Raw genomic sequence first — 144,179 nt, 5'->3', positions numbered from 1 at the left:
CACCGTGTAAGGACACGGTGCCTTACACGTAGCCACCTGTAGCTGCCATTTACTTCACTGTTTTGATATCTGCTCATTACCTGTGGCCCTACCGATGGTAAGCAACTCATGGGCAGAAACTCTTAGCATCCCCCAGGTCCAAGACCAGGTCTGCTTGTTGCATGAGTGAATGAATGGATGGAATGAATGAACACATGGGTTAATAAACTGAGTTAGTAGACTTCTAGGCCACCTTGACAGCCATGCCTATTCTAAGCCCCGCAAGGGCTAGAGTTGGGGCTGCCCAGAGCAACTCAGGTCTGAGCCATGCCTAGGATATCACACGGGCCCATGAGGACATAGAACAGTGGGGACAGTGAAAACTAAAAGGTGGACTCCAAAATGTGTTTTGTTACTGCTGAGTTTGCCCTTTCACCTCTTTCCAAGGCCCATCAGTCCATCCATAAATATTTGCTTGGAATTATTCATAGATTCATTTGTTCATTCAGCAAATATTTATTGAGTCAGATACTGTTCCAGGAACTAGCGTACAGCAGTGGATAAGACAAGCATATTCCTTGGTATATGATTCCTTGGAGAGGTGACATAAGCCATTATCACCTTATTAGTAAGGTCGTGGAAGTAGGAAGGAAGGAGGAGCAATGGACAGGGAGTCAGGAAGCCCAGATTCAGATCTTTGCTTTGAGCACCGTCATCTCAGTCAAGTCACTCGGCTTCTCTCTGCCCTGTGACATGTTACTTTCATAGGGTGGCCATATCTGCCCTACTCATCACAAGGTCAGATACCTGTATTGGGAATGATAACAGAAAAGGCTATGGAGTCGTGGAAAGGTGGCAGCTTATCAGCAAAATGACCTGGCTCTGTGACCTTAAACACATCATCTACCTCTCCAAGTCTCTACTTCCTCATCTGTAAAATGGGGATAGACACTCACTTGGCCTACCTTGCAAAGTCCCTGTGGGTCTTAACCTAGACCACAGGAGGAAAGCAGGGCACTGCAAACAGTAAAGAGCACTGACATTGTAACTCTTGGCTGTAGGCCTGCACTTCAACCACTCACATGTGTTTCAAGGTCTAGTTTACTCAAGTGGATCAGGTAGCCTTCTCTGACTCTTGGAGTCCTCATCTGTAAAATGGGAATAATTATCCCTGTCTGGCCCACCCCCCAGTGTTGTGAGAATCTGATGAAAGTATGGACGTGAAAGACTTTGGCAAATGTTGCCATGCTATATAAATGATAAAGTGCTCTGTAAATTTGAAGAGCAATTATTCTTTTTGTTGTCATGAGGGACTATGCTCATTGTAGTAGAACTGGACTTGTCCTATGTCTGTTCCTCCACCTCTAGAAAGAAAGAACAGAACCATGGAGATGGTCTCCATGTATTCCCAACACGTGTGGAATCTCACTTTATTCTTGAGGTAACTCCATGTGTTGTGCAGGAAAAAAAATCTTTCCATCATTAGAGAGGAAGATAGGATTCTAGGTGGCCACTCTTGTAGTTGCTTTCCCTCTCTGAGCCTCATCCTCCCCCTTTGTCAAATAAAGAGGTCGAATTCTATTTAAATTAGGATACGTATGGCTGCAAGGAAAAAAGGGATAATCAGTAACGTTATCTGTTATCTCACATAGCAAGAAGTCCAGATATGGGCATCCCAAGTTGGGTGTTACAGTGCCTCTAAGGTGTCAGGGCCACAAACCAGTGTCCCTGTGATTTTTTTAATGGTGTCAAGATGACTCCTGTGGCTCCAGGCTTCACACCCTTATTTAATGATGCCCAAAGGCAAGACAAGATCAGTGTTTGTCCTGGGCTTCTTCTTAAGAAAAGGATATGGAAGACTTTCCCAGACCTGCCGCTTGTATTTCATGACGGGGGGCAGGGGCAGGAGGGTGATCTCATGTCCCTTATCTAAACAAGTCAGGAAAAAGTAAAAGGAATTACCATATCGAGCAACAAAATCCGTGTTCTGACAACAAAACCATCATGAAAATGGCTGCCAGGCAGATGTCCCTCAGGTCTGACACAGACTCTGGATCCCCAAAGTCCATTCAAGCCCCCAAGTGCAATGCTGAGATCAGCCCAAGGTGGCTACGAGCCCCCTTCCCAGCTTCCAAGTCCTACCCTGTCCCTACTGGGTGGAGCTGGGCGGGAGGTGGTGCTGCAAGAGAACCAGGACCCCACAGCTGGGAACTGCCCTCTGCCCACCCATTCAGCCTGGTGGCACCTCTGGCAGCTTTCTGGACTCTGTTTCTGAAAACAGCCTAGCCCACCAGCCCCAGAATGGATGACCCCTTACTTTCCTTGCTGTGTCTTCCCATAAATAAACAGAAACTGAGAAAAGCGACTGAAACAAAATAGAAGTCTATTTTTTTCTCATGTAAGAGGTCTAGAAGCAAGCAACTCGGGGCTCCATGGCCTATAGGAACCCAAGTGCCTTCTGTCTTTCTGCTCCTCCATCCTCAGTATATGTCCACCTTCAAAGTTATTTCATAGTCCAAGATTGCTTCTGCAGTTCTATCATCATGTCATTCTAAAAGGAAAAGGGAAAATTAAAAAAAAAAAAAGACCTCTACCTGTCATACCCATACCTCCTTCCCATTTTAAGGAGCTTTCCCCACATCCCACCCCAAAACTTCTTCTTATATCTCATTGGCCAGAACTTGGTCACAGGGCCAAACTTTGCAGCTAAAGAAACTGGGAAATGTCCTTTTTAACTAGGCATATTGAAACCCCCAATTCACTTAAATTAGTAAGCAAGATAAAGAGAATGAGTATTGGGACAGGCAGCTAGCAGTCTCGGCTACAATTCCAGGGCTAATCATCAGAGAGTAACACGAGTTCTGGGTAAAAGGCCTGGGCAGTTGATCATTGCAAAGCGTTGGAGGACAGGGGACCTTGGGCGGCTGTCACTTTGTTTAGTTTTTATAGGCTTCCATCTGGCTACCTATGGGACTTCCGGCATGTCACTTCATCTCTCTGAATCTCGTCTGGTCTAAAATGGAGGTGGGACTACTAGATTAACTGTGGTGAAATGAATCTGAGGGCAAGATTCATTCTTTCAGCTGTTCATTCATTTACTCAACAAGACTCTCCTGACACATCTTCTGTGTGCCAAGTGCTGTGCTAGGCATTGAGGATTCAGAGAGTCAAAAATTGTGGGAGTTTATAATCAATGGAAAAAAGCCCAGGAAAACATCCATCATGATCGATTGTGCTAAATGCCACGTTAAGGATAAATGCAAAGAAAGGGGAGGTTCGAAGAGGGGCACCTGCTGCAGGTAGGGGATCTCAGAGGCATCATGCGGATGCTTCAGGGATGAACAGGAGCTTGTGGGCAGAGGAGGTTGGAAAGTACAGGAAGGAGGCCAGCCTGTGCATAGATATGACCCTGCAAAAGAGCACATGGTGTTCTGGAAACATTTTCCTGCTGTCCACTGACCCTCAGGTAGGGCTCTGGTTTCTGAGCTCTTTTAATGAGCTAGTGCTGTTTATTTAGTTCATTTGAATTCAAACAGATTGGATTTCAGCTCCACCATCTAATAACATGCTCTCAGGCCAGGGGCTTCATCTTGAACCTGAGCTTCACCCTCAGCATCTTTGTCTATACACGCCCTTAGCCCTCAGTGCTATGCACTGAGATCTCGTGTATAGACGTGCCCAGCGTGGCCCTGAAACACGGTGAGTTTTCAGTCCAGATTTTTTCCTCCTCTCCTCTTCCGCAGGGCTGTGGGGTGAACCGCATAGGTTTCAGGGAACCAGGAAGAGGAGACAGCCACTGGCCAATGGCTTAAGGAGGGCAAGAGTGGTTTCTGTGTTGATACTTTTTTTGTTTTTTTGCGGTACGCGGGCCTCTCACTGTTGTGGCCTCTCCCGTTGCGGAGCTCTGGACGCGCAGGCTCAGCGGCCATGGCTCACGGGCCCAGCCTCTCCGCGGCATGTGGGATCCTCCCGGACCGGGGCACGAACCCGTGTCCCCTGCATCGGCAGGCAGACTCTCAATCACTGCGCCACTAGGGAAGCCCCTGTGTTGATACTTTTAAGTGCAAACGGGAACAGGAAAAAATCAGGTGAGAGAAACCAGTATGCTGCCAAAGAGTACACTGCGTTGTTCACCCCTGGTAAAGCAGCTGCAAAGAGCTGTTAAAGCAGGGCAAAGGTCAACCCCTTGCAAGAGAATAAACTGCCAAACCTTGCGGCCCTGGGTCCTCCCTCCTGCAATTCCCATGACCCCCTGCGCTGGTTTTCTCCCTGGAGATGAGAAGGTGACCTCTGCCCCGCCAGGCTGTTTGGGCTGTGTGTTCGGGCTGCGTGCAGGGGGGTTGTAGAGCGTAAACTGCAGGCAACCCTGATGAGGAAGGTTGTTTGCGCCTCGATATCTCTGCAGGCTGGCGTCCTCACCTGCCGCTGTGCCTGCCTTCACCCAAAGCTCGCCCTTCTTCCTTCTACCTTCCAAATCCTCCCCATGCATCACAACCACCCGTCCAGGAAGCCCATCCTGATGGCTCTAGTCTACACTGATCCCGTGCCCTCAGAATGTCTCCAGACAACCACACCACAAGATAGTCCCTCTCTTTCTTCTGTTTTTTTTTTTTTTGGCTTCATCTCACCCCACTGGAACAAGGACCACCTGGGCTCCCAATTCTCTGAACCAGCACAATCACATCAACTGGGAACTTGTTAAAAATGCAAATTCACCCATGGGGGTGGGCCCAGCAATCTGCTTTAACAGGACTCCAGGTGATTCTAACACACACTCAAGTTCAAAAACCAGCGCTTCCAGCAATCCTGGCTTCTGAGAAGAGAAAGGATGAAGTAGTGATATTCTTCCTTTAGCTGCAGAGTTCTCTAGAAACACATCCACATGAAGGTCCCCATCACAGAGCACTTATTCCTTCCTTCAGCAACATCCCAGCACACTGACGGCATGGAGATGGAAAGCAGAATGGTTCTTCCCCTATTCACTCTGTAATTGACCCCACAGATGTTCCTGAGCCCATGTCGTGTACGTTTCCAGCTTGAACTCAGACACACCTGAGTGTGGTGAGTCAGGAATGGAAACATGGTGAGGCGAGGAGGCAGATGGGGAAGCGAGACAGGAGAGCTGACAGAGCTCAGTTCCCACTCTGCCTGCAGGAGGGGGCAGTTCCAGTTCTGGGGGGAACCCCTCAAGGTGTGTAGGGTTCTGTCCCCCACCCCATCCCCTGCACCAGCTGCTGCACGAGGGGCTCCCACTGTGCAGGGAAGGGCCTAGGGTGGGGCACTCCAGCAAACTCCAATGACACATGTTTCGTATTACATGCAACATTCTTTGTGGGAACCCCAGTGAAAAATACACATGGCCAATCATCCCTTTCTCAGGAGGAGGGGCCCCAGGAAAGCAGATTTTCACTGCAGGCTTTATCAAGAGTTAGAAACACAGTCAAGGCTCCGAGCTTGTTAGAAAAACAAACTGTTTGTTCTTGGGCTTTTCATGTGAAGGATTAGGAGATGGTTTGGATATCAGCAGATACCTGAGGAGCTCACCTGGGTCTCAAGACAATGGTGGAAAGTGCATGGGATCTGGCATCTCCTGGCTCGGCTCCCGGACTGCATGTCTGAGTGGCATTTAGGGGAGCCACCTGCCTGGCTGAGCTTCTATTTCCTCATCTCAAATAAGAGAATAACAACACTTCATCTTAAAGGGCAGGCACTATAAAAACCCTGTGAAATGGTATTTGCAAGAGCACTCTTTATAAAACATTACATAAAAGGGATTCTTACTATCATTATTAGATGTAGAAAATCCAGAAGGAAACCTTGTCTGAAAAAATTGTCTGGCAGCAGGATAGTGGAAGAAATATGAATTTAAAGACATACAGAAATGGATATAAACCTCACCCTCACCACTTACTGGCTGTGTGGCTTCAGGCAAGTTACTTCACTTCTCTGAGCCTCAGCTGTCTGGGGTAAAAATACTCCCCATCAGATGGGTTTGCTGCAAGGACAACCTCATTTTTTCTGTAAATGTCCCTGCCCTATAGAAAGTCCTCCATACAGGTGAGCAGTGCAGCTCAAGGATGCCCAAAGTGGCACCGCCACCCCTGCCCCGCCCACGGGGGTTTGAGGCCACTTGAAGAGTCAGCCCTGCTCTGCACATCCCCTCACTTGAGGGGAGGAGTTTACCTCCTCCCCCTGACACTCGTCTGAGAAGCTATTCTTCATCCCCACAGCTCTGGCAGCCTCCCCTCGCCACCTCGATCAAGTTACAGACCCATTTGTTTTCCCCTCACAAAGCACTGCAGTCTGCCAGCTCCTCCCCTTTCTCCTCCAGCGGGCGAGCTGGGCCAAGAGTTCAGCTTCCAGTAGAAGAGCCCCAGCACTTCTCACTAAGGCACACAGAAAATGTCACAGCTGGCCCTGTGTTTGTAACCTTGTATACGTCTTCATCAATTTCCAGGCCCCTGGAAGCAGTTCCCAGAGTCCACTTCTTTTCAGCTGAGTACGTTCCCTAGACGGGAGGGGGAGTTTCTTAAACCCACTCAAACCCAGCAGGTGTTGGTGAGGGATCTGATCCCAGGCAGAGGGGGCAGGAACTAATGTTTTCGACCACATCCCACATCCCAGGCTCCTTTTATATGCATCAAATCTCTGCATTAGCGTTACTTTTCTGGGGACTCTTCTCTTGACCCCCAAGACTCAGTGAAGCCCTGGTACACACTCGCTTAGCAATCTGCATTTCTTCTTGTAGAACTCACACGTATGTCAGTTGGATGTCTTTCTTCTCTGGCAAGCTTCAGAAGTGATTTGATCAAGTCTGTCTCATTAGCACAGACCACAGTGCCTGATGAAGAGTAGGTGCTTAACAGATTCCATGTAGGTGCTTATTCATTCAATGAATGAATAAAACTTCACGGCAATACTGTAGGATAAATATTTTCATTTTCCTGATTTTGCAGAGAAGACAACTGAGACCCCAAGAGATGAAGTGTCTTACCCAGGCTGACACACCAAGTAAATAGTTGAGCTAAGATTCAAATCCAGGTTTTCACCAAATGCCTCACTGCATTTGATTTATATTAAGATCACGCTGGAAATGCCAACAAAGACAATTTTTAAAAATAAAGAAGCTGAAACTGCCCAGTGTTCCCTCTCCACCCCCAACACAGCATGACCTGTGCCAGTGAGAGGGTTCTGGGAGCCGAGTGCAACCCACACGAGGCGGAGGCCAGGAGACAGGGGTGGCCCTTGTCCCTCAGCCGCGGGGACTAGATCCTCGCATGGAGCCCCTCCCGGCTTGTCCCCACCAGGGCAGGACTTGGATACAAAGTCTCAGGAGAACAAAGATCACATTTTCCCCTACGAAGCAGAGAGGCCAGCGCTGGGGAAACAATGGCCTTGCTGGGATCAAAGAGAGCTGGGCCTGGACTGGGGACAAAAGCTGAGCCCCAGCTTGATAAGAATGACAGCCAGCTCTCCTCCTCCGGTTACAAAGGTCTGGGGGCGTGCGTGTAGATCCTTAGGGGCCCACCCCACCTTCCAGCCTCACCCCCCAGCTCTCTGCCTCCCCCCCACCTTGCACAGCTCCAGGAATGCAGCCTAACTGCCCTCCCCCAAGCCAGCCATGTTCTTGTCCGTTCTAGGCCTTCCCTCAAGCTTTTCCTCTAACATGCTCATCTCCTCCTTTCCCCTTAAGTGCACTGACTCAGGCTTCAGCATTTCAGCTCACAAGCTGCCTCCTCTCTGCCCTCCGTGACCCTTTGAGGCCTGGGTCCATCACACCCTGCTGTGGGCTTGCACCAACCCAATTCCCGCCTCTAGTTCCAGCACTGCTTACGTTGAATTATTACGACCACTGTCAATACGACCTCCCCCCCGCAGGCTGTGACCACATGGAGGCCGAGACAATTTCTTACCGATTTTGTAAATGCATTGCCTAGCCCTAGAGGAGACAGATGGGTAAACGTTGGTTGAATGAATAAAGCAATGAATGGTGTAGAGTGAGCTCTCCTAAGGCCTGGAAATTCACTTTGGGACCATGTCTTTTGAATGAATCAAAACCTCTCTGACCTCTGGATCTCCTTCACTGAATTTTATGCAACTAATATTCTTAAAGTGCCTCCTCCATTCAGGGCATGGCTGGGTACTGAGACTGGAACGGTCAGCGAAACAAAACTCCTGCCCTCATGGAGTTTCAGTCTGTGGCCAGGGCCAGGGAGACAGACATTCATCAAGTACATAATTTAAAATGACGATAAGTGCTAATAAGGGAAAGCACAGGGCAGGGCAATAAAAGAGCATATTAACCTGTGCATCAATGTCTGTCTGTATGCCCAGCAGAGGTCTTGGCTCTGGGAGGGATACATCAGGGAACTATGTGTCCACTATGGAGATAACCTAGCTAATAACAGGAGAAACTAGTCCAGGCTGGGAAGGCTTCCCTGAGTAAAGGACAGCTGAGCCAAGATCTAAGGTTTGAGCCAGCATTAGGAAGCAAGAGGCAGGAGGCAGAAAGACTAAAAATTTGCTATGATTGGGTTGCCTATGGGAAAATATCAATGCCTCCACCCTAAACTGCCCACAAAGAACCTGGTAGCAGGAGTCGGCAGAGCAATCGGAACATGTGGACGTCAGAGAGGCTGTGTACTTTTCCCAAGGTCACCCCCAGGACTCTAGCAGATGGAGAGAGATGGAGCCCCAGGGCCCCAGCTCCAAGTCTGCTACCTCACAATGCCCTGCAACTGTGAGACAGATCGGGGAGACCCTTCTCCAGCCCAAAGGTGGGGCCCTGGGATTGAAGAGCAAAGCATCCCCAGGAAGTGGCCCCCTGGAGGACCAGGCTCGATCTGAAATTTCCTATGAAGGGACTATCCCTCACCATAGCAAAAGTAATAGTGATGCCTCCTAATGCTGTGTTCATTCAACAACCACGTACAGTTAGCAAAGCACTGTCGCAAAAATGGCCCCATTTCTTCTAAGAGCAATGGTCAAGCCCTAGGTTTCAGTGAGACTGGGTTCTAATCAAGTCTTATTAACTGTGACCTTAGACAAGTTATTTTTCTACTCCGAGCTTGAATTTCCTCATTTGTCGCTTGGAACCAAGGCTCCCTGTTGGCAGGGTTATAGTTAGGATGGTGTCTTTATTATCAGTTACCTCAGGTTGCCATTACAAAGTACCAGAGACTGACTGGCTTTAACAACAGAAACATTTTCTGGAAGTTCTAGAAGCTAGATGTCTGAGACTAAGGTGTCAACAGAATTGGTTTCTTCTGAGGCCTCTCTCCTTGGCTGGTAGAAGGGCATCTTCTCCCTGTGTCTTCACATGGTTTTCCCTCTGTGCTAATTTCCTCTTCTTATAAGGACACCAGTCTTATGGGACTGGGGCCCACCCTAATGACCTCACTTTAACTTAATTATCTCTTTAAAGGCCCTATCTCCAATTAGTTACATTCTGAGGTACCGGGGGGTAGAACGTAAAAATGTAAATTTGCGGGGGCTTCCCTGGTGGCGCAGTGGTTGAGAGTCCGCCTGCCGATGCAGGGGACACGGGTTCGTGCCCTGGTCTGGGAGGATCCCACATGTCGCGGAGCGGCTGGGCCCGTGAGCCATGGCTGCTGAGCCTGCGCGTCCGGAGCCTGTGCTCCGCAACGGGAGAGGCCACAGCAGTGAGAGGCCCATGTACCGCAAAAAAAAAAAAAAAAAAAAAAAAAAAAAAAATATATATATATATATATATATATATATATATATATATAAATTTGGGGGGAATACAATTCAGCCCATGACAGATAGAATAATGTTTCTAAATGTCTGCATGATGCCTGGCACATAGCAGACACTGACTAGATATCAGGAATCATGGGCATCAGTATCACAGGGGAGAATTGTGGGGTAAAAGACCACCAGCTCTCTCTCATGTGCTTTAATGGACAAAGTGGGCCATGAGGCACCCTAGGTTCTAATCCTGCCTTGCTGCCTGGATGACCTTGGCAAGACCTTGGTACTAGCATAGAGGATGCACCCCCTAATGTCTACATCCCTTTCCTTCTCACATATTTCTGTTGTATAAATAGAGAAAAATGAAGTCTCCAGCTCCTGCCACTCCAACAGTAGGGCAGGAAAGAGGCTAAGCTCCTGCCATTTTCAGAACGAGCCACACCAACGCTCACAGAGGACTTAGCGTCTTGCTGCTGCTCTGAACATCTAGTTGAAGCACCTCCAGAAAACATTCTCTGCCTTACCTCTCCCCCACTGCCCTCCCCAGAAAGCGAGAGACAGCATTTTTCCTAGAGGCCATCAGTTACAATATTATCAGGCCCTGAAGACATAACTTAGGGAGCTCTCCTGATAGGACTCAATGGTGCCCAGGTCACCCGATGGTATCTCAGGCCAGATTCATTCATCTGGCACCCTCCCCTGCCCTGTCTGGCCCTGGCATGTCCAGGACAGCTGACCCTCCAGGAGCAGCTGACAAGGCCAGAATATCATCTTTCAAGTAGCTTTCCCACCATGTGGTTGTTCAATGAGACACTAAAGAAGTTGTTGGTTTGGGTTGTTTTGTAAAGACTGTCTCAGCATATCCTATTTGCAACGTGAGCCCGGGCAGTTCCTACAGACTGGGTTTAGTCTATTGTATTTGCTTCCTCTTTGAGTCCAGTCGTATCAAGATAGTGATGCCAAAAGAGATGAGTGAGCAGAGGAGAGACGCCGAAGTGGCACTTTGGCACAGCAGGAAAAAAAAAAAATGGGTTTTGAAAAGGTACTAATTGATCTTTAGGCCGGTGAGGCCCTATTTGGGGGTAGCTTTTTGTGCTCCATTCTGAGCCCCGTATTTTGCATTTATTTTCAAAGTGACCCATGCTCGCTACAGAAAATGTGGAAAACAGAAAAAGGTAAAGAAGCACGCGTGCGCGCGCACACACACACACACACACACAAAACCCATAAGCCCATCATCTTAAGATAATCGTTGAGATAATTGTTCTTAGTGTTGGGATGTATTTTACTCCAATCTTACTTCTTGTGGAATTAAGACCATACTAGAGATAAAGTTTTATATCTTGTTTGCTTTTTTCAGCTTTATTGATGTATAATTGACATATCTTGCTTGTTTTAATTAGCATTTTATCATAGACATTTTTTTCAAGAAAAATTTAATGTCTGCAAAACATTCCACTAAACTGATGTATCACTGTTACTTACCCATTCTCCTGTGGTGAGTGTTTAAGTAGGTATACTATTGTCTGTTTTATTATGAATGGCTTTTCTTTTATAGGTTGGGCTGTTATAAATAATGCTGCCTTGGACATCCAAGTACTTTATCTACCTTTTACTGACATATCACATCCTTAGTTCATATTCTGTGTTCTTAAAAGAACCCTGAGAATTAGGTAGTATTTGCATGTAATAGACGAGGCCAGAGATGAAACACAGCTAGTAAATCCAGACTGAAACAGAGCCCACTTCTTTAGACCTCAAGCCCAATGCTCTTTCTACTACCCCGTGATTGATATCACAAGGTGAACAAGAGACACATGAACCATCTGACAGCCAGGTCCCATCAGGAAGAGTCGGAGGACCCAGGAATTCTACACCTAGCGGAGCTAAGAGCTAGAAAGCAAAGATGTCATCCAGCATCGGTCAGGATGGCCGATTGGTGAAAAAGCAAGCAAGCTCGTCCTGTGCAGCCACAGAAGGCAGGACTAAAACATCTATATGGGAATTCAAGACGATTTCCATTCAATATAAGAAGAAAGTGGGATGCCATGAGTTTGACATAGGATGGGCTTCACTTTGAATCCTTGCTCTGTTACTTACTGGTTGTATGAACTTGGGCAAGTCACTTGTGTTCTGTGAAACTCAGATCCCACAAATTTAAACCATGTGAGGTTGATCTGAGGATCAGAGGTGATGTGCATTTAGTATATAGTTTGGTGCACAGCAGGGGCTCAAAAACGGTCACTATTTTGTTAACACTAAATTTCGGCTGTCCAGCACGGAACGGGCCACGCTGGATGTTCAGGCAGAGGTGGGATATCCATCTGTCCAATGGTTAGTGGAGGCAGCAAGGTTAAACCAGGTGGTCTCTGAGTTACATGGTAAGAAAAATGTGAGCCAGAGTTAGGAGCCCTGGACCCAAGACCTTGCTCCATTACTTAGGAGCTGAGGCATAAGGACTTACCTTTTCCGGGCCTCAGTCACCTCGTTCGTAAAAATGGGAGTAACACCGCACTCCTCACTGGGCTGTTAGAAGAGAGAAAAGAGATTATTGATATGCAAGCACTCGATATAACTCCAAAATTTTCCACTAAAGTCCATTCATTTTATGATTACCATTCCAACTCCACAATGCAGTGGCTCTCCTGGGGTTGCATGAAGAAAATAAACTGTTCTCCTGATAAAGCTGCTGGGGGAATTCCCTGGCGGTCCAGGGGTTAGGACTCTGCGCTCCCACAGCTGGGGGCCCGGGTTCAATCCCTGGTCAGGGAACTAGGATCCCGCAAGCCGCTCAGCACGGCCCCAAAACACCTGCTGGCTTCCAGCCTCCACACCCTTCACAGCCATACCTTTATCTTCCAATGCTGTTTAAAGAGGGAGCCAGCCAGGATGACCATGCACGTCTGGAGTTTGGAGGGGCTTACGATGCTGCCTGTGGACATGTCTTTCATCCCCCAGGAATGTCTGTGGTATTTACAGAGCAGACAGTACCTCGTCTCCAGGACTAGGTCAGAGGCCGTCAGGACCCTTCCCCAGCCACCCCACCTCTGGGTGTGGGACACTCACGGGCTTTGGACAGCTGCTGCTTTGGGCTGGAATGCTGTGAGCTAGGCCCGACATATGTTCCATCAATTTCCTTGGGAAAGAAAGATCCCAGAGACGCAGCCTGCATTCATCCATCTAATATCAGCCACCCCAGGTGTCTTTGGGGTTTTACTTCTTCATTAGTTGTAGCAAGTGACTGGCGCCCTTCACTCAAATGCCCATTATGTGAGGCCAGACATTCCTGATCCTTGGTGCTCAGGCTTCTATCCGTCACTTAGGAATAGACAGGACTTGCATTCAGAGGAAGAGGTGGCTTGTAGCAGCTACACCCCAGAAATTCTGATTAGGTGTCTTCTTAGCCAACATTACCTTTCCTCCATTGAAGTCTTGGGATTTGTATCAACCCCCATCAGTCTCCTTACAGCAGAACTGGGCAGTTGAAAGCTCTGAAGGCAGGTAGACGCGATCACAAATACATTTGGCATTTGTTTGTGACATAAGGCAAGCTGTTACGTAGATTAAATGAGATAGTGTATAGTAGACCCTTAGTCCACTGTCTGGGCCATAGTGAACATTCTGTAATTAGCTGTTCCTTAACTGTTGTAGTAGCTGCACGATCTTGGGCAACTCACATAGCTCTTTTGAGCATCAGTCTCCTCATCTGGAAAAAATGGATCATCTATAAAAAGTGATTAAAAAGAAAGGAATAGGTTTCACACTCAGAGCAGGCTAGGTTCATTATCTACGTCTTGCACGTAGTAAACTGTGTCTCCTTGGCATGTTATTTAAGGGAACCTCACAGCTTCAGCTCCCTTTTCTATAAAGTACCAATAATAACACCCATTCTTCAGGGTAGCTGGGAAAATGAGAGATACTATCTGGAAAGTTCCTAGCATGAAGAGCAACTATGACATTATTCCTGGTGGGCGACTGGCAGCATGATTCCTACTTTAATTTGGAATGGTAGTGATTTAAACTTGGCATCTGAAGCCACCGCCTCTTCAAAGGGTGGAACGGTGTAATCGCCAGCCAACTCTGAGGCAAGCAGACACGGAGGTAGATGCTGGGGAGGCAGCACGTGGGCCACATAGGTTCAATCGGAGCCAGGCTCGTATTACACAGGCAACCGCCAAATGCTTTGGTGGGGGAGATGACCACTCTCCCATCTGTCCTGCCCAGCCTCTCCCTGCCCCGCTCAGGAGTGGAGCATTCCTCTAGGACTGAACTCACAGAGGAGCCAAAATAGACTCGACCTCTATTCCTCATTCCATCCTCGAGCACCATATTTACCCTGTTCTTTCATCACCTAAAAGCAGCTTTGTCATACGACGACTCCCAGCTCAAAGAACTTGAGTGGATTCCTCATATCTCCCAAATGAAGTTCAAATTCAGGGTCTTGAATGACGTTTACAAAGTTAAGGTCTTCTAGAATTTTCCACCACTGATCCCAAGGAAAGCTCATGGTACGGGGGGATGGGGGCGCGGCTCCAGCCTCTAGGAGTCACACACACCTAGCGGAAGCCCGGCCCATGCCATGTAGTGCCTAAGTGGTGTGGACCAAATTTCCTGGAAGAAACAAGTCAATATTCCTCAGGCGCTACAAGACGAGGCTTGATGCTGGGCACCTCCGTATGTTATTCCTGTTAATTCTCACGACACCTGTGAGGTAGAGATTCTTACTGTCTCCATTTTGCAGTTGTGGGAACAGAACCCAAGATCAAGCAACACAGGCAGAGTCTCTGAGCTCCGTTCCTTGTGGGTGAAATGGGGACCGAGGAATGCTTCCCCAAGGAAGTAGGAGGACTCCGCCCAAACACTGTGAGGTGTTTGCTGTTGCCAACATCACCTCGGCTTGAGCGTCGGTACTCTCCCCGGCTTCACCATCCTTTCTTCTAGATCAATAGCTATAGCCATGGAGACCAGCATGGTGTCTGGACCCAGTACGGATTTCATAGAAATTTGCACATATTTTTTGGAGCCTGGACTCGTCACCAGGTTCCCATCAGAAAGTAAGGAGCAGGCAAGTCCCACCAGCCTCGACCAGAGCTGGCCTCCTTATTATATGTTCTCAAAGTGCCACTGCATTTTCCTTATAGTTCTTATAATTATACACTGTGGGAACACAGAGGCTGAGGAGTTCACATGGGCAGGACGTGTGTCTAATGTGCTTATCACTGCATCCTCAGTGTGGCTGATTTCTAGGTACTGGATGAACAGATGAATTAAGAGGACTGCTTTCCCTGGCAGCAGTGTGTGTGCGGTATCAGTTGAACCAGGAAGGAGCACTTAGGACAAGTCATGTAGGTTCACGTTGATGCAACTCAGAATCTGCTGGCCTGGGTTGAAGTCACAACAGCAATAAGGAGACGAAAGTAAAACGTTAGTTATGGGGCTTCCCTGGTAGCGCAGTGGTTGAGAGTCCACCTGCTGACGCAGGGGACATGGGTTCGTGCCCCGGTCCGGGAGGATCCCACGTGCCGCGGAGCAGCTGGGCCTGTGAACCATGGCCGCTGAGCCTGCACGTCCGGAGCCTGTGCTCCGCAACGGGAGAGACCACAACAGTGAGAGGCCCGCGTACCGCAGGGAAAAAAAAAAAAAAAAAAGTTAGTTACGAATTCCCAGGAGAGGAAGTGTTTAGCCCTCAAGGACTCAAGTTCAAGTTCCACCACTGCCCAGACTCACATCGAATGACCTTGAGAGGTGCCGTCTCCCTCGCCTGCCATGGGAGGAGGCTGGATCGGGGAACTCACAGCATACTTGCAAGTCTGATGTCCACATGTCTCCATGGCTAACTCCTGTTGCTCCAACTTTTAAGGACATTTTGAAAATAGCTGAAACTGTGTCCAGAATTTTAGAATATTAGAGGCAGCTACTGAGGGTAAAACTCATGTGGACTAACCACCCACGTCAGAATGGTGCAAAGATGTAGGATATTGGTAATTCAAAAGGGGAGACAGGCCCCCAGTGTTAGGATTAGGGTTTTAATATAATCAGAAGGGTCTCAACCCCTCTCCCACTCTCTTTTACACACACACACACCCCAAGGTAATCCCGTTACCTACCTGGACAAAAAGAGGAAGAAGACGACAAGGGCTTGGGAGAGGGAATTGCCATTTTCTAGCCTGTCCTTTCCCTCCTCTCCTGGTTTTTTTTTTTTTCAAAGCTTAGCTCAGCTGAGCGCTAAGCGTCACGGCATCCAAATCACCTGGAGTGAGGGATTGCAAGTTTGTTCAAATGCGGAGTCCTAGGCCCCGCACAGATCTTCAGAATCAGACATTCTGCACGCACTCCTCATGCCCGCTCCCCACCTCCTACGCTTACTAAGTTTTGAGACTCACTGTGTAAATGTTTAACCCAATTTGGGCGCTATTCAAATGTGCCACGTACTTTACACAGTAGCACGAAGCGTCTGAAACTGTCAGTATTCAACCCTTTATGACCTTCAGAAGTGGCAGTTTCATATGGTTCAACCTCATCCATCGGTGTCGTTGATGGAAACCTCAGCACAACCTTCCAGGTAGGCATAATCATTCCTGGTTTACATTTAAGAACACGAGGCTCTCAGGGGTCACGTGTCTTGATGAAGGACACACAGGCATGGAAGGAAGATGTGGGATTCAAACAGAGGCCTAACGTCTTCACAGCCCACGTCTGCCCCTCTGTTCCCGAACCTTCCACCTCTGCTCCTCAGGACAGCGGGAACACTAGACAGATGTGCACTGCGTGGGCCCCAGTGTCCTAGGTTGGCGCCACCATTGGCTCAAAACAGGGCCACGAGTTTGTCCCTCGAGGCCTGGGCTGCACGCGCAAGTTTTCAGAAAGCTTTGTTTCTTGTCAAAAACTCAACTGATGTTTTTCCTGGAATGGAACATGACTGCTGATTAAATATGAAGTGGTCTGAAGCCTAAGTGTCTCTCTTAATAACGTAATGTTTACTCCTGACCAGGAAGGGGTGCCAAGGGGCTGTTGCCCCGGGGTTATTTACATGTCCCAGTCTCCAGCACCCCCTTTGCAAGCTGCTTCAGTGACCCTCTTTGGGTTTGATGCCCCCTCCCGCAAGGGATCCATGTCCTGAAGTGGCCCGAGGTCTGGGAGGGAGGGAGCATTGCTGTCCCCAGAAACATCAGCTCTGCTGGCTGAACCCCGAGCCCGATGCTGCCTTGCTCTCGCCTGGAGGAAGGGGACGCAGGAACTTACCCACTCTCTCCTGCCCCTGTAGCTTGGGGCCAGGGGACCCAAATCTGTGACGCTGTGGAGGGAGTCCTGGAGGAAGGTGGAAGGAAGAGAGCAGCTTTGTCTAGAAGGGGCTCCTAGGTTACATCTATCATCCCTTTGAATTCCTCAAAGACCCTTCAGTATGGTCACTCCTGTTGCCATCTTATAAACAAGAAAAATCAAGACCCCCAAAGTTAATACTTTCCCCAAGTCCACACGTAACTTGAGCCCAAGACTGTCTGATTCCAAAGCCTTTGCTCATTTCCAGAAGGAAGGGGGAGGCAGGAGGGAAAGGGGACTTATTTTATGCCAAGTACTGTGCTAGGTGACTTCCTTTCCAGGATCGTCTCTGTTCCTTCTATCGTTCCTGCGAGAAAGATATAATTATGCCCATTTCAGAGGTAAGAAAACAGAGGGTCCAGGTATCAGAGTGTTTGCCAAGGCCATAAGGCAGTAAGTAGCAGAACCGGGCCACAGCCCAGGCTCGCTCCCCACTCCCCTACACCCCTCAGTGACAATGAGCCCCAAAGTCTGGGTCTCTTCCTCACCCTGCCACTAACTGGTGTGTGGTTGGGGGCAAACCACTGCCTCTCTCAACTTCAGTTTCCCCTTCTGCATCATGAAAAGGCCTCCCAGGTTTATAAATGGGAGACAACGGGGGCCCCTCAGAATAGTTTCTCTGTGTTGGAGAGATGACCTGGCTCCTGGTTGGATTATAAATAAATATTGTTTAAGTAGCTTGTCCTTGAGCTGTCTTTGTAGAGGGAAAACATCTCAGAAGACACCAAAAGAGTTTATGTCGGTCACTAGGGAGAGGCTGGGAGTGGGATGGGGGTGTGGGAGTGTTTGGGAGAAGGAAGAAGCTTCAAGAAAACCTTGGAAAGCCCCTGCAAGGGCTCTCATAGTCACATCACGCAAGCAGGGCAGGAAAGGGCAGGTGAGCTGGGGCTTGTGTGAAGTGATTCCACGCTTGCTTAGAAGGAGGGGGCTCTATCCACCTGCCTACAGCAAATGTACTCCGAGGTCATCACCCTCAATCTCTTCACCCTTGTCCATGCCCCCCAACCTGTGTCAGAGTCGGGCTTCGTGAACCCCCTGCAAACTTTCAGTCCTGGGGCCAGTTAGGGTAGAGGCTACCATAGACTAACCCCCAGAAAGGAAAGAAACTAATTTGTTGCAGTTCAGCTGTATACCAGGCATATATTCAATGATAAAAGTAACTAACACTGCAGTATTTTTTTTTTACATAATAGTAAGAAATAATAGCAATTAAAAAGGACGATAAGAACAAATACAGTAATCAACACTTACGGAGTTCTTCGTGCCAATATGCAGTTCCCTTTGCACGCCTTGTGTTAATCCTTACAACAGCTCAATAAAATATTTACTACTACCGTGTCCATTTCACCAACACAGCCCCCTGAGGCTCAGAGAGGTTTAGTCAGTTATACAAAATCACACAGCAGGTAGCTGGCAGATTGGGACTATGAACCCTGGTCTGGTGGCTGCTCTCCATTACACCTCCTGGGGGAAATGCCTCAACACTCCAGTCTTTCCCTTTATTAATGGTGTCACCTTGGTCAAAGCATTTAACCCCTCTGAATCTCAGTCTCCTTATCTGTAAAACAGAGTTATGTGAGGACCAAGAAAACTAGACCCATTCTCGTACCTAGCCCGTCAATCCACAGTCACGTCTGGGGCTCCTCTGGTGTGTCTGAGCTGGGGTCCAGGGTTCAGAAGCTGAATGAGAATATCCAGCAACAAGGACAAAAGACACAGATGCAGCCAACCAAAAGGTAGCACGCTGAGCATTCTTAGAGAACCGTTTGCCACTGGATAAGAACTGGAAAAATGTTCTTATGAACCTTAGGTGAATTACTATTGTCACTCTTCATTGGCACATTAAAGGCTCATTTCCCCTCTGGTCTCACTGCCTGGGGCTCTCCCTTTCCATCCTGTATTCCTCAGATGGATGTCTGTGCCAACAGAACTTGTACTTGCAAGTTGGTTTCAGAACTTGAGACACGTTGGGCTTTTTTGTCAACCCTTCAGGAGGTCATAGCCTGGAAAATCCCAAAGGTGACTCAGAGACTTTCAGGGAAAGTGACCAAAGTTGAGGCCTCTGAAGCCCCTGGGTTCCACTCGCTCTGCAGCTCCCCCCTCCCAGAACAGATCCAGCCAGAGCTGAAGCACACAGACCTCACTCCCTGTGGCAGCCGAAGGTGACGGTGCCCAGCCAGGGGCCTCCACATCCGGGCTCCACTGCCCCTCAGCTCTGTGTCAGTTGTGGATCCCTGGGCAAGTCCGTCCAAGTTCAGTGTCCTCACTGTAAAGTAGGGATAGAATTTCTAGACTCTCCCGTATGCTAACACATATACAGGGAATCTAAAAAAAAAAAAGGTTCTGAAGAACCTAGGGGCAGGACAGGAATAAAGATGCAGACATAGAGAATGGACTTGAGGACATGGGGAGGGGGAAGGGTAAGCTGTGACAAAGTGAGAGAGTGGCATGGACATATATACACTAGCAAATGTAAAATAAATGGCTAGTGGGAAGCAGCCGCATAGCACAGGGAGATCAGCTCGGTGCCTTGTGTCCACATAGAGGGGTGGGATAGGGAGGGTGGGAGGGAGGGAAACGCAAGAGGGAGGGGATATGGGGATATATGTATATGTATAGCTGATTCACTTTGTTATAGAGCAGAAATTAACACAACATTGTGAAGCAATTATACTCCAATAAAGATGTTAAAAAAAAAAAAAGAATTTCTAGACTCTCTTCCTCCCAAGCCTGCTGTAAAAACTAAACAAGAAAGTACAGTATTGTGCAATGACACACCTGTCACATAGAATCCACTTATCGTCAGTGAGCAGACACTGTGTGTCACCAACTGACCATACCTAATGTTGGGACCTCCCTGGAGGTCCAGTGGTTAACACTCCACATTTCCACTGCAGGGGGTGTGGGTTCGATCCCTGGTCGGGGACCTAAGATCCCACATGCTGCACGGCATGGCCAAAAAATTTTTAAAAAACCTAATGTTTTCTGGGTACCAGTTATTAACCAAATTAGTTAATAACTCCATACATTAAGTTCCTTATATTAACTAAGTTAACATATGTAAAACTAAGTATGACATATATGAGTTAATATTAACACTTATATATATACAAACTTAGCAAATATACGGAATTACAAAAATACTCAGTTTTACATATATTAACTAATGTAATCCTCACAACAACCCCAAAGGTAGATATTTTCTATATCCCCATTTTACAGATGGGGTAACTGTTCAGAGGTTAAGTGACTTGCTTAAGGCTCCACAGACACAGCTGAGAAGTGGAGAGTTGGAAATGAACCCAGGAGGGACAGCTCCAGAGTCTGTGCCCTTAACCTCTACCTCACTCTCCACCAGCGAGATATGGGGTCCACAATCTGGTAGGAAAGAAAGACAGGTAAGCAGGCAACTGCAGTATCATGATTCATGCTGTGGTGACGTGGGGAGTACAAATGGACCTGTGGAGCTAGAGGAGGGGCTCCGACCAAGCCTGGGGGTATCAAGGAGGGCTTCTTGGAGGAAGCAGGTACAGAGTAACAAAGTGATCCTGGCGGAAACTCCAACTGTGGGAAAGCTCTGGGATGAGAAAGAGGCTGGTCAGTGTGACTAATAGGGAGAAGTGGGCACACCGGGTGCAGGGGTGAGACCAGCTGGGGCAGAGCATACAGGGCCTTGTAAGCAGTATGTATCAGGCAGGGTCACAGCAGGAAAGAGACAGCACATTCACTTGAGTGACTTAAGAAAAGTGTAAGAAACTTTACATGAAGTGTGGTCAGGGAGCAGGAAAAGTGAGAATGGGTGCTGCAGTCCTCATGGGCTAGTGGCCGGTGCCACCCTGAAGCCTGAGGGGGCCAGAGCAGGCAGGGTACAGGGAAGACAGTGACAGCAGCTGTGGCCTTTGGCAGAGGGAAACAAACTTCCCCCGGGAACCTGCAGGAGGGAAGCAGGAGGTCAGTGCTCTGACCGCTCGCCTCCTTCCCTCCCATCTGCCGGGTCTGCATTGGCTGAACCCAGCTAGGAACGTGAACATGGTGGGCCCATTGGGGGTCAGGGTCCTAGGAGGGGAAGGGAGGATGATGGCCTTGCAGGGGACAATCAGAAGACATCCTGGCCCAGGGCTTTGTTACTTATCCTGAGGACAGCAAGGAGCCAAGGAGTGACACTAGATCTCCGTTTTGGAATGATGACTCTGATCACACGGCGAAGGAAAATATGCAGCGTGTGAGACCAGAAGCAAAGAGGCCAGTTAAAAGGCTGCAGCCAGTGTCCGGTGGGAGGGGTGTGGCCAGAAACCACGGCAGGGGTGTTTAGGATAAAGAGACCTGGACAGGTCACTAGGTAAGAGGCAGACCCTTCCTCTCCCTCCCCCCACCTCCACTGTGCCACACCTGCACAGGCACATGCACACACACACACATGCACACACCACCAGCTCCTCTCCGAGCACCCTGCTGCAATCACAGGCTGCGTCCTCCATGTCTCTGATTCACATCCGACTGATACCTGTTGAGCATCCCTGGTGTAACTGCCACCAGGCCAGATGTTCTCACCCTGCTGTTTCTTTCACACGCTGCACAGATCTGCGGTCTGGGCACCGTGCTCTCATCTTACAGAAGAGCGACGTGAAGTTCAGATGAATCCAGAGGCTCGTTCAAGGCTCCCACAGCAAGGACACTGCATAGCCAGGACCTGAACCCAAGTCAGCCTGGTCCTATCTTTCCACCTCCTCTCTCTCTCCTTTCTCTTGCCCTCCCCTCTTCCTGGCAGGAGACCTCCAAGTCTTACACGTTGACCTCCCAGGAGTTTCCTTGCTGAGGGGTGTCCTCCCCTGTAGAGTCCCCAGTAGACAGAGTTGAGTATAAAGGCATCTTCCCACTGCCACAGAAAGCCTCATGCATTGCCGGAGCCTTGCAGGCCTGAGGTCCCAACCCCAGAAGGTCTGCTCCCCCAAGTCCCCAAACAGAGGGTGCCGCCTGCTATGGAGTGGGTGATGATCACTGTGAGGGTTTATATGTGGAGGTGCTTACTTTATCCAGGCACTACCTGAAGGGCTTTACCTTGAAGCATCACAAACCTCCATGGGGTGTGAACACTGAGTATTCCCATTTTACAGATGAGAAAACTGAGGCACAGCAATTTAAATAAATGACCTAAGGACACAAAGACAGTGAGGAGCAAGGCTGCCACAGAACTCAGGCAAGTGGCTCCATGATCTGTTCACTTCATTTCCTCGTGTGGTTTTTGTCTGAGCTGGAAAGTCCCAAAGCACACCCATAACCACCTCTCATCTTGAAAATGAGCCCCAAGGAGAGGGAGTGACTTGCCCAGTTCAGTGGCAGAGCCTGGACTACAGCCCCTGACCCCCCGTCCCGTGCTCCTCCCGCCTCCTGGCACTGCCCCTCCTCCAGAAGCTCTGTGTGCCCCTGGCTGGAAATAGGCTGAGCTTCTGAATAACAGCTTGATTATGCTGTGCTGAGCTCTCCCCTCCAGGAAGCCAGTTTACGGGACATGAAAGCCTCTTGCTAACGACCTATATTCCTCACGTTCAAACTGGAGCTTGGTCAGGTACTCCAAGTGACTCCTTGCAGGGGTCATGAAGCTTTTGGCTGGGGCATAACCAAAGCCAAATATTTCCAGAAGCAGGAAAACCCCTAGGGTCCCATTCCTCAGCTCCTCTTCAGCCCACAAGAAGGCTGCCCTACAGCCAATGGAAGATATTTTTTTTTCTTCCTGAGACGCTCACGGATAACACTTGGTTAGCCTGGGATTACCAGCAGCTCCTAATCACCCTTACCCCACAGCTATTCTACAGTTGAAAAGCTGTAGGATGGGCATGCCTTTATCCAAAGCCCGTGTTGAACCAGTGGGGAAACCGAGGTCATCAAGGAGATGGGACCAGCTCCACGTTACATAGTGGGGCCAGCAACAGCCAGAAGCCGGCTGGAAACCCCACCCGTCTAGCCTGAGCCCTGCTTCTTTCCATCATACCTTGTAGGGTCCGCTCAGCCTGCCCAGAGTAAACCTCTACTGTAAGTGTTTTATATGATTCTCAAAATTCTAAACACTTGTAGATATCCCCTGAAAACTTACTTGTAGAAATAAAGCAAAAAATAGTTCAGGAAATAACTTGTCTCTCTCAGCCCTTACTTAATCTGTTTACTCAGAATTACCAGGCCAATTACCAAGCTGTCTCCTTCCCTCCCCCAGGGGGCTTGAAGGAGGTAAAGTGAGGACATCACAATGAGTTCAATGCACTAATGTTTGTGCAGTGTTTCAGTTTACATCAGCCTTGTGAGGTGAATGCATGACTATTGCAAGGGAGACAGCATGCCCTGGCCGTGTTTCCACTGGACGCTGGAATGAGAGAACCCTGGGGTTAGACCCCAGTCCCAACACACACAAGCTGTGTGAGCTCAGGGCAGCCATTCATCTTCTCTAAGCCATTACTTTCTCCATTTTACAAAACGGACATCGTACCCACCTTGCAGATGAATGAGATAAAGGCCCAGCACATTATAGCACTCAGTAAATGTTAGCGTTGCTTATCCTTGTATCCTCTGCCGGGGACCACATTACCGAAAAGGTAGTTAACCCTGGGGTTTGCTATCCCATCTCAGGCAGAAAATATAAATGAACATCAGAAGCGTTTGAGAGGTTCTAGATGACAAATCCATAATGGGAGCTAGATATATTCAGGATGTGCACAGCACTCTGGTTAATCTAATTGGAATGAATCCAGGTCTTACGTGGGAGTTACTGGGAAGATGCACTATTTTTTCCTGCAGGTTCAGGATGTGAACCTGAAGAATGCAGGCCTGGCGGGGCTGGCCGCCATCTTGCCAGCGTGGAGGAAAGGACGCCTGAGAGAGGAAGAGAGATGGGGTCCTGATGACCTCCTTTGACTCCTCCCTCCAACAAGTTCTACCCCAGACATTTAAATTGTATGCACCAATGCATTCTTTTTGAGTGGGGGAGAGTGTCCATGGCTTGCAAGTAAAAGAATCCTACAGATTCACCCATTGGCCTCAAGGGGTGTTGAAAGATCAGGAGAGACACTAGCCCACTGGGTAAGAAGAGTTGGATGGTCCCATTGGAATGAGATACACAGGACAGTTCAGGCCGTTGTGGAAATGTTCTACTTCTTAAACAGAATAGTATGTATGTAGATTTTTGTATGTTCCTCTTTGTGTCTTGCATGTATGAAAAATCTCACAACACAAATTTTTTTTAAATTCTACCTGCAGAAGTATAGCTTGAAACAACCTTTCTAGAGATAATTTGGCAATACATATCAATTACAATGAACAATTTATCAATTTTATTAAATTACCAATTTAAAATGCACATCTCTTTTAGCCCTAAAATTCCTCTTCTTATCCTAAGAAAATACTAAAATGTGCACAAAGATTTACGGTCCACACTGTTCATCATTTTCAAAAATTAAGAACTTAGGAGTTTTATCAATGAGGAATTGAGAAAATTAACAGTAAATCCTTACAATGGAATATTTATGTAGTCATGAAAAAGAACATAGTAGATTTGTTTATGCATTGACAGGGGAAAATATATATAATATACAGCTAAGCGGAAGGGGTGGGAAAGAACTGTGTATCATTTAGATACTTAGTGTCCAGGCACCACTAACAGAAGATCTCATCACAGTGGCTTAAACTCACAGGGAGTTATTCTCCAATGTTAAAGAAGACCTGGAGAAGGACGATGGGGGCTGGTATGGCTATTCCTTTAAGTTATCAACGCCTCAGCTACTCTCTTCTGGTCCCCAACGTGCGGCTTCCATCCTCAGAGTCCCCTCACAGCCTAAGATGACTGCTGACACTTTACCTTGACATCTGTTTTGTAGGTCAGAAGGAGGCAGGAAAAAACGCCGAAAAGACACACCTCCCATCTCCACCAGCCTCTCTTAAGCAACCTTCTTGGTGCTGCACAACCTGTCTGCTTATATGCTGTTGGCTAGAACTTAGCCCCCTGCACACACATTGCTGGAACAGAGGCTGAGCAATGTAGTCTTTATTCTGGGTGGCAATGGGCTCAGCTAGAGATCAAGATTCTGCACTAAGGTTTGTGTGTGTGTGTCTGTGTCTGTGTGTGTACATACAATGCAACATATTGGTTTGTATGCATACAGAATAAAGTCTGGAAGCACATACACATAACAAAAAATGGTTACGTCTGGGAAGTCAAATTACAGAGAATTCTTTTACATGCTACTCCATATCATCCTGAATTAACAGAATTATTTTCAACCAACTTACATTATTTTTGAAATCAGGAAAGAAAACATAAATATACCTCAGTTTTGAAGAAAAAAGAGCTAACAGCGTTAAAGTCCTATAATGTAAACTTCAGTGTGCATTATGTAATTAGTGACGATACTTTATGCCAGGGTTTGAGTATATGATTTATATTCATGCAGTTATTAAGCGTTCTTAGGGCCTTCAGAGCATAGCAGGCATTGAATAAGTGAAAGGCCAAAAACAGAACACAGAAGACATGAAAACCTCCTCTGATCTAAAGAAATTAGAATCTACTGATGATACTCTTATCGTGATTCAGTGAAGACTTCCTTTTACAAACATTTCACCTCCCCATGAGATTCACCAAATGAACATTAATTGAGTGCCTACCAAGGGCCAGGCCCTTTCCATCTTTCTCATTTAATCTTTAACAAAAACTGTGGCAGGCAGATACTACCGTCCCATTTCATAGATGAGGAAGCCAAGCCACGGAGAGGTGACATAAGTTTTTTGTTTTTGTTTTTTTTAATACGTGGAAGACCCGTGTTTCCTGGACCAAGAATCAGTGTGTTGGGTGTCAGTGTTTTCTGCAAGGGGTGTGACCTCAAACTTTTTAAAGAACCATCCACCTTTTGGGAAAGCATTTCTGAATTGTCCATTATCAACCACTTCTTCTTGGATACCAACATGAAACACCTGTTTGCCAGTTGGAGCTGTCCCTTAATTTGATGCACCTCTGGATCCAGCTGAAACATACATTGTCTTCCTTCTCCATCAGGTGTACAGTTTTTAAACTACCACTGGCATTTCAAGTCTTCTGCAAACAGTATATGTGTGGTCCATAGCACAGTACAAGCAGCATCTGATAACAGTTTTCATTGTAGAATGTTTTCAGATACTTGAATAAATCAGATCTTTAATTGAGACCCTGTTGATGACAGCTGATAAAACCTTTCCCACCTCACCTCTAGTGTTGACCAAATGTAGCTCAACACTAGATCTCCCTGGCTTCAAAGCTCATCCTTTTCCTACCCCACCGGAGGATACCTCCCAGCTGAATCAGCCCCAGCTCCTCCTCCAGAGGCCAGTGGATGATGAATGGCAAGTAATCCTCACCCGAGTTCCCAGTCTCAAACCTTAGGAGCCTCAGAGTCTAAGGCTTTCTAAAATTAGGTTGATCGCTTCCTTCCTTACCTCCAGCCAGTTTTAAATATAAGCTCTCCTATCCATCTTCCTTACTTGCTGATGTTTCCTCTGCGCTTTCATGGACCATCAAGACCCAGCAGTATTTTTCCTATTGCCCTCTTAACTTCCTTTGGGAGTCTGACTCGTTACTCATTTTGGACCCCGTGTCTTGTGAACCTGTAAATGGTCTTCCTTACTAACTCAGCTCTGACGCAAGTCAGGAAGAGCCTCCCATGTTTTAGTCACCCCTTAGGGATAGGGCTCTGGATATCATGCAGCCCCTCCAATGTATCTCCAATGAATTTCCCGGAGGCAGTGGGTGTGGTAGAAAGAGCTTGGGCTTTGAACCCAGATGGACTTGGTTTGAATCTTAGCTGCACAATAATTCTGAGTCATGATTTCTTTATTTCTAAAATGCAGGTGATCGTACATCTTCTCCAGGCTGCACATGAGGGTTAATTGAGATAAGTATTTTTTTGGCTGGCACATGGGAATCGTTTAATAACTTTTGTTATTTATCTTCCCTCCAGTTTTCTTGATTTGAAAATGCCCCAAATTCTCATCATATAGCTAAAGAATATTAACATCAATTATAATTAGGCCAACAGTTAACACGGCATAATCATTAAAAGCAGGGGCTCTAGGAAAAACTGCGTGAGTGTGAATCTCAGCTACACCACTTAGTAGCTATGTGACCTTGGGCATTTACTTAAACCCTCTGAACCTTAGTTCTCCCAACAGCAAAGTAAGTTTTACGATGGTACCCACCTCATGGGGTTAGATCACTTAGAATAATGCCGTGCCCATCATAAGCGCTAAATTTGTGTGCGATATTATTGTTGCTACCATGCATTGAGCTCTTGTTAAACGCCACAGTCTCTGTTAAACTCTCCTGCATTCTCTCGCATTTTCACAATGACGCAGGTCATACGATCCCCACTTTTTTTTTTTTTTTTTTTTTGCGGTACGTGGGCCTCTCACTGCTGTGGCCTCTCCCGTTGCGGAGCACAGGCTCCGGACGCTCAGGCTCCGCGGCCACGGCTCACGGGCCCAGCCGCTCCACAGCATGTGGGATCTTCCCGGACCGGGGCACGAACCCGCGTCCCCTGCATCGGCAGGCGGACTCTCAACCACTGTGCCACCAGGGAAGCCCGATCCCCACTTTTGAGCTGGGGAAACTGAGGTTCACCGTGGGAGGATGACTCACCCCAGATCCCAGAGCTCGTAGGTGGAAGAGGTTGGATTCATGACAGGCAATCAACACCAGAGCCCTTTTCACTCGGCTCTGAGGTTACAGCCGTCTGACTCCAGCTTATCCAAGAAGCCCTGTTGGCTCTTTCCCAACTTCCTACCCTGATATCTCAGGGACATTTCCACATTAATCTTGGTTTCCTTTGCTATTTATGTTCTGTTACCCTGCCCATGCTGTATCACAAGGGTTGATTAATCAGAAATTGTGTCTCAGTGGTTATGACCCTAAAGGAAATGTACCAGAACCCCTGTAACCATTACTGACCTCAGGTCATGAATGATAGGCTGTTAATCAGAGGGCAGAATGCAGCCCATTGTTGGGATGTAAAGAAAAGATGACCAGGTTAGAGGGCCTCGTATAAGACATGGGCCTCTGGGACCTGCTGAGCAAGCTGGTGCGCATACGGTTCTTGGTAAACAGGATGGTGTTGGCCCAAATTGCTGACACTCAGCTCTGCCATGCTGTGAACTGCGATGCACCAGGAGCAAGGACGCATTGCCATGGAGATAGCAATACATCCACCTAACAACCAGTAGAAATTAAAATCGTAGCCTCTGCCTCTGACTGGGTGCTTCCCATGTGCTAAAGAAGAGGTACACGTACCTCCTGGGTGTTAGCCCTGCCCTGCCCTTGAAGCTCCAAGAATCCCAAGCAACCCAGCGTTCCCCAGAGGCACCATGCTAATCCCTGCCTCTCTGCCTTTATCCATGCATTCCTTCATTCAACAAATAGATCCTGACTATCTACTGTGTGTCTTTTTTGGGTGGAACTGTGTCCCCCCAAAATTCATATCTTAAAGTCCTAACCTCCAGTACCTCCGAATGTGAACCGAATTGGAAATAGGGTCATTGCAGATGTAATTAGTTAAGATGAGGTCACACTGGAATACAGGGAATTGTGTCCTTATAAAAAGAGAAAATTTGGACACAGGCACACACACACACACACACACACCACACACAGGGGTAATGCCACATGAAGATGAAAGCAGCGAGCAAGGTGATGTGTCTACAAAACAAGGAACACCAAAGATGGCCAGCAAACCACCAGCAGCTAGGAGAAAGACATAGAACAAATTCTTCCTCAGAAGAACCTCAGAAGGAACCAACCCTGCTGACCCCTTGATCTCAGATTTCTAGCCTCCAGAAACATGAGAAAATAAATTTCTGTTGCTTTAGCCACCCAGCCTATAGTATCTTGTTACTAATACAGCATCAGACCTGAAGGGATGGGGATCTGTCACTGAACAAGACAGGTGAGGTCCCTGCCCACACTGAGCTTACCTTCCAACAGAGAAGACAGACTCTAAGTACACAAAAATAAGTATACTATGACTTCAGGTCATGACAAGTGATGTAAATGAAACTAAAGCAGGATAAAGGGATAGAGAGTGACCAAAGTGCTCAGAGAAAATGCCTGTGAGGAGGGGACCTTTTGAGCAGAAGCCTGAAAGAAGTGAGGAATAAGCCATGCAAAGTTACGAAAAAAGAATATTCCACGTTGGTCCCTTTGTCTGGACGGTGGTCTACCTCGCCTGTGCCCTCCCCCAACCCTCCCAGTACCTGGTTGATTCATCCTTCTAGTCTCAGCTCAGATGCCATCTCTTCCAAGGAGACTTTGCTGACCCACAGACTAAGCTAAATGCTGGGCTCCCAAACACCTGGACTATATGTGTGTCCCTGAACTCCTTGTTTTATAAGTTTTTTGGTTAGTTTTATGTCTCTGTACCTAGATTGTGATTTCACAGAGGACAGAATTATATCCTATTCATTTCTGGGTACCCAGAGGTCACCGCAGAAACTGGTGAACAACAGGTGTGCAATAAAGTTTAGTGGATGGATGGGTGGATGGGTGGATGCATGGATGGACTGATGGACAGATGGGTGGATAGAAGAAGAGGTGAATGGAATTATGTTATTTATTCCTCACTACCACCTTGTGGGATACTTATTATTGTACTCATGGTACTGATGAGGAAATTTGGGTCTCACTGAGGAGGGATACTGGCTATACACACTATTCCCACTGACCACGTTCTAGGCCACAATTCAACTGGCCCAATTCAAATTGTCAAAGGAGCTAGCTGAGCAACGTCACCAGTTGGGCCCAAGTTCCTTGACGTGCACAGTCCTTTACAAATTACCCTCTGACATTTCCATTTGTTCCTCACGACAGCCTGAAAGTACCCAAATAGGATAATTGTCTTTATCTGACAGATAGGAAAATCCTAATTCAGGGAGGTGAGCTGAATTGCCCGGGGTCTCAACAGCCGGCAAGAAAAGCAAGGGCTCCCAGCTCCCTGCTTTTTCTGTTCATGGTGCTGCCACCCCACCTCATGGACCCTCGGAACCATATCTTAGATTCTTGGACCTAAGAGGACTCGGACTTCATCTAGGCCAACCTCTTATAGACAAGGAAGGAGTAGCTCAGGGCTGGCAACCCCTGTGCTCACCATGCTTCCCTCAGGCTGACCCCACTTCACTCGCTCTAAGAAAATACCAGAGAGATGCTACTTTGTCCAAAGACAACAGGAAACACCTGCCCTTTAAAACAAAAGGAACACAACGCAAAACAAAGAGAAAAGGGAACTATTATCTAGACAGAACCCTAAAACACGCTTTTCCCTGAGAACCGCACACTCTTCATCAAAGCCCCTTTCCCTTTAAGACCATCAGCTTTTCTGGAGGATTAAATTGGAGGAGGACAGAGTAATGATAAATCCACGAACCACAGCGGCCCCTCCATCAGCCCTTTAATGAGAAACACGTGGAGGTGGAGGGGCACGGAGGCAGGGATGGACAGGGTTCCTTCAGGGATGGACAGGGTTCCTTCAGGGATGGACAGGGTTCACACTTGCCGGTGTGGATGGAGAGTGGTTGTATCTCTCCAGTGGCTCCACATTCCTAGCGGGAAATGGTAGGGTGTAGGAGGCCCACTGAAGCCAGCAGCCTGGGGGGCAGCAAAGGTGACTGGTGACTTCACTCCCACCGTCCACGTTTCCCAGCAGCTCTCTGTTCTGTTCTGGGCCTCTGTGCCCAGTTCAAAGTTATGGATTCAACCCAGAGGGGTCGAGGTCAGATCCAGGAGGTGCAGGCAGCCCCAGTCCGCCATGTGAAGAAAATCAAGCTTACAAAGCATTTGTGGGAATAACATCTCAAAAGTGGTCTAAAACTGAAGGCTCTTCTTACCCCAGGAAGCCTGCTTCCACTCCTGTGTTCTCTCAGCTGGAAAAAACTCAGCCCCTTCATTCCATCCTTGGATGGTTCCCATAGTCAAATGATGAGCAAAGGCAGCTGACCCTGCTTGAGAAACGTCTCCCAAGGCGCACTTCCTCCCCATTCCTGGAGCACCTGGCCCAGGCCCAGCCTCATCACCTCTTGCATCGGTATTCTTATTGGAGCAGCCCCTCCCTCCCCTGACAACCTACCCCATCTGTTGGCGTGATCTTCCTGCACAATTAACCTGATCAGGTCAGACCCCTGCTCCAAATGCCGGGTTCCTGTTTCCCTTGAGTTACATCCGGACTCTTCATCAGGGAACACGAGGCTCCGTGTAACTATAACCAACCTCACCTCCTTCTCTCCTACCACCTCCCATTTTTCTCTCCGGCAGCTCTCAACTGCTTGTGGTTACAGCCACACTGTGCCATTTACATCTCCATTCATTTCCTCATGTTATTCCCTTTTCCTGGAATGACTCTCTTCCCTCACCATCTCCCACCCGCTACTGCCCGGCCTTCCTGCTACTCATTCTTTGAGGGCCTGCACAGGTAATCATCTCCTGGAGGAAGTTTTGCCAGTTCTCCCTCACACCAGGCCAGCCACCAAGCTGGGGCAGGTGCCTTCTCCATACTCCCACAGCCCCCTCTTGCTACACTGTGCACCCAGAGTGACAGCCACCTGTTCATGTCCCTTTCTTCTGACTCCTCCTCAGGGGCCAGGGTTCTGTTTTACTCATCTCCACATCACCAGCTGCTGGTCAAAGTCAGAACTCCATAAATGTCTAGGGGATGAATGAATGAATGGTTGATGGAATTGAAGTGACTCATGAAGGAAAGTAAGGAGTCCAGGAGAGTTCCAGGCCAGAGGCTACAACAAGGGGCTGGATGTTGATGCTTTTCATAAGATTGGAAATACAGAACGAATGATGGTTTAGAGAACAAAGGGCTACCCCCATTGGGTAGAGACATCCACTAGGCAGTTAGATCTATGTACACATCTGGAGTTCAGGAAAGAACTTATCTGAACGAGGGGTATGATTTGGGGAATCACTGCAGTGGGAAAATTGCTCAGAGAAGGGTCTAGAGTGAGAAGAAAACAGGGGAGGAACACTGGTATTAAAACATGGGCAGAGTCGTGCTTTGTGACCACCTAGAGGGGTGGGATAGGGAGGGTGGGAGGGAGACGCAAGAGGGAGGAGATATGGGGATAGGTATAGCTGATTCACTTTGTTCTACAGCAGAAACACACCATTGTAAAGCAATTATACTCCAATAAAGATGTTAAAAAAAAAAAAAAAACATGGCAGAGAAAGATAGTTCCATGTAAATAACAGAGGAGACAAGGCCAAAGAGGTAGGAGCTACTCCATCAGGATGTGATGTCACCCAGACCAAGGGAGGAGAGCATTCCGAGAAGGGGATGACCAGTGCTTCCAAATGCAGCAGTCACTTCTTAAACGATGGGCAAGGCCCTTTATAATCTAGCCCTTGCCTAGATTTCCCACCTCATCCCCTCACACCATAGATTCCAGCCTGTCCGCATGGCTTAGCGTTCCCTGAACATCCTATGGCATTTCACCTTCCGGTACCTTTGTTCATTCATTTCCTCTTCCTGTAAGGTCCATATCCACCTATCCTGAAATTGTCACCACCAGTCAAATGCCGTCTTAAGCTTTTCCTCCTATAAAGCTTGCCTAACCTGTTGACCACTCCTTCCTCTAGGCCTCTACTCTTCTGTGAACTTCGCTCTTACACATCACCTGTAAGGCTATATTTTTATTGCCATGCCTCTCTTACCCTCAAGGTTGAGTTGTCTGGGGGCACAGGCTGTCTATTTATTTCTACAGTGCGGAGAGCAGACACAGGGTCTCGCATAAAGTCAGCAGCTCCTATATTTTACTGAATGAGAAAGACTGAACCAAATACTTTGCACGTCAACGTCACTCATAGAACAAATCAGGAGAAGTGCAAAACTCAAGATCCAATTAATTGAGGGTTTTCCTTTGCTGGGTTTTGGTTAACTGAAGTTCCCCTGGGTTAACGCCTAGATTGATGTTATACAGAATGCACTGAGTTTTGCCCTGGCCTATATGAGCTCCTGAATATAGTTGCAAATGAACTCATCTGGGGAGGAGGGATCACCTTCGTGGGGTTACACAGAAACATCCATTTGTGTTGAGGCTGCCAAATTGGCTCTCCCTTGGCCCCACTGCACAGAGGGTGTCTCATAAACGTTAACTAATCATATTAACCATGCTCAAGGGGGTGTCAGTGGTCATAAAAGCTGGATTTTATGGAAGCTTCTCTGTATCTCCTGGTGGGTGGCTACAACTTATACAGGCCTGGTGGCCAGAGGTCTCCATACAGCCTGCCTCTAAGAGACCTGTACGCTTGGGTGGCTTGGATCCAATCACAAGCTGGGACGCCCAACCATTGATTGATTGAGGAAGGCCACCCACACTGAGCCTTCTGGAATCCATTGGTGAGTCACGGGCCAAAGGATTATGTCTTCAATATGGGCCATCGGGCCTGATACCAAGGCATTTCCTGCTTATAGCTTAGTAGAGCTGTCCTTAATGAGGGTGATGACCTGTAGGTCCAAGAAATAACCGGATGAGAGGAAAACCCTAGCCTCATTTACACCTCATGGGACATGGCTTCCTAAGCCTTTTCTGTTTGATTCTATATTCTCCAGCAGACCTCAGTTTATACTCATGCTATCATTTATCTGTTGTATTCATTCATTCCATGGACAATAGTTGAACACCTGGGCTAGATAGATGTTAGAAGTACAGCGATGAATAAGACACGGTTCCCAACCTTTGTGGTTAACTGTAGAGAGATAAGTAAGAAACCATTGCCGTGCAATGTGTTATGTTTATATGGCCATAAAGGTATGTACAGAGGGAAGAAAGGGGACCATGGAGGTGACATTTGTACTGAGTTTTAAAGGATGAATAGAATTCCAGCTGGCAAGTAAAAGGGAAGAAGTGAGGGTGCCAGGTATCCAGGGGGATGGAGGAGGCATTTTAAACAATTAGATACATAGAATGAGTGGGGTGCTGAAGTGGGGGTCAAGAGCAGGATCTCTGCCTCGATAATTCCAGGGATACCACTCACATCAGAGTCTACAGAGTAAGCTGGTGGTTATACGCCCCTCATGGCCCTCGTCGGGAAGCTTGGGTTCAATGCTTGACTCTGCTACTAACCAGCTGTATGACCTTGGGTGATGCTCTTCCTGTTCCTCGCTCCCTTCAAAAGTGGAATCAAGAAACTGAACTGGGGCTTCCCTGGTGGCGCAGTGGTTGAGAGTCCACCTGCTGACGCAGGGGACACGGGTTTGTGCCCCGGTCCGGGAAGATCCCACATGCCGCAGAGCGGCTGGGCCCGTGAGCCATGGCCGCTTGGCCTGTGTGTCCGGAGCCTGTGCTCCGCAACAGGAGAGGCCACAACAGTGAGAGGCCCGCATACTGCAAAAAAAAACACAAAAAAACAAAGAAACTGAACTGGATGGTATCTAAATAATCTCTTCTCTCTAGACTCCTCTATGAGTCTGTGAATCCAGGGTGAGATGAAATGACGTAGGAGTTAAAGCTTGTCATTTCAGGACTGAATTAGGCATTGTCCTTGGAAATAAAACTCTAATCTTCTCCAAACTCTTGATTTGTGTACATTTTTTACATAATGTTAGTTAAACATTGATACATAAAATATGAGCACTAAAAGGGAATGTAAAGATCATTTAACCCAAGTGGTTCAGTTTTGAAAAGGTGAGACTGAGGCCCAGAGACAGTAACTGATCCACCCAAAGGCACATGGTGGGTTAGGTCAGGACGAGGACTCGACCAGACTCTTCGCCCCAAATTTGACCCCAACTCCTTCCAAGACATTATAATTTTCTTGGCCCAAGTTTCAGGTTTATTAAAAAAAAGAAAAAAAAAACAGAAAAAGAAGCAGTATTCTATTAAGAAGCATAATGTTGCTAATGAAGGCTGCCTGCAGATCTTCCCCTGTGCCTCTTGGACACCCTATTCCCACTCTGCTGGCTCCCAAATATCAGAGCATCCAGTTGACCAGACCTTCAGATCTAGGACCATGGCACACTTCCACCTCATATTTCTTTGAAATACAAGAATTCCAAACCCTTTTCCTCATAAGTAAATTAAATCTATGTATATATTCAAGTCACTTTACATGTGGCCAAAATATTCCAAGCACCATCCACCCAGATACCCAAATGAGAAACCCGAGTATGATTCTAGCTCCTCTTCTCTCTCCCATCCTCTCCTCCTAGTTCCAACACATTCCCTCTCTCCAACCTCACTGACCTACTTCATAGCCTCACCCTTTCGTACCTGGACTATTACATTAGTCGCCTAACTAGTCTCCCTCCCTCTCATCCATCTTCTTCCTCCTGCCACCAGGATGGTTTTGATTCTGCCCTGCTCAAGGGCAAACTAGGGGCACTCCCACACCTATCCAGTCTTAAGCATGGCATCTCACATGGTTGCCACCTTCTCCCACCCACCTTCACTGTTTATTTCTGCCTTCGTACTCCACCAGAGTACGTACAGTTATTATTTACGGTTCTACAGGTATGCTGTGCTACCTCAGGCCTCCACACCTTTACTCAGGCTGTTTCCTATGCCTGGAATGCTTCCCCCATCCTCAAATCCATCTGCCTTGTACCTGCCTCCTGTTCAAGTTCGCTCAGGATACCACAACAAAATACCACAGACTGGGTAGCATAAATGAGAAAAATTTATTTCTTCAGTGTTCTAGAGGCTAGAGGTCCATGATCAAGGTGCCAGCAATCTCAGTTTCTGGTGAGAGTGCTCTTCCTGGCTCACAGACAGCTGCCTTCTCTCTGTGTGCTCATGTGGGCTTTGCTCCATGTGTGTAGGAAGAGAGAGCTCTCTGCTGTCTCTTCTTCTTCTTACAAAGCCACCAATGCTATGGGATGAGGGCCCCACCCTTATGATTTCATTTAATCTAATTGCTTCCCTAAAGGCCCTCTGCCTATATACAATCACATCGAGGGTTAGAGTTCAACATATGAATCTGGCAGACACAATTTAGTCCATAACACCTCCATGATAGCACTCATCCCTATGTATTATGATGTTTTATTTTCATGTCTTTCTCCTCCATTGGATTCTAAGTTCTTGAGGAAAATTAGAATCGTCTCTGAATCCTTATGTTGGTGAAGCCTGGTCCAGGTTTTGTGAAGCCCAAGCCTTATAAAATGTGATGGGTCCTCACTAAGGAAGGGATTAAAAGTTAGGTCTGGGGCTTCCCTGGTGGCGCAGTGGTTGAGAGTCCGCCTGCCGATGCAGGGGACACGGGTTCGTGCCCCGGTCCGGGAAGATCCCACATGCCGCGGAGTGGCTGGGCCCGTGAGCCATGGCCGCTGAGCCTGCGCGTCCAGAAACTGTGCTCCGCAACGGGAGAGGCCACAACAGTGAGAGGCCCGCGTACCACAAAAAAAAAAAAAAAAGTTAGGTCCGAAGTGACTTGAAAAAGGGCTCATGCAAGTGAGGAGCCCTGGAGCTTCAGCGTCATAGCTTCACAGTCTACTGCCTCTGGGCTAACAATAAAAAGCTTCATTGGGTCCTACAAAGACCACAGGCTGGGGCGCATTCAAATTTCTCATGCGACTTTGGGCAGGTAATTTCATTATCCACACTTCAGTGTTTCTGTGTGTGTAAAATGGGCTCATAATACCTGCCATGAGGTTGTTTTGAGGATGTAATTAAATAACCTGAAAATACATTAAATATTTGTTTACTTGCTCATTGTCTGTGTTTCCAACTACGATGTAAGCTCCTTTCAGAAAAGAGACTCTGCCTTGGTTGTGAATGAATCTCTTCCAAGATGGTGCCTGGAAATGGGTGGATGCTCCATAAATATTTGCTGGGTGAAAGAACGCAGTGCCTTGTGGGACCTGAAAGAATGGTGCTCGGTAAGTTCTCCCAATTGTAACTATTGCTACTATTAATGAGTCTTAGTTAAATGAATAAGGAAGAGACGGAAAATACCAATGATCAGAAGATGTAAAACATCACTGATAGCTAGACTCTGGAGAGCATTACCATTCAAAACCTCTTATTGTCTTAAATGTTTTTAAACTGAGAATAAGAATACATCTGGAAGGAAAGAAGGAAGAAAGGAAGTTGAGGGAGGGAAGGAGGGAAGTAGGAGAGGGAGGGAAGGAGGGAAGTAGGAGAGGGAGGGAGAGAGGAAAAGAAAAAGAGAGAGAGACAGACCAATAAATAAATAAAACAAAAGAACACTGAAAACCATCCAGGCAATGGGGAGAGTCAAAATAGGAAAGCCCCAGAAATTTGACATCGTTCCTTCCAGGACCAAGATAGCTTACATCAGCTCCCTCTGTGCTCTCCAGGGAGTAGGGAGTGTTGCTGGGTGCAGAATGCTCTCCAATCAGCCTTCTAAGAGGGGGCAGGCAACCTCAAATCATGTCAGGCCCCAGTCTCTTCCAGCTTGGAGCTGAAAAGCCAGTCCTCCAACTTAACTCTGAACTCCTCACCCCAATCAATTAAGAGAAATCCCATCAAAAACCCCAAGTAAGTTTGCTTGGCCTGACCTAGCGAAAGAGGCATTGCTCCTGCTGGAAGAATCTATCATTTTTAAATGGCTCACACTGATGGTTGAGGAATTCAGGGAGAGAGGCTGAATCCCAGCACCTCAAGAGCCTAGAGGGACCCCCACACTCACAGAGGGCCCCCTTCATTAGAGATGGGGAAACTGAGGCTCCAAGACAACCAGCTACTTTGTCAGGGTCACAGAGCTTCATTATTACTATCATTAAAGGGAATCCCTGAGATAGACCTAGCCTCCTACACAGTGCATTTAATTCTCACACTTGACTGTGTCAGTAACTCTGACTCATGGTTCAAGAATAAGACCCTCACCTCAGCTTCACAGATCTTGTTTCCGTTTCTCATTCTGCTTTGCATGCGCTGTGGGAGCTCGGACAAGTGACTGCACCTTCCTGGGCTCCAGTCTCAACCTCTGCAATTTGTCTCACACGTGCACTGTCAAGATTAAGCGAGGTAGCATTTTCTTAAAAGCTGGTACTTTTCATGCTTAAATGCTGATTTCCCACCTTCTCCCTTCCTCCCCCTTGCCCTACCTTCTTTCTCCTTCCCTCCACTCCTCTTTCCTTCCTTTGTCCTTCATAGGTGCTACGATGAAGGCAAAGAAGTAGAACACAGGGTCCTTGCTCAGAGGAAGTTCATCTCCAATCAGGCTTCAGTTTTCACTTCTCTAACACATAAAGGCGGGGATACACAGATGTCCATTCCCTGTCCTCAAGGAGCTTATAGAAAACCAGAGCTAAATACAAGGGGGAGAAGACCCCACAGGAAGCATGACATTTTATAAACATTTTCAAGCGTTCAGAAATCATGAAGAAGGGAGGGAATAGCCACGTCAGGGTCCAGCAGTAAGGTGTCAGAGGGGGAAACCCAAGAGGTACTATAGTTCTCCTTGCCTGATGCAAAAAACAAGCCAAAAAAAAAATGTTAAAGGGAAGTAGAAGTTCGCCAGTCAGGGCAACTATTTCTGGGCACCGCATTTTCTGAAGAGAATCTGGTGCGTACCAACTACTACATTTTTTTTTAGTCCTCTGGGTCCTATGATTATTGAACCTCGTGGGAAAAAATCTAAACGTACATGAAACTGAAACAAGAGAAAGAAAATGAAAGGAGAAGAGGAAAGAAGAAGGAAGAAAGGAAGGAAACTACCTTGGGCTTTCACTTCTAAGTACTAAGTCCCAGACCAGTTCCCTTTATTTATTCATTCTATGAGTGACAAAAAGGAGGAAAAGGGGTGGGGGAAGGGGGGGGGAGGTGGAAGGAAGAAGGAAGGGTGGGAAGAAAACTTGGAGATGAATATTATCTTCTGTTTAAACAAGAGGAAACTAAGGTCAAGAGAAAATGCCTTGCCCAAGGCAGCAGAGTCATAAGAAGAAGAACTAGGACTGAAAGCCAGCTCTGTGTGACTGCAAAGCTTGGACTCCCTCAGGACATCCTGATCCCTGGGTCAGAGTCCACTTTATCCCCCAAATGATAGCACCAGCGGTAAGGTATGGTCTGAAGAGCCAGGACATCATGGGAGCAGCAATAAAAAGCACAGAGCAAAGAGCCCTCCCAGTTGCCCAGTGAATCCCACCACTCCTGCAATCATCTCCACAAGATTAACTTCTCCCTGTGCTACTGACCAAGTTAACCCTGGGTGGGTCACTTAACCTCTCTGGCCCAAAGTTGTCTTCTCTGTAAAATGGGTCCATAACATCTTCATCATTTGATGAAAGGACTGGATTAGCTGAAATCTTGAGCTCCTGTCCAGGTTGAAGTTTTTAGATGTTACTCACATCACAGAATTTCACACCTAGAAAAAAAAGTGTAGAAATTCATGTGTCTCAAGCTTGAGAAATGGCTAGACTCTCGGCAGAGATTACCATTTGGCCCATTTGTTCTCTTCTGTTGCATAATGATAGAATTTTTAGTTGGTCACAACACTGCCCAACTAAAGAGATTACTTGGCCTCCCTTGAAGGTAGGGGTGGCCATATGATCAAACTATAGGTAGTGGATGTGAAAAAAAAGTGATTGTGTAACTTCTGCCCTTAAAAAGAAATGGTAGGCTCTCCACTTTCCTCCTTGCCTCCTTCCTTTTGGATGAAATGCACACTTGATGGCAGGAACTGGGGCTGCCATCTTGGATCACAGGTTGGAAGGCCCATGATGAGGATTATAGAGCAACGTGATGGGAAGAGCTCGGGTCCTGATGCTCAAGAAACCATCATTCTATCCCTGGAACGCCTACCTGGACTTCATATATGAGAGAGAAATAAATTCCTATCTTGTTTATGCTACTGTCTTCTAACAAATACATCTTTTTTAAGGAAAAAAAAAATCACAGATTGTCCAATTTGGGAAACACACTGCACGGAAAGTGAAATGGAAAACATTTTAGACTTATTCATGGTGTTGCCATAGTCATAAATAGAAAGTCAAATGGGGCCACTGAAATCTCACATCTATACATAGAAATGGAGATGGGGGAGGGTCATTATGTTTATATGGAATGGGGAGAGGGCTGGATAACCATTTCAATGGATACACAAAATTATCACAAAACTTTTAAATTGCACTCACCCCTACCCTGAACCCAGGGGCCAGTGGAGCCCAGTTAGAGGAAAAATGATCTAATCCATTCATTTTCAAACCAAATTCCACTCTGACTCCAGGACAATGTCTGGTAGTGGGAGAAGTCCAGGGAGGATGAGGCAGGACAAGATGAGATCAGCAGATCTCCAGGCCCCACCACGTGCCTTAACCGCGGCATCACTGCTTTTATCTGTTTTACATACTGAGGTCCCACAGAAGAATTCAAATGACTCTGTTGTTCAGGTTTGAATAAGTTCAACCTCCTGGTTAATAGAGGAAGGAACTACTACCCAGAAAGGGGAATTGACTTGTCTACAGCCATATAGTGAGGAAGAGGACAATGTCCCAGGCCTAGGAATCAGCCTCTTACACAGAATCAGACCTATTTATTGATCAGGCCAGACCCAGCTTCTAGCCCGGGGATAAACCTCTCTTACCCAAGAGTCAGAGCTTCCCTTTTGTTTGTGATTTTTAAGTGACTCTCTCATCCACACCGGTGCTTCAGCCAGAAGAGAAACAGCCTTTGACCACAGCAGATGCTCATAGCCTGAGAACGAGCCAGTGAATTCCTATACAGGCCCCAGGAAGTCACAGCCCATCCAGCCTGCTCAGCTGACCCAGAGAGGTTGGATCTTTCCTGGTCAGGATGGGCCTTGAGAGTAGAGCAAGGGAAGGCGTCACATTTCCTGTTGCATCAGGACCATGACAAAAGGTGCCTTCTTCTCAGAAGGTAGGATCAGGTGGGTGCCAGGAACAGGCCCCCGAATTCCTAGGCACAAGTGTTAGTCACTCAGGTTAAGATTAAAAGTGATTGAGGGGCTTCCCTGGTGGCGCAGTGGTTGAGAGTCTGCCTGCCGATGCAGGGGACACGGGTTCGTGCCCCGGTCTGGGAAGATCCCACATGCCGTGGAGCGGCTAGGCCCATGAGCCATGGCTGCTGAGCCTGCACGTCCGGAGCCTGTGCTCCGCAACGGGAGAGGCCACAACAGTGAGAGGCCTGCGTACCCCAAGAAAAAAAAAAGAGTGATTGAGAATTCCCTGGTGGTCCAGTGGTTAGGACTTGGCGCTTTCACTGCCAGGCCCAGGTTCAATCCCTGGTCGGGGAACTAAGATCCTGCAAACCACGCAGTCCGGCCAAAAAAAAAAAGATTAAAAGTGATTATTTATTGGAATGATTCAGAAGTTCCCAGTTCTCAAAGGCCTTTTATACACACTATCTTGGTTGGGGGCTCATACAGTGCTAGAGGGGAGGTGGGTCAGAAATCAATATGGCCTCATGATGCCGTCATAGACACTGGAGGCCCATCGGGATCTCACTAGAATGTGAATTCCTCCAGGGAAGGGCATTGGGTAGATTTTGTTCACTATTTCCCTAGTATTTATGGCACTACACTTGGACTGATGCCCACTAACTGTTTGCTTCATAAGTGAAGAAACAGCCTCTGCCAATCTTCCCAACCTCATCTCTCCTCAATCCCCCCATTAATACACCACCCACTCGTCCCTCCAGTCACTGAACCACAGGCAAGTCCCCAAGCGGAGGCAGCATTCTCTCCAGCCTGCGGGGTTTATACACACTCCTTTCTGAGCCTGAAATGGTCTCTGCCACCTTTTCCTTCTACCGGACCTTTCTATCTCAATCTTGACATTCAGGGCTGCTGTGTTCAGATAAGCAAGTTGTTCACCAGGCAAGAGTGATCAGCCTAGGAGGCAACTGGGGACACAAGGATCTGCTTAGGCTCTGCTTGCCAAGCTGTACATCCAGGTATGAGGCTACATTTGTCCAGAAAAGGAGGAGCCTTTTTCAAATTTTCACAGAGCTTCCATAAGGGCTAGGGTCCTGTTGACATCAGTTCTTCCAGGGGGCATTTACCCATATCCCAGAGCAGCTTAGAATCCACTCACAGTCTCTAGCCTTGATCGTTTCCCCCCAGAAGCTATGAGGTCTACCACTGCAGAGGTTGTCTTGTTAGAAGTTGTCTCAACCATTAAGACGGTGCCAGGCCCACAGTAGCGCTTCCAGAAATGTGTATGGAATGACAGAATGAGTGAATGAATAACGATGGGCTTAGAGAGGTGAACTGCCTTTTCCAGGGTCACACAGTCAGTCATTGGCAGAGCTGGCTCGAGCCCCCCAGACCTCCTGGGATCTGGTCCAGAGCTTCCTTCCACAGTGGAAACCCATCTTTCAAACATCCCTTCTGGAAGCCAAGCCCTCAGAGACACCTGATTTAGCAGTGAAGACAAGCCAGATAAACCTAATTAATTTGGAGCACTCTCATGAAGCTGATTCACTCAGTCAGTGAGGGTTACTAGTGAACGGAAATATTTGGGGAGACTCATTTTTCCACCCCCAATTCATAATTCTGTCTACTCGTCACTCTTCACCCAGATGTAAGAGGTGCTAACGCAGTTCAAGCAGGCCCCAGGCCTCCAGCGCCGCTGTCCTGACCGGGCTTTGCCCCTCGATGCTTATCCTGCAAACTTAAACCAAAGGGGCTTGACCAAGTGGCTTCTCCAAAGGACCCTGGAGCTAAAAGCATCTCACACTTTGGTCTTTGGGGGATAATGTGATCCAGATCCCCTGATGACAAAGCTGCACAGGAGAAAGTGAGGAGGAATGCAGAAAATCACCTCACTGGCCGCCGGGAGACCCAGGTCCCTGTCTTGTTAGGATAGGTAATTCCTCATTGGAGAAGTAAGATTTGACCAGAGCCACTTGGCCTGCAGAGGACGATCCCAAGGCAGAGCTGTCTGGAAGATGTGAAAGACGATCAAGAGACAAGGGGCTTTGACTGCTTCTCTCTCCAAGGTGGGGGCTGTGATAGGAGTAGAGAGAACCCAGGAGTAGTCACCACTGCCCCCTCCACCACTTTATTGCTCTGTGACCTTAGGCAAGTCACTGACGGTCTCTGAACCTCAGTTTCTCATCTGAATACGGGAGATAAAAATACATACGTTGAAAAGGGTTTTTTTTTTTTGGTCACACCCTTCTTTCCGTATCTGCTTATCACTACTAGAGCAGAGAGGAAAGAGCCTGGGCTCCAGGCTCAGACTTGCAGTGTGATCCCGAGTAAGTTACTTCCTTCAGTCTCAATTTTCTCCTTTGTAAAATACCGTCTACCTCATAGAGTTGTTCCAAGGATTAAAAGAAAGGAATATATATGAAGTACTTGTTTAGTAAGTGCTGAACAAGTGTGAACAACTCTTACATTGTGTCTTACTACTAAATTACTAATAAAGACAGACCACAGATTAAAGGGCAGAGTACTGGGATTCCAGCCCCAATTTGGGCACTTGCATTTCGTGATCTTAAATAATTAAGTACCCTCTCTGGGCCTCCATTTATTCCCTCAGTAAAATGAAGGGCTGGGGTCTCCCTAAGGGCCTTCCCCCATTACATTCTGCGGATGCCAGAATCTCTTCCCCTTTGGACCTTCTGCTCCCAGGGCCTGAAATGTCCATTGTCAGCGGGTGGAATTCCCTGTTCATCCTGCAGGGCCAGGTTAAATGAACTTCCTCTGGGCATATTTCCCTAAAGGGCACAGAAACAAGCAAGCAAACAAAGTAAGTCATGGTGCTTTCCCTTGCTTTTAGTGGTCGCCTGGAGTCTGCACTTCCGGCTTTACTTAGTTCTCTTGACCTCTCCCCACCCAGCAAACCCAGTATCCCTGGAGGGCATGGCTCTGGTAGAATAATAGATTATACCTGGGCTTTGAAGGCAGATCAGGGCCAAACCGAATTCTGTCCCACCTATCTAGATGATATCGGTAAGTCACTTCATCTCTCTGAGACTCAACTGCCTCATCTGAAGAATGGGAGACTAATGTCGACATCACAGGTTGTGAGAATTCAATGCAGGAACCACCAAGAGCTGGGACGTGAGAATGAAAGGCAGTCACTCTAAAGGGCTGGAAGTTGCCCTTCTCTTCGGAAACGTCCCCGGGGTGTTGCACGAACGAAGCACGAAATACAGTGTTTGGTGGACAGCACTCTGTGCGTGGCGCTGCTTGGAAATCCAAATCCTCCGGCCGCCAGGCCTCCCTGACAGATAAACTGCCGCCACAAAGAGTTAATGTTCAATCACCCTTCCGACCCCGTGCCTTTCAAAAGGAGGACTGGCTGGAAGCCCTGGACTGCTCCCACTGGGTGCGTGCCTGCCCACCCGAAGAAGTCTGGAGAGGGCGGGGAGTGGGCGGGGAGGCAGGCCAAACAAAATCTGTTTCTGTGACGTCACCGCAAACACTCTCCCAGATAAATGCCCAGCTACAAAGCATCTGCATTGCGTGCCAAAACGTCCGGCTGGGCAGAGAACAAGAAATCAGGTCCCCCGTGGCCCGCACAGTCCCGCCCCGGGCGCTTGCCTCCCAGGCCCGGGACGGAGGGACGGCCGGAGCCCAGCGGCCCAGGGAGAACCACAGCTGGCTCAGCTCCCGGCCGCCCTCCCCGCCCCCCGGCGACAGGCCCCGCACCGGCTCGCAGGACAACCAATCAGCGCTTCCTTCTCCCCCAGAACCTGAAGGGACCGCCCGGATCCGCGTCTGCGGGAGGAAAGCCGGCAACCAAAACAAACAGAAACGCGAATGCCTAGGAAACGCGCAAAGCGGGCCACGCAGGCGGCAGAGGTAACGCTGAAAGAAACCGCGACTGACCTCCTTGAAGATGTTAGAAGATATTCCACCTGTGAAAACGACGACAGAAATATTGAGGACGGAAGAGGAGGAGAATCGGAGAGTCAGTGCCCTTGGGGGGAAAAAAATAAGACGGCTGAAATTTTAAAAAGAAAGTCAATACTCCAAACGCAGCAGTTGGCCCCCCACAGGGAGTTAATTATTCATGGATTGCATCACCCATCCCTGTGCCGTCCTGTCCCTCCTTCCGCAGCTTAAAGTCCAGGCTCCATCATTTTAATGACTCGGCCTCAACTCCCTTGCACCCGCACCCATCAGTGTGCGCACCTGCACATTGCAAGCTGGGTAAATACAACTCTCCCGCCCGCCCTCACCTGCGTCCACCCGGCTGCACGTGGCGGAAGAAGCACACCGCCTGGCTGACTCCTCTCAACAAACTCCTGAAACCAAGCCCAAGTCCTACTGCACTTCCCGAGTGAATTCCGTTCCACTCCTCTAAAGGACCGTTCGACATCTTCTCTCTTGTCGTTCCCAACACCTCCTCCCGCACCCTTCCTCACGGCTGCTAATCTTGCTTTGATTTTACTGAGGAAATAGACTCAGTCAGAGAGAACTTCCTCCAGCCACCACCCGCTCCTCCATCCCACACGGATATCCGCGCTTGCCCTTCGCCCATCCTCTCTGCCCTCCCTCCCGGCGTCGGCCACGTCGCTCTGCCTTGTCCTTTCACGGGCCTCACGTCTGCTGGTACTCTGTGCCCACGTCCTTCACTGCCCACGTCCTTCACTGCCCTTCACTGCCCACGTCCTTCACTGCCCCAAGCCACCGTCCCTCCTCTCCCGCACCATCACTTTCACCTTCCTGGCTAAATCATTCTCCTCGGCACATAAACATTCTGTAATTTCTCCCATCGTTAGAAACAGGAGCGAACCCAAACCAAACAGGTCTTTTGAGGTTCCATATTTTCCTCCCGCTACCTACCCATTTCTCAGCATCCTTTACAGTACAACTTATCAAGGACAGTTTGCGCCCCCGGTTTTCAAACTGGTTTGGTTTACACACCCACAAAAGAATTCTGAAAAATTATGTACTCTAACACACATTTTACACTGACCTCTAAAATTGTTCATTGTAAGTTTACATAGTTGCAAAGAAACTTATGGCAATTTGTAAATATTGAAAATTTGAAATAAAGGTACTAAGTCACTTTTAAATGATCTAGTTGAAAGTGAATATCATAGTGTTCTGATGCCTACATTTACTTTTAAAAATGTATGAAAGAACTCTTCTCAACAATCAGAAATTTTAGTTTCTTTTATTCCTTGAACTTATTTTCATTCCATTTACCTCTCCTCCAGAATCTTAACCTAATACAGATTATAAGATTGAAAGTCTTTTATTGATCACCATATCATATCTCTCTAAAATGTATATAAATGCTATATGTTTTGTTTCCTCTAACCATATGGTTCTAAGCATTAAAAAATTCCATCTGCATTGAGTTATCATTATAATGATTAGTATACACAATTGATCAAAATAACAAATCTGGATTTTAAAAAATAATTCCTAAACATATAAAGTAAGGAAACATACAAAGTATAGGGAATTTATCTCATAATGGGATATCTGAGAATTTTCTTTAGTATATATATCCACTGGTATATAATATTTATCACTAGAGTGACACAGAGTTAAGCATGAATTCTAGTCCTATTTATCATATTTACAGATGTCAGCACAGAGAACTTAGTGTCAAGAATCAGTTCATGGGGAAAGAGTTTTGTTTATAGGACTGCGACTTCATTCTTTGAACTCCTAAGTTGTATGCCAAAAATCACACAGTGAACTATCATCAAAAATTATTTTTAAGAATATACCATCTGATAACTAGTAAATCAGGAGCTCCGTATAGCTGATTGCAAGGTGCCTATCAGATTTTCAAGCAGAGATGTCAAGGGACATCTGTCCTGCGGCAGGAACCGTGGTGCCCCAAGCAGGATCAGGATGTGAGAGGTGGCTGCAGAGGTTGCCCCTGACCCCTGACCACAGGTGGAATGGGGAGAGCGCTGCCCTCAAGTCAACGACTCAGGTTCTTATCACAGGACCAGCCCTGCTGACAGTGTGACCTGGGACAAATTAAAAAACCTCTCAGAGCCTCAGTTTCCCCTTGCCCCTTTCATGCAGGTTCATAGATTCTGAAAACAGGAGGAACTCTCACTAGGAACACAGACTTTTTGAGTTCTTTCACTTAGGAGAACAAAATAACACAGATTCAGATGCAACTGAATCACTAGTCACACTCTGAATTTTATTTTATTTTATTTTTTTACTTTTAAATGTAGTAAAATACATATTACATAAAAGTTACCATCTTAACCATTTCCAAGTGTACAGTAGTGTTAAGTATATTCACATTGTTGTGCAACCAACTACCAGAACTTTTTCTTCTTGCAAAACTGAAACTCTATACCCATTAAACAACCATCCATTCTTCCCTGCCTGCAGTCCCTGGCAGCCACTATTCTACTTCCTGTTTCTATTTCTTTGACTATTCTACATACTTCATATAAGTGAAATTATGCAGTTTGTCTCTTTTTGTGACTGGCTTACTTCATTTAGCAAACTGTCCTCAATATTCATCCATGTCAGAGCGTGTGTCAGAATTTTCTTCCTTGCTAAGGCTGAATGATATTCCATTTCAGGAATATACCAACTGTGAATTTTATTTCATGCTGAGATGAAACTTGTTTATTCAAAAAATATTTATTGAGCACCTACTATGTGTATATACATCTGGATACGATGTGCTTGTGAGCCAAACAGATATAAATTTCATAGTCTAGTGCAAGTGTAAAGTGGATTCATTCTCCTGTTCTGTCTTTTCATCCATCAACCAAGCCTCTGGGTCAGAATATCAAGTTGGCATCACAATCCCAGTATTCCAATTTGTAGCCCCGAGACCACCTAGTTCCGTCCTCCACACATACAGCACATCTCCAGACCCTTCCTCACAACAACCCAAACCTCTGCCCCGCTTTGATTCACTCCCTTATAATAGCTGCATAGGTGTCTGTATCTCTCATGAGATTGTAAACTTGTTTGCAAATAAGAAGCAAGTAAGATTTCAGTATCCCCAGCAGTTTAACAAGGTACTTGGCACATAGAAGTGTTCAAGAGTTGTTTATTAATATTTGCTCATAAAGCTGGAAAATCCTTCATTTGTTCAAAATTATTCAAATTCAAAATAATTCAAAACTTACTGCTTGCCTACTATGTGCTAAGCTTTCTTCTAGGAGATTGGACTATCGCAAAGAACAAGGCAAGTTTGACCCATACTTTCATGACACGTTCTGGTTAGGGATTGCAAGAATCAACAATGAGTAAAAAACAGTAAAAGAAATAGCAGACAGCGATTAGAATAGGGTGCTTGAGTATCAAGGGCCTGGGTTTGCACTGCTTTATCCTGGAGGGTCAGGGAAGTCCTCTCTGCAGGAGTGTTAGTGGGGCAGACATCTGATGAGAAGAAGGAGCCCAGCAGGGGAAGGTCACAGGGAAGAGTATTCTAGGCAGAAGGAACAGAGACTGCAGAGGTCCTGAAGCAGGAGAGTTATACTGACGCAGGTTAAAGCCATATTATTCCTAGTTTAGAGAGAAGACCATCAAATCTAAGATTCAGTGACTTGTCCACCTCTCACAGAAGTGGTAGCTAGACTGGGAGTTGAGTACAGTCAGAAAGTAATCATATTTAAAGGGTGTGCAGACATTTTTCAAAGCAGTTCAATCCTCTAAGCCATAGAAAAGAAATAGTTTGACTGAACTTGATCCAAAACAAGCCCACGTTTCTCATCCTACACAACCCCGCTGGGCCATCCATCTCATCCACTTCTCACGTCTTTCTCCCCCTCTACCATGTCCAAGCTGTTGATTCCTATAGGTCTGTCTTCAGCCCAGATGTCTGTTATGTCTATTCTGAGCTAGAGACCCTAGTCCCCAACTGGAATGCAAGCTCTATTTTGTTTTGTATACTGCTGTCCAAAACCAAAGCATTGCCTGGCACAGAGTAGGTACTCAATTAACATTTGTTGAATGAATGAATGAGTAACTAAATGAACTGCAGGCCTATTTATCCACCTATTTACTGGACACATCTATCTCAACATCTCACAGACAGGTGAAGGTCAGCATATCCCAAACAGAGTTCCTCATCTCTACTACTCTCTCCTCCAAACTGCCCTTTCCCCGTTTTCTCTCTCTCTGAGATCAGTACACACTCCACCTGATTGCCCAAGTCAGAAACCTGGGCACCATGTTTGATTTCTTCTCTCTGTTTTCACCCATATCTAATAGGCAATGAAGTCTTCTCAATTCTAACTCTTTATATTTCTAGAATCCGCCCTCCTGCTTGTACATCCCTTCTGGCTTTGCCTTGGCTAAAAATCTTATCCCTTCTCTCCTGGGTTATTGTAATAGTCAACTAACTGTCTCATTTCTTTCTGTCTCTCCTACATAAACCTCTATTCTATACAATGCCCGTAAGAGTGATCATTTTAAAAAATATTTTTAAATTGTGAAAGCTACATATTCATTCTAAAGATGTCGAAAGTATAGAAAAAACTTGAAAAAGAAAACAGAAATCACCAATATTTCCACTATGCAAAGATAACTATAGTTACTTTTTGGTTTTGGTACAGCTCCTCCCAATAATTTTGCATATTTATTCAGTTATTTATTTTAAATCAAAACCAGAATCACTGTGTTTAAGCTTTGAATTCTTCTTTTTGTCTTGGCATTTTCTTTTGAATGCCTCCCTATACCTTGAAATATTGCCAAATGTACTTGAATGCTTTAAAATATTGCATCAACTGGATGTATTGTGATTTATTTAATCGTTTTCCAATTAGTCAACATTTAGATTGTTTCCAATTTCCTTATGTGCCTTCAGCACACATTCTTGTACATAAACTTTTGTCTTTATTTCTAATTATCTCCTTATGATAAATTCCTAGAAGTAACATTAGTAGAGCAAATTATATGTCCATGCTAAGGCTCTTTTGTCAAGTTGCCTCAGAGAAACTTCTTAGAAATGCAAATCTAATCATGTTACTCCCTTTTGAAAACCTCCAGAGATACTAGCTCAGACTTCTTAGGTAGGTATACAAGACTGCATGATTTGGCCTCAACTTACCTCTCTGACTTCATCTGCCATTGCTTTCACATGCGATCCCTTTATTTCAACCACATCAAGCTATATGTCAGCTCATGAAATGTGTCAGCCCTTTGGACATGGTTGTGTTCTCTGACAAGAACACCATGCTCCCTTTTCTTTATCTAGCCATCTCCTACTTGTTTCAAAATTTAACATTAAGCAATATCTATATAAGATAGAAAATATCTTCAATTTAAATGCTTGTGGTGAGTTGGGCTCTATACTAAAATATTTCATTTAATCATTATAACCATTTTGCATAAGTATTATGTTATCTCCAACATCCAACTGAAGAAACAGAGGTTCAAGAAGTGAGGGGCTTATGTAGTTAAGTGGCAGACTGGAGATTTAAACCCAAGTCTATCTGACTCTGAACGCATGTTCTTTACAATTTGCTTCCTCTCTGATCTTCCTGTCATTTAGATTCCTCTTTTTTGGGTTTCCAGAGTATCCTGGGCTTACTTTTGTCTTTCTGTTTATCCATCCATCAGTCTCCCTCGTTAGACTGTAAATTCCTTGAGGACAAGAACTATGTCTTATTCAAAGTGTAGGGGCTCAGTGAACATTTACTGAATGAATGAGGAATGAATAAACAAACACTGGCTGTACTCTTATAACTCTGACCTCAGTTTTCCTTAATTTCCTTTGCTGTCACTGATGATGATTTTATGAGCTTGTCTCCTTGGGGGATCACCACTCATTTCCTCTGATGTCTTGATTCATGCTGGGGTCCTCCAACTGAGCAGAGGTGACATCATGGTCGTGGAACTCCCCTGCCAATCAAGGTGGACCCCCAGACAGCCTCCCGTGAATCAGGCAGAAAGAGAAAGATGTCGAGTGAGAGTGCCAGTAGAAAGTTTCTGTTTGCCCACACATGCCAGAGTAATGAGAGGGAAGGAAACACAGAAATAGAAGGCAGAGGCTTAATGGGATGGAAAGAGGCCCCGGTGTGAGGCAGGAACTGGCCTTAAAGGATTAAAAAGAAAATGAAAAGTGAAAACTTGGCACATAGCTTCTACTGGAGTTAAAGAGATGAGGTCCACAGGAGTCATTGTTCACTGAGGCTGTACCACTGATGTCAAAACTCCTTCCAACCCCTTGTTCCAACACCCTGAATTCAAGGGCAGTGCAGTGCTTACTTAGGTACAATGGATTCCACCCCCCCACCCCCCATAAAAGGCACCTTCCATGGGGCGAGTTTCTGAGAGCTGCTTGGACCACATATTCCACAGTTTGGGCACCAAAGTGGCAATTATCCTTTATTCCCCCTCTCCGCTGTCACCACAAACATCATAGCATCCCCACAAATGCCACCTAAGAGTTTGTGTCACCCACTCAGAAGAAGCAGAGTGAACATTCACGTACGTGCATATACTTGGACACAAACACACACACACACACACACACACACACACTTGCGTGCATGCCCAGAGATACACAATTGTGTATTGGCAAATACATGTACATCCTTGCATATATAATTCTCACACACACACACACACACACACACACACACACTTCCAAACATATACTAAAGAAGGGACTCTCTAGTCATCTATTCAATCAAAAATATTTAATCGAGTACTTACTCTGTGCTAGCCACTGTGCTCCATCCTAAGGAAATGAAGGATAAGACATTGTCATTGCCTGCAAGGAGTTCACAGTCAATAGGTGAGATAGTTGGACATCTAGTCAATTGCAGAGCAAGAGGACAGTGGAAGGCCAGCAAAGCCATCCAACACAACCTCTGGGCTCAGAGTTTTCCCAGGTAGGTGGAGGCAGATCTGATCCTTGACAATAACTAGGAAGAGGTAGTTACATATGCAAAAGCAAAGTGATATGAGCTTGGGAGAATTGCAAGCAATTCAGCATAGCTGGATTTTAGGGGACAAGGGGAAAGGTAGGTGTATCACAAGAAATAGGGGTTGAGGGATAGGAAAATCCCAGATCATGAAAGGAATCCCATGCTGAAATTCCAAATCTAGCGACATGGCAGACTTCATTAACGTAGGACTACCTCTCCCAGAAAAAACACATAGAAATACTGAATAAAATATAACAGTTCTCTCCACTGAATATAGTTCCCTTCCTCTGTTAATACATGGACCAGATCAAAAGACATTCCATGTATCAGAAATAAAAGGAGCGTATAAAACCAAGGTAATAACTTCTGGCTGAAGTTGAAGTTGGAGAGGCACATAAAAGCCAAATCACACAGTCCTATATATCCATCTAATAGGACTGAACTGTTTTCTGAAATCCTTCTTTAGAAAGTTTAAAAAGAGAATAACATAATTTGATTGCATAGCCCAGGGTCTATGAACCCCCTGGGATTCCTTCCTGGCGGCAGCAAACACAAAACTGCTTTTTAGAGACCAGGATGCATGGGACTCCCATAGACAACAGAAACCCTGCTATAGATAAGCTCACAATAAAAAATTATAAACCACACACACTCAACCTATTTAGTGTGCAAGATGAAAATGAAAATTCAGAGGGATTTTACTTATTCACACTTATCAGATTGCTAAAATGTTAAAGTCCAACAGTACCAGTTGTTGAAGATGGAAATCAAATAGAAATTACATATGCTGCTAGTGATAGTATAAATTTGATACAACTACTTCTGAGAGCATTTTGGCAATAATATCTGTTAAAGTGGTGACGCATATACTCTACCATCTAGCAATTCCATTTCTTTGTGTATTGGGACTAAAAGGAGAAATACATAAAGGAGTCTATGTCTGCACTGTCTGCAATAGCAACAAACTGGAAACAATCTAAATGTCCATCAACTTTATAATGGATTAATAAGGTATGGTTTACCCATACAGTGATGCTACAGTGTTAAATGAACATTATGGATCTGTGTGCCATCATGGATAAATCGCAAAAACACGATGTTGAGTGATTAGAGCAGATTATAAAAAACATACTACTTTGATACTATTTATATATATGCTTATTTAACACTCACTAAACAATTCTATATAGGGCTCATGGATGCATACATATGTTGGGTCAAGTAAGAAAACCTGATTTGAAAGGGCACGCACCAAATTCAGGATAATAGTTACCTGGCGGAGGGACTGTGTGGAATGAAGGGACTGGGCTAAAATTGTATCTCAACCGCTTCTTTCTTAACAACAACAATATCTGATCTGGAACAAATAGGGCAATATGCTAATCTCTTATAGTTGAGTGGTAGGCACACGGTTCTCGTGTTATTCTCTGTATTATATTACATTTTTTGAAATAAATTTAAAAAGAAGAATAAATACCATGTGAAGGATTTTATTCCCTGAGCAGGTGAGTGGCATGGTCAGATTTGTGTTTAGAAGGTTCCCTTTGGCCGCCGTATGGAGGAATTCTTACAAGAATGTAGACTGAAGCAGTGATACCTGGTAAAGAGGCTATTGCAGTTGGTTAAAAAAGAGTTAATGGGGCCTCACATAAATAAAGGGAATAAAGGGAAGGGATGAGTTTGAAAGCTATTTAGGAAGTAAAAATTGCCAATATCTTGTCAATCTTTTTATTTTCCTTTGGCATTGAACAAATTTCCTTCTGTTCCCTTTTTCAGTTGAAGTGTGACATAGCAATAGACACATGAATCGAAATGTACTGCTTAATAAATTTTCACAAAGTGACTACCACCCACATTAAGTCCTCTCCCAGTCGATATGCCCCCTAACGGTAATCACAAATCTGACTTCTATCACTATAGATGAGCTTTTTCTGATTTTCTTTTAACGTTGAATTGAATTTATTGAAATAACAGAGGCATTTCGTTATCACACATAATGAGATGTCTAGACGCAGGTGCCTCCAGAGCTGATCCACCTAGGGCACTGGTCAACTGCTCTGTGAGGTCCTGGCTTTTTCCTTATGGCTGGCAAGGTAGCTGCCAGAGCCCCAAACATCATACCCTCACAGCACAATGTCGAAGGAAGGAAGCAGCAATAACCAGGCTAATGAGACATCTCAAGTGCTTTCCTGTTTTCTCAAATACATAGAACATGATCAGCTGAATGGGGGCTGGGAAAGTCAGTGATCCCCTTTTTGAGAATCTGTGATAGGAGATGAGTAGAGAAAAACAAGGTTGAGTATCATTATGACAGTCAAATAATTTCCTTGGTTTCCTACCAGGCCCTTTCAATGCTAGGAATCAAGTGGTACAAATATTTATTTTGGTTCAAGTGTGTTTTTCTGACCAAGGTATAATCATTGCTCTGGAATTTTCTGTTCTTACTGAACTCCTTGAAATGTATTGTTTTTGCTTGCTTGTTTTGGGTTTTTTCTTTTTTTTTCCCCAGTTTTATTGAGATATAATTGACGTACAGCACTGTATAAGTTTCAGGTGCACAGTATAATGTTTGACGTCCATATATTGTGAAATGATTACCACAATAAGTTTAGTTAGTATTCATCATCTCTTATAATACAAAAAATATATATTAAGAAAAGTATTTGTTCCTTGTGATGAGAACTCAGGATTTATTCTCTTAACCACTTTCCTATATGCCATACAGCAGTGCTAACTACATCATCATGTTGTACATTACACTCCTAGTTCTTATCTTGTAACTGGAAGTCTGTACCTTTTGACCACCTTCATCCAGTTCCACCTCTCCACAACCCCTGCCTCTGGTAACCACAAATCTGATGACTTTTTCTATGAGTTTGGTTTTTCTTTTTCTTTTTGTTATTTTTACATTTCACATATAAGCGAGATCATACAGTATTTGTCTTTTTCTGTCTGACATTTCATTTAGCATAATGCCCTTCAGTTCCATCCATGTTGTTGCAAATGTCAGAATTTCTTCTTTTTTATAGCAGAATAATATTCAATTGTATCTATATTCCACAACTTCTTTTTTTTTTTTATTTTTTGCGGTACGCGGGCCTCTCACTGCTGTGGCCTCTCCCATTGTGGAGCACAGGCTCCGGACGCGCAGGCCCAGCGGCCATGGCTCACGAGCCCAGCCGCTCCACGGCATGTGGGATCCTCCCGGACCGGGGCACGAACCCATTTCCCCTGCATCGGCAGGCGGACTCTCAACCACTGCGCCACCAGGGAAGCCCCTCCACAACTTCTTTATCCATTCATCTGTTGATGGACACTTAGGCTACTTCCATGTCTTGGCTATTGTAAATAATGCTACTATAAACATGAGGTGCAGATATCTCAACACAGGATTTTCATTCCTTTCAGATATATACCCAGAGGTGGAATGGCTGGATCATATAATAGTTCTACTTTTATTTTTTTGAGGAACCTCCATACTGTTTTTCCACAGTGGCTGTCCCAGTTTACCATGCCGCCAGCCGCGCACAAAGGTTCCCTTTACTTCACAGCTGCACTGGCAATTGTTATATCTTGTCTTTTTGATGTTAGTCATTCTAACAGGCATGAGGTGATATCTCATTGTGGTCTTGATTTGCATTTCCCTAATGATTAGTGATGTAGAACATCTTTTCATGTACCTGTTGGCCATTCATATACTTCTTTGGAAAAATGTTGATTCAGGTCCATTGTCCATTTTTACATTGGGTTATTTGTTTTTTGCTATTGAGTTGTATGAGTTCTTTACATTTGGAGATATTAACTCCTTATCAGATATAAGGTTTGCAGATATTTTTTCCCATTCAGTAGGTTGTCTTTTCATTTTGTTAATTGTTTCTTTTGCTGTGAGTTTGCCTGTTTTGAACTTCATAAAAATGAACTCACACAGTGTGTATTCTGTTGTGCCTGGTTCCATTCACTCAATATTCTTTCTGTGAAATTCAGTCATATTGTTGTGCATTGCAGGGGTTTGTTCATTTTCATTGCTAAATGGTATTCCTCATGTGAATATTTAATTATACTTTTTAATGATCTTTTTAATTTTCACTTTTTAACTCAATTGTGGATGGGGATTTGAGTTGTTTCCAGTTTTGGTGAGAACACATACATCCCTCTGTTGGGTGTATATTTAGGAGTGGAATTTCTGGGGGATGGGGTATGCATATTATTGGCTTTAGTAGATACTGCCAAAGTTTCCAAAATGGCTGTACCAATTTATATCCCCACTTGAAGTGAATGAAAGTTCAATTGTTTCACCTCCTCACCAACATTTGTACTGTCAGTTTTTTTGTTAAGTTAGACAAGGATGTCACAGTATGTAGTAATATCTCACTGTGATTTTAATTTGCATTCCCCCATGACTAATAAAGCTGAGCACACTTCTATGTTTATCTACCATTTGTATATCCTCTCTTAGAAAGTTTAAAAAAGATGTTGTCTCTCTTCTTCTTATTCATTATTATTTACAAACTGTTTTGGTATCAAAAGAAAACTACCAAAGCCTCCCTGAGCCTACATTCATCTCTGACATCTGGGGCCACTCATGCCTCATCTTTTCTCCTAAGGAGGTGAGGAGAATCCAAATGTGATGTGTGCACTCAAGTTTTCAGAAAACTGCAAAGGGCTGTTGAAGGCACAATTATCGTCATTGGAAGGGTTGGTTCATGCAGAAGCTGGAATGTTTTTTCAGGGTTGAATGTCCTAGAAGGGATGCTTACGAGAGATAGGGAGAGGGTCCACATGGAGGACGTCAAAGTCTGACTCATTCTACTTATGATCCTGCAACACCTCCCCTCCGCCCCTTATCACACTACCGTAATTACTTGTCTCTTCTCCTAGACCTACATCTGGCAGAGTTCTTTTCATTTATGTCATTGGTGTAGATAAGTGGTATACACAGGCTTTGGCCCTTGGTAGATCTCAGAAAAACCACCATCAGTTAGGACAGAGTCCTCCAAATGACGTCTCTCATAGCTTCCTGTATTCTTTCTTCATAACGCTCTTCTTACTTCTTAATTACCTATTTGTGTGATCATTTGATTTTTTTTGCATTCTTCTGTAGCCCATAATTCCCTCGAAGCTGAGACCCCGTCCCTTTTATCCACTGTCCTCCCTCATGTGTTTACTAGTGCCCGGTACAGAGTACTTAATTAGTATTAATCAACAAATAACTGAAATAATTTAGATCTGAATCCCAGAGCTGCACCATACCATGGCACAGGCCCCATCTTTCCTTAAGTGCCCATGAAATGGCGTTCTCCCTCCTTGAGACTAGTTTAATTCACCAAGTGTTATTGGAAAGGTATAATGGGAAGACAGGGAGACAAGCAGTATGGAATGACCTGATTTGGTCTCCCTGGCTCCCCCACTAACTTGCTGTGTACCCCCCTCCTCCTGCCAGGAAGTTATTTTGTCTATCTGGAACTTTGTTCCCCTAGATTTGAAGGAAAAACTTTGGACTCTGGCCTTAAGAATCTCCCTCGCTGCATTGTGGGGTCCAAAGTTACAACTCCACTTACAGGAAAATGCTGAGTTAGGACAGGGACCTGAGTGAGGCTTGTGTAGCAGCGAAGAGCAGGCTGACCTTGGTGGCAGAAAGGAAGCCACAAGCCACATGGGTTTATTCCCAGGCCCTGAAATCAAACGGGAGTTTGCCTGGCTGCATTTTAAAATTGCTCGAGACCAATGATTCCCTCTTTCCTTCCATTTTCTCTTTTGACTAGGAATGTCTATAACTGTTATTCTATGCCTGTCCCATCACAGAATTTTGGGAGCAGATAACTTATTTCTTAAGTTTCACAGATTCATAGATGGAGAGGAATTGTGCCTCACGATGGATTAAACCCAGAACCTCATCCTTACCTTATCTAGAGGATGTAGTTTGATAATGAGATTTGAGATTTTGAATTGATGCTATCATGTGTTGAGACTTTGGTGAATGTTGGGATAGGGTGAATGTACTTTGCATGTGGGCTGGATGTGAATCTTTGGCAGCCACAGGTAGGCAGAATAATGGTCCCCTCAAAGATGCCCATGTCCTAATCCCCAGAACCTGTGACTATGTTATGTGACATGGCAACAGGGGAATTAAGGAATTAAGGTAGCAGATGGAATTCAGGTTGCTAACCAGCTGACTGTAACCTCCAGGAAACGGAGCCCCTAAGGACTCCAGAACGAGAAGATAGTACATTTGTGCTGTTTTAAGCCACAAGTTGGTGGTAATTTGTGACAGCAGCAAAATAGGAAATGAATCCAAGCTCTGGCCTGCAGTTTACTCCTCTACGACCTTAAACATCATCTTTGCATTCCTTAGCAGTCCTTATTTCTCAAAATAAGAACTGCTGGAAGGATCAAAAGCGACAAATAGGCCACAGCGCCTGGCACGCAGGTGCTTAAACAATGTGAGCGAACGTCCAGCTTCCCCTCTTCTTCCAGGCTGGGGAGACACAGGGAAGGAAAGCAGGGGGCAAATACCATTCTTAGCGGTGCAGCCTCCTTCCTTTGATGTCGCCGGCTGGGTAAAGGACTCCCTTTGTCACCTCCCGAAGCACACCTTATCTACAGCCCGCTCCTTATCTGCTTTGCTCCTTATCTGCTTTCGGGGACCCACAGCTCCCCCTGCCCCGAGGAAACCCCCCTTTTGAATACAAAAGCTCTTTAGAAGACCCTGAGAGGAGAGCAGGACCGGAGCTCTCTCTGTTCACTCGGCAAACAGGCTCTCAGAGATGAAAGAGCTTGGGGCATCCCTATCGACAGTACCATGGCCACCATATTTTCCACTGAGAGAATCCCACGGTGATGCCCTGAGGGGAGGCGAGGCCCCTCGAGGAGCACAGCCTTCAAGTCCCCCTCCTCCCACCCACCCAAGACCAGCCCCCTCAATCATTCCGAGCTTCCAACTCCCTCCTTCGTTGTTATGAGCTTTTATTTAAAAAGCACCTTTAATACAAGTATAGTTTCGCAGATACAAGTTTTCACTTTGTATTCTACAAAAGTCTTTGAATATTATTCTCTTTACAAAATGGAACCTTACAAAAATACTGACAATTTAATGTTTTTATACAGTTTTCTCTAGTTGCAGTTATTTCTTTCATTGTAAAAACAATGTCTAGCACAGAACTACAATATTTTAGTTGATATTAAAAAAAAATGAACTCCATGCTTTTGTAAGCAGCTAATGTAAATAACACAGGTCGAGACACAGTTTATAGTCATAGTGGATATAGCTAAAATTGTTTCAGAAATAATATTTTACATAGTTAACTTTTAATGTTTTATACATTATTTATATAATATTTATATATAAAAATCATAGCTTGCTATAAGTTGAAATGAAAGGACGGCTTCTGTTGTAAGGATGTGCATGTGGTTGACCCATGTGGTTACATTTAGCCCTTTGAAAGGTTTGCATCCGAGATCTGAAAGCATTTCTTCCTTCCTCCTTTCCTCAAAGGTTCAGTAGAAGCGGTCCCTGTCTGCTGCCTCGAGTGGGACCTTGCTTGGAAGGACACTTACGGAGAGAGGATGAGGAAACTCTACGGAGATTTAACCCACGTGTTCTGCCCAGCAGAACCTACCAAGAACTGCCCTAGAGATCAACCCCAAGACAATAGTGCTTTACACAGCTTAGCAAGAGCGGCTCCCCCAGAGACCCCCACTTTATCTGGAAGGGCAGCCTCTGGGATGTGAGACTGTCTGCTACTCTGGCTCATTCAGACTTTGAGTAGCCAAAGGGTTGCTTCACTTTTCATTCTGCGCCCTCCACTCCTTCATCTCTTGCATGGAAGGCTGCTTTCCATCAGCTGATGGCAGACCACATCTTTGCTCGTCTCCGGGCGCTCCCAGGCAATCCCGGTGGGCACCCAGCAAGGGTTTCCAGGAAGAAAGCAGTAACCGAAGCTAACCATCACTACTTGAGCGTGGCAGTGCCCCGGTCATTGATGTACACAACATCAGCATCCTGTAATTGACGTCTCAGCATCACAGGCTGGTGCATCAAGAGAAGACACGGGAGGGCCTGTGCCCTCGAGCGCTTCTGAAATTGTGCTATTTGTGAAATTCACTCATCCACAAAGAGTCACCTAATCGCTAAAGTGAGGGACTGCGTTGCTGGCCTACGGGCTGAGGAAGTGAGTGATAAGGCTTCACAACTGGGAATTTGGATTCAGGATCTGATCGCTTGACTGAGCAAACGTGCTCTCTTCTTAGAGTTAAAAACAAAAACAAACAAACAAATAAGATTCCTGAACCAAAGTCACAGTGGAGAATTGAGTGGTGTGGACAGAGAGACACAACAGGGGAGCCCCCCATGGCTATTTTCTTGATTCAGTGCTATTTCTGGCGTCGTGTGCTACAAGGTGAATTTGAGCTTTTCCAACAGGCCTGGGATTCCTCAGGTCACAGAGGTAACCGGCAGGCTCTACTCAAATCATCTTAGTGTTTGTTCCGGAACAAGCCTGTGTTCACTAGAACATGAACACTTAAACCAACTGCACATCCAGGATTCCCGCACTTGCTGTCAGTTTGCTGTTGTTTCCATATAGGTGAACACTACCTATTTTGGAAGGCCACAAGGTAAGACTTTTTTTTTCGTTTTTAAAAATCAGTCGGGCAAAAAGTTTTTCCCTACATTCTACTGTCTGATGAGATAGGAGAGCAGCAAAAACTTGCTGTCAGCAGTCATTTTCCAAAAACAGCTCAGGAGGTGGGTAGTACCTACACCATGTTGTGGTGATTGTTCCTGTCGATAATGTCCACAGGTGAAAGGATGTCCTTCCTGATAGCAGGAGGAGGCAGGGAGAGTGTCGTCTTGGTCTTGAAGAGGTCAGACACGAAGAAAACCTAGAAGCACAAAATCAGAGATTCCAATCAGTCACTGACATCTGAGCCTTGGGGAGAGGCAAAGGCAAAGGCAAAGGGAAGACCACAGGAGCATAGACTTTAGAGAAAGGCGCCCCCAAACTGTAGATCTTTGAATACGGAAGGTCCAAGGAGACCACAGAGTCCAATTCTTCTTGTACAGAGAGGAAAACTGAGGCCCAGAGAAAGGCAGTGACACGCCCGACGTTGCACAGCCATGGCAGGGGCAGCCCGCGCTTCCGTGGGCTCTCAGTCCAGTGCCCCCTGTGTGCAAGCCCCACTTCCTTATTTCTCAAGGTAAATGAGTAGCCGTGAAAGATAAGTTCTCACACAAAGGAAGCAAGTCATAATTAGTCACCGTCATTAGTCTGTGATACTTTCCCTTTCCTCACAAAGGAATCTAGGGTGTAACCAAAAGAGATCAGCCAGTATGAATTCCTATCGGCAGGCGCTGGGGCAAGGAAGCAGTCGCTATCACCTTTTCCTGAAAGCCCAGTGATGTCAACAATTTGATGGGGGTCGAGAAGCCAGGGTCTCCTGACTGAAGGAGTCAGCAACTAACCCGGTGGAAAGGTCAACACAAATTCTCCTATCGCTTATTCCCAACCTCCTTCCTCCTCCTGAGCATGTGCCCTCACGGAGTCGTTCTTAGAATCGCTGAGAAACGTTTACTTGAACGCTTACCCACAAGGGTATAAGGATGGCTCGGGCAGAGTTCCGGTCTCAATGAGCTTATGATGAAAGATTCAAGAACTTGCTAAGTTACCAGAGTAAGAAAAATTTATGCTTTGTATTAGGTGGCAAAATAAATACACAGATATCCATTTGAGCCATTAAGCAACAGGCGTTTGTACTAAGTAGCCATAAGAGGCAGCTGTCAGTCATGTAATTTAATAGGAAACATATGGCTGAGTTTAGCCACTAGTGTTTTAGTGGCTAAAACACTTCAAAGGTCCTATGGCTAACGGCTCTCTGGATGGAAGAGTCTGTCCTGCAGATGGTCACGCGCTCACTAATAATGACGGCCCTGTGACTTCATTCAGGGCCCATTATAGGCAAGAAAATGAAGTTCTTAATAAGACTGCACCAATACCAAGGCTCTGCAGCCAGGGCCTGGCCACAGAAGTGACTTGGATCCTTTGCTGAACCAATTTCCACAGTGTTCTCTCTGTAGCGATACAGCCATCAGCAAAGTGCAATCAAAATCACAGCAAGACACAGGTGATGCTGGTCACCCCAGGAGCATGGGGTGACTAGAAGGCAAATGGGAAGCGGAGGCTTATTTACTGGCCACCATAAAATCCTTTGTATTGTATGTTTTGAATTTTTGTACCCATTATATATATATATTACTTAAACATTTCATTACTAGTTTTTGGTTAAAAAAATATATATATATGTATATATATATACATAAAGAAGGCTAGGCGATTTCTATCCTACAGCAAGAAAGTGAAATATTAGCCAAGAAATGGAACATTTTAAGACATTTGCAGCCTGAGTGCTATTGAATGTACCATTTTGCGAAGGAAAAAATTAAGCCTTTTGTCTCTTTCTTTTCTAAGGAGGTGTGAACAGTGAGAACCGTGGCACAGAAAGGTTTGTCTCGTAGCCAGGGCCAGCTTGAGAACCAGGAGAGAAAAGGTGTGTACCCAACCCTGCCAGGAGGCCCTAGGCTCCCCTGCACGGGAACCCTTTACAAACAGGTGGGGAAGGGGGGGGGTTCAGGTGCCCCCAGTATAAGGAAATCTGAACAAACATGATTAAAGTTATAGGAGATCATTAAACTTTTCAACTCTTCTCTGACAGGTGGAGAGCCCATGTCCTCATCTCTACCTGGAAATTACTTTCCCCTTCCTCCTTCACTTTGTCCCCGAGGAAGAGATTTCGGTCAGTCTCTCCATCGCTGGCTCTGAACTCCACTTTCTCCAGCCTAGCAGCGAGCGCCACCAAATAAGGGTTCTTACGAATCTCATTCCTTAGAGATCTTTCTCCCAGCCTGTGTGCCATGTGCTGAGGGCAAAGACGGCAGGGGACACCCTCACACAAACATCCCTCCCTTCAAGATCCCGATACCACCTCCATCTACTGGCTGACTTCCCAATTTAATTTCCTGAGCTCATATCCACTACATGTTAAGAGTTTCCGTTTCCGAACTGCAAGATAGGAATGAAATGAAGGTTAAAGGCAAGAATGTACTTGATAAGAACTAAACCTGCATCTGGCACATAGTTCAATAAAGGCGTTCCTTGTGTGGGTACCAAGGTCGTGTCTGGGCCTAGAGTAAGCCACGTCCTCTCGTGTCTCCAAAACTTTGCCCATCAGTCTTTCTTCCTAATGAGAGGCTTCCTGAGGATGCAGCCCAGCCCTAATCATCCCACATCACCCACAGGCCTTTGCATTGAGCCTTGCACACACCAGGAGCTTATAAAATGTTTGCTGTTGAATTCCTCCACTTCTTTCCACTGGAAGCAAGCACTCTGGCCTTGGATCTTATCGGCAACCGAGAACGCCTACGGATGTCAGGGGGACCACACCCTCCCACGCCACATGCACACACCCCAGCGGCAAGATAAAAAGTGGAGTCGGGTCCAGCAGGATCCCCCCTTAAGCTGTATTTTGCCTTCAGCGTGGCCTGAGGTTACGCAAACACTTTTTGGGGGATCATGAAACACGATCCCGTCAAGACTCAAACAGGGCTCCTTCTTCATGCTTGAACAGCAGAATACAAAAAGGACTAGGAAAGGCCAGTTCTATTTCCTGCAGAAGATGATTTCCACCTGGAAAGAAAACCCAGAGGCCCAGGCTGGGAAGGGTCTACACGAATTAGGTGGCTACCCCAGGTCTGAGGGACAAAGCCACTCCCAGCCCACAGCCCCACTGCACAGACCTCCTCTGTGGTGTGAAAGCGCCGATCAGACGACAGTCTTGGCAAACATGAAATCTAGGCGCGAAGCACCAGGGAGAGTTTTAAGTTCTCCTACCCTGAGCATATGCTTTCAATTCCATTTATCTTCTCCTCTACCTTCACAAATTGCTTTTTTGAAAAGTGCAATCAGTAAACACTTATTGAACATCTGCTCCATGCCAAAGCCCTGAGATGATAAATATACAGAAGAGAGAGAGTTCTTTGCCCTCCAAGAGCTCACAGGGCAATGAGGGAGAGATCCAGGTAAATAGAGCAGTTACAATAGTGTTCTGAGGATTATGACAGAGGGAAGCCGGGGTGTTAAAGCAACACAGAGAATGTGGCATCTAACCCAGGCTGAAGTGGAGGGGAGAGGGCCTTAGAAGGCTTCCCCCAAAGGAGGTATATTTGAGCTTAGCTTTGAAGGATAAGTAGGAGTAAGCCAGGTGGTGAATGCCAGGAATGTTATTCTAGGCAAAGGGAGTAGCGCGTGCAAAGGCACAGGAGTGAGGGAGCCCAGCTCGTTCAGCGGCCGCAGGAAGCTCAGTATAGGGAGGGCTGAGCGGTCAGTGAGGCTGGAGGGGGAGCCAGATACTGAGAAGGGGCCTGGCACAGCCCGAGGAGCCACTGTCAAGGCTGAAACAGGGAAGCAGCACGTTGGAAAGACTTGCATTCAGATCATTGATTACCTAAGCAGGAGAAGGCGCCAGAAAGGGAGCCGAGGGCCCGAAGGCAGGGGTCCCGGTCCGGACACTGTTGCAGAATCTAGGAGAGGATGAGTCCTGTAAGATCACCATGCAGTGAAGACAAAGAAGAGATGGGTTTTTGAAACGTTGAGGACACAACTGCCGTTGATGGAGGTGGCATGTATGTGTGCAGGGGGACATAATGCTTTTATTTCTAGTTTTGTTTTTAACTCTAGAAATCTCTCACTTGTTCCCAGCGAAACTCTTCAAGTTTGGGTAACTACGCTAGGGGAAAAATGACAGCTCTGCTTTCCTCTGCCTTCTAAAATCCTGGCTCCCTCAAATATTTGCTTGGGAAAGTGGTTCTGACCTTCTCCCGAGTCAGAAAGGCAAGCTCTTCTGTGATCTGAGGGTAGTAATCTGATTCAGACAAGCACTCAAGACAATGAAGCCCTTCCACGAGAGCAAACACACAAACAAGGCAACTGCTGGCTGGAGGAATCCTGTTGGCAGTAATGAGACATGTACAGGAGTCTCCTTCTAAATGGCGACTCTTGTTACTGTGCCATTGGGTCACCACCTCGCATTCTCCATCCTACACATGTAGCACTGATGACAGGCTTTGCTCTTGGTAGTGGGACAGACTTGTCTTTAAATCCAAGTTTTGCCATTTTCAGCAAAATACCTGAATGAGGGATACAATGCCTACCTCAGAGGTTTACTCAAAGGATTATATGATGTCACAAAATGAGCAAGTGGGGCTTGTTAATAAACAGAGCAATGATCACTGGCTTGCGTGTTCGGTGCCTACCCACATCAAGTCACGTCTCTTCCCCTGCCCCTTGGGTGGAAAGAAAAGAAACAAGAGAAGGAACCAGAAACAAGGAAAATTAGAGAGGGGAAAATTGAAATGATTGAGAATATGGACATATAGGTGAAAGCCTGTATAGATTCAAGCCAGACATAAAGACCATATGAGATGGGAGTTTTCCACAGGGCAGATAGGATATGCTCTCAAAGTCCAATAATTTCTGGGGCTATTTTGGGGAATGAGTCAGCACAATCAAAAAGGAAGATGCTTCCAATGTCTCGTTACCAGCATTCACCAGCTCTGGAGATGCCCAAAGCACACAGCCCAGCCTGGCCTAGGTGCTGCCTGCCTGGAGCTCACCAAGAACCACTGGCCAGAAACAAAAAGTCTCATCTGCAGCCAGGTTTCCACTCCCATTGCTGCAAACTGCTGAGTCAGCAAGCCCTGAGTGTCATTTTGTTAAGGGCAGATTATGACAACAAAACTGTCCTTTAAATATTTCTGGAGTCCCTGAGTGTTTCAAGTCCTGAGAGTGCGTAAGAGAACTCCTTGAAGACAGGCACCACATCCTTATATATTGAAATTTTTATAAGCCCTCGTTGAGCTTAGATGCCAACACAGAGCACATAAACGTAAGAGTGGAAGAATTTTGGAATCTCAGAATCAGAAGAAAACCGAGCTGTCTATTCCAATGTTTCTCAAAGTATAATCTTCAGATCGTCTATTTCCGAATCAGCAGGGTGCTTCTTGAAAAAGAGGATTCCTGGGCCCACCCAGACCAACTAGAAGTGTGGCCTAGAATCTGCATTGAACAAACACTAGTGGTGTTTGTTATGTAGACTCGAGTGAGGAGAGCCATCAGTGGACAGTCCATGGAGATGAACAGACGGGCTCAAGCCATAGACCTGCCACTCACTGGCTGTGTGTCTTAGACATCTTGTAATCTCTCTGAGAGCAGCTTCCTTATCTATACACTGGGCTCCATGAGCCCTTCCTTAAGCTGCTCGAATCTGCTCTTTGGTACCCACGCTGAACTTTCAATGAACTTCTGTCTTCGCATGAGGCCTACAGGCTCGAGTGCAGACATAACGCTATAAATGCTATGTCATGCTTCCCCTTTAGACAATGAGATACTCAAGCGAATGAACCGTGCTCAGAGCCCAGCAAGCGTAGCCTCAATAAATCTAGTCCACCCCACTGTGAGGACAGAAACCATGGGCTGCCCCTGTTGCATACACCCTGATGCCCTGGTCTTGGGATATCCTTTGGGCATCCTGCTCCACCGTAATAAACAATCTCATTGATTAAGGAATAATTTTCTTTGCCTTGGGTCTCAGCTCACTCTCATGCCCTACATATAATAAGTGCCGTCTAAAGAAAAGTCATCTTTGGCAGCCCTGTCTTTTGACCAAATGGGAGTTACTTGATTGCAATAATTATTTTTTGACCTCAGTAGAGGCCTGTCAGTGATTTTCTGGCACGGGAGCTTGTCAGTGTCCATACTGAGTAATTTCCTGGTATATCTGAAAGGGCACTTGATGAGGTAGAAAGAGTCATACGAGGAGTCAGGCAGCAGGATCTAGTCCCCAAATTGCTACTGCTCTATGACCCAGGCCAGTCACACTCTCGTCTAGACTTGCATTTATGCAAAATGAAGAGGTTTATGATTTCAGAGGATGGGTCTGCCCTGCATTTGTGTGCTACCATTATTTAAAAATCTACCTTCTCACAGTTTCTGTAAGGCTTAAATGGGAGAATTCACATGAAAACGCTTCATACCTATGAAGAGCTCTTCAAATCCTCCCTCAGTTACCATCATTCATGACCATCACTGCTACTGAGGGTCACGAAGGGAGCTGGTCCCATAAAAAGAAGGAGGGTTTGGGGCAGCAGAGGAAAGTCGCGGGCAATTGTGGAGGAGAACAGGCGTCTGAGCCCTGTAAGGAGCCTCACAGGAAGGCACTTCTTGGCTAATACAAAGGAGGGTTTCTGGTAAGGAGGACCCAGAGGGCTGACGGCAGTCACTAAGATGCTAGATCCAGTATCAGCTAGAGTTCAGGAACATGGTACCCAAGAATAACAGAGGCTAGAGGAAGGCAGGCGCCTACTTCTAGAAATCCCACCTTTTGAAGCTGAAAGGGTCAAGAGAGCTACTATTATTGACTTCCCCCAAATATTCCACAAGTTCCATCATTCTGAACTTTTTAGGGTCACAAGACATACCATGTTCCCATCCATCTCCATGTCTTTGTGTTATTCCTTCTGCATGAAATGCCCTTCCTTATCTTTTGTATCTCAGAAAATATCCATTCATTGCTCGAGATTCTCCTCCTCCAGGAATTCTTCTAGTCTTCCAGCACCCTCAAGAAGAATGAGCTCTCCCCTCTCTCAAGCCCCCCACTGTCCCCAGGACAGGATCCCATCCTAATGGCTGTGCCCTTCTACTGCACTTGTGTGTTTACGTGCCTGTCCCCAATAGCCCAGTGTTTTTCAAACTGCATGTCACAAGTCACTAGTAAGTTTAAAATCAATTTACTGGGCGGTTACTACCAGCATTTTAAAGGGTTAAATTTAAAATGTTAGAACGTATCACATACAGTAAGCATAAGTCTTATTTTGTGAAATATTTTAGTTATGTGTGGGTACCTCTATTGGGTTATAATGTATTTCTTATTATGGATCATGGCTGGGAAACTACTGCAGTCTAAGCTCTTTAAGGACCAATTCTTTCCAGCTGTGAATATTTAAAACAAGGCACCATACTTCACACGCAAAACACATCTGATCAATGCGTTGCATGTGTCAAGCATGAGGCACCGTTAATTCACTGAATCCTCAATCCAAAGATCAGGTGATGTTAAGACGTATCATCCCCATATCGCGGGGTTGGAAAAGGCAGCTGAGAGGAAGTGACTTGCCCAATATGCCTAAGTGGCAGGAATACAACTCCCCCTCCTGAGTCTCTGCCTCATCATCTACCCCATTCATCTCAGCAGGGGAATGAGAAAGGAGATTTTAGAAGAACTGTGCAAATTGTCATTATCTATTGGGGGGCAAAGCTTACCCCTGCCTCTGCTTCCTTCTCTCTCCCACACCCAGGGGTTCCTGGCACCCCTGCCCACCTGAGAGTAGAGGCCCAGGATGACAAGGTCAGCCCCAGGGCTTCTGGGCAAAGAGCTAGGCTTTTGCAGGGCAAGAAATGATTCGGGTGGTCATTTCATCCATTCCCCTGTGCCCAGGCAGTAGTGGAATGAATCCAGTGGAAATAGATGGGAATCTCCTGTTACAGAAGATCTTACAAATTCAGGGCATAGACTACACGTGTTTGGAGTTTACTAGTTTAATCCTTTGAGATAGGATCAAGAGAGCCGAGATCTGGTTCCTACTCCGCCACCATGAGTCCTTGGGTGTGTCCCATCCTCTCTCTGTGCCCCATTTTCCCCTTGGGGGGCTGTCATCACTGAACCCTTCTTCCATTCACATTCTCACTTGTCCTTTCTCCCAGGGTCACCTAACTGCGGCAGAGACAAAGAACATCCTCGCCCTTCCCTACATCCTGGAGGAAGATAGCAGCACACAAAAGAGCAACTGCTGGCTGAGCCACACACCCTGCAAGAGGAAAACCAGGAAAGACTCTGCTGCATGTTTATGAAATTCACGAGCAGCTGCTTCCTCTGCTGCACCCACAGCAATGGCGGCCTGGCCCTGCCCTGACCCCTCCCAGGGCCCCACAATTTGCCATCTGTTGGAGGGTCAGGGAGGAGGTGGACAGATAGTCAAGTTGTCACCAGATAGGAAATGAACTGAGGTCTGTCGCTTCGTCCAGGTCCCTGGGTTACGCCAGGGGTGGGAATGGTGAGCCCAGCTGTAGAGTTCACATCTTGGGAGGGGTGGCTCTGTGTGTGTGTGTGTGTGTGTGTGTGTGTGTGTGTGTGAGCATGTGCCTGTGTTTGCCTTGGCCTGTCTGTGTATCTGTGATTCTGAGTGCAGGTGACGGAAAGAGGATGGATGCCTGTGTCTGGGTACGACTGGGTCTGTCCCCGTGCCTCTGTCCTGTGCACCTCCGTCCACATGTGTGAAGATGTACATCAGTGTGCCTGCCCTTCTGCCCCTGTGTGTCTGTGTCTCTGTGTTGAGTTCACAACACTGTGTAGGTTTTTTTTCTGTGTTGGCTGCCATTGCCCTCCTCCTCTGGAAAGCGTTCAGCTAGTAAGCAGTGAGGGAGGGGACCAAACCCTCTCCTGTTTGGCGTGTGATTTTTGTCTAGACACGTCTTTTTGCTGTGACAGGACTTACTCTCAACAGACCCAGGTAAAAGTGTTTGGCTGTCATGGCCTGTTGCCCAAGGCTCTGCAGTGGCTGAGCCAACATTCTGTAGTGATGCACTGTACTCCCTGGGGACTTAAAGACATGTCATGATCCCCAAATAGAGGCCACCTAGGCATTGCAATGGAGACGGTTCCATCTGAGAAGGCAGGTCCAGCTCAGTTACTACAAAGTCCAAAGTCGGCTGTGCCTCGGAATCTCTGTGGGAGAAGGTCATGGAGCTAAGGGCCTCCAAGATCAATTCAGATGAGGAAACTAGGCTCAAGAGGAAGTGTCTTGCCTGGGGTCACAGGCTAATTCATCACTCATTCTTTAGCCAGTGCTTATCAAGTAGCTATTGTGTGTCAGCCACTGTAACAGGCACTGATAATGAACAACGAGAGGGTTAAGCCATGGATTCTGCTCTTAAGGCACCCATAGTCTAGCTGGGGAGACAGACATCTGAACAATTACGACAGAACCAGGCTGAATGTCACAGCAGGAAAAACATGCAAAGGACTATGGGAGCATTGGAAGACAGTTAGGCAATCTGTCGTCAGAAAAGACAGAAGAGAAGGTATGCTAGACTAAACAAGAGCCCCCCAAAGATGGCCACGTCCTAATCCCCAGGACCTGTGAATATGTTACCTTACATGGCAAAATGGACTTTGCAGATGTGATTAAGTTAAAGATTTCGAGATGGGGAGAGTATCCTGGATCACCCAGGTGGGCCCAATGTAATCACAGGGGTCCTCGTAAGAGGGAGGCAGGAGAGTCAGAATCACAGAAGGAGATGTGAAGATGTAAGCAGAGGTCAGAGAGAATGAAAGAGAGATGAAGATGCTACGCTGCTGGTTTTGAAGACGGGGGAAGGGGCCATGAGCCAAAGAATGCCGGCAGCCTCTGGAAGCTGGAAACGTCAAAGAAACAGACTCTCCCTAGAGCCTCCGGAAGGAATGCAGCCCTACCAACACCTTAATTTTAGCCCGTTGAGACCCATTTTGGAATTCAGAACTCAAGAACTCTAAGAAAATTAATTTGTGTCATTTTAAGCCACTAAGTTTGTAGTAATCTGTCAGAGCAGCAACATGGGGAACTAACACAGGTTTCATCAGAGATGGGGTGAAACTGGAACTGTGTGCTCCATCAAAAGGGGACAGCTGTCTAAGATAAGAGCTCAGGGTGTTGAAAAATCTTGATAAGTTTCATGTGCCTGGAGGTGAAGGGACGTGAGAGGGGCAGGAGATGAGGCCTTATAAGAAGAGTCTGGGGTCTTCAGACCTGTCTCTGCTGGACCGCCCTGGGGTCGACCCTCTACCCTCTCCTTGTTACTTCATCCTCCTTAGTCCCTGTTTTCTCATCTTTTTAGTGAGGACAGTGATGGGTATAGGGTTCAAAATAGGATCTTTGGGGGACTGGAGATGGTCTATGTAAAGTGCTTAACATAGTGGCTGGCATGTGAGCTCTCAATGCATGTCAGCAAATATGATTTCCCTGTTGACGGGGGTCCATCGAAGCTTGGCTCAGGAGGTTACCAGGCACAGTGGGAAATGGCTTCTGGGTTCCTTGACCTCTGTGCGATGGCCTTGTACCTCACTGGGCTGCCTTTTCTTGGTCCTCCTAGCCAAGCTCAGGTAATGTCCCTGTGTTAAGATCCATTCATATCAGCCCCATTCACGGGCGAGAAGAGAACTCGGCTTTGCCTGGTATGTGCCAGGACAGCCTTGATTCTTGGGGGCAAGTTCTGCTTTGAGACACAGCAGAGCAGAGACCACAGGCTCCTGCCTAGGCTGCAAGCTACCCGGTACAACTCTGGAAAAGCACCCGATAAAGCTGCAAAACCCGTGAGGCAAGATGCCCTTCAGCCACCTCACGGTCCCCTCCTCCAGCACGTGGTGTCCTCAGATGGCCTCTTGGTTCCCCAGACCCGTCTCTGGCTCAACTCAGGGTCTTGATCCTTATACTTCCTTTGATGGGAAGTGACCCACTGCCTTCTCTTCCCCGAGCTGAGCTTCCTCAAGCTCCTAGGCTGACTCCAGTGTCTTGCCCTGGCCTCTCAGGTGGCTTAGATGAAACGGCTCCCTCAGCACTGGAGTGCTGAGCCAGCCAGGACCCTGAGCTTCCATGACCAGGCCGGAAGTCAGGCACTGGGAGAAAAATGAGAAATATCAAGTCCCTACCCTCATGTGTTCACAGCTAAGTGGGACAGGGAAAGATGTTTGTAACCCTTTTCTAAGCCATCCTGACATTGTAAAACAGGCTTTCCAACTGAAAGCAGCAACTGGATCAGCCCGAAGGGTTGGGAAGGCCCCTGACACCCTTAACTTCTGCTCTGTAAGCTGCTGCCTAGGCTGCTTATGCCTCGGGTGCCTCCTGCCGCCTCAGCTCCGGTGACCGTGCCCCCTTGCCAAGCACAGAGGGCAAAGCTTTGGAGTCAGTGATCATCCCGGGAGCCGCTGTCAACTAGCTCTGACCTCAGATGACTTGAGTCATCTCTCTGAGCCTCAGTGACCTCATCTGTAAAATGGCCGCGGTATACAACGGCTTCGTGTCCCTAAAGGGAGCCGATGAGTAAAGGACCCAGAGCAGAGCCAGCATAGAGTAGATGCTTGACAAACGCTAGGACCAAATTCCTATCCAGCGCTCCAGTGCACCCGAGCCAAACAGGATAAAAGTCAGACCTCTCATTTCCCTTCTCGAACATAAACCATGATCCTCCCGGACACTTCGTCTCATTGTGCGTAGAGAGTGCTCTATAAAAGAGGGGAAGGCTATGAAGGAACCCCCAACCTTTCAATTTTTTTAATTGGGGATTCGGGAGACTTTAATTAGGGCAGTGGCGCCGAGAAGGAAACACCACAGCAGGCCCCCGTGGGCTGACCTCCTGCCTAGAGCAAAGCTCAGAGGGCACGGTCAGCAAAGGGTTACCCTGTCGTGCAAACACCCATCCCCCACTGTCACTTCACATTAAAGGGCCAAGCTTCAGAGAACAAGCTCTCAGTGACAGCTGCTCTCATTAACGGTCTGCTCCCCCAATTTCTCTCCCTTCTAGCCTTGACTGAAAAGAAAAACGAAAGAAAGCAATGAATAAAGCCCTCAAAACAGCCAGTCCCTAGACTAGGGTTCCTGGGATGAGGCTGGCCGGCAGCTCAGATGCTGCTTTCTTTGTGGTGTCCACTCTGATCGCCCCAACTCCCTGCCCCTCTTCTTGCCTCACCTGCCTGCCGAAGTGCCCTGGCCAGTCCCCGTGACGGTCCCTCGTTGTACTGTAGCTCCTGTGCTTGGCCTGGCTGTGAGCAACTAGACTGGGATTTTTTTGGAAGTAAGGGCTGTGCCTTCTCCGTCCCTCTGCCTTCAAGAGAATGTTCTCAAGAGTACTAGCTTTGTGTTGATTACACACGCATTCACTTACTCTGAGCTAGAATCTCTGAGAGGCCTTGGTGACACAGGGAGAATAACATATATGTTAACTAGGGTCCCTGTCCCTGAGAAACAATTGAAAGGGAGACACACGTCCACAATTTCAACACAGGGTGACGAATGCAGGAAAGCAGGGAGGTTATTCCAGGGAGACATGGGGCTGCAGCCAGACTGAAAAACCAGGAAAGGACCAGGGGCTGGCCTAGATCTCACTTCATGATTCTTACCGGGAATGAGCAAGGGTTAAACTAACAATACAAGCTGCAGTTGTGGTACTCGAACACGGATTCCTGCTGGACCAGGGTGAGTGCCCCTGAGTAGGGCCCAGGAAGGCACAATGTCAGAGGAGGTGCTCAGTTGTGTTTGCTGAAAAAAAACCCTCAAAATTTTAGCGTGAAATGTAATGTTGTACAGATTAAAAAAAAAAAAGTTTCTCTTTTTGACTCTTAAAAACAAAAACTTAGCAGGCAAAAAAAAGCAGAGATTCCTGAAGAGATAGAGCCTCAGAGGTGGAATGCCTCATCCCCCCTCACTGGGAGTCAGGGAGGAAGTACGTGAAGGGGTAGGTCATTTGAGGCCGATCGGAATGTGGTCCATCCCAAGGCCATTCTCTAGGAAGCTCTGTGACTTGATCGTACAAAGCCCTCAGGCTAGGAGAGGGCTTAGCCTTCGCCATACTCCCACCTCCCCAGCCAACACCTAGTTTAGGGTCTGACCAAGTCCTGTAAAGGTCACAGCGGGAAGGGTAGATGTTTTCCAAGCAGCTGGGAAGTGCTTCTGAATAGTAAGTGATCACCAAAGCAGCATGTGAGAAACATATGAGTCAGAGACTTAGACTCTTGACATGTGACCCGAGGCAAGTTTCTTCCCCTCTTGAACCCTGACTGCCCTAATGGATGGAGTGAGTGAGTAGAATAATATCTAAGACCTCTTGCTATTGCAACTATGAGCACGAACCTTCCGTATTTCTGGAGAAAAGGATTCACAGAATCTGTTGGATTAAAACTCCCAGGCTGGAAAGAAGCAGGAATTATCCTCATTTCACTGAAGGGCTCCTGGGGCAGGATGGCTCCTCAGACGCCAAGCAGAGAAGAGGACTGAGCTCCCTGGCTTTGGTCACTGAGCTGGAAACATTTAACAAGCAAGCCATCCAGGGCCCTGCTTGTGTGCTGAGAACAAGAGGCTACTTACTATGCAGCAGGCCACCAGCGCTCCTTGAGCAAACCCCGCCAGGACATCACTGGGATGGTGCTTGTGGTCAGACACGCGGGACAGTCCTGTGTAAAAGGCCATCATGATCAGGGTGAACTGCAGGAGGGGCCGGAGCAGGCGGGCCCCTCGCCAAGTGAAGCGGGCCTGCAGGTACAGCTGGAGGGAGGAGACAAAACGAACAGACACTGAGTGACTGGCCGCTCCCCTGCATTCTAGCCCCAGGTTGACACACGTGACATTCCCACACATGGAACCATCTGGAAGAAAGAGCATTCAACTTGGACTTGACCTCAAGCCCATGTTTTTAAACCTTGAGCCTGAGTTCCTCTACTAAACACTAAGAAAAATGGAGCTTTTCTAGGGAGGTAAGCTAATAAGAGCCAAGGAAAAGAATTCATGAGAATGGCCTTAGCACGCTGCCTGGCATGGACTAGACCCTCCAGAAACCTGAGTTTCCTTTTATCATCTTCTTGACGGAAACCAATTAAAGAATAGTAACTGGGGTTAGTAAAGGTTTCTTTTTTACAATTGATGACAACTCATTCAATGCACACGTGTGTTTTCCTGGAGATTACGGCTATACAGTCCCTACACTACCTGCCTCTCAGGAGTGTCATGGAAACACAAGCATGATGACGGGGTGGGGGAGGGTGGCTTATTACGATAGTCGCAAGGGAATGCTTCTGCTTCAAAAGAAAGCAACTCTACCAAAGAACAAGCTTCTAAGTCACCACTTGGAACCAGGGATTTTGCATTAGAATATGAGGAAACACATAAACCAACCAGACAATGCCAGAGAGCTTTCAAAGAGAGGTTGACAGAGACTGGCCTGGGTGGGGTAGAAGAGTAACCTGAAGAAAAATGGAAGAAAAAAACCAAAAAGCTGCTCTGGCTGAGGCAAAGAAGTTGCAATGACGTCAGCTGGGCATTGTCCCTTGGAGTTATCTTGCTGCAGTTTCCGTTCTAACCTCTGGGCACAGCAGACTTCTCAGGTTCCTGTGGGAACTTGGGAAATGAGGGGGAAGACACAACGGGACGAGGGGAACTTCCGACTACAAATCAAAGCAAGGCACTGGGAGACCAGAGAGAGGGGAAGAGAGCAGAGGGGAGGGGCTGACAGCCTAAAGATAGACCTGGACAGTGGCAAGGGAGTGACTCTGCCCTTCCTGAGACAAATGGACACCTTCTTTGGGTGGTCAGGATTGACAAGCCAGCAGTAAACCTGAGGAGATAGAAGAGTGGAAGATTCCAGAGTCACTCTTGCCCACGTAGGAAGAACCTCTAGCACTGAAACCTCAACGACTTGGAAGACAACTGCAAAAAAAAACCCAGGCCTGGAAAACAGCAGGCAACTTTATAATCACTACGAAATTATATAAATGTATTGTTGGGAAATGTAAGAACAACAAATAAAAAATAATAAAGAGAATGCACTGATGATGTTGGCCACTAAACAAGTGATAAAAACCAATCGTTTTATTAAAAATGCCCAGTTAAAAATCTAAAAGAAGAGATAAAATCATCATAATGGGGCCTTCCTGGTGGCGCAGTGGTTGAGAGTCCGCCTGCCGATGCAGGGGGCGCGAGTTCGTGCCCCGGTCCGGGAAGATCCCACGTGCCATGGAGCGGCTGGGCCCGTGAGCCATGGCCGCTGAGCCTGCGCGTCTGGAGCCTGTGCTCCGCAACGGGAGAGGCCACAACAGCGAGAGGCCCGCGTACCGCAAAAAAAAAAAAAATCATCATAATGGCCAAGATGATGCTATAAATAGTTATTAGCTTACCAAGAACTGCATAGAGCCTTTATGAAGCCAAGGACATAAAGGACAATTTGAATAGATCGCTAGGATTTTTATTTATAAGAACACCCATTTATAAGAACCCTCAACTTATAAACTCAAAAGTTAATATGTAAACTTAATCAGATTCCTAGGAACATCCTAAAAAGCTTTGGAGAAAAAAACCTTAAAAAATTATTCTAAAATTCACCTAAAAGGCCAAACCTGTGGAACTAGCCAATAAATAAATAAATACACTCACACACACACACACACACACACACACACACACACACACAGCTCAATAAATAAGCCAGGCACTATGATAGGTGCTAAGGACACAGAAATGAGAGGTTATAATTCCTGCCCTACGAGCATACAGTTGGAGGAACATATGAAAACATGTAAGTGCACTTATGGGCTTTATAGAAACTATGAAAGAAGCTGGGGGAACCAAGGTCAGTTACTAAGGGGAAGGTATACTTGACTTGAATCCTAAACACGAATAGGTATTTTCTAGGAGTTAAGGGGATGGTAGTGAGGGGGTGTGTATTCCAGGCAGAGCAAAGGCTTATAAGGCAGCAATCAGAGCGGCAGAGAACTTCTTGAAGTTCTGTAATAGCAGAAAAGGGGGTATGGGGCAGGGGATGGGAGAGGGGTGAAACACAGGGCTCCAGAGGCAAGCACAGGCAGCTCATGAAGGGCACTGGAGGTCAAACTAATGAACGTGGCCTTTATTTAGTAGGTCAGTCTTTCCCAAACCATACTCCATGGAATACTAAGGGTCTTTCTAAAAAAGATTGGTAAATACTAAATGTTTATTTTCATCACTTACAAGACATTATTTTTACAGAGTATCTACCTAGTGAATCACAATTGGGAAATGGTACTGTAAGCCATGGTGTAAAATGATTTTAAGCAAGGTACTCAGTACCAGAAAATAATCTGCAGGTCAAAGGCTACTCCCTCATTTCTGCTGAAATGACCCAACAAACAGCAGATTCTACAATCAAGAACCAAAGAAATCTCTTCCTTTTTGAGAGTGAGAATGATGTTGATAGCTCCAACTCAACCTGGTCTTTAAGACAATAGCAAGTTCAGGGAAGAAGGACTAGGCCATATGTAGTGTGACCACCATGGTCTGGCCTTCCTCCAGCCAGTCTTGGCCATGGACAGGGGCGGGGTGGGCAACGGAAAGGGCACAGGTTTTCACCAGAAAAACCTCATTGGGGAATTCCCTGGTGGTCCAGTGGTTAGGACTCCATGCTTTCACTGCTGAGGGTGTGGGTTGGATCCCTGGTCAGGGAACTAAGATCCCTTAAGCTGCGGGGTGCAGCCCAAAAAAAAAAAAAAAAGAAAAACCTCATTGAGCCTCAGTTTTCGCCCATGTGAAATAAGTGTAACAACCACTGTTTCACAGGCTGTAGCACAGATTGGTGCTAAGTGCCTGGCACCACGTACTGCTCAAAAAACAGATGCTTTTATTCTCTAACCATGGTTTTTTTCCTCTTAATTTGGACCTAATAACCTCAAGGTTTTCTCATTTCCCTCAATTTAAAAATCTGCAGGTCCTCAAAAAATGACTTTTCAAAATCCTCCATCTCTCCGGGCCTCCTCCATGTAGACTTTAGGTCACGGGCCCTGGAGATCAGGGTGGGACAGAGGAAGGGTGGGTTTCCCAACCGGACGAGGCACACATCTCCCCTTCCACCGACTCAGGTACTGAAGGCTGGAGCTTAATATAAGAAAAAAGCAAATACATGAGAGGAACTTGAGGAGGGAGGAAGAGACTTGTCATCAGAATAGCTTCAGAAAGGGAGTGCTCAGGAATAAGAAAGAAGTGAGGGGCCATCTTGGGGGAAAGAATCCCTTCGGGAAGCAGTCAGGCATGGAATGAGTGGGCAGATAGAAGCTCGTGCCCCCAAATCCATCAGTAACTGACACATTTATTGAGAAATGTCTCAAGATCTCAGGGTGGATCCTGGTGTCTGTAGCAGGGGCACAGCAGTAGCAAAGTGAATTTTGGGGTGAGACAGCCCTGATTCCAGTCCCAGCTCTACCACTCACTAACTTCTCTAAGCCTCAGTCTCTTTCTCTGTGAAACCGGCAGGACATCATCTTCCTCTTAGGGTTGCCAGGGTCAAATGACACATCACAGGACCCTGCCTGGCATGAGACAGGGACTCAAGGCACTCTTTATAGAAATCGATGTCACCCTTTCTCTTCGATAGATGAGATTGACTCAATGACTTTGCTGATTTCACCAAAACAAGCGAATTACTAAAGAAAGCGATTGCACAATGACCTTTCACCCAAGGACTACTTTCGATTTGAAAAGTCAGCTGAGGGCAACAGGCTTTGAGGTTGACCAAAGGATCTGATAACACCCTCTGCCCTACCCCAATCTAAGTGCTGAACGGATTGGATTTTGCCAGTTGAAAGCCCAGTTCACAAGAGCCACTCACTCCAGGCCAGAGGCTCGGGCCTCCCCAGAATCAGTGAGTACATTCTGGAACACCCTGCTCCCTTGGAAACCTGACCTGGGGATACTATGTAGGTCAGGAGGCTGCATTCATTCCCACTCCACAGGGGGCAGGTAACCCTTACTCAGGAGAGGGAGTCAAACCTTGTGGCCCCAAGGATGTAATGCCCTGTCCTAGACCAAACAGCAAGGAGCCTCTCCCAGAATCAAAGCTCGGGCAGGGGCTTCAGCGAAGTCCCAGGCACCCTGAAACGGGTGGTTAAGAAAGGGGTGAGCGCAGCTGGACAAAACCAGAAAGCCTAAATCAGCTTGACCTCTCCTGGGCGTCTGCAGCCCTGAGGTCCTGTCCTCTCTGTCTTTAATTCCCCACCTGTGTGAAGGCCTCTGTGTTCAGAGAATCCACTTCCTGTGCGTCAGTGCGATGCCACAGAAAGTGCCTGACTTGCAAACAGAGCAACTGGATTTGAATCTTTTCTCTGCTACACACCAGCTGTCTGACCCTGGACAAGGCACTCTGCTTCTCTGGATTTCTGCTTTCCCATATGTCACGTAAGGAGATTTGTTCACTTAAAAAAAATGCTGTGAGCATCTATTCTGTTCAAAGCTGTGAAAGACACAGACATGAATAAAACAAGTTCCTTCACAAAAAAAGAATATAATCTTTCAGTCCCTTTCTGGGACTAAGATTTTTCTTCCAGTTGCTAAAATAAAACTGCTGATTGTAGATATGGAGTTTACAATAGAAAGGTGTATGTCTGTCCCCCCCGCCACCCCCCGATGTATATGAAAGTCCTCGGCACACAGAACTCACTCCAGAAGTGGAGCTCTCTTCTTCCTGGTCTGAGCTTCAAAACTGGGATCCTGTGGAATTCTAACAAAACCTCCTTAGAAAGACCTGGCTGAGTTCAAGCCAGCTTGGGGCTGAACCAGCAAGTCAGACTGGGGTGAGTCTCACTGGTTCTTGCTAAGTCATTTGTGTTTCATTACACAATTTGCATACTGGTGAAACAGGTCTGTACTGTCCTCTGGCTTCATTTCCATTGCTCTTGGGAGCTCTCTGCTAAGAGTGAGAAGGAGGCTTTTGTCCTTCCTCTGTCCCTGCCCTCTTTCTTCCTGGAAGTCTGTCCAGATCGCTGACACCCACGGGAGAAACTTTCTCCCTTCTCCCATCTCCTCCATGGCTCAGGTTCACGTGCCTGGTGACTCTACGTGGTGCAGAACTGGGAAGTTATTCAACTACGTTCAGGACAAAGAGGAGTTTTTAGTTGACTTTTCTCCTCCTTTAGAAGGGAATCGGATCTTGTTTTCTGCCACTATCAGGGGGAGAAAAAGAAACTACTGGTTTGCTGAGCTCTTCGACACCGAGCGAAGTGCTTTAAATTATATCCCCTGCAATTGTTACAACCATCCTGGTAGGCAGACACCATTGTGCCCATTTTACAGATGAAGAGAGCAAGGCCAAGAGAGGCCATGTCACCTGCTCAAGGTAACAATGGGCCATGATTTCCACTGAGTAAGATTTGCCTCTTTTAAGTCCATGCTCTAACCACAGAACCACCTGGCTTCCTTAGGGAATTAGTGCTTTGCATGTCAAGTATTGGTCTTTTGTATTGGACTTCTGTCTCTGGAAAAGCAATCTGAGGGGACTATACAGGCGTCATGGACTAAAGGACAACCCGAATGGGACATATGGAACTTCAGTCTCCTCTAATTCACCTGTCACACCCTTTTATAGCACGCACGTCTCAAACACAGGCATATAGCTTTTGTAAGAGTTAGAATAGAAGAGCCTCTGACCTGATCTTAAGCTCAGGAGAGCCTGTAAACTGACTCAGAGCAGAGTTAATAGTCCTTTCCTCTGGGCTCCAATCCCTCAGTCCACCACTATCAGAGAACTTAGCCAACTGCTTTGCAACTATTTAAATATTTTTCAGGCTTTCCTCACAAAATGTGAGCTCTTTTGGTGTCCCCAGGTGCTCACACAAGGTCTGGCACAGAACAGGTACTCAGAAACTGCTGGATGGATAGATGGATGGATGGATGGATGGCTGAGGCAGGCAGGAAGAAGAGGAAAAACATCTGGTGCTGTGGTTTATCCCCCCTTGGAAACAACAATCTTGTTCCCGGAAGGGGTTTCACCAGACACTCCCAGGATCTGTGGGCATGTGTCATGGGCATACCAGACCCCACTGCTCCAGGATTCTAAACATGTTGAACAAAAGCTCAATGACTAACAACCAGAGGCCAGAGAACATGGCTATCAGAGCACAGCCACTTCCCTGGTACCCAACAAAGCCTCTGACACATCCACAGTATTCACGGGCACCACAGTGAAGAGTCCAAAGGCAAACAGTTCAGCAAAGAGGCAGCAAAGGCCTTCCCTACATCACACAGGCCCTCTGTGATCTATCAAGTCAGTGATGAGGAGATGAACAAAGTTCTGATTGGAATGGAAAAGGAGCACGGCCTGGGAGTGTCAAAAGACGCGGGATTCATCCATCCATCCATCCATCCATCCATCCGTTCATTCGTTCATCATTCATTGCATACTTAAGTATCAGACACTGGGAAGTGAGAAACAGCAGTGAATCAAGAGACCAAAAACCTCTCCTTCATGAAGCTTATAATTTATCTGGTGGAGATACACAAAGAGTATGTCAGATGGTGAGAAATTGGGGGAAAAAATAAGGCTGCAAAGGGAGTTAGGGAGTATAGGAGGGGGCTTCCAGGAAAGGCTTCTCTGACAAAGTGTCCTGAGGAAGGGGAGGGGCAAGGTGCAGATTCCCAGGAGAGGAGCTCGGCAGTCCGAGAAAGGCCTCACTCGAACTTGCTGCTGCCTGGTCTGAGCTGCAGAAGGAGCAGCTGGGGCTGACGGCCCCCAGGGTCTTCTCAGCTCTCACTGCACCCTCCACGCCCTGCTTCCTACCAGCCATCAAAGCCCTACTCAACTGAACACCTGCAGATCCCGCATCACCATCCTCCTTTCCACCTGTGCACCTGGCAGTCCTTCCAACCCTCCCACCATCCCGTGACTACCTAAGAGAAGCCTTCCCCGGCTTCTGCTCCCCACTCCAGCTTAGCCAGGGTGCCACAATTCTGAGCTTCCATAATAACCTATACACCCCGGGCCCTCCTGTAGCACGGACCAGACTATCGTTACTGTCCACCTGTTCCTCCAGACTGAACTCCCCAAGGGCCATGCCCATGCCTTGCTAATCGCTATATCCCCACCCCTGGCATGCAGCTTGGGGCATAATAGCCACTCACTAAATACGTGCTGAATGATGCATGTTGAAAGCATAGGTGAGTTCCTTGAGGGCAGGGCCCAGGTCTGATTCATCTAGCAGCCCCAGAAGGCAGCAGCGTGCCTGGTACAACAGAGGTAACTCCAGGTGTGCTATGTGAATTGGTGCCTGGCTCCTGTGTTGCCATTTTATCCAGACAGCCAGGCCATCCTCAATCCCTGACCATGGAGGCGTGGGGCCAATCCAGATGTGGTTCTCTGGAGTTTAGACCAGGGCTCAAGGGTAGGAAGCACCGTTTATGTTTATATAGGCTGCGGGATTTCTCTGATTAGAATTTGCATTAATCTCTGACAGGCCTTAACCTCATACTTAAGCTTCCATGCCCAGAGATAATTTGGTGTTTGGAGCATGGTTTTTCCAAGCTATCCATTTTACAAATCAAAACCTAATATGGAGCGCCCCCCAAAGCCACGGGAGGCTCTAGACGGTGGCTGGCACTGAAAGGCCTGGCGAAGGGATGGCTGGCGCTTCTGGTCCGCCACTCTCTGAACTCCATGGGAATCTGGGCAAAACTGTCTCTGAGTGCCTCCCATCTTCTCTTTCAGCACGTAGTCCAAACTGCTTTTAAATAGAACCACAGAGATTGAGAATCAGAAGACACCTTCTAATTCCACTCTTACATTTGATGGATGGGGAAAGCAGGGCCTAGAGAAGAAAAGTGGCAACAACTCTGCAAAAACAGACACAATTGTCTCCCCTTGACAGACGAGTATACTGAGGTTCGAAAACCTAAGTAATCAACTCCCAGTTCCACAGCTAGTAATTGGCATGGCCAGAGTCACCCAGGTCTGTCCAACTCTAAAGGCAAACATTGTCAATGCCATGCCCAGCCGGTTCAAACGGGCTTCTTCCCAAGGCTACAGAGAAGCTGTGGATCACAGGCTGCCTTCATAAAAGCCCACGGGGCTCTGTGGGAGGCCGAGTGCAGCTCCAGCACTTCCTGCAGCCCAATATAAAAGCCCTGTGGGAGGAGTCTAGGGGCTTCTCTGATGGACTGCAGGATTTCCCACTTCCCCAGACAGGAGGCAACGGTGTTCTTCAAAAATTCCTTTAGAAAGCTTTGCAAATTGGACTTTCAAAGAGTTGAGATTTCTGTGTAATATCACTTAAAAAGGAGCCCTGGTGAAGGGCACTGTCCTCCTTACTTCTTAGCTCTTACCTGCAGAGGTTGTTTTAAGACAAGATATTCTTAGAGCTAAAAGGAGAGCCCTGTGTTTGCACGTTGTATATGTGGGTGTCTGTGAGTTGTGAATGTGTGTATGTTTGCAAGAGCTCTGAAGAGTGTGCGGTGTGTGCATGGGGGAGTGTGTGTAAAAATATGCTTCAGAGATGAAGGATTAAGGAGGCTGTCTTCTTTCTTCTTCTTTCGTCCTTCCCTCCCTCCCTCCCTCCCTTCCTTCCTTCCTTCCTGGAATATAAAGGCACTATAATTTTTTCCTCCCTCAAAGATGCAAATAAACATTCAATCACAATCTACTCCTCACCCATCACCCCCACAGAGAGCTCTTGCTATAATCATAGCTTCCAGGAGGTGATGGGTGCTGGGGGTAGGGGGGCATCTCACCCATTAAAGCAGATCTGAAGAAAGGCAGGTCACCTTCAAGCGACATTGAAATTAGGGTTGGAGCTTATATTCTGTAAGTTTATCCTGCAGAGGTTTGTCTGGCCTTATTTTTTGTCGTGCAGCACAATGAAAAGAACATACAACGATGCTGGGGTCATGAGGACCAGGCTTCGAATACCTCTTAGATTCAGGTTTGTTTGTTTGTTTGAAACTGAAAACAGTGTAATCAAAACACATCTCATGGGCTCCCCTGGTGGCGCAGTGGTTGAGAGTCCGCCTGCCGATGCAGGGGACACGGGTTCGTGCCCCGGTCTGGGAAGATCCCACATGCCGCGGAGCAGCTGGGCCCATGAGCCATGGCCGCTGAGCCTGCGCGTCCGGGGCCTGTGCTCCGCAACGGGAGAGGCCACAACAGTGAGAGGCCCACATACCACCAAAAAAAAAAAAAAACCAAAAAAACCCCCACATCTCACCGGGTTATTGAGAGAATTGAAAGGTATAGCTTGAGTGCGACACAGTGCCTGGCACCTAGAAGGTACCAGAAACCTGCCAGCACTTTTACTTTACAAAACACTGAATTATATTCTGTAAAATTGCTTCCAGCCCTGGGTAAAATATAAATGGAGTAGGAAACAAAATATTGCTGCTAAATTGTCCTTCCTAAGAGCAAAGCAAAAACTAAAACAACAACAACAAAAAATGAAGAATGGTGGGAAGTGCGCTCCATGAATTTTTAAAATCTACATTTAATGTTTTTAGAGGTCGGGGCCTACCTCTTAGCTCTGTATCCTAGGTAACAGGAAGCCTGGAGGCCTCCAGACTTGGAAAGGATTGGGGGAACAAACAAAACAAAACAAAAAAAACCTCTCGGCTGTTTTTCAAACTCCTAATTATGCTTTTCAAATAAGTTGGAATCAAAATGTTCTTTTTCCAAACAGCTTATGCTCCTCTGAGCTACATCTGACCTTTCAGCGCCTTCTCGCTCTGAACTCCATCAAAGCAGCCAAAAGCAGGAAGTGCTTTGGCACATGGACCTCATTCAAGGGGAAAGGAATGGCAGTGGGACCATATTTAATTGACAAAGAGAAACAGACCAGCGGCTGTCTGTCTGTGTGGCAGCTGGAGGGGAGCAAGGCGCTTCACCTGCACCATCCCGGCATCTCCAGGAAGCATGGCATGGCGAGGCCAACAGGGGACCTCAGACCATGGCTCTACCACTATCTGAAGGTCCTCCAACACACTACTGATCCTCTCTGGGCCTTGGTCTCTGGATCTGAGCAGTGGGGCCAAGGATTCCCTCCTTCACTGTGCTATTATGAGGTCACGTGTGCTCAGGGATGCAGAAGGATTCTGTAAAACTCAAAATCACTCCGTAGTCACACAATGATTTTTAAAGCCCTTCCATCAGTAGAGGGTGGGGGAGGAATGGCACGGAGAACATTACGAGGAATTCGAGCACAAGGCATGGATTTGAGCGACAGTTCTGGTGTCTACGTAAACTTTGGCAGTTTGCTTTAATTCTCTAAGACTTACTGAGTAATCCTTTCCCACAGTAGAGATAATATTACTTATAACATAAGGCTTCTGAAAGGATCAACTGAGTTCATGGATTTTCAGAAAACGGTGCTTATTACCATAAAATGTTATACAAGTGTCTTTATCACTTAATCATTCCAAAATGGGTGCTCAATCCTTATCAAGCAGCCATGGTAAATATTATTTTTATTTGAAACATGGGAAAAGTCTGGAGAGTGAAACAGCTTCTGCTAACTCAGTGGCAGAGCTCAGAACAGAAGTTAATTCTTCTATCTAACCTCTTTTTCAAAGATTTCTCGGTGAAGTCTGTCCCTAACGATTCTGACGGCTCTTTGCACAGACAGGATTGAAGCTGGGGCTGGACTCCACTGGAATCAAAGTACTTACCACCAAATACAGCATGGTGTACATGGAGAAGGAGGCGTGGCCAGAGAAGAAGGACCTCCTGTAAGAGCAAGAGAGGGCAGTGTAAGGGCCGTATTCATATCCCCGAATACGGTACATGTCCGTGCATCTTCCCTCCCTAGACAGTGACCCCGAAAGCAGCACTGCCTTGTTCATTTTTGCATCCTTGGTAGTGGATTGCCCGGAACCTAGCGGGCACCCATGAATGTGTGAATAAACGAAACAAAGAAAGAAAGAATGAACGAATGGACTTAGCAATGCTCTATCGTAACTGTTTATTTACTATCTGTCTCAATCGTCTGACTGTGAGTTCCTTAAGAATGCGGACTCTGCTTTATTCACCCATCTAAACCGGGGCCCAGCTCTGAACTTGGTACCCTACTAAGTAGGTGCTCACTGAACTGCCTACAGCAAAGGCATGGACACGGTGCCACGGGAGGTGGGGTCTCACCTGGCTTCCTGGACTTTGCTGTCGTCGCCTCTGCATTTGTAGTTTTGAATGTAGCCCTCGGAGCAGTTGATTTGACTGAAATCAGGGTTGCAGACGCTCAAGAAGTGAGGACGCAGGCGCCCTATGGAGACTTTGGCAATGTCTGTGAAGGACTGGCTGATGGCGCAGCCAAAGAGGAAGCAGCCCACTTGCTTGTAGAGGGCTGCCACATAGGGATTCTGAATCGTGGACCGGGACTTCTCCTTCAGGTAGTAGATGCGGTAGAATTCCCCTGTGATGATCTGAAAGACAATGGATGGGGGGTTAGGCAGTATCAAGACCCAGCAACAAAAGTGAGCCTGTAAAGGATATTTACTGACATAAGAGATATTCAGTACATAACTCCAAGTTATAATCTAGAACATCCCAATTTTCTATTTAAGAAGTATACAGACATAAATATGCACCGGAGAAAAGATTAATGTGCTAACACAGTCATTTTTTCCTTTTTTTAAAAAGTTCTACATGGCCATATAGTACTTTTGTAACAAGAAAAATATGCACTTGAATATATTTATATGTAAATATATAATATATAAAAATACATAATATATAAAAATATATTATACACACACACGCATATATTTTAAAACAAAGACAGAGACAAATAATGACTTAGCTATTAAAGAATCAAGATCATGGTCTGAGGGCCTAAGCACATTTCCGGATTCTGGGATTTGGGGTAAAGGATCACCAACAATGATGTAACTTTACACCGGGCCTCGATCCGTGCCGTGTCGAGCCACGGCCGAGGTTTCTGTGGGAAAGGGCGAATGCCCCCAGACCCAGTCCTGGGTTTGAATCCAGGCTCTGCCACCTACCTGGCGTCCTTCTGAAATAACTTAAATCTCTGCAGTTACTGCCGGAAAGGTGGTAACATGGATGGGAAATGCCCTGTTGGGTCATAGAAAGTGATTCTTTCATCTTACTCTTTAGAAGTAGCGCATGATGGAAAGAACACTGGCCTACAAACCAAGAAACTTTACACAAGGCACTTCAGATCATGCCCTTCCTCCATCCCACAGTGCCCACTCCTTCATGCTTAGGGGCGATATCACTACTTAAAAGAGAAAAAAAAAAGGGCCACCAACCATTGATTATCTATTGCATACCAGTATTTATTTTTTATACACTTTATTTTATGAACTCCTCAGGACCACCAGGAGGTGGACTGAGGCTGGGGGAGGGAAAGCACCTTAACCAAAACTGTCGGGTTTTACATTAAGAACGGGGGGTGGGCAGCTGATTCAAAACGCCTCTGCTGCCTACACAGCCGAGGACCTATTCTGCGCTGGTGATGCACCACCACACAGCCTGCTGCCCTTGTCTTAACTCCACGGCACAGCCCTGGCCACTTCCTGGACGCAACCAGAGTCCAGGGACAGCGATGTTCAACTCACCACTCACCACAAAGTCCCTTTCACACTTCCTCACGGGGAAGGCTGATGAGCCACACTTGCCCTTTCAGGGAACAGAGAGCATGTTCACAACCACAGGGGAAGCAATAGACTGACACATCCGGGCAGTCCTTCTCAAAGTGTCCCGTCATTCTTTTACAGCTGGGGAAGGCGTCGAGGCTAGGGATCTGATCCAAGTCCAGGGCTCCCAAGTCTGGGGGGAGGATGGCCATGAAATTCCAGCTGGGCCCAGGGGCGCGGCGAGCAGGTGCAGTCGTGACAACAGCTACCAGCACGCTAACGTTTATACAGTGATTCTGTGTTCATAAATACTTGATATTTCTAAGTGCTACCCTTTGGTTTCCTAGATCATATTGAGTTTCCTAGATCATATGACTCTATATTAGAGAGAGCTGATCAAAGGCCAGTCTGGTCTGGCATCCTGGCTTAGCCACTCCCTGGGAGAACAGGACGATCCGATGAATGAACAAATGAATGAAAGGGAGCAGGATGGTGGTCCTCACAGTTGTTTTATTGCAAAATTGGAAATGTCATCTAAACATTACTAAGAGTCCTTTGACAACATGCTGCAGAGATTAAAATCTGAGAAGCCTAGCCGGTCATAAATGAAAGGCTCCATTATATATGGAAGAAACTGAGGTCCAAATTAACTCACATCTAAAGATTAGACCCAGGTGTTCTAACCCTCCACCCAGCATTCTTTCCTACCATTCATGGTCTAATTCCCCTTTTGAACCTGTTTATACTTTTACCTTATGTAACCTTACAGGCTAACACATTCCAGATGTTTGTTACCACCATCATGTTCTCTCTTTCTTATTCTTCTTTATTTATAAATCATGCCCACGTGACGTTAGACCTTGGGGGGAAAAGCACTAAACTAGGAGTCAAGAGGCCAGGGCTCGAGTCCCTACTCACTGAGTGACTTGGGATAAGTTAGCTTCTCCATTTGCAAAACGAGGGCACTAGACTCCGTGATTCATTCCTTCATAACGGCAAAGACATTTATTCCCAGCTCTCCTGTGCCACCTCCACCAGTAGCCTCCCAACCAAACAAAGGTAATAATTAGTAGCAGAGGAACGGTACTTCCTCGGAGACGACACCACAGGCAAGGAGCAGAACCAAAGCCCCATGAATGATCCCTGCCCTTGGATTGCTCCCGAGTTCCTTGAGCCATCCACTGCCACAGATTAAGAAACTGTTTCTAAATCGGCATGGCCTGAGCGTGATTTCCTATCTGATGCTGAAAAAGAACATGTGGGTTCCCACTGCACATCAGCATCTCTTACATCATTTTATTGATGAATCTCAGGGGAGTCGCCTCTCTGCGTCAGCCATCTTAGGGAGAACGGGTTTGATTACACCTCAAGGACTGTTTTCAGCTCTAACATCCCTTCATTCTAAAACTGCAGTTTTCAGTGCCACAGTCTCGCAAATAGCAAGCTGCTAATTAAAATGCTTCCTCCTCTCGTGGGAAGATGAAAAAGAGAATGTGTGATGGCCCCTCAAATTCCCAATAACAACCCTAATAATACTAGCAATCTTTTATGTTTCTTTAGCAACGTACAGTTTCATTTAATCTGCAACCTGTGAAGACAATATACCCAGTTTACAGGTGGGAATACTAAGGCACTGAGAAATAATGACTTATCTGAAGGATGTGAGGCTAGTAAGCTTCCAGTGTTAAGAACAGAGCCCAGGTATTCTGACTCTCAAGTTGAAAGACACACAGAAGAAATACATCGAGATCATTTTATTATTTCTATTGTTATTAAAAACAATTTCCACTGTAGAATGGCAACTGCGTGTTTTCGAGGACAGGACCAGGCTGAAGCCATTTAGCAGACACATGACTCCAGGACCACATGGCTTCTGGGGCAGCCCTGACAGATCTTGGAGTTAATGAGCAACAAATTATGTATTTTCTCCATCCCCTTGTACAGAAGGGTCGGGGAGTCGACAACACAGCCATAAATCATCATTATGAACCAGCCCGGGTTTGGCTTCTTGTAATCCTAACCCTTAAAAGACCATTTAATGAAATTCGGGCTGCCCAAATACCTCGCTTCTGCAGAAGAGGCGAGGGCTTAAATTGTTCTCCAACACGTTACACACGTAACTCTGGAGTTCCAGATTTACTGCTTTCGGACTTTATTCATTACTCACAATGTTTTTATTCCCGGGTAATAAAATAAGCTCTTCCCTCCCCCTCCCTCTCCCCCCTGCAAAGGCTCTGTCCCCACTCGGGCCCATACTCCTGCCCCTGGAGCCCTCATTTCTGCTTCAGTCAGCAAGGTTATGATATGTAAATTTCACGGCTGAGAAAAATGCCTTCAATGTGGATCCCTTTCTGAAACAGCAAGCAACAGATTCTGGGGGTGATGGCAGGCTGCCAGCGAGCAGAGAAGAATTCTCCCCTACCTGCCTTTTAAAGCACTTGGCACGGAATCTGGAAACTAATAAAGTGGGAAAGCATTGCAATTAAGCTACGAGTGGAGAGAAAGGGATCAGTCAATAAGTCCTTGCCCGAGAATGGCCGCAGTCTGGAGGGAGGGAGTCTCCAACTCTCAGACAGCTCCTCTTCCTGCCTTTTCTGGTGTACAAGAGCTCAACTGGCCACATATTCACAAATATTGAACTGTTCCGGAGGGGAAATTTGGAGATACATTAGGAGAGACATTTTGGAAAGGAGAGAGCACATGGTGGTGAAAGAAGCACTGACTGTGGAGCCAGAAAAACCTTGGTCTGAATCCCATCTCTTACCTTGGACCTAGATAAGTGACTTCACCTCTCTGGGCTTAGGTCTCCTTGTCTATGAAATAAGAGTAATATCTTGCCATGTACACACTACTATAGTTAAAATAGATAGCCAACAAGGACCTACTGTATAGCACAGGGAACTCTGCTCAATATTCTGTAATAACCTAAATGTGAAAAGAATTTGAAAAAGAATAGATACATGTATATGAATAACGGAATCACTTTGCTGTACACCTAAAACTAACACAACATTGCTAATCAACTGTGCTCCAATATAAAATAAATTTTTTTTTAAAAAGCTCAAAAAAAAGAGTAATCTCTACCTGACAGGATTGCCAGGGGATTCAAGAAGGTGGTATATCAGGGGCTTCCCTGATGGCACAGTGGTTGAGAGTCCGCCCGACGATGCAGGGGACACAGGTTCGTGCCCTGGTCCGGGAAGATCCCACATGCCGCGGAGTGGCTGGGCCCGTGAGCCATGGCCGCTGAGCCTGTGCGTCCGGAGCCTGTGCTCCGCAACGGGAGGGGCCACAGCAGTGAGAGGCCTGCGTATCGCAAAAAAAAAAAAAAAAAAAAAAAAAGGTGGTATATCAAATGCCTAGCACCTAGCAGAAGAGCCATGCAAACATTGTTTTTTTTTCTGCCCTTGCAAAAAAGAGAAACAAAAAATTAACACAGGCATACCTCATTTTATTGTGCTTTGCAGATATTGTGAGGTCTTTTTTGTTGTTTGTTTTGTTGTTTTTTTTTTTTTTTTACAAACTGAAGGTTTGTGGCAGCCCTGCGTTAAGCAAGTCTATCGGCACCATTTTTCCAACAGCATTTGCTCAATTCGTGTCTCTGTGTATTACGTTTTGGTGATACTCATAATATTTCCAATTTTTTCATTATTTCATAATTATTTCATTATTATTATATTTGTTATTGTGATCTGCGTTCAGCGGTCTTTACTGTTACCACTGCAAAAAGCTTATGATTCCCGCAAGCCTCAGATGATTGTCAGCATTTTTTTAGCAATAAAGTGCTTTTTAATTCAGGCATATACATTGATTTGTAGAGATAATACGATTGCACACTTAATACACTACGGTTTAGTGTAAACATAACTTTTACATGCACTGGGGAAACAAAATTTCGTGTGACTCGCTTTGTTGCAATATTCACTTTATTGCGATGATCTGCAACTGAACCTGCAATATCTGTAGGAAATGCCTGTACTTTTATACAAGTACATCTTTTCCAAGACAGTTCTAAGAGCCCCTTGGAAAGGAACATTCCACACTAAAGAATGTGGAAGTACCACCCCTCCAGGGTAGAACCAGAAAATATGGGTATGGAGATGTTGGTTTTGACCATTTTATCTAGGATGCCTTTTTCAGGGGAACAAAGCAGAAGGGAAGTCTAAATCCCAGGCAGCGAGGGCTGTTTACAACAGTCCCCTCTATAGATTTTCCCAAGAAAAGACTTTTGCACACAGTGTCCCAACAATCCGTCTTTCAGAGCCTGAGAACTCATCTTCTTCCCCTGCTGAGTTCGAAGGACAAACTTCCCTATATTCTGATCTGCTTGAATGATAACATCTGCACAGCCTGTTATGGCTCACAAAACATTTCCCTATCCACTGTTATCTGCTTCTCACAACACCCTATGGATTACTAAATTATTATCCGTACTTTGTGAGTATGACGAAGGCCAGAGAGGCCATTGAATCACCCTCAGGTACAAGGCAATGGGCAGTGGCAGGGCTGTCGCTGCAGTCTGGGCCTCCCGTGTTCTGTCCAATGGCGTCAAGCTAGCGTTCTCTTAGAAGCCCTAGCAGGTGGTGGCAGGATGGATGTCTCCAGGGAGACAGACGTTCCTTGAGCACCTGGGAAGGTCATGTAACCCTGCCAGGCACGTGCACATCTAGATCCCTGCCAGCCACAGAGCACCAAGCTCCTCCTTCACATCTCAGCTCTGTGGATTAATGACCTTCTCTCAGCCCAGAAGAGATTCATTCATTCAACAAACATTAAATGATGGAGAATAATGGAGAATCCTTTTCTTCACATTATTTCTCAGTTCCAAGGGAAAGGAAAAATGTAACGTATCTGGGTCCTGCTTCTAAGGATGGAGATACATGTAGCTGTGTTTTCTTTGAGCTGAATTCTCCAACTACTACAAAAAAAATGCAGTATCTTTCGTGACGAGAAATAACTGATGAGAAATTTAATATCCCATTCTTCTCCCACTAGGTTGTCTTCAACCTCTTGGCAGGAGATCAGTGCCTGACAGATCGGGAAAGGCAATGGGAACCTAAATCTGTCCAAGGCCACCAGTGGAGATTCTGGGCTTTATGGGTAGGTCAAAACTCCAATATCTAGAATAATGGACAGCAAAGAAGCCAGAGAGAGGTCACCATAGAAGCTATGAATGGTTGAAATCAGTAGTGGCTGCCCTAAGCCCACAAGCTTAACAAGGAAGGCAGTTTGAAGCGTGAAGCATCGTATTTTCCAAAGTCAGGGACTCACAGCCATGTGTCTCCTAGATGACCAGCTCTGCCTATCCATGCAAGAGTCTCCCGACTGTTCTCTCTGTAACATTGCCTATTGCCTACCTCTCGTTCCTTTTGACCTTGAATTTCCTAACGTCCTTAATATCACCACTGTGCTTTTCTTCCTATTTCTCAAACACTTTTCTTCTTCCAGTGGCTCCACTTTTGGGTTCTACCAGATAAAGGTAGGTCTTCCTAGGGTTGTATCCTTGCCTTTTCACTGTGATCTCAGCTGCTCCAATAGCTTCAATGATTACCTCTGTGAAGATGACCTTCAAAAGGGCACCTTTCTCTCTCTAGTTTCAGCTTACCATTTACCCCTATCAGTCTTGTTCCAATCTTCTGCCAAATCACCCAACTAGTTAGTTATCAAACCGATGTTATCAGCATGTCAACCTGACCAAGTCACACTCATTGCAACTTCTGCCCCAAACCTCACTTCTCTTCCCTTCATTTCTACTCAAGATGCCACCAAACATAGAACTGCAAAGACAGGAAATCTTAGACCCCTCCGTCTCCTCTCCCCCACTGTCATCAAATTCTGTTCATCTCACGTTTGCAAGGTGTCTCACATCCATTCTTGCCTCTCTCTTCCCCTTGTATTACCACCACTGTGGTTCGGGCCTCATCCTTAACCTTGGTTGGAAAATTGACCCAGTAGGCTGAAAATACTTTCATCAATCTCTAGGCAATTAACTGGAGTAAAAAGTCCTCAGCACTCAAGGAGTTTCACAGCCTTGCAGTTATCTCTTCCTACTTTATCTCTGTCTACTCCCTTACACTCTAGTTCTCCAGCCAAACGGGTCTGGCTCGACTACTCTTGAAAACACCCTATTGTTTCAGTCATGGTGAAGCCATCCCCTCTGCCTGGAGTATCAGGATCTCTGATGAAAGTCTCGCCTCTGCTTCAAAGTAGAGCTCAAGTGCCGACTAGTGCACTGGGTTAGAGTTTGGGCTCTTTGACTCAGGAGTCTTGGACAACTGAGCTCTATGACTCTCAGCCCTCTTATGTGTACAAAGGGGGATGATATGATGACAGTACCAAGAGCTCAAGGGTTGTCGTGATATTAAATGGGACAAGTGCTCCATGAAGGATGATGATGATGGCGACGATGAAGCCTTCACCAATGAAAACAACCTTCAGTGATCTTCCTCTCAACTCCCATAGCACTTTATTTACACCTTAGACCATCTATAGCATTTGGCCTGTTTTGTCCTTGAAGCTCTCACCTCTCTGGGGCCCACCACCCTGCACAGCCCTGACTCTCCTCTAGCTCTCAGACCAATTCTTTAGTCTCCTTGAGGATCTAATGGTACAGTCAGTCTTGTACTTGCCCTGCTTCCCCTTTATACCATAAGCTCCAAGGACAGTATCTATGTCTTGTCCATCAGCTTCTAGGCCAAGAGGAAGCCTACAAGCTGCCTGCCTGTTCTAAGGAAGGTCTCACCCAGAGATTCTTCACAAACCACTTGCTACAAAACACCATCCCACACTGTCAACCTCGGGCAGCCATCTGCCCGGTGCTCTAGATGTTTCGTCTTCCTCTATACATTGAGATCTCTACACCAGGAACTAAAGATTTTCTAGCTCACTAAATAAAGAGCACTCTGCATAGCCCCTAGCACTGAGGGGGTCTTCAAGGTCAGTTCACGCGCCGGCTCTGAAGCCAGACAGACCTGGGTTTTCATTCCTGCTCCCCATTCATTAAGCAGAGTAACCTCACACTAGCCACATCCCCCTTGTAAGCCTCAGGACCTTCCCTCATTTGTAAAATGGGGTAAATAATACCTACCCCCTGTAGCTGTTGAAGAGGACTTAAGATAAGGCATATTAGTTTCGGGCCCACTAGATAGTTCATCAATGGTATCCGATCCTCTACCCCATCCCCTAACACTAACTCACGCAAACAGATTTCCCAGCCCCCTAAGCATTATCACTTTAAGTGGAGAATATCACCACCTTCATATTCGACACATATTCCAAATAAACCTGAACTCTTAAGAGTGATAGTAACTAAGGAAGAATTTCTGCAGAGTATGGGGCGTGGAGGGGAAAGGGAGAAACCTAAATCCTAACCTCCATGCCTGTGTTTGTTATATCGCAAATAGGGCCCCTTCCCCCACCTCACCCCCAGGGGTAAGAAGGTCTCAGAAGAACTCTGTAGCTGTCTGATCCGGGATGACACAGTTGAAGGATTAACAGGGCCACTCTCTGTTGGTGGTCTTGATAATTGCACAGATGTAGTGGATTGTAAACTGGGGAACTGGGTCTCCCACCAAGGCACCACTGGGCCAGCTCGACTTCATGTTTTTCAGAGTTGAAGACTCGACTAACCTTTAATGAGGAAGCAATCTTGGGGAACCTTGTTTTCTTGGCAGTGCTCTCTCAGATAAAGGGAGATGGCGGGGTGGGGAGGAAGTAATGAAGTCCAGATGTGGGCAAACTGAAGCCTGATCCTGAATAAACAAGTCTCGGAGCTATAAGCTCTTCTTCTTGTCTCTCCAGCTAGAAATGTGCATGTGGTAGAGAGCAGGCCCCCACGTGCATCAGGGACCACAGGGAAGATTTTAGGGAGATAAACAGGACACTTGTCCCTGCTTCCTAGGTCCTCTGACATCTTTTGGCCTAATGCTTGTGAGTTTCTGCCCAAAACGCATGACCTCCTCTGTGATTTTCACAAACATGTATATTGAGCACCCAAGTCTGTGCCTTGCACTAGCAATACAAAATCAAATCAGACCGGTCCCTACCGTGATGCAGCTAGCAGGATAACGAGGAAACAGACAATCAAACAGACATGACAGTTCAGCACAGTGACTGCAACGATAGCGGTGGGCCCGGGGACCTCTGGGACCTTTGGAAGGTGGGGGAAGGAGGCAGCCAAGGGATGCTTCCTGGAGAAGAGGTGATATTTGCTTGGTGTTTATTTAGTACTTACCATGTGCAGGAGGAAAAGACCTGATCTCTGCCTTGCAGGAACCTGTTATCTAGCTGGGAGACAAGATGTGGACACATTACAAGGCGATGTGTATTGAAGGTGCTATTCGTCTGCTTGAGATGGGGCAGCTTCTGGAAGTTTAGCGACAAGAGACAACACACAGATTGTTGCGCTGAGGTTCAACACTGCATCCCCAGCACCTGCCACGCCCTGGGGGCTTGATAAGTAATTGTGGAAGGGGAGGCAGCCTTTAGAAGGTAGCAGTGGTGTCATTATTTTTCTTAAAAGCCTTGCCTTAGGATCCAGAGGACTACTGGTCTGGCCCTGCCACTCCTTAGTTATGGGAAAGTCACTTCCTATCTTGACTCCCAGTTGCCTTAGCTGTACCAATCTACCCCCTAGAATCACTACCAAGTACAAGTGAAAGAATAAGCATATGAAGGCGGCTTTGTATGCACAGTACAAAGGCTACGGTAGACACTACAGAAAAGAAAAGGCTGATTCTCACTGATGACACACATACTGTCACTTGATTTGACTCCCAGAACTAGCCTATGGCGTTGGTGAACCATTGTCACCAATTTACAGTAAAGGAAGGTATAGCTCTTTTCCAAAGCGGTCCATGGATTGCTCGAAGTTGACGGACAAGTCACAGAATGGATAAGCTCAGAAGTCAGGCCGTGAACCTCAATCAGATGATGAGAAAGCCTGAGCTTTTTCTCTAGTTAGGAATATCATGACAGAGGTCAAAATCAATGGGATCTGAGGAAAAGGAGTGTTTTTACGGCCAGAGGGAGAAGGGGATTCACTTGTGATCCATCATGCTTCAACTCCCAGATATTAAGAATCTTTATTAAACCCCTTTCAGGGTCTGACCAAGGCAAGCACTGAGCTCATGTTTATTTAAAAAGAATACTAAGCATTTTTCCATATTAAGATCTTTGCCCATAATTCTCTTCACAGCGCGGTACAAGGCAAATCGAGAGAAGGCTAGATAGGAAATGATATGTACTGCTTTCGCTCCTGATCTCACTGCTGTAGAGTCACTAAACCCTTACAAGGCAGGGATAGGAACCACTGCCTTGTGGATTTAAAGGAATTCCTATTATGCTATAATTCCAGAACCTGCGATACATCTGAAAAAGAGGTCAAAATGACTAGATTTTTCCACATCTCCTGCCATAGAAAGGTGTCTGCTTTCTCTATAACGTCTGATTCGTGCATCTCTAAACCACACTCTAAACCCCGCTGGCATGCGATTCCTTTGTTGTGGGGACTCCTCAGACTGGAACAAGGGCATCCTAATCAGTAAAGGCTTCTCGTGTTGTTTTAAACAAATCTGACATTCGGTGGGAGGAGACCGGGGCAGCAAGTAGCAGGATGATTAGATTTCCAGCTCTGGGTACCCCCTCCACCCTCCCTGACTGTCATTCACGCCCTCTGATCAGAAGCAGATTCTGGCCGGGGCCAGCCAGGCTCTCTGGCCGGTCACAGTGGGAGAGAGGGGTTGCTATCGTTGTTGAATTCAAGTCGTATAGCTTTTCCAGAATTGAGAATATATATGAATGGGAATTAGTCACTTTTCCTCTGAGGTCTTTGCTTTTCCTTTTTCCCCTGAGTGCTCCGGTCCTTAATGGCAGGTGAGCAGGCAAGCAGACCTCATTAGGAGCCCACCTCTCACACATGCCTCCAGCTGAAATGCAGGGGCAGCTGGATCAAGAGGTAAAAGTTTTCTTGCAAAGAGCACTGGAACGAGAGTCAAGAGACCCGGTTTCTGACGAATAAACTACAAGGAAAGAGCGGGAGATGTGACGAGTGCAAAGGCTGGAAGTCATTTCCTGATTCTACTTATACCGGGTATGAGGTCTTGGCTAAGTCACTTCACAACTTTTTGACTGTTTACTCATTTACAATAAAAATAGTGAACATTTACCTACTATACTGCTTGTGTCGGGCCCTAAGTTACTTTCCATACTTTAGCTCATTTATTTCTGAAAACCTTCATAAGTAGACATATAATGTCCATTTCACAGATGAGCCCACTGAAGCGCAGTGAGGTTCATTAATTTGCTACACGTTCCATAGCAGAGGAGCTCAGGGATGAACCAGCGCTTATGACTTTAACCCCATGAGAAACTGAGACACCAGAAAACCTCGTGTCAGGGTGGCGGGGTTTCTACGAGGGCAAAAGGCTTGAACACGGTCTCAGGTTTCCATGGCACAACAGTAGCCCCTGACAAAGGACACCGATTATTACCGCATTTGCTTGGCTGGCCTTTTTCAGAACCAGACGGAAGCCCGACCAAACCTATTTTGCTAACCCTGTGTGGGAGAAGGAAACATCACTGCCACCCTTCCTATATAACCAAGGCCACAGCACATGACCATTTCCAGGAAACCTGGGAGGTCAGGGAGCATTTTAATTAAAACATCCACGTGACATGAGGAGAGAGGCCAGCCACAACTAAGCTCTTCAAAGCAGATTTTTCTTAGAAACACTAGCATCTCGTGAGGAAGAAGGGGCTCTTGGCAAACAGCAGGGAAAGAGCTGCTGACCAGGAATTTTGCTTGAGGAAGGAAGGATGGAAGAGACACGTGGACCTCAAAGAAGCCACTTGAGCACGCTGGGTCCACCCAGCCCACTGCAGCCGAGCATGTGCCCACGGAAGGGACGGCATTTGATTCCCACAGCAATCCCCAGGAGTGAAGTCAAAGAACACTCTCATTTTACAGACGAGGAAAACGAGGCCTAGAAGAACCAGGGATTCACCTAATTCACGTAGCCAGAGGGGCCCAAGGCCTCTGAGGAGTGTCTCTCTCCAGGGCGCCACGTCTAGGAGCAGCCCACGAGGCAAGCCAATGATAATCGCACGTAAAGAGTACGAAGATCACAGAACATCCCTGTCACTGTGCTATTCTTATCTCAAGCCCTCCCGGGTTAGAGTCGGCTTCTAAAAGCATTCAATTAACTGAGCCTCCGAGTGTCAAAAAACACCTGTTCAAACCTTAGCACAAGATACTATATTAAGTATTCAAATGCTTTTTCCAGGCAAAGCCATGCTTCCTAGAGAACTCAACCCCACACTGTTAATTTGGAGCAAAGACTAAAATTAGATTTCATATTTCTCAGCTTTTGAACCCAAAGATCCTTAGTCCACCTTTAAGAAACTACCGCAGTTGCCAAATGGACGGTTTTTCTTTTAAAGGCTGGAAAGAATTCTACTAGCCTCCCTGCCCCCTCCCCCAACGTCAAACTGTTGATTGCACGCCTCGTTTACGATGTTATTAGAAAACAAACAGGGGTCTCAAAGTTATCACAAACCCCCAGAGTGGGGAAGTCAAAAGAAAAACTTCACGCACTGTGCTCCATGGCCATCAGCAGCTTGCCTTTGATGCAGAGAAGGCAACAGTCGCTAACTGCCCATCCCACTGAGCACTTGGATAGGATAGCCAACCTCCAAGCCTAAATCAAGCCTGCAAGACGGACAGAGGTTTGGGAATAGCCAGGTTTAGGCTTGAATTTTTACTTGCTTTACACTTTGAGCATGTCACTGAATCCCTCCAAGCTTCTGATCTTCCATTTGAATGCGGGGGATACTAAGCCCTTATTTCACATGCAGTGTTCTTAATATTAACTCCTTCCTTCTTGGCTTGCTGTTACAGGCCAAAGCTAAGTTTCCAGGCTAGGATGAATACAAAGATGACTCAAGGATTTGAAACAAAGATTTTCGATCTTGGTGGATGTGATGCCTAGTCCTTTGCCCATTTGGCTCAAGTTCAAGGACAAAGAAAAAATTTAGAAAATATTGGAGGTGTGGAATGGATGGCTGTGAAAATGTATGAACTACAGATTATAAGACTGGAACACCCTCAGTTACTCTCCCCCTCCCCTGCCCTAAATGGACACGTCTGAAACAGGGCAGTGACCAAGTAAAGCCCAGATAGACCATACCCTGATTCCCATGAGGCTACCATTGCTCAAAGTAACTCTGGACCTTGTCAAGTCGGCGGCACATTCTGGCATCTTCAATGAGGGCTTCCTCCTCTAAGGGAAGATCTGGATGTAAGTCTAGATTTTACACTGGCGTATGAGCAACCTGGCCGGCACTTAAAGAGTTTGCCAATTACTTCAATATTCATGATCTCTTTTACTTCTGACTGCAAAGTTTTGAAGCAAGATGGTCACCCCTGATTTTAAAGACGTACAGCACTGGAACGAGATTTTAAAGACGTACAGCTTGGCAGTGGAGGGCCAGGTCTAGAACCTAGGTCCCTGGATTGCAAGTCTCATTCTATTTTCACTTTGACACTACAGTCCCTGGATGAGAGAATTAAACAATATGGCAGAGAATGTCAGTGGCATTACCACTGTCAGAGCAGCACCACGAGAGTGTGGAAAGAACACAGAAAAGGCCTGAGATGTTTGGTAAGGTATTACCCCCATCATCTGGGGCTGATTTATAGCACAGTGGCTAAGAGCTCAGACTCTGGGGTAAGGGACAATAGGTTGAAATCCCAACTCCACCACTCATTAACTAAGTGACCTTGGGCAAATTATTTTTACTCTGCGGACCTCAGCTTCTTAATTTGTAGAAGAAAGATAAGAACAATATCTAGACTTTGTTAGATTGTTGTAAGGATAAGGTATGCAAAGCATTGTAGAAGGTTGCTTAGCATACTTTTATAATACTTATATATATATTTAGTATTTTTTTTTTTTTTTTTGCGGTATACGGGCCTCTCACTGTTGTGGCCTCTCCCGTTGCGGAGCACAGGCTCCAGACGGGCAGGTTCAGCGGCCACGGCTCACGGGCCTAGCCGCTCCACGGCATATAGGGATCTTCCCAGACCGGGGCACGAACCCATGTCCCCTGCATCAGCAGGCGGACTCTCAACCACTGCGCCACCAGGGAAGCCCTTATATTTAGTATTTTAAAATACTTTTAGTAATCGTATTAACTGCATGAAACAGTGTTAATCAAATGAAATTCTACTTGATCTTCCAAACCTCTACTAGCTCGGATAGTCCACGACGTGCTTTGCGCACGGCGGTCTGGGCGCTTACCGCGAGGATGGCGATGACAATCCCCACGGCGCAGAGCACAGCATCATTGATTGTCTCACCGGTTTTCAGCGGGTACTTGATGCTCTCGTCATTGCAGTAAAACCCCCGGTGGTAAGGCTTGATGGTGCTTGTCTCAATGATGATGAAGGGCAGGCCCGCTGGACCAGATGGAACCATCATCGCATATACCAGAAAAAAACAAGAGAGAGGGAAAAACATCAGTGCGAGGAGGCCAAAGAAGAATGACCTACAGCAAAGACCACCCCAGATAACAACATCGATGGCAAAGTTAATTCCTTGCATTTGATCTACAGCCTACAGAGAGGCTTCTCTACGTGCACCCCCTTCCCTCCTTTAGTGGCCACTAAGAAGGGTGTGGTGTGATCCTCTTGCCTTGTCCAAGAGCACAGAGGGAGGCGGTGGAAGTGGCAGGGCAGGAGCTTTTCCACTGCTCTACAACATCCTGCTAAAAATCAAAGCCCGATTTGTAATTATTACTAACAAAGCCCCAAATCTAATGATGTCTCATGATGCCTCCAAGTGCCTTCCTCTCTTAAGTCAATCATTTCCCCCTTGAGAAGCTCATGCCAAGACTTTGTGGCTTGGAATTCTGAAGACTCTGGAATCAGAGAGACAACCTGAATTTGCACCCCAGATCCACCACTTCCTAGCAATGTGACATCTGGTTCTCTCTCCATCTTCCTGAGCCTCAGTTTCCCCACAAATGAATTGTGGTGATGACTAAAGGGGAATAGGAAACAAAGCACATAAAACTCCTAGTACAGTGTTCGCGCATAGTAGCTGCTTAGCGAATGCCATTTCCAGTGCTTTTCTTTCACTGTTCAAAGAGTCTTTGACAAGACTGAGCAGAGCTGAGCTGGGCCCTCCTGCCTACAGACCTGGAGCAGAGCCCAAGGGCATCAGGGGTACCGAGGCACTCTTGCAGCTGCTGCTAGTTTATCAATGTCCAGCTCAGTTGCCATTCTCTTAAAGGTCATGGAAAATGGATTCCATCACCTGCCAGGAAAGGCCCTCATAAGCCTGAAGCAAGAAGTGAAGGCCCACAATATCTCTTTCTTGGACATGGCGGCAGCTTCCAAATTGGTCTCCTGGCCTTCTGTGCCTCTTACCCACATCCACCAGTTTGCTTCCTGACCGTAAGTATGTCGTGGCCACGCTCAAGCTTCTTCAATGTTTCCCCATTGCACAGGACAAGATGACATCCGTAAGTATGACCTCCAGAGTTCCCCACGACCTGAACCTCCTTGATACACCCTCCAACAAAACAGGACACAGAGCCTCTGTCTCGGTTCATGCTCTTCTTTAGGCTGGAAAGACACTTCCTCCCCTATATCCAAATTCAATACCTAGCCCCAAGGCTACCTCACAATGGTGAGTAAAAGGTAAAGTAAAAGTGCAAGGTAAGCCACTGAATGTCAGGCTAAGGAAGACCATGAAAACCACCTTGTCGATGATAACAGCCCACCACTGCTGTGCACTAACAACAGGTGACGTATTTTGCAACCATTTTTGCATTGACTCTTCCAACAACCCTGAGCAGTCATTTTAAAATCACTTAAGCACTACTATCACTCATCTGCCAGTGGAGAGGATAGAGGTTCAGAACGAATGCTTAGCTCACTCAGGGTCTCTCAATCCACCCCAAAGTGCCTAAATCCCTAATTTAACTTTGCAAATTGGTTTCATCCGTATATGAATTTCATTAGTGGAAAAAAAAAAACCCACGATAAGCAGCCGTTTAAAAGATAAGATTCCATTTTCATGTTTTTCAAAAAGAATTAAGCTCATGTCATGTGGCTCGAAGGCCCGGACGGCCTCTTAAAGAAAAAAATATATATATACCATGAACTCTGCAGTTTTTCAATGACTTTGGTCCAGACTGGCAGCGATAAAAATGCTCACTTTCTAAAAAGTGTATTTATGTATCACTGTGCATACACACATGGATTTATTTGGTTTTATTCTTTGGATTTATTTGAATTCTACGGCTATTTATTTTGTGACCCCCCCCAACTGCTTCCTGCTAGAACAACAATTTACTTTATCAAATTCATACTGGTGCTTTGAAAAGAAAGCCCAGCCGCACACCGCAGCGCTGTGCCTGACCTTCGGAGAGTAAACACAGAGGGGCCCTGGAAGGCAACAACTATTAGCTCTGCGATGGAGAAAAGGAAGAAAGGGAAACAGGGAATCCATGTTCTGGCTTCGAGATGGCAAGTGCGGTTAGCTGATCTTCTCGGGTTGGGGGCTGGGAGAGAAAAGATATCACGTGGGCCTGAGCCGTCTTCATTCCACTGCCTAAACATTTTGAAATGTGGCCAAGTTGGCTATGAAAAGGAGCTGTGAAGCCAGCAGCATGATATTAATAGTCCACTTTTAAAGTTCCACACATCGTGATAAACACCGTTAGCTTCACATCTGAGCCCGGTCACAGTCTCTGTGGTGCCAAGGAGCCAGAGCGTTGCTAATAAAAGGAAGGGAACAGACCCCAAGTTCCTTACATTTGTGCTCCACTCCTAAGGCCCCCAGCTTCTATTTTTACTAGTGTTCACATGATAGGCCTGTAAAACATATGTTCATAAGGACAATAAAACACATATAAAAGAGCTGTGGAGTCAGACTGAACTCGGTTAATGATCTCAACTCTGCTCCCTACTACTCGAGCAAGTTACTTTTCATCTCCAAACCCCCCCTCTCATCTGCTCAACGGGAAAAACAAAATCTTGCTTTGGGATTGCTGGGAGGATATAATAATGTATTCATTCATTCATTCGTTCAACAAATATTTATTGAGTCTTAAATATGCCTACTAAGTACGAGGACTACAAAGATGACACAGTCCTGCCCTCAGGAAGTTTACAATCTAGTAGGGGAAGACACACATCATGGAATAAAACCAGTACAGGAAGTTGCTTTCGTTGGAAGAAACCAGGCAGCAGCAGGGGGTAGTGTCAGCACTGAGTCTGGCACATACTGTGGACACTCAGAAACGCTAAAAGGAAGAAGGAGGGGAAAGTCCCACAGAGAAGGTTAGGAAAGAAAATCTGTCTGGTCAGTTCCTCTGTACTCTTAACCTGGGAACAATCCAAATCCTTTTCCTTCCTTCCTTGTCCAAGGCTTGGGGAGGGTTTCCGGTTCCAATTATGTGGATGATGGCCACAAACAGACAAGAAGTTGGATCGGAATATGGTCCATTTTATTTTCTTGAAAGGCGTGGAGACGGCATTTAGAAAACCCGGTGGCCTTTTCTGTCTCCCCTACAAACTTGTGGTATGATTGGGGGTGATGCCAGTCAAATCTTGACTTGGCTCCGGGAAAAGAATAACCTCAGATCCCCTTCAGTTGATGGGAAAAGCATGAACATGTCCCCGCAGTGGGACAGCCAGTCCTCAAGAGACATAACACCATGCCTTGCCTCTCCACGACAGAGACGAGGCGTTCTTTTCCAAAACGGGATCTCCATTTCCAGCGTTGGCACCATCTTTATTACCAATCACTGCAGTCCCCGATCATTTCATTATAAGACCATTCCCAGGGCTAGCCACTGGGAATCAAGGGGTAAGTACATCAAAGTACAGTGCCTGCCCTCAAGAGGTGCATCGTGTTGTAAGATCATGAAAACAAGTGCACTAAAACATTTTTAGTGTGAGGACTGATGGATGTAGAGAGTACAGCGCGGGCACAGAAGAACACTCGACTACAGACACTAAAGATGGCCCGGATGGGAGGCTTAATTTGACCCTCATGTGAGTCGGAGGTTTTTCTGGGGTCCAGGGGTTAAATACACTCATAAAAACAGTGTAGTTTAGGGATCGCAATAGGCCATCCACAAAACTGATGGCCATTGCCATCACGAGAATACAGTTTTAAGTTTGGCTACAGAGCTGGGAGAGATACACAAGGTACCGAGGACCCCCACATAAACTGTGGCAGATCTGACAAACCTGCTGCCTGTTCTGTTCTCAGCACTGATGGGGCTACTGAGCTGGAGTCCCAACCTTCCAGTGGCCCAAAGGCCAACAGGAGGAGCAGTCATAACAGCTGACACGTTCAGTCACCCTAAGGTTCAAAGGGATTAAAGTGACTTACCAGCATCCCTCTGTCCGCGGTAGGGGTGGACAGAGCTCAAATGCTCTGACTCCTGGGTGCTTTCTAAAGTAAATGAGTCACTTAAAAGAGAGGGAAGGAAGCACCTATGAGTTTAATACATTAATTGAAGCCCAGCAAATCTCATGGGCTTTGAAGAAGAAAATGCTCTGTTTGGAACAGTCAAGGCAGCAGCACTGGCTCCTGCTCTCTGAACATTCACTGTGCACCACACACGACAGTACTGAATATAATGAAGACTCCGAAGCCAATATCCTGGAATTTAGATTTATCTAAAATGAAAGGTACATTACAAGCTTTCTGCAAAGCAGAACCAAAATGTATGTAAATAGACACACACACACCACACACACACACACACACACACACACACACACACACACACACACACACACACACACACACACACACACACGCCCCATCTGGTGATGCTAGACCTCAACTCAAGCATTTCTCCTTCTTTTAATCAAGGATCAATTAACTTCCTGAACCTCCAGGGACCTCTTGGGATGTGTAGGCTGCAGAGGAGGCGAAATACGAACTCACTGACAAACACTAAACGGGCAGAAAATCAAAGCATGAAGAAAAGCCCCTGTGTTGGGTTCAGGCCTTTGAAAGTTCTTGGGCTTCAAAAAACGAACACTTGGGCAGGTTGGGCGGTTTGGGGGTGGGGTGTAAGAAAACATGGGATAAGTTTCCGTGGCCCACCCATTGATAAAGTCATGTGGGAAGTGTTACCAAAGTGACCCAGCCCCAGAGCCCTGCTCCCTCCAGCCACAGCTTCAAGTTTGTGCAAAATTAAACACAGCCTCCTGCTCTCAAAGTGCTTTTTAGAAAGCTCTTGTGAGGGTAGGAAAAGAGTGGGGGTGGGAGAGTGAACGAGAAATTTTTGCACTTTTGCATGACCGAAATCGGAGCATCGGGGAGAGATTTTCCCATCGCTCCTATGGACCATGTCCTTCAAGTACCTTTTCCAGAGTTGTCCAACTTTCTACTTCACCCGAGCTGTAGTTACCTTAAAATAAGCCAAGTTCAGCATCTGTGTGAGTGATAATTAAACTAATATCTGCAGAAAGCCTACATATCTGCTCACAAAATAATACTGGATATAGAATCTGTGTGTAGGTATCAAGCACAGTCTAGTTGCTCAAATGATTCTGTGACAGGAATTTATGCATCTTATCTACGGTTATAGAGTTCTACCAACTTTACTGTTTTACTCACTTTACAAGTGAAAAATTAAGGCTCAGAAAGTTTAAGTAGCTCATCTGAAATCAAAGCAAGCAAATAGCACCAATTTGGACCAGATGTGAGAAGCGTAGGTGGACGCCACCGGGCTTCTGATTTCAAGGAGTTTAGAATCGAATTAGGAATTCATGTATTTTCATCACCACAACAGCTCTGAAAAGTTGCAGGCCATTACTTTCATTTGTACCCAACAGAAAACTGAAACCAGTAGTTTTGTAACGTGGCCAAGGTTCCCAAGTGAGTCAGTTGGTTGCTGGGATTTGAACCCAGGTCTGTCTTTCTTTGGGCTTATGTTTTCTTACTCCATGACCTGACCCTCCCTTTCTTTATAAATGTCTTCCCTGTTAAAATATGACCGACTGATTTTTTTTTTAATCACTTAAGGCCAGAATGGTCAACCCAGCTACTACTTTGAGGTTCAAAATACAAATATTTATGTTGCTTGTAAGTGACAAGGTTTCTATTTAAAGTAATTAATTGCTACTTGTCTTAGAAGTGTGCAAACTTTCTTTGGTTTACGATATTTGTCCAGATTTCTAGACTGGCCACAATCCAGATGAGACAAACCTAAGTTTACTATGAAGGCATTTCCCACCTTTGAAAGAGGCTGCCATGAAAAACGCTCACTGTTGGCTGGTGTGAACATGCAGTATTCTGGGTCTAGAGGTTCTCTTTGACAAATGCTCAGTCCTTCGGTACTGGAAAGTTCAGGCCCTTTCTTTACAAAAAGAAGACTGTCAGAACTTAAAGCAACCACATGGTAGAAATGAAGAAAGGAATGGCAGATCCAATCCTGGTCCCTGGGTTTCCTGAGCCCAAGTCCTTGGTCTTAGCTGGATTCCACAAGCATGTATAGACAGTTCCTGAGTTTAGTTTCTGGGCACTGTGTGAGGTGCTCAGGACACAACCTTGAGCACTGTTTCTGAGTTTCTCAACTTTGGAAAAATCTCAGATTCCGTGACAAAGAGACACCTGTCTTTAGTCTAATCATGGGTATGAAAAAGGACTTAGAATGATCTTTCTTATTTGAAAGGGCTTAAAATAAACACATTTTATCCTTTAAAATAAAGAACTTCAGCCACCTTAAAACCCCCAGCTCTGGCTGTTTCGGCTTTGGTGCAGTTGGATTTTTAAAGGGCTGCCATATCTACCAAGAACTAAAAACTCAACCAACGGCCCATGATTCATACCTTTCACTGAGAGAATTCCAGACCTCTTTGGTTGCCATTATGTATTTCACAAACAAGATATTTTATTTCTAGTACTACACAACTACTAGAGCCTGAAGGACTAACGATTCCTCCTCTCCAGGTAAAACTGGGTCACTTCCCAAGACCTCCTTCCTCTCTTTTCTTCCCTCTTTTAAAAGGGTGAGAGTAAATTTACATTCATTGGGCACTTATTATGTGCCAGGAGGTTTGGATATATCAACTGATTTAACTCTCCAAACAACCCTCTAAATTAATTTTCAGTATACAGCCAAAGCACTGAGGGTCAGAGATTATAATTTGCCTCAGTGCCCACTATGCTGATAAGAGGTGTAACCAGAGTATGCAATAGAATACTCTGACTCTAAAGTTCATTCAGAGACAGGGCCAGTTAGCCTTTATTCTTAAGTAAACATGAACTCTGTCTATGCAGATTATTCACAAAGCTACAAAGCTCCGCAAAGTGTAGGTTGACCTTGAACAAGGATAAAAAGCAAGGCTCCTCCTCCTTAGATGCTGAGATGGATTTGTACAGATCCGGCCACTCTCCTGCCTCAGTCTCCCTAATGACCCAGATGTGTTCATTTTCAATACACTGCCCAGAACTAGTACAGAGAAAGAATCACATGCGTGCACAGGGTTTTACAGCTCTTACATAAATGATCACCTCTGATCTTCCTGACAACTCTGGGAAGTAATGTTTTTAACATCTGGATTAAAGTACCACTGGCAGACTCTGATTCAAGACCTAAATATAAATATCTTTTCTACAAAGGAGTCTACTCAGCCACGTAACCCACTCTGGCAGAGTTACTTTTTTCCAATTTAACCAGGAACTTTGGAGTCAGGCAGACAGGATTCCACTTCTATCACCTGTCATGCTTACTGTGTGACCTCGGGCATGTCAGTTTACCTCCCTGAACTCCACCTGCATCATTGTGCAATAGGCCTTTGTGTAATAGTTCCCAACATAAAGAGTGGACTGGAAGGACTAACTGGGACAATTTATAAAACAACCAGTAACCGCTGGGCTCCATAAATGTTAATTCTTGCTTCTGTATGTGACAGGAAGCCATGGAAAGCTTTTAAGCAGGGATAAGATGTGATCAGAGTTCTGTCAAAAGCCACAGGCCCACCAGCCTCTTCCCCAGTGCAATCTGATCCCATGGGAAAAGCATGCTCATAAAATCCTTTAATTCCAGGGACTTCTAGGGATTGTGTAAACAGAAGGGGCTTCGATAGTGGTTAGCAGGACCTGGCACCCTGACACAGAGAAGAAATATCACAGCAGGAACCCTGCCCCGTATTCTCAAAGATCACAGGAGGCTGAATGGGAGGTAAGTCTATAATAAGGGTGAAAAAGCATTTCTTCTTATTTTTCCAACAGTTAAACATGCATTCATCAGCACTGTGCTCCCATCCAAGCCATGCTATCCAGGTGTACACAAAACACCAGGTTCACGTGGCGGTAAAATAAACAATATGGGGACTGGCAGGACATCAGACACCTGGGAGGGTCAAAGCTCGAGATAGTCAAAAGGCAAGACCGGAGCCAGACGCAGTGCCAAAAACGAAGAGCTGGAGCATTACTGGAGGCCTTACAAGAACAACGTCACGCTGATAGGAAATCCAAGGCCATCACGGTATTCCAAGTTAACCCATCAGGCTACACGGTCCTACCAAGTTCTAGGTTGAAGGTGACACACTGGCAGTGCATGGCCGAACCTGGCCTGCAGAGATGTTCCGCTTGGCCCACCCAGTGTTTAAGATTTTTAAAATTCGTTGTCAACATTTAATAACAAGAGGTCTCACATAACATTCAGATCTCAGCTTCTGAAGCCAGCTCTACCGCCCTGTGGCAATCAATGCAGGCAGTGGTAACTGGCTGCACAGATTCTCCAGGGCACCACCATGCCCTGCTGTCTCCCTGAACCAAGGCTGTGTCTCAGTTCCATTCCCATTGAGCTTGTACCGTCAATCTTCCTATACCTGGTCTACTTCAGTCATTTATGTTAACCACCTGGCCCCTGGAGACGTTTGGCTTTTCCATCCATACTCTAGAGAACATAAAGTCCTTGGCTGATGCCATAAAAACAGAAATAATGAACTCTTGATTCAACAATGTCCTCCGTGATAGGTAATGGCTACATTAGACATATATGGATGAGTATATGCATGTGCGTATGTCTGAAACTTAACCAAAGACTGTGCCTCCTATCAATGTTTTCAAATCCAAAACTTGTGTCAAGTCGTCACTGCAAGGCAGTTAATAACATTTGCATTTCAGACATGAGGAAACTGAGGCTCAGAAGCTACGTGACTTGCCAAAGGTCTCACGGTTAGTAAAATGAATGAGGGTTGCTCTTGAACTGTTGGTGGGAATGTAGATTGATACAGCCACTGGAGAACAGTATGGAGGTTCCTTAAAAAACTAAAAAAAGAACTACCATACGACCCAGCAATCCCACTACTGGGCATATACCCTGAGAAAACCATAATTCAAAAAGAGTCATACACCACAATGTTCATTGCACCTCTATTTACAATAGCCAGGACATGGAAGCAACCTAAGTGTCCATTGACAGTTGAATGGATAAAGAAGATGTGGTACATATATACAATGGAATATTACTCAGCCATAAAAAGAAATGAAACTGAGTTATTTGTAGTGAGGTGGATGGACCTAGAGTGAAGTAAGTCAGAAAGAGAAAAACAAATACCGTATGCTAACACATATATATGGAATCTAAAAAAAAAAAAAAAAAAAAGGTTATGAAGAACCTAGGGGCAGGACAGGAATAATGATGCAGACATAGAGAATGGACTTGAGGACACGGGGACACGGGGAGGGGGAAGGGTAAGCTGGGACGAAGTGAGAGAGTGGCGTGGACATATATACACTACCAAATGTAAAATCGATAGCTAGTGGGAAGCAGCGCAGCCACATAGCACAGGGAGATCAGCTCAGTGTTTTGTGACCACCTAGAGGGGTGGGATAGGGAGGGTGGGAGGGAGACACAAGAGGGAGGAAATACGGGGATATATGTATATGTGTAGCTGATTCACTTTGCTATAAAGCAGAAACTAACACACCATTGTAAAACAATTATACTCCAACAAAGATGTTTAAAAAGAAAAAAAAATGAATGAGGGTTGGAAGCCAAGGCTTGTTGAACTACAAAGGCCTTAGCAAGTTTATTCCATGAAGCTGGTGGTAGGGCCAGAATGAATCTGCCTTACTGGCCACTTAAACAATGTGGACGTGTTAATAAATTACATGGTTATGCTTCAGAAGAAAGAAGTGGACCCAGCTTATACACGTCTACGTGATAGAGTGTTCTATTTTTCAAGGCAATAGTATTAAAATGAAAACAAAGCCTCTTTCTGATAGAAGCTCATTCATTCTAAAAAGTCAAAGCCAAGTGAGAAGGAATTTACAAATTAAAATCCACTAGATAATTGTTGGTATTACAAACCTTACTCTAGTGGAGTCAGGAACATTTCAGTAATACGCTGGTAAAATTTTGGAACTACAGAGATCTGAGGTGTCATTTATTCCATTTACTAGATGGGAAGGCTGAGACCCACCACCCCCTATCGCCGTAATGAATCTTTTCTGGTAAGTCTCCTCACTAGCTGAGAGTCTCTTCAGAAAAGGGTCCATATTTTATTCATCTCTGTATCCCCAGCACAAAGAATAATTCCTGGCACTTAGTGGGTGCTCAACTCATGGGTACTGAATAATTGTATAGAAAACAGATTAAAATTCCGAGGATATGGCTCCGCCCCCAGTACACTCTATGACCCCCCCCCCGTCTTAGATTCTCCCCAACACCTCCCCCTGTTTCTGAATTTAATCTAATCTCTCTCATATCCCCAAATCCTGTTTTTTAACACAATCTCCCAAAGCAACACAGTACCACATACCCTCACAAAGAGCAGACAATTGCACCAGGCGTAAATTATGGAGAACCCAACCAGCTTCAAGTCTCAGAGGAGTGGTTGAGCTGGATGGTCTTTAAGACACTTAATCTTCAGAGTTCCCCAGACATTTAGGTAGTGAAACTATCAGAACATACTTGGAAGGGGTAAACTGAGGAGTGATTCAGTGCCACACCCACCCTACCTCGCAGGCCAAGGGCTAAAGGATCATTTTCAGCACACCCCGACCTAACCCATTTGCTGTGATCCTCTCGGGAATCTCTGCCGTGAAGAAAGTTCCCAGTAAGAGGAAGAGCACAGATTTCAAGAAAGCAACAGACCTGCATTTGAAAACCGGGTTTGCCACTTATCATGTAGGCAATCTTCAGCAAATTGCTTAACTTCTCTGAGCCCCAACTGTAAAAAGAGGACGCCAAGAGCCACTCTGAAGAGCTGTGAGGATGAAATACCATATGGTAGGTATTTAACAAAGGTTCGTTCCCTGCGCTCCCAGTCTGAAAATCGACTCTCCGGGACTGTTTCCATGCCAATCAACCGGCTTGACTGGTTTCCTCAAGAAGGTCACCTGACCAACCTGGACACGGCTGTGTCAGCTCAGACAAGGACTGTCACTCGAGCTGCACAAGACTGGAGCAATTCCAGTGCGTGGTGGAGAAGACAGCCCTCACCCCAGGAGCATACTCCCCACTCCCAGCCCTGTCAATGTTCCTTTTGTAAAACACAGAAACCTTCTTCAAATCTGACAGCTGCCACCTGCACAAATAATTCGGGGATGTAATTTTGTAACTGAATACAAGCCCTGAAAGCTGAAAAGTTTGAAGTCCAAAATAATCCCTTTGACCTTCTGCCTAAACACTCACTAATCACTTTTTAATTTGTAGTTTATTTCCTCTCTCTGTGCTGTCCTTCTAGGCTATATTTTCATTTTAGACATATCCCGGGAGTGAACGGCATTACAGAACACCTGATTAAAGTACAAGTCAAACTTCTCTCCCAGACATCTGAGGCTTGGTGCATACCCCACTGAGTTCTCCAAGTTGCAATGGGTGGCAAGAAAGTGAAGGAGAAAAAGCCTGCTTTGATGGAGGAAACTCCACACTGAGAGAATTATGAGCTACAAAAATTAATAAGAAGTGGTCCCTGCCCTCTAAGAAGGCATACTCTGGGGACAACTGCCCATGATGCCACATGACGGGAACTTCCACATAGGCATTTCTAAAATATTCAGGGAGCGTGGAAGATGCCCTTTAGCCCATGACTCAGCAGCCAATAGGTATGCAATACCGGTTTATAGACTAGCTCAATAAATGCATTTCAAAGATTCCTTGCTGTTATTTGAATGCTAATGATGTATTTAAAGCAATACAAACAAACAAAAAGAAAAATCCAGAACTGGGAAGTCTCCCCCACCCCCAAAAAACCGCTTCAGAGTTTCACCCTCATCCCCTACCCACCTCTTACTCTTGAGGCAAAGTGAGAAAAGTAGTTTGAGGGAGCCTATCTAATTCCTAACACACAGATGCTGAAAAGATGCTAAAAAGGAAAAGCTGAGAGGTAGAAATGTTGTTCAATTCAGAAGAAATTTCTTCCTTGGAGGAAAAAGGTTTCTAACTTAATCATCACTAGGATCGCTATAAATTATAGTAAGTTGAAGGCAGATAGATATATTGGGGTCATTCTACTTTGTGTCTGTTCTAATAAATTAGCCAACCTTTCACCTACTGAGCAAGAAAGAATCTCAAGTAGTCTGAGCTGGGTCAGCTCAGCCAATATTCTGGAAGGAAAATGATCTCCACACTAGTTTTCGATTCAGTGAAGTAATGCCTGGTAGCAATAAGATAGCACAAGTGAGTTTGGGGAATTTAGTCAAAGTTTCTCTAGCCAAGGCCACCTTAAAAACAAATACTAACCAATGGTAACTGATAATAAAAACTTGTATTCATCAGCATTAACTCTGCTGCTAACTAACTATATCATTGCACTGCTGCTCTCTTGGGCTCTATTTCTTCATGTGCAAAATGAAAGAGGTGGTCTTACCAGGTGTCTTATGGACCTTCCAAAGTTTTCACCTTTATCCAAGGAGTGCAGGGCATCTTCTGAACAAACTGAAGGCTTTCTTTCCATGGCATCTTTACAGAGCAGATGGGCATCACCTCCTGCCCACTATCCCAGCTGGGGTAACTGGGGAGCAGGCTACTTTAAGTCTGTGAAGGTAGCCTGGCCAAGCAAAGCCTTCCAGGGTTCAAAGATGCTCATTTATAAAGAACAGCCCCAGAAAACATCCCCAAATCTGCAAACCTTCAGATACAAACCAAATTCATGATCGGCAGCTCTTGGCTCAAAGAAGTAGGTATCTATCAGCAATACTGCAGTGTGGGTTAGAGGCGGGGGCGGCGGGGTGGTGGTGGTGGTGGTGGGAATTAGCATCAGTTACTCCTGCAAACTGGATACTATTCTAGGCACTTTGAGCTGGCTCTCATTTATCCCTCCCAATAATCCTTTCCAGTAAGCAGTACCAGCTCGATTTTGCAAAGGCCAGAACAGAAGATGAGAAATAAGGTCACAGAGCAGCAGGGCAGAAACGCCGCCGGGTCAGGCTGGCTTTGCACAGTGCCCTGCAGCCATCCCATTTCCTACGTTTAGGTGCCTTTGCCTGGACCTCAGAAGGGGTACTTCTCGTAAACGGGTCAGCCCTCCCGAGATAGAGACCCTTGTGCTCTGGGGCCGCCCTTGGTGGCTCTGGCTGTGAGCCCCGCCCCTTCCCCACCAGGATCAGGGAAACAAGATGTGGTCATCCAGATGCACGTGGGAGAGCGGGCTGCAGGGAAGAACTCCTAGGTGGCTTGCTATAGGAGCCCTATTGTTCCAGAGGGAAGCTCTTTTGCCAGAACTCTCCAGGAAGCCACTGCTCCATGATGCATTTTTCAGCTGTGGAGAGAAAAGGGTAGTTCCTGGGATGTTTATTCCACGGTTCTGGAAGCCAGGCCCTTAATCCTTGCAAAGCAGCAAGGAGCCAGCTTCTCTCCAAGGGACAGAACGTCTAGAGCCCTTCTTCCAAATAAAAACATAAAAACTCCTCAACCTCCCCTTTGCAACCTCTCAAAGTGAATGAATCAGGAAAAGGGGGAGGAGAAGGTATTGCAGCCCAAGGAGGGGGCTTTGAGGCCTTCCCTGCAGCCCTCCTCTCCTCATGACCCTGCCCACCTGACCTCTCTATTGCGGTAAATTACAAAGCCCGCACTGTTCTCTCTGCCTATCCTCTCCCGCCTGTCCATCCGCATCACCACCCCCGACACACACATACACTTTCTTAAAAGGGCGGAATGCCAAATAACATTATTCTCCTTCACCATAGTATCGCCATGAGAGCTGCCTGGTATGTCTGCCTGAAAAATGGAAGGTTTTCATTGAAATCTCGGCCTCCCCTACAGCTCTCCCTTTGTGGAAATGGACTTGGAAAAAAATGGAAGGAGGCCCCCCTGGAACCTAATTGGGTCGACAAGAGCAGAGGGCAAGGCCCCTGGAATTGTTCAAAGGCTCCAGGCATACCTGACTGCGCCCTTAGCAGCCAGTCAGAGGCCTTCGCACTCCTGCAAAGCCACCCTCTGCGGCCCCGCTCGGCCCCTCCGTGCAGCATGGCTCTCTGTGATGGCAGCCTCACCCCTGAGCAGGGACCCCATTATATGATCTGAGGAGGGAGATGTGTACTTACAGTACATATATTACCCAGGGATGCAAACAAGTATTCCCGTGCAGGACGTGAGTCTCAGAAAAACTCTTACACCGCCCAGATTCATCAACTGAGCACCAAGAAAAATTAAAAAGGGTCTTCCAGCTTTGGTTTGGTTCGGTGGTAGTTTGCAGCGAGCAGACCCAGGTGCGAGTCCCTCCCCTCTCCGCCAGGTGTAGTGGTGTGACCCCGGACTAGTGGATTCTCAGGATCTCCACGTCCTCATTGGCAAAACACGTCATGTCATGCAGTTTGGAAGGGCTGCTGTGAGGATTTCCTGAGATGGTGTGTCACTCAGCCCAGCTCTAGCAGACGCGCTCTTAACGTTTCTTCCTTCCCCTGCAAGCGCACCAAGGGGAGGGGGACAGATTCCTAAGGATAGGACAGGATCCATGAGAAATCATGTCTCCTATCATGCCCCAAGGACTGCTGAGAGTAGAGCTGCATATATGGGCTCCAGCCTGTCCATCAAGATGACAGAACGGGTCTTGGGGAATTAATTATTGAACAAACTCGCCCTTCACAAATCCCATCCAAAGGAGTGGTTTGATGCCTTTTAGCACACTGACTATACAAAATCCTGAAAGAGCAGCGTGCTTCAAAAGCCTCACAAAAACCCAGGCCTGGGTTTGGCAGGAGTTCCTCAGCCACTGGGTTTTTCTGTGTGTGGTTTATAATAACATGCAAACCTGATGCCAGGTCCTAATCTATTAAGGGTCTGCCAATTAGCAGGAGGCTTAGAGCTGCAGGTTTGAGCACTGGGGAGGAGGTCTAATTAGGCTTGCAAATCACTTCTATCCATCGCCCCTCTCCATCTGACCCAGGCTATACTGGCCAATTGTTCTGCATATAGCCTTTCTGTATTCCTTCGCACACAGCTCTTTGTGTGTGTGTTTGTTTTAAGGTTCCAGGCCTGAAGGCCAGTGCTTATTTTCATGTCTGTCTTTAAGGGTGACATGGGGGATCGAACAACGTTACCCTCTGGATACTGACTCTCCGATTTGGCCAACCATCCAAACCATCAGGGGCACTTATTAAAAAACACATTCCAGGCACTGCCCAGAACCCACTCAATAACTCAATCAGAAGTTCTGCGGCGAGGGCCTGAGAATTCTCCTTTTATAATAAGACCTTGAGATGATTCTATCCCAAGGCGATCTGGGAATCACTACTCTAAAAAGTCAAGACCATTTCACATTTGAATTCAAGGGGTTTTACAATGGAATTTTTATATGCATACACCAAATAAACAAAATTTTTAAAGCATATTGAATATCGAAGGTTTACTGAGCGTCTAGTTTGTGCTGGGAGTGGGAAATACTGAGATGAATAAACCAGGGCTCCTGCCCTCAAAGAGCTCCCTATTTAGGTAACATTCCCATAGAAACCCCGTCTTTCCTACTAGGGCTCCACACCTACAAGCCTCCTCTCACTTTCTCTTCTGCCTCGTTGTGAACCTAGCTTTCCAATGTCTTTGCCAAAACAGCTCTGAAAAAGAAACAGAACGATTTCAGACACCAAACATCAGAGGCCTATCTTAGAAAGGGAGAAAAAAAAACCTACGAAACATATGGTTTCAAGATACAGGAGAAAATATGTGGTTTAGGACTGCCTGGTCTGAGATAGAAGCAGAGTGGGGAGTAACATTAGGGGGCCTCTGTGCAGCAGAATAAGCCCAGGGCTGGGTCTTGGAGCCCAACATTGGATTCTTCGGTGACTTCAGAAAGTCCCTTTTCCTCACCAAACCCCCTTATCTATTAAAGAGAGGAGCCTGCACTACTCGGTTATATCCCAAAGCATATTTGGCACAAATTGTTCTCCCTGGAGACTTCATCAGAGTTCACTTTTGAGTTTCAACAGGGAGATGTACAACCTAGAAGAACTACAGTTCTCCAGAGCCCTTGCTAAGAAAAGCTAGCCTAATGGTCTCTAACCAGCTCCAAAATTATGTTTTGAGGGTATGGTTTTCCAACAAGACTGATTTCCTAGCCAGCAGGGATGGTGTTTCTTATTCATCCTCTACACATTGCTGGGTGCACAGCAGACACTCAAAATAAAGGAATACGTGTGGGGTAGACAGTATGGCCAAGTTGTGTTTGAGAGAGAGCACCCTGGCGGCCATGGGGAAGAGGGACTGGAGAACAGGACTTTACATCTAAACCTCCCTGCTCAGTGACACATGACAAGCATCTTCCCAAGGAAAAACCTTCTGCATTCTCTAGACACATCCCCATCCGCCCTGGATAAGAGGTATGAAAGCCTCTCACAGCCTGGACGCCAAGCTAGGTCCAGGACGGCACAACTCAAATAAACACTGCCTGCTCTCCAGGAGAGGCTGGGCCTGTTCCCCTCCTTGCTTCCTACACCTCTCTGAAACTCGTTGCTAGTCTCAGACTCTCTCAGTTATCTTAACGCACAGCACTATTCAAAAGCATTACTAGGCGTAGACGAGAAGTATGAGGCTAAAGGGGGTGGCAATCCATCTGTTGGCTACTGAAGCACATGGCAAAGAGGAGCATGGAATAGCTCCACATGTGTGTATTCTGGAGTCAGATACACCTGGGTCCTGTCTCCACCTTAAACATGCCAGTTAACTTCTCATGGGGATATGACATAAAAAAGATACTGTGTGAGAAAATGTTTCACACAATGCCTAGCACACTGAAACGCTCAATCGGTGTTACTCGTATCATGAATATGGGATGGTGTGTCTTCTGTAAGAAGGAGAGAGACAAGCGTTATCTTGGCCAATAAAGAAGTCTACTATGTACTTCACAAGGAGTTACTGATTATGCATCATGAACGTCACCAAGCCTTTGGGTTTTTTATGAGATGGGAGCGGGTGACTGACAATACAGACTATCAAGAAAAGCACGGGCTTTGGGGATTAAATGGATTTGCTTTTGAAGTTTGTGTCTGCCTCTCTTTAGTCCTGTGACGTTGGGTAAGCTGTTAACCTCTCCAGGCCATCTGTAACATGGGGCCAGTGGAGGGGTTACTATGAAGTTTAGAGGTACAGTACCATATACAGAGTGCACTCAATTCATGAAGCTATGGTTATGGCCGCCACAAAATACATTGGAATGAAGCAAGATGACTAGGGTAGCCCTATGTCCCCACGTGGCAGTTCTTCCTTTCCTTTAAAGCAGGCAAGGGCATCAGCATATGTAGAGTTTTCTACAATTCCAATGTCTTTTCAATGTTTGATTATTTCCAGCTAAAGGAAAATACCTGGGGATTTTCTCAGCACTTCATGTTGGTTTGAATGGAATGTCACTCGGATCTTCCTTAGTTCACACCACACTATGGAAACTATGTGTTCACTTTCTTTTCATTCATTTTTGTCCAATAGACATTTATTATGCACCTACAATGAACAAATCACAGATGTAAGAGCAACTGGGGAGATGCAGTGATCATAAGTTAAATCGTTTTCTTTTTTAATTCATGTGGGGAAATTAAAAAGAGTAGTGATTTGCCCAAGTGCACTCAGTGACAAAGAGACACAAGTACAGGTATCCATGAGCTGTACAACTGCACCATGACTGGCTACATTAGTCGGTTATTGTTATGCTGGTTCTAGCCTTCCCTAGGGCCTAATGGGGTGTGTGTGTGTGTGTGTGTGTGTGTGTGTGTGTGTGTGTGTGTACATATATATATATATATATATATATGGGGTGCAAGTGTGTGTGTGTACATGTGAATGTTTGTGTTTGGCTTGCCATAATCACTAATGCAGGAGAAGGAAAATGAAGAACTAAAAGGAATCTACAAAAAAGAGAGACAAACAAGATAAAAATTGGTGACCCATATCTAATACTGATTGGTTTTGCTATAAAGTGTGATCCAGTTGCCAGGGAATTGATGGGATGCTATAAAGCCTACAGGTCACTGTATTATAAATACCAGTACTTATCTGGTACTTTCAGATAAGAATGGAAGAGTCTGTGCAACAGGCTTAGCAAATGCTTTAGAGCAATAAAACATTTTAACTAAGTATAGTGTGCTGTACTTAACTTCATTTTTAAATAACATGATTTACACAGGTTTCAAGTAGTCAAACTCAGTTAAATTTAGCAGTTAATAACCATCAAATATTGTCTCACGCTAATTAAATTCAGATCAAAGAATTGTTTTTCCCTTTGTTCATGGTATTTTCAAGTCATGAGGAGAAGACAGGATGTGATGATAATGTATCACTCCAGATTCACTCAGGCCAGAATTCAAATCTCCAGCTACTTGGCCTGTGTCTCAATTTCCTCATATACAAACGCGGGGTGTTAAGGACTGAATTATGCCCCACCTCAAAAATTTCATATATTGGAATTCTAACCCCCAGGACCTCCGAGTATGACCTTATTTGGAAGTGGGGTCTTTACAGTAGTAATCAAATTACAGTGACGACATTAGGGTCAGTCCTAATCTAATATGGCTGGTGACCTGCTGCAAAGGGGATATTTGGACAGAGAGACACGCATACAGAGCAGACAGGGAGAATGCCATGAGAACATGAAGATGGCCATCTACAAGCCAAAGAGAGCGGTCAGGAACAGATCCTTGCCCCACAGCCCACAGGAGGAATCGCCCTGCATCACCTTGACTTCAGGCTTCTATCTCCGTAGCTCTGAGACAATACATTTCTGCTCTTTAAGCTATCCAGTCTCTGGTACTGTCACAGCCATCCAAGCAAAAGAGGGGCAATAGTACCATTCCCAGGGTGAAGAGAAGAGAAAGGGAGTGGAAGAGAAATCTATGTGTGATTAAAGGGTGATGCTTAATTCTGAATGATTATAAAGGGTCATATGGTCAAGCAAAGACAAAATAATTTTCATTATGGTGACTATTAGCAACATAGAAAATTGTATGTAGGACTTCCCTGGTGGCACAGGGGTTAAGAATCTGCCTGCCAATGCAGGGACACGGGTTCGAGCCCTGGTACGGGAAGATCCCACATGCTGCGGAGCAACTAAGCCCGTGTGCCACAACTACTGGGCCTGAGCTCTAGAGCCCGCAAGTCACAACTACTGAGCCCGCGTGCCACTACTACTGAAGCCCACGCGCCTAGAGCCCATGCTCTGCAACAAGAGAAGCCACGACAATGAGAAGCCAGCGTACAACAACAAAGAGTAGCCCCCGCTCACCGCAACTAGAGAAAGTCCGCACACAGCAATGAAGATCCAACACAGCCAAAAGTAAATAAATAAATAAATAAATAAAATATAAAAAAATAGAAAATTGTATGTAGGACTTCCCCGGTGGCGCAGTGGTTAAGGATCCTCCTGCCAATGCAGGGGACACAGGTTTGAGCCCTGATCCGGGAAGATTCCCACATGCCACAGAGCAGCTAAGCCGGTGCACCACAACTACTGAGCCTGTGCTCTACAGCCAACGAGCCACAACTACTGAGTCTGCATGTCACAACTACTGAGCCCACGAGCCTAGAGCCTGTGCTCTGCCACAAGAGAAGCCACTGCAGTGAGAAGACTGCACACCGCAACGAAGAGTAGCCCCCGCTCACCGCAACTAGAGAAAAGCTGGCGCGCAGCAACGAAGACCCAACGCAGCCAAAAATCAAATAAATAAAATAAATAAATTAAAAAAAAAAAGAAATAGAGAAGTAAAAAAAGAAGGTCCCTGCCTCAGATTTCACTGTCAAGGTTCCACATAAACCCTCACTTATTCTCTATACCTCTCCAAATATACATAGTATATACAGTATTTTCCCCAAATTGTAATCTACCATACAAATACTCTTAATTCAAAGAGCAAGAGAGAAAAAAAAACCCAAAAACTAAAGAGCAAGAGAAAAGCTACATGTGTGGCCTGGTATCTGTAAACACACCAGAAAGGTTTCTTCTAAATGTTGTTCAATCAACCAATCAGACATTGTCACTTCTCTGATTAAGTCCTGTCATCAAAAACACCACCTTCAGTGGGAATCAAGACATCCCTACATCTGATGACAACATCCAACTAATATTAGGGGAACCTGTATGCAGATTCAAGGCCCTGGCACCCCTGAATTCAAGAATGTTTGCATGGGTTGATCAAGCCTACGTCTGTAAAACTACTGTGTAGGAACAATCAATAGTAAACTGGCACATAAATAACGCTGCAAGGCAGAGACCGAGTAAGCTTGGATTCTTGACTCTTGGAAGACACGAACACATGGGCTACATTATCGATACACATTTGGGGCACAGAGCAAACATCTAAGATCACTAATACACGAAAGGTTGCCCCTTTTTGCCTCACATCTTTGAGCCCTTTCTGTTCCAGAAAAATCAGTTTTCCAAATGTACAACCCAAAGCCACCGCGCTTCTTCTATGGCGACGGGTTCCAGCTCCCAGGCTCTCCAGCGTAAGTTCTCTTGCCCGTGGTCCTGCCAAACCCACCCTTTTCCTTCTGTTGTTCCTACTCTTGTGTTTCCACTCCCCTCCCTCTGTCTCACCAAGCCTTTGACAGGAAGTGGGTCTTTTCTGGTCACGGAAGTTTGTGCTTAATAGGTGAAGTTTAGATATATCAAAATGAAGAACTGGGAATTCCCTGGTGGTCCAGTGGTTATGACTCGGTTCACTGCCAGGGCCCAGGTTCAATCCCAGGTCAGGAACTAAGATCCCACAAGCCGCATGGCCAGAAAAAAGAAAAAGGAACAGGAAAAGAACAGGAAAAAAAAAAAAAACCACGAAGAATAGAATCCATCAGAATTTAAATTATTTTCTCTTCCTTAAGTTCCATCACTGAGCCTTCCCCCGTGCTTACAGCCCTTCTCTACCTGAACTGGACTCCTTCTGTTGTCAGTGTGCTGCTGTTTAGAATACCTGTAAAGGTGAGTATTCGAAGTTTCACTGCAGGGAAGGTCAAATGTAAAATCCTGTGTGCGTGATGGAGGAAAGTCATGTGTGCGTGAACACATTGGGAAGTACTTCAAGTTTTGGTTAACTAAATGTTGAGCTCCTTGAGCGGGAATTGTGCTGTTTAACTTTATACCTCCATCAAGCTAGCACGTAGCAGGTGATCAGTAAATATTGCAATTAAGTGAGTGAATGAATGAATTCATGAATGTGGTTGCTTTGGGTCTTGAAAGAAAACCACTGGTCTTCAGGTCAGGCATCTTGCTAGAATGGGAACGTCCCCATGTACCTTGGAGGCTCATTTTCCTTTTCTGCTCAAAGACATACCATGTCGTTAAGCCCACATCTTAGAGGCATGCCGATGAAGCAGACCGAGGAAAGATGACAGCTTCCGAAACCAACTTTCGAGGCTTTGGAAAGAAAGTCTCACTGTATGGAGAAACTTTATACTTCCTCCCATCGGTCTCATAGTGCCTCTTCTCCTCAGCGAGTCCTAGGGCGCTTTTCCAATCCCACACTGCTCTGTGCAGAAGCCAAAGCCCAGTTCCCTGCTTCAAAAGGCCCTTTGTTTGGACTCTATTTCCAAATCGGCGCATCCTGAGCTTGAACCATCTTGCTTTTGAGAACTCTGACGCCTTGGCAGCAGAAGCCTTTGCCAGCAGGTTTGTGGTCCTCACAGCTTTCAAAATCCTCAATGCGAGGGTATGTCTATAGCTAAAAACTCTTTTCATGAGAGGCGGGGCAGAGAAAGTATTATTTTAAGAGTTGCAAAAACAACTGCGAATTGACTCTTTAGTCTTTAATTGCTACCAGAAGACTGAGAACTTCTTGTTCCATTGTATTCAATTAAGACGATCGTTTTAATGAACTTTAAATGATATTGGTTCATAGGCTCTGCTCAATCTCTTGGGCAAGTTTTGCCTCAGAACACTGGAATGCATTAAAGACAAATTTCCAACACGTTCTCTCCAAATTGGAAAACACCTTCCTTTAGCAAGCGCAGACAGAAAGGTAGCTACATCTGTACAGCTACTCGATGATTCCCTGGAAGGACTCCAAAGTTACTTTTGGCAGATCAGGTAAACTGCATCTAATCCATACCGTGTACACTGCACATCCTATCAATCCAGGTAGCACTCTCTCTTATTCCTCGTGAAGCTTGCCAACTGTGACAGAAAAGTTTCTAAATAAAAAGGTTTTAGAGAGTAGGGTAGAGATTAATGTGGAAGAGCCTACTGTCTGTATCTCCCAATCTTGGGACACTCTGTCAGATAGGAACTGTTGTCCTTCGTTTACAGATGAGGAAACTGAAGTTCAGAAAGGTTACAACCCTGGCCTCGGGTTGTAAGCTAGCAAATGGTGGAGCCAGGATTTGAGTCCAGAACTGTCCCCCAGGACACATCCTCTTTCCATTGTGCCATATCGCCTCTGAAAGTTTAAAACTTTCTAACTCTTGAGATTAAACTGTGGGAACTTCTTAGGGTGAATCTCTTTATCTCTCCTCTTATGTCGCAACCCTGTACAGGATTCAGCAATTCAACACGGATCAAGACATCTAACCGTGAAGCAATGTCCTAAGTGTGGAGTCTTTTATATTTGATGACCTCAGCAGAGCTTAAAGATCATCTAACTCAACTGCCCCATTATTTAGGGAAGGAAAGTTAACCCAACAGAAAGTAAGTGATTGAAGGTCGCTACCTAGTGTCACAGCTGGAAGGACTTGAAATGAGGAGGTGAAAGTTCCCCAAGGTTGGGGTAGTGAGGGTACAGGATGAGCAGGAACCAGACTAGAGATGAATACTCTTTCCCATAGGCAGAGAAGAAGGGGAGGGTGCTCTGAAGAGCAAAGGCATGAGCCAGAGCCAGAAGGCAGACATCTGTGGGGTGTGTCCAGGAAACAACCAATACGGATGAAGGTGGATGCCAATCAGAAGACCTGTGTATTCAAAGTAAGGCTGGCAGGAACTACAGTTGTTAGCGGCAGCTGCCTCTGGGGAGTGGAATTTGGAGGGAGGGTGGGAGGGTTACCCACTTTTAACATAATCATATTTTTGGAATTTTTTTTTACTGTAAGAGTATATTGCTGTGCTTTGGGATGTTACGTGAAGGTTTAAAAGCCTTTATGACACATGGGGTCATTATCTGATTTGCATAATAACCAAATCCACGGCATAAAGGGATGCTTTAAAATATGGCATATGTTGGATTTAAACTTGAACCTGCACAAGGTAAGGGTTTTATTTGCTCTGGATTTTACTCATTTTCTAAGAGACTGAGCTTCTCTGAGCCTAGTTTTCCCATCTATTCAATGGGAGTGGGCAGGGGAAAACGACTGATGCTTAGGCCCCTCCACTCCTGCATTCTAAGGTTATTCTAAAGGGTGGTCATTGTACCAATGGTTAGAGCTGAGGCATGGGAACCACTCTGCTCAAGAAAGGTCTTCAGTGTAATGCCTTCTTTGACAATGGTGCCTAAGAGCATTCTCCTGAGTTGCCCATCCAAACAGCTGTGACGAGACTGTCCCCAGGCCCCCCAGTTCGATCCTGTTACCTCTGTACCGTGTCTGTGTTGTATTTCTAGAGCTGCATCTGACCAGTGCCTCCTCCAGAAGACCCTAGAAGAACTACATCCAGTTCATCATTAGACCCCAACAGCAAGCACAGTACTTGGTACGTGAAAGGTGCTCAACGAATATTGCCTGAAGTGACGTATCACCCCCACTTATTCAGGAGCTTTTAATTATGAAACTGATTGATATGATTATTAATGTTAATAACAACTTACCAGCAGAGTACCAAACATAGCCAATGCTCGGTTAAATATATAGAAAGGTAGATTTTATATTAACATAATATTCTGAACAATTAGAACTGCTATAAAATTTACCATCACTGAAATTATTAAGCAGAGGTTTGACACTAACCAAGAAAAGATGGTTTAGAGGGACTGCCCCAGGTGTCGGTGAAAGTGGGAAGATTGATTAAATGGTCTTGAAGCCTGAGTTTTGAAATAAGATACACAGATCTGGGGTTAATTCCTAGTAACGAACCTCTTCATGCCTCAGTTTTATCATTTATAAAATTGGAGTAATCCACCCATTCCACAAGGATATCACAGGGATCGAATAAAACACATTAGGTGCTCCGTACTGTTAGTTCCTTTCTCTTCTGAAGCAGACATTTTGGTACTACAATCTCAGCCCTCTCAAAATTATGAAAAGCAAGATTAACCCAGATTAATACCTAAAAAGGTAAACATACAAATGTGCAGTGTCCTAGTATACAAGGGGATTGTTTTTAAGTTTTTCCAATGGTAAAAGCTATGAACCAAATACTTTTGAAGGGACAGAATTAAGAAAAAGTACAGCAATATGATCAAACAGAAAAGATTTGAAAGGAGAAAATCCTTCCCTTCCTCCTTCAATGTGAACTTTAAAATATTTTAAGGAACGGAGGTAGAGATTTCAGAGGAAATGCCGAGTTGGACAAAAGAACAAGAGAATTCTCCATGCTGGAAGATTTAACTGTCCCATTTCACAGATGAGATAACAGTGTCACAGAGAGGAAAAGTTACTTGGCTAAAGTGACCCAGTAAGTTAATAAGAAAGTTAAGACATAAACCTAGATTTCGTAACTCTCCGCTTGGGCATCTTTCCCCAACAGGAGGCGTCTGCTCTCCTCATTCAGAGCCTCCCCTTAAGGCACGACTAGGATGAGAAAAACCACTCATCCTAAAATACAGCCCTGGCTTTTAGGGTAAGTTCAATTTTTTTTTTTTAATGGAAGCTATTATGGTTAGTACAAATTCAGTCTGTTGATCAAGTTCAAAACACTGCATGAAATGCAAAATCGAACTTAAAATATCTAGCTGCCTTTAATTAGCTACATACTCCCCATCTCTCAGGTTAGTTAATACTTTATTATGGGCTGTTATAAACTCTAGAAAGCGAAGGCTTTTTTCCATTCCATCACACTGATTGGCAGGAAGTATGTCTTAAGCATCCAGTGTTTAGCTTTATAATTATACTTAATAATAATTCAGCCATTTATAGAAAGAAGAGATACTGTGCCCATGGCTACCTTAGGACTATGGTAGGATAAGCAACAAAATTTTATTTTTCTTTTTGCTTCTTGTCTATATTTACTAAAATAATGTTTTATTGACATTTTCTTCAATGTCTTGACTTTAATAAAAATTTTCAAGCACCTGTTATATACAAGGGAATCATAATCTATTAAGATGGAACTGTACAAAACCATAAAACAAGCCAAAAAATTTGACACAAGAAAGGTCAATACAAAGTGCTATGATAGCCCAGAGAGGGGCTAACTCTGCCCAGAGCAAATCAGAAAAGTCTTCACAGAGGAGGTGGCACTTGAATTGATTCTAAGAGGTGAGTAACACGTATCAAGCAAAGAGAAATGATTTGGTGGGAAAGTTCCTGGAAGAGCCACAGAATGGAGATGTCTGGGACAAGGGCATAAAGGGGGGAAGTGGAGGGGGATGGGAAGGGAATGGGGAGCAGAAAGGGTTGGTTGGGGCCAGATTCTGAAGGGTCTCAAATATACTAATAAGTTTTATTCTGTAGTCCACGAGAGGTCATAAAAATCATGAAGCGAAGGGCCTATGTGATCCGAATTACAGTTTTGAGAAACAATTCCTGTATAGTTAATGCATAAATAATATACGGGGGGACACTATCCCCCTAAAAATAAGATCTGTAAAGGAATGTTTTCAGATCTAGGTGTATGACAGCATGCACTTAAAGTGGGATAGAAATAGGGAGAATGGAGGAGAGCAGATTCAGAAGACACTCTCCCTCTCTCTCTCCCTCTCTCTCTCTCTCTCTCTCTCTCTATATATATATATATATACATTGTACAAATATGACTTCACAGTTTCAAAGCATTTTCCTATGTATATGTGATACCATACCCTTGGTCTCAATAGCTCCATGAGGCAGGCAGGGAATGAATCATCATCTCCATTTTACCATTCCTGAAGTGGCAGTGATATGCCAGGGATCACCCAGCTAATACAGCAAAGTTGGGAACACAGCCCAGGATCAGTGTGGAGCTGCCTCTTAAACTTTCGAAGACTTCTTAAAATTTCATTTAATGATCAGCTCAAGACACCTGGCCATGTTTTCTCCAGGAATGAATGTGTGTCTATCTTCTCATCTTCTTTCCTACACTTTGAGGGCAGGATCTGCCTCTAGTATTTCTTTGTTATCTCTTTGTATTTATCTCAATAAATACCGAAGGACAGATAAGATGGACAGCTGAGTCCCAGGACTGTTCTCATCTGTAGTTCCCCCGACCACAGAGAATGATAAATAGGCAATCATCCATTTTCCCCTTGCTTCTGTGAGCATTTCCCATTCATCACCAGTCCACAGTGGAGGAACAGCGCTTGCCATGACTCCTGTGATCTAAGCTGCCTCCTGCCAGCTGTTCTGCATTCTAAGTGTGAAGGATCTGGACAAAATGCGCTTGCTCTCAGGCCTGTTTAACTTTTCCATCGGTCTGTGTTTGTCAAAGCTTCATGCCAACTCTGTCAGAAAAAGAAATGCCACAAAACTTCTTTGAGGAAAGGGAAAAAAAGACCTACTTTATACACTTGCTCTCATGCAAATCACACTCCCATTCAAATCCCAGCTGAATAGGAGTCCTGCAATAGCCTGGGAAATACACAGAGCCTCTAACCCAAGTGTAGGCTGCTTCACTCAAATTGTTGCATTTCCCTGCCCTTTTAACTCCTTTGGAGAAAACCCATAGGAAGAATTAACAATACAAATCCGAAGTCACTATCCCCCAGTCATTCCATTTCTGTACGAAATCGGCAAAGTAGTCCCCTGCCGCGGTTTTCTGCCCTTTTCTTCTCAGGCTCTACAGAATTGGAGTTGGGATGCTCTGTGAGCATATTTTCAATCAAAGTGGATGCATGGTCCAAGCTACCAGCTCCAAATAGATTCTAGCAAAGCAGTTCCCCTGGAATCTTAGTAAACAGTCTCTGCGAGTGATGAAGTAGCTGAATTATTAATACAATGTGTTACGCCACCCACCAAAAAGAGTTGAGACAGGCAGAGCCGACCAGGTTCTGAGAAAACTGAAATGAACTCTAACCCCCTCCTCCTCCATAGGTTGTTGTGAAATTCAAGCCAGTTAACAAACCCCTTGCATGATTGCCTGCCAGAGATGTACAGCAAAGTTCATGCCCTTCCCCCTTCCAGCCCAGACGTTTTGAGTCTAATATCTATCCTCTAGGAATTTACAAAGAAACAGGCAATACTAAAAGGGGCAAAAGGCTTTAACCCCCAAATCACACTTGAACACTTTACAAGGTCTAGTCATTTCATTTTAAAATTTTCTGGCTGGCTTGCTCGCTTCATATGCCTATTATTGAAAATAGCAGTCAGTGCAAATTTCAATGCGAGTCTTCACTGTGGGAGGAAAGAGGAGACATAGGTGCTGGCTGGTTCTTGTCCCAGGCATTCCACCATTTTCCAGATGCAGGATCCCCAGCAAGTTCCTCGACCTTTCCCAAGGGCAACTGCCACATCTGTAAAATCAGTTACAGCGATATCTCCCCTCCACTGTTGTAGGCTTTGATGAGATGCGTGAATGTGCCTGACTCTAGTGCAAGGGTTCAAAGATGTTCCTTTCCCGGACTTTTTCCTGTTGACACTTGGAGAATGATGTCCTGGGTAGGGTGGTTTGAGTGTTTTGTTTTGCGGGCTTTTAAGGGCTGGGGAGCTGAAGAAAGAGCTAGAATGAGAAAAATGAATTGAGGCAAGAAGAATATTTACATTCAAATTCTCAGATGCATATGGTATCATTTGGTAGAACTGTTCAATGAAAGGGATTATTAATTAATAATAAATGTTTGGATTTCACAGCTGAGGTCAACACAACCACAAACATCCAATTTAAAGCAAAATTATAATTAAAGGGTCTTCAACTCCATCAGTGGCCTTTGGAAAATTAAACCCTAAAATCAAGAGGGCTTATTTTCCCCTGGGATTGAAAGCCCTGTATTTTGAATACTCTGACTCAAGAAGTATACTTTAATTTCCCAGCCAGCCCCAGAGAATTCTACATTCACACAATGCCTACAGTATAGACCGTCCAAAGCAAAGGTTTACTAGAGTGAGTGGGACCCATCATCCCTCCTGCCAGGGCATTGGAGCCACTCTTTCCAGACAGATTTAAATGAGAAAACTGCTATACAAAAGATTCAAGTATAATAGCCCCCCACTTATTTTCAGGGGATACTTACAAGAGCTCCGGTGGATGCCTGAAACTGTGGGCAGTACCGAACCCTATACGTACCATGAATTTTCCTGTACATACATCGTTATGATAAAGTTTAATTTAAATTAGGCACAGGAAGAGATTAACAACAATGACTAATAAAATAGAATTACGATAATATACTGTAATAAAAGTTATGTGAATGTTGTCTCTCAAAATATCTGCTTGTACTGTAGTCTCCCTTCTTCTTGTGATGATGCAAGATGATAAAATGCCTACATGATGAGATAAAGTGAAGTAATGACGTAGGTATTGTGACACAGCGTTAGGCTACTACTGACCTTCTGATGATACGTCAGAAGAAGGACCATATGCATCGGGTGATCCTGGATCATCAAGTCATAACAACGTGGATGGTTGGATGTCAGTAGCTGACCATGTCACCAGTTGGGGATCCTAGCGAGAGATTTGATCACGCTACTCAGACGGCATGCAAGTTAAAACTTATGAATTGTTTATTTCTGGAATTTTCCATTTAATATGTTTGGACTGAGGGTAACTGAGAACATGGAAAGGGCAACAGCAGATAAGGGAGGACTACTGTAAGTTGGTGACACCTTTGGAAATATTCTTAAATCTCAGCCTGCCAGAAGTTCCTCCCTTTGATTGCGAAACATATGGCTGCTTCAAAAGAAGACACTAGGCATTTAATCAAAATATCCACTAAGGCGAAGATGACAGCAGGACACATGCAAGGATGAGAAAGAATGTATTAGGCCATTCCTCCCTAGAAGCCTACGAAAGCCAAAATGACCAAAACAGCTACTTTGGGCCAGTGTCTAATGAAACCCACTGTGTGGCTGGAAGCACTCCTGCCACTTCCTGTCAGTGGTTGCTAACTTTACAACAATGTGGGTCATTTGTGGGGAAGAGGCTACTGGGGGAAGTTCTATTTACTGCATTTAATGAAGATGCCGCATCCACAGCCACTAACCAGAGAAGCTCACAATTTCTCAGTGTGACCCAAAGGTTACACCAAACCACCAAGACAGCAGACAGAGCCCACGGGACAAACAGGGTCACTAACAGAGAGACCCATTCCTGCTCCCTGATATGAGTGACAAAGGCCTTGTTCAAGTCTCTCCTTCCTTTAAGAAGCCTTCCTAGGATCCAGCGGGCTTCCTCTGCCCTAAATCCAGAGCTGCTTGTCCATTCTAGACTGCCCAACCTTTTCACCATCAAAGATGCCTTGCAGTTCCTTCTCGACCCTCTGTGACATCTATAAGATGTCTTTATTTACCAGGTAAACTATATTTAAATCATTTCTCCACTTCTGTTAATCAAAGCATGGGAAGTGTCAATCACATCCCCTGATGAGTGGAAATAACCAGCGAGACCAGAGTGATCTGCCAGTGTCACTCCACATTCAGATCACAAGCACAGAACGCCAGTGCTGTGACCAGTCCAGGCAGAGGCTGCTGTTCTCAGTTAGTCTAGGCAAGTTAATCATTGAAAAACGTACAGGACGTGTTAGGTATTTTTGAAGTCCTAAAAAGAGCACGAGATGCCCTGTGATTGCCCTAACAGACCTTGGCAGGTCCAGAGAACCCAGGGTGAGAATCATGAGTCTAACTCATTTTGGACAATTCATCACGCGTTGCTGATGTGAAAGCTGGCAGGGAATAGTGGGGAAAACTTGGGCTTCAGGCCTCAAAGCAAGAGGGTGGGGATATGGGGATATATGTATACATATAACTGATTCACTTTGTTATACAGCAGAAACTAACACAACATTGTAAAGCAATTATACTCCAATAAAGATGTTAAAAAAAAAAATGGCCTCATGAGACAGACTTTTCAGGTCTGACCCCAACTCAAACTCACCTGCTGTGTAACTTCTGGTGAGTTATTTTTTAACATCTCTGAACCTCAGTTCTGTCAATGGAGATAATAGTAATGAAGACTTCATAGGCTCACTGGGAGAATTAAATAAGAGAACGCATGCACACTGCTTTGCCCAGTGAGAGGTACATACTTGCACTCAATAAATGTCAGCAATTGTCATTATTTAGTCAGGCTTGCTTGAGTCCAAATCCCAGGCCTAACACATATTAGCTGTGTGAACTTGAGCAAATCATTTACCCTCTCTGAGTTGCAAAACCGGTTATTGACATCTACCTTATTTTGTTATTGGAAAGATTAAGTGAGATATCAACTAAAACTCCTAATAATAAAGGTTGAGTGCCTTTTCCTCACCTTCTTGTATTCTATGTGGTTTCATTTTTCACGCACTTATAGCTTCATCTTCACTGTAATTTTCAACTTGACACTCCAACCAGTTTCTAAAGATCTGTGTTTGTGTCTTATACCCTTTAATATCACCCAGCATCCCACACATGAATCTAAAAGATGCACAGTAATTTTAGTTTTTGAGATGATAATCATGTATAACAGCCACATCTCCAGGGGGGAAAGGGGATGGGGAAAAAAAAAAAAATTAACCTTATCAGGAACTACAGTTCTATTTCATGGTCTTAAAAATATTGTAAAGTGAATCCAAGGAATAGAGATTTTTAATATTTGTACTTTTAACTGTTTTCAGGGTACTCTGAAGATCTAAGGCTGCTTTTCATTTTGCTGAAGCAGGAATCTGCTTGTCACACACCCTGGTTTGTGGAAGTACGTTACTCAGCGGGTGAGGGGGTCTAGCTGACCACCCAGCATCTATTCCTCAGGCAGCTTTATTGTTCTCTGCTCACTCATCGTAAACCCACTGACACTGCTAAACTGACTGAAAACTCTGTTTCTTTGTGAAATATTCTCTGACAAACAAAGCAGCACTAGAGTGGTTTCATGAATATGTTAATGCCAAAGGTCTTCGGTAAACCTTTTGTATTTTTTCCATACATATTTTAATTAATCTTACGATACTTCCAAAATGGTGTAGGCACTATGGAAAATAGTTTGGCAGTTCCTCAAAAAGTCAAGCACAGGAACCATATCGTCCTGCATTTCCACTCCTAGGTAAATATAACCATGAGAATTGAAAATCTATGTCCAATAGCGCAGGGAGATCAGCTCGGTGCTTTGTGACCACCTAGAGGGGTGGGATAGGGAGGGTGGGAGGGAGACGCAAGAGGCAGGGGATATGGGGACATATGTACACGTATAGCTGATTCACTTTGTTATACAGCAGAAACTAACACACCATTGTAAAGCAATTATACTCCAATAAAGATGTTAAAAAAAAAAGTAGATGAAGTACTAATACCTGCTGAACACACATGCTGAACATACATGCTACGATACGGATGAACCTTGAAAATATTATGCTGAGTGAAAGGCAAAGAAACAGAAAGTGGACCGGTAGTTGCCATGGGATGGGGGGAGGAGGAGGGTAAATGTGGAGTGACAGTTAATGGGTACAGTTTTTTTGTTGCTGCAGTGATAAAAATGTTCTAAAATTGATTGTGGTGATGGTTGCTCAACTCTGTGAATATACTAAAAGCCAGTGAATTGAACACTTTAAGTGAATCAATGTTATGGTACATAAATTAGATCTCAGCAAAACTGTTTTAAAAATACCATTATAACTCAAGGAAAACCGTTTCTCTAAACCAAGAGGATTTCCAATGGCCCATTTATTTTAAGGGGCTTTGAGAAATTTAAAAATTCCAGAGCAAAATATATATTAATTAAATAAATTATGTATATAAAAAACTTAGAGCCTCATCTTTCTAATAAGGCTATGAACACAAAGAAGCATTTACTAATCCTATAATACAGGCTTCATAGGTCTCTACAAACACTGCCTTTAAAGTGTTCGTGGAGAGAGAGGCATCACCATGGTTCAGAGGCTCCCAACCAGGAGATCAGGAACCCCACCACCACCACCATCCCCCTCACCCCCCCAATCTCTTTTAATCTCCTTGTCACCCATCCTTCTCCTCTCTGTCCCCTGTACCTCAGGTTCATTTCTAATCTGCCTCCCAAATGATCTCCCTCCTTGGCCTCCAATTTCCCTCCCCTCAAACACAAATCAGATTAAATTAATCCCCTCTTAAAAACTGCTCATGACTATGTTAATGTCAAACACTGCCTGTAAAACTTTGGTAATTTTTTTTTTCCTTACACATTTTAACTAACCTTAGGGTACTTCTAAAATGGTGCAGCTGCTATGGAAAAACAGTTTGGCAGGTCCTTAGAAAGTTAAACATGGAGTTACCATATGACCCAGCAATTCCACTCCTAGGTATATACTGTGTTTGGTTTCTGTATGAAATTTTCCATAATAAAAAGAAAAATGAAAACGAAAATACAACCTCATTCGCTGGTCCTCCAAATTAAAGTTCAAGTCCCTTAGCGGCCTGCCATTTATAGCTCCCCTTTTTAATCTGGCTCCTAACTATCTCTCCAGCCTCATCCCCAACATTCTCTTTCCCCACCAACTCAATGCAAATACACAGCACTTACACTCCAGCCTCCAACCACCCACCCTTCCCAAAAACGTTCTTGTTTCTAAGTCTCAGCATCCGTTGCTCCCTCTGCTGCAATACCCTTTCCCACTCCATGTAATGAAGGCTATTATTTCTCTAACAAGACCCAGCTCCAAGCCCTCAGGCAAACTCATTGCTTTTCACTGTGCAGCTATAGCCCCTCCCTTCCCATGCCCAAATCAGCAGCACTAAGTGTGTAAAATTACCCAAAAGTCTGTTACCCTTTCCCAACGTGGGAATTCATAAAGCACAAGGAACCCCACCCCAGGGGAAGAAGGGACTAAGGGGTGTTGCACATAGTAGATGCTCAAGAAACAACTGCAGAAGACAAGACATACCTGAAAGACAGGTACAAACATAGACTTAATTAAATAGGCTCTCTAGAAATTATACTGATTGATGCTAATTTGGGGGCCAGAGATAAAGAAACCATCAGTGAGAACAGCTTCCTTCGTGTCAATATAATCATGTGTATTATGTGCTTTAGGGATACATAAACAGGAACAAAAGCATACTGCTTATTATGACAAGGCGCTTACACTGATTTGCATTTCTCTGCAAAACTCTCTAAGCATATAATTTTGTTAATTTGTGACAAACCTCAAAAACACACTTCCCACCAATACTCTGATTGCAGTGTATACTCTCAAAGCACACAGAAATCATCAAGTTCCTTTCATAAGGTGCCAACTGGATCTTATGTGTGTTGTTTGGTTTGGTTTGGTTTAAATTTGGGAATTCTAATGCAGATCATAATTTATAATTTAACTTGGACCTAAAGGAAGAATAGTTTCACAAGGATGTTTCAGAAACTGACCTAGCCTTCTTTTGAATGTTGGGACCACCAACTCATGCATGACCTTGAGAAAATTATTTCATCTGAGACTCAGTTTCCTCCTCAGTCAAAAACAAACACTTCGAAAACGTGGGCTTCTCTTTCTTCTCTCCTGGGACACATCATTTGAAAAAGATGGTGCCTGTTCAAGTTCAAATCAGTCAGCAGTGATCTTTGGTAATAAGCACCTTCTAGAACAAGGGCCAGTGGAAGAAAAGTGATCTATCAAAAAAACTGCCTAGTCCTTCAAATTTGCCCCATGTGTCTCTGCCCTCACTAAACTATCATCCTCTGGTTTGGGTTAAAAGTTAAACCTGTTTGTCTTGTTCCTCTTTTAATTGACCCAGGAAAGAGAAAAATGAGAATAGGGCTCTCTGAAGAACTACCTCATAAATGATAATCAAGTTTCGAACTGACAAGTACGCACCAGAAAAGCAAAATGGTATAAAGGCAAGACCTTGGTTCTAGGTCCTGCCCTTTCGCTATCACCAGACAATTACTAACCAGTCCAAGCATCCAGGTCTTCCTATGTGAATCAAGGGCACTGACTAGGACGTGGTGACAATGACAACAGCAGCTGGTGAGTGCACAGCGCCACACACTATACCAGGCATCGCCTCGCAACTTCACAACACATATTATCCCATTTTACAAATGAGAAAACCGAGGCCTCAGAGACAGTCACAACTTGCCTAACCACGTACAGCTAATAACCCTAAGCAAACTCCCACCTATCTGTCTCCAAAGCCTGTGCTTCCCCCTTGGACCTCCCACCTGTCCCCTGTTGAAAGAGGCCTATTTTTCTGACTGAGATAAAAAATGACTTGGTATTGTTGATAATGAAATCCCCAAGGTACTTTCAAATTCTAAAGCATCCATGAATCTAGGCACTAAAGAATTGCTCCGATGGAATTTTCTTTATTACGTCCACCGAGAGGCTCAGTCAGCACACTCCAAGCTGTTCTGCAACTATTTCTATTGGGCCCTGCAGAACATATTTGTACATATTTGGACTCAAAAAAATGGAAATAAATGAAATGGAATGGAATAGAAAAGAGGGAGTCTTCACTGCATTAACTGCATTGAAAAGTGGGCAGCAAGGTAAGCCGACGAGAGTTCTGGAAAATTTAGTGACTACTTACTAGCTGGGCACTGTTGTGCAAGTTACTTAACCTCTCTGAACCGCAGTTTCCTCCTCTCTAAAAGGAATCTACTATCTATATTACATGGTTGACCTGAACAATAAATATGTTCACTACCACAGTGATTCCCTTCCTCAAGAGATATGGAGAGTGCCCTGGATGACAAGCATTTTGATTATTTTCAATCATGTTGCTCTTTTTAGTTATTTTTTCTTCCTCTGGGCTTTCAAAAGACACATATAAGAGTTGACACTAAAATAGGCCATTTGTCCAAATTCCCTCCCCGACAAAGGTGTATTTGTCTTTCCCTTAAGATGATATAACCATGTCCCTTCCAGAGGGGAAGAAGGTAACCACCAAAGACTCTTGAGGTTCCTGCACTGTGACTTTTCCCAAACCTGCCACTGCTTTTCTCTGGCTAATAGAAAACATTTGTGTTCCCTCTGTCTGGTTTTTTCTTGGGATTCTCTTCACAACTGGTTCCCCTAATATATTTCAGGCAACTTTGCTGCCAAAATATTAAATTCATAGAACCATCGAGGAGTAAGGACAGCGGGAAGGAAAGGAAAATGCTACTATTACTGTGAATAATAATAGCTACTTAATACCTGATAATGATTTAGTGCTTTTTACCTCTTCGAAGTGCTTTCAGATTTGTGATTTCATCTGAGCCTCACCATATACGAGGGTCACAGGTTTGCTTTTGTATTTTACAGATGAGGAAACTGAGGCCTGAAAGGTTAAATAATTTTTGCCCATGTCACATGTGTAGATGACTTTATGTCAGGATTCAAACCCAGACCTGGGTGAATCCGAAGCTTGTGTTGTTGCTACAATACTTTGCCAAGCTAACTTTGATCTTTTTTCTTATTTATTTATTTATTTATTTATTTATTTATTTATGGCCGTGTTGGGTTTTCGTTTCTGTGCGAGGGCTTTCTCTAGTTGTGGCAAGCAGGGGCCACTCTTCATCGCCGTGTGCGGGCCTCTCACTATCGCGGCTTCTCTTGTTGCGGAGCACAGGCTCCAGACGTGCAGGCTCAGTAATTGTGGCTCACGGGCCCAGTTGCTCCACAGCATGTGGGATCTTCCCAGACCAGGGCTCGAACCCGTGTCCCCTGCACTGGCAGGCAGATTCTCAACCACTGCGCCACCAGGGAAGCCCTAACTTTGACCTTTTAAAGGCTCTCTTTAGAAGCGGCATTCATTCATTTCACGGTTTACTCATATACAAACTTCAATTTCTCAAAAGAAAATATTTATAGAGTTAACACTTCATTTATCCAAAGTGGTCGCTTGGCCTACAACACTACAGAGAACTCAGTTTACAAATAAATAAAAATCCCAGTCTCTTAGCAGTTAGGAGACACCAGCAAGTCCTTGCACTAAAAATCAGACCTTCAGGCCAGCACCCAGAGGTAATTTTTCCTTTGGAAAGGATTCTAACAATCTGAAATATTTTTTTTTAATTGGAGTACAGTTGATTTACAATGTTGTGTTAGTTTCAGGTGTAAAGTGATTCGGTTACACATATACCTATATTCATTCTTTTTTATATTCTTTTCTCATATAGGTTATCACAGAATATTGAGTTGAGTTCCCTATGCTATACAGTATGTCCTTGTTGCTTATCTATCTTATATACAGTAGTGTGTGTACGGTTATCCCAAGCTCCTGATTTATCCCTCCCCTCCACGTTTCCCCTTTGGTAACCATAAGTTTTTTTTCCATAGCGGCAAGCCTGTTTCTGTTTTGTAAATAAGTTCATTGATATCATTTTTTAAAATTAGACTTCACCTATGAGAGATATGTGATATCTGTCTTTGATATTTGATATGATATTTGTCTTTCTCTGTCTGACTTCACTTAGTATGATAATCTCTAGGTATCTTGAATATCTTTATTGGAAAAGACAGGTGTACTGGCCACAAACAGAAAGAAAAGTACGGACAACCTAACAATTCAAAACGTGCCAGAACATGCGATCCCTCTACATAAACCAACTGCCCTTTAGGACATTAGCTATTAAACAACACAGTGATTCTCAGATTGGCCTGATAAGAATCACCAGAAGCTTTTATAAAACACAGAATCCTAGGCCCTGGTCCAGAGCCTAGTGAATTTGAATCTCCTGGGAAGGAGCCTGAGAAATCTGCATGTCACACCAGATGGGTCTCCTTATTAGCTGAGTCGGTGAAGTACTGACACAGGAGGCATCCCCCAAATTATCACTCCTCAAATAATGTGTACCAGGTTGACATGACACCTAGGGCAGGGTGTCTCCATAAACATGACTGCCTACACGGGGAAGAAGCCCTCAACTATGGTATCATTAGCATCATGCTATGAACAGGGCTTGCCAGCCCAAACAACTGCACAGGAAGGGGAAAAGAAAGAATCTCAAATTGACAGTAAGTCAAAAGGGCTAAAAGTGGAAAAGGCCACCAACTCTGGCTTTAACAGTCTCCCACAAAGGCAGCTATAACCCTATGGTATATCTCAAGTATAAGAGAAAGGGATGGAAGAGCTAAGGAGAAAAAAAACCAAAAAACAAAAGAAACTAGCCAATCCAGACAATAAAGGTTTTCAACCATCCTGGAAGAGTCAGCAGGGCTGACTCTGCATGGGTTGGAAGGAGGCACTCAGTAGATATCTGGGGAGGGGGACAAGGAAGAGACAGGGGACAGAGCAGAGAAGCTCCACATGGATTTACCAAATCTCTGCATTTGTGCTACAGCCGTGCACTGCCATTTGTGCTTTCTTTGGAACCACTGTCTCACGGGGTACAAAGGCGTCCTCAAAATTTGGGAATTACTTAGTGTTAGAACGACCCCAAATCAAAACGATACCTTGGGGAGACGAGACCGTATCACTGACCAGAAGAGTTGAACCACCTTTATCCATCTGCTTTGGTGCAAATGACTAACTGGAAAATGTGGAGAGGCAGGACTTTCTGCAAACCGAGCTTTGGAATTTTCTAATGATCTGAGTTCCAGGGTTCTTCAGATGAGGGAAGAAAAGGGGGATGGACTCCAGTCATGCTCACTGAGGATTAGAGATCAACTCAAACTGACTTCAGTGTGTACCTCAGTTTTCTCATCTATAAAATGGAGATAATCTCTTCATCAGAGTTGAAGTGAAAAGGAAAACAGCTCATTCATCTGAAAAAGAGGCCAACAGGGCTTAGAAAGACAGTAGATGCTCATTCCTCCTTGCCTGGGGATATTGTCTGCTGCTCTCTTGTAACCTGGTAGAGCAGGAGTGCATAAAAGAACAGGCCATACTTTTATGCAACTGAAAGGAAAACAAAATCCATTTCAGAAAAACTACTATGCAAAGATTCATAACTGTGTTTATAAAAGCAATAATCGGCAAAGATGCTATTTTCTGAGACATAAAGCTCCATTGGTGATTCTCTGACACCAGATTCCTTTGGTCCTCAAAGGAGAGTGGACGCCTGTTTTTTCACCAAGAATTTAACATCCCAAAAGGTATGTGAAACAAGTGGAACCGCTTGCATATCTCCACTTACACAGCACGTATATTGCACATCAGCTTTTATCGTTTCCAGACACAAGGCGAGGAAGCTTGGTATATATTCCTGTGAGAGAATAAACAGGAAAATGTCTCCCTTTTTCATATATTAGGGCCTTGTAATCCAGACCATATGATCAATACACTATATAAAAATTAAATCATACTGACAGTCCCAGGCAGAAAGTGAACCAAGTAGAAACAATTTTTTAGGACTGTGATGTGTGGAATATTAAAATCACATGTTGTGTTAATAATTTTCTTTTAGAAGCCAAATAGAGTTCTCCTGCATAAATTTCTCAAGTAAATGTTTACCTTACAGTGTTTCCTATTAAGGATGGTCGAGAGGCATTAAATTAGTGAGATTGTAATTTGGCCTATGCATAGGGGAGACACATTGAAAATGACTTGGTTGACATTATGTTAATGGCAAGGCACATACCTTAAAGCGGATAGCTATGTGCTCCTTATGGTAAAATACAACGTCCTGGTATCTTATTAACTTTTTTTTTTTTCAGTAAACAAAAATCATTTGCTCAAAGAGGGCAATAGTGAGTAAACTTAACAAACAGCTAGGTATAGAATATTAGCTTTGAAGGGGACACAGGGAGAGTTGGGGCAGATGAAGAGCTGTAATGTGCAAACATACACCTGACTTAACACCTTCAATGTACAACAGTATCTTGGGATTTCTGTGTCCCCCGCTAAACTGTAGCTGATAGGTGTGTCTTTTTGCAAATTCCTTCACACTTTTTCCTTTGATAAGATACACCATCTCGTGGGACTGCCTTCTGAAATCAGAAGAGTGGAAAGAGGAGGGGAGTACAATAAAACTGTCCGAAGGCTGTCAAGTGTGTTCTAGCTCTGCTTTCCTAATCACCAAGTAGGAGGTAGGAGGGTACAGGGAACAGACAGTCTAGAAAGAATTCACCCTACCACCAGGGAACAAAACACATCAGTGAACACTGGGAAGCCCCAGACAAGTTTACAGCAAACAGCTTCAATGTGTTTGTGTTCCTGGTACTCCCCCAGGACCAGGGAAGGTCTCTTAAACATTCAATAGCTTGGCAAGGGGACTTTTAAGTACTCATCCCTGCACTGTGCAGAAGCCAGTGGCCTTCAGGAAGGTAGGCCCCCCAGTGACAATTCCTTTACATAACATCTTAATGCTGAATTGATACGAGGAGGTGGGAATGGGATTTGCCACCTGAACTACAGTCACCTTTCTTCCCTTCCGCAGAGCACAATTTGACCTTCAGCTGTCTCTGCATATCTAAAGGGGGCCATTCTTATATTTAAACTCCAAGAGTCCTTTCTTTCTTTGACTCTCAGGATTTACTATGGACAGTCAAGCCAAGGACAGATGGACCTCAGTAAGGATCCTGCTACAGAGCCATGAACACAGGGTCATTGGACTCCAGCCCAAGAAGTCTCTGGTTTGCACACTCTGCATGGACAACTCCATTTCAAAGGGACTTGAGCTTCCGTGCAGGAGTTCTATTTTAAGGGGAACAGGGAACACAGATGTTTCTTCAGTTAGCAGAGTTGGCAGAACAGCTCCTGGACCAAATCCGAGTTCTTAATACAGGAAGGGGCCTTAGAGAGCATCTAGTTCAAGCCACTCACTCAACTGATGAGGAAACTGAGGCCAGAGAGGCAGTTAGGCGGCACCCCCGGCAAGTGGCAGAGTGGTGGTGTCCTGATGACAAGTCCTGCACGCTTCCCATAACACCATGATTCGCTTAAAAAAAAAATCTACACTTACTTCAATCGTGGAACTCCTGTAGATTCTTGTCAATAGCCACCCCCTGCCCCGGGGGCGAGTTCATAAATCCTCCTTTCCCTCCCACTCCATTCCGTTTACTCCTGCTCTTCCAGCTGTGCTTCCAACTAGTTTGGAAAACAGAAGCGGGCTACAGCCTCAGCTTTCTGGGAGTACAATTAATTGTGGTCCCGATGCATGAACCGTGGCTAGCTTTCCCAGTGCCTCAGTTGCCTCATCGGTGAAATGGACCTCCTCGCCCGTGTTGCACCGAGTCAGGGAGAGGCAGTACTCCCTGGCACACAGTAGGCGCCTAAAAAGTGACTGCTGGATCGGTACCCAGCATCACGCCCCTCGAGAGCACCCTCCCAACCCCCGGGGGGCGTTCAGGATAGCGGCATGAGAAAAGGCCCAGGCAGCCCCGGCGGAAGGGCTGGATGTTTACATTCGGCCGGGGGAAGGCAGCGTTCTACAGGCTGGAGCCCAGCGCTCCAGGAGATCCATCTTACTTGGCTGGAAGGCAACCAGCTCTACGCCGGCTCCGGGTCCTGGTTCCACCGATTTCCCCTATCCTAACAGGCCGAGCCCACGCCTTTCGTGGGATTCTGGCCGGGCTTCCAACCGGAGGTCGGCTTTTAGGATTCGGTGTCCAAGTGGCCCGCGAAAGCCTACAGCGCTCCCGACACTCCTTTACAGGCCGGGGAGGCGGCGGGAACGGGGAGGGCGGGGACCCGGGGGCCGGGAGCGGCGCGAAGGCTCCGCGAGAAGCCTGCGGGCGGCCCCCGGGGCGAACTGCGCGGCGCAGCCGGGAGACGCGGCCCGGCGCGCAGCCCCGGTCGGGCTGGGACGCGCGCCGGGCGCCGAGGGCCGGAGGGACAACGGGGCTGGGCTCACCCATGAAGAGGCAGAAGAGGTCCAGGCAGATGAGCAGCACCCGCTTGCTGCCGCCCTTCCTCGGGTTGTTGTTGAGCGCCGGGCTGCCGCCGTTCTTGCTCTCCGCGACGATCGCCTTGTCGTACTTGTAGTTTTGCATGGCGCTGGTCAAGACGCCCCGCGACAGCAGTCACACACCCAGACGCCCGGGTCGCCTCCCGGCCGAGGCTGCTCGGGGCGCGGCGGGAGAGTGCGGCCCCGCTGCCCGCTTCCAACGGCAGGCGGTGGTGCTTTCTGCTCCCCTGGGGCTCCTCTGCTTTTCCTGCCTCAATCCCGAATCGTTCGAAAGTCCAGGGGGGAGAGAGACAACTCCCGAGCAGAAACTTCTGCAGCGCCGCGCTGCCCCGGACGCGCGGGGCTCCCGTTTCTGTGTGCAAAGCAGCGAGCGGGCAGCGCGGGCCCTCGACCACCCTCCTCCGCGGCTGGTTGCTTAATGAATGGGAGCTGCGCGGAGCCCAGCCACGCCGAAGCGCTGCCGCAACTCTAACTTTCCTCCTCCTCCTGCTGCTGCTGCTGCCGCCGCCGCAGCTGCCGTTGTGATCGCCTGGATTTGTTTTCGGCAGTTTTATTTCAAGAGGTCCTTTAAAAAGAGAGAGGGACCTCCTTACTTGGCTCAGAAGAGATTCCGAAAGCACAGCCCCTTCCTTAAGCAGCCGAAGACGTAGGATAATTAAGGCCACATTTTCCCCCACCCCTTTCCAAAAAAAAAAAAAAATCCTAAAAGGAAAAGTTACTCTCAAACCAGAGAATCCGGGAGCCCCTAGCGTTCAGAAACACTAAATTGTCACAAAAGGAAAAATAAATAAATAAATAAAAGAATAAAAAGAAACTTTTTCTTGCCGGCCTTGGGTCAGGTAAAAGTTGAGGCTGTGCAGCTCAAAAGCATTTCTCCTCCCTGACACATTTGGGGCTTTCAAGTCTTTATTTTGATTTGAATCATATTATCCCGAAAATACTCAAAGAAAAACAAATTTTTTTTAAAGATCTTAACACCCAGCACCGGGTACTGGGGTAGATTCTGAGGATACAAACAGGAAAAGGACTGCACGACTCTGGAGCTAGACCCTGTGGACTGGAACCTTGGCCGTGGCTCTGTGCCTTGGTTTCCTCATATGTAAACTGGAGATAATAACTGTTTCTCCTAAATAGAGTAATTGTGAAGACTTAAATAGCTAACCCATGTAACGCCTAGAACAGTGCCAGGTATATAGGTGTTAACTATGACTTTTATTCCTGTTTCCAGGGTGAACGAGTCCCAAGCCCTACAACCCCCTGCTAGTTCAGCTGGCCCCCAGCCTGCTTGTACAACTACGGGGGGTAGTTTTGGGGGCAATCTAATGCTTTGCCTTAGAGGTTGTCATGTGCTTTTAAATTAATTATTTCATGTGAATTAATTTTTCTTCCAGGTAGACTATAATCATTTCCAAGGCAAGGGCCTTTCCTTCTATCTTCTGTAGTGCCTAGCAGAAAACTGGGCACACAGTACAATAAATAGGCATTTCTTCCAGATGTCTCTTTTTGTACATCCAGAAACAGAAATAGTTGTAGCTTTTTTATATGTTATATTGTTCATGTTCTTTTTTTATCCTGACTTGTTATGGGGTTCAGTAACCCTATATCCAGCCACCACCAGCCATTTGACCTTTCTCCAATAGTCCTTTCCCGCTCCACACCCCGTCCTCCTTTTCCCTCTGCCTGTAATGCACATCCATCCCTTCTCTAACTAGCAAAATTCTTCTCTGCTTTAGGGTACTCTGAAATGTCACCTTCTCTCTGAGCCCTTTCTTGATCTCTAGACAGAATTAACTTCACTTTCAACACTTTATTTATAACACTCTTGTGGCACTCATCACAGTCTGATTTGGCGTTATACTTAGTAAAGACTAGTCCACTCTACAGATTATCAGCTCCAAAGCATCTCCCAGGTACCTCGCACAGAGTCTGACGCCTGCAGAATTAAGCTTAAGTCCAGACTGCACAGCAACCATTGGGCTGGCAAAGAAAGGCAAAATCGCTGTCTTCTGGAAGCAAGAGTAATTGAATCTCTGAGACAGTTTTGGAGCTGCAGTATCTAGCGGCAGATCAGACACAGCATTCTCAATCAAATAGCAGCAAGTCAAAGCCAGGGAAACCAGAAGAACAAATTCCTTAGACGGCTTTACCATGAGAAATACCTTCTCTTGACATGTTAAAATAGCAGAAACAATACAAAACCGATTTCACCATTACTGACATTCTGAAAGGAATTCTGGGCTCCTGGTGTCTTCCCTTTTGCCCACTCAACACTCCTTGTCATGATAATCACCCTTGAAGTTCTAAGTCACCAAGCCACATCTTTGGAATCCCAAACGAAAAGTAAGAGCAAACCCCTGAAACTTCAGGAGCCCACTCTGATCTTTCCCTCCTTTGAGTTTCAAAAGTCCTAGGGCATCTGTGCCACTGACAGCCACGAATATTCCACTGTAGAGTCCTCTGTTCTATTATTTGAATTTTATAGTCACCTCCCTTTACATTTCCTGTCGCTTTTTCTTTCTCTGTGAAATGACTTTTATTAATTTAAGAACAGGCATTTTTAAAAGCCAGACTTTTACTGTAGTTAAATGGTATTATAACTCAGCAGTCACTGTTGGGCTCTTTAAAGTTACTGGGCAAGACTGATGGTAAACTTCAGCTGGCACTGGATTGAATACTAGGAACCTTTTTGGCTTCAAAGGTTCCCTGGATTAAATTCAGCTACTTATTAAGAAAGATAAAAATCTGTTATTCCAGGAGCGAATAAAAGGGAAAATAAATGGATGTTTAAATAAGAGCTTTATATTTCCATTTACAAGGCACTGG

General features: G+C 45.6%; 1 protein-coding gene and 1 long non-coding RNA gene across 3 annotated transcripts; both read right to left on the bottom strand.

The window, feature by feature from the left end:
• Positions 1–58,708: 58,708 nt before the first annotated feature.
• On the bottom strand, positions 58,709–142,017 carry PLPP3 (phospholipid phosphatase 3). 2 transcript variants are annotated; one of them, XM_004273800.3, is made up of 6 exons: positions 141,303–142,017; positions 100,276–100,433; positions 85,521–85,801; positions 85,052–85,109; positions 73,982–74,158; positions 58,709–60,642 (listed from the first exon to the last, which is right to left on the bottom strand). In XM_004273800.3, the coding sequence occupies exons 1-6, from the start codon at positions 141,439–141,441 to the stop codon at positions 60,517–60,519; spliced, it is 939 nt and encodes a 312-aa protein (XP_004273848.1). In that variant the 5' UTR covers positions 141,442–142,017; the 3' UTR covers positions 58,709–60,516. The 2 variants fall into 2 exon arrangements, with proteins under 2 accessions (XP_004273848.1, XP_033291308.1); XM_033435417.2 differs by lacking the exon at positions 141,303–142,017 and adding an exon at positions 111,122–112,191.
• LOC117202859 (uncharacterized) lies at positions 135,756–141,291 on the bottom strand. The gene is made up of 2 exons (XR_004485350.2): positions 136,288–141,291; positions 135,756–135,971 (listed from the first exon to the last, which is right to left on the bottom strand). It is a non-coding gene; the product is annotated as an uncharacterized LOC117202859 (long non-coding RNA).
• Positions 142,018–144,179: the final 2,162 nt, after the last annotated feature.

The sequence above is a fragment of the Orcinus orca genome, chromosome 1, assembly GCF_937001465.1.
Source record: "Orcinus orca chromosome 1, mOrcOrc1.1, whole genome shotgun sequence".
Lineage (NCBI taxonomy): Eukaryota > Metazoa > Chordata > Mammalia > Artiodactyla > Delphinidae > Orcinus > Orcinus orca.
Note: the sequence above shows the minus strand (reverse complement) of the source record. Positions and strands in the feature narration are given on the sequence as shown.

Bases quoted from the DNA above. Each gene is read 5' to 3' on its own strand.
- PLPP3 (XM_033435417.2), bottom strand. From the start codon at position 111,326: ATGGAAACAGTCCCGGAGAGTCGATTTTCAGACTGGGAGCGCAGGGAA. The intron at 85,802-100,275 runs GTAAGCGCCCAG...ATTGTCTTTCAG, and splicing joins TTGTCATCGCCATCCTCGCG to ATCATCACAGGGGAATTCTA. The intron at 60,643-73,981 runs GTAAGTAGCCTC...TTGTGCTTCTAG, and splicing joins CGCTGGTGGCCTGCTGCATA to GTTTTCTTCGTGTCTGACCT.